This window comes from Peromyscus eremicus, chromosome 13 (genome assembly GCF_949786415.1).
Source record: "Peromyscus eremicus chromosome 13, PerEre_H2_v1, whole genome shotgun sequence".
In the NCBI taxonomy this organism is placed as follows: Eukaryota; Metazoa; Chordata; class Mammalia; order Rodentia; family Cricetidae; genus Peromyscus; species Peromyscus eremicus.
In genome coordinates this window covers 33,053,756-33,197,934 of record NC_081429.1, presented here as the reverse complement: position 1 = coordinate 33,197,934, position 144,179 = coordinate 33,053,756, and the positions used below count along the sequence as shown (strand labels likewise).

The following is a 144,179-nucleotide window of genomic DNA, read 5'->3' as shown; positions in this document are numbered from 1 at the left end:
CAGGAACATGATAATTTTTATTTTCCCTCTCTTCTAAATAAAAGATTGCTTTTTCCTCTTTATTCTACATATCTCTAGGGCTATATTAAAGAGGACAACTTGTGGGAGTCAGTTATTTTCCTTCTACCATGTGGGTCCTGGGGATCGAACTCAGCGTCTCAGGCTTCACAGCAGAAGCCTTTACCCATGGAGCCATCTCAGCGGCCCCGCATCCTCATTCTTAGAACAGTTTTACCAAAAATAATTCACACGCTGAAAGTCACACTTGATTCAAATGCACAATTTGATGACTCTTGCCACATCTACAGGGTTGTGCATCCAAATGCAATAATTGATTTTACTACATTCTCATTGCCTTTAAAAGAAACCTCGAGCCCCTCAGCCATCATTTCCCAACCCCCCACTGTGCTCCCACATCTTCGTGCACAGCAACCTCTAATTTACTTTTTGCCTTTATTGGTTGCTTTTGTGAACATTTCAAGCAAATGGAATTATACAGTCCATGGTCTTTTGTGACTGGCTCCTTTTATGTAACATCGTGTTTTCAAGTTTATTTGTGATTACCACTTGTTCCCTTTATAGTCAGTCACATAGTTTTTTTTGCTATTGTTGGATTGGTTGGCTCTCTGAGCGTGTGTGTTCCTTTGTTTGTTTTGAGTCAGGGTCTCACTGTGTATCCCAAACTGGCCTTGAACTTGAAAACTTGTGGCCTCAGCCCTCTTTCTTGAACAGTGGGATTACAAGGCTGTACTGGCACACCCAACTGGTATTGTATTTGATTTGCAGAGATGCTATAGTTTGTTAAGACATCCAACCCCCTCTAAGACCCAGGGGTTGATTCCAGTCATCGCTCTTTTGAGTGAGGCTTTAATGGGTAACTCTGAACATATGTACAGCACACTCCAAGAACTGAAGATTCTAGAGCAGATCATAAATGCAACTATACTTTTTTTGGATTACAAAATTGCTCTATTGCACTTCCAAGAGCCAGGTATGGGAAGCCTATTTGCTCTGAGCTTTCCAGAATTGCATGTTGCCAACCAAAGTCATGCATTTATGCTAATCTATGGGATGGAGTAAGGAGAGAGGGAGGGAGAGAGGGAGAGGAAGAGGGAGAAAGAGAGAGTGAACCAGATATAGTAGTGTAAATCTGTAATCCCAGGACTTGAAAGATGGGGATGGGAGCATCAGGAGTTCAAAGCCAACCTGGGCTTCATAGCAAGTTCAAGACCAGCTTGAGTTCAATGAACCTCTGTCTCAAACCAAACAAATATACAAACAAACCACATCTCCGTCATCTCTGCACGGCTTTCATTTCATTATTGCTTTCTTTTCTTACATAATATGAATAGTCCACAAATCTGTGTCATCCTTGTTCAGGGGCCATGCTGACCTTCTCTGTATCATCCCAATTTCTATGTGCTGCTGAATGAGCACGTCTTGGAATATTTTTTTATGGTTGAGGCTGATGTCAGCTCTGTGTGAGGCCCTCATTGGAGCCCCAAGTTCCCTGATTTCATAGAGTGGTAGTGAGGGTTTTCCAGTGCTAGATTTTCACATCTTTGATATTTCGCACTTTTGCACTAATATACAGCAAAGGTATACATTTTAAGCAGGGTTAATTACCTTTGTAATATACATAGTAAGAGGGATATGATTTGCTTCTTCCCAAATGGTTTTCCTAGATCAGTGGAAAGAGGAATTGTCCATCACTGGGATGGCCACTTTGGTTGGCGGCATCACTGTTCTTGTGAAACTGAAATTCATATTAAATAAAACAACACATTTCCTTATAGCCAATTGAGCTACTTCAATGTATGTTAGATGCCTGCCATCAATTGCACTTGGGTTTCTTAGAAATAATAATCCCTAGGATTTTCTGCAAGAGGAGTACCAAAGCCAAAATAAACAAATAAAAAGCCCCAAACAAAAAAAATTAGAAAGTATTACTTCGAATAGTCTCATCTGTGTGTGTGTGTGTGTGTGTGTGTGTGTGTGTGTGTGTGTGTGTGTGTTTCATGTTTTGGTTTCACATAGCCCAGCTCTGTAGCCTCAAACTCACTTTGTGGCAGAGGGTGACCTTGAACTCCTGATCCTCTTGTTCCCACCTTCTATGCTGGGATTATAGGCATGTGTCACCGAAACCTGGCCTTTCCACTTGATATTTTATCAAGTGAACTTGTCCTTTTGGAACTAAGACCTTTTTGCTTCTTTGTTTGTTTTTGTTTTTTGAGACAGGGTTTCTCTGTGTAACTTTGCGCCTTTCCTGGAACTCACTCTGCAGCCCAGGCTGGCCTTGAACTCACAGAGATCTGCCTGCCTCTGCCTCCCAAGTGCTGAGATTAAAGGTGTGCACCACCACCGCCTGTTGGAACTAAGACATTTTTAAAGAAGTAAATGGGGGCCTGGAGGGTTGACTCAGTGGTTAAGTGCACTGGTTGCTCTTGCAGAGGACCTGGGTTCGGTTCCCAGTGCCCACATGGCAGTTCACAACTGTCTATAACCCTAGTTTCATCAAGTTCCAGGGATCTGGTACCCTCTGCTGGCTTCTATGGCCACTAAATGCATGTGGTACACTTACATACATGCAGGCAAGATACTCATACATATAAAACAAAAATAAATATTTTTGAAAAAAAAAGAAGTAAATGGATTTGTATATGTTCTGATTTACTTACATTCACTGAACAAAAATTCTGAGACTTCTGCACAGGGCACAAGTGTTTCCCTTTAAGCAGCTCTTCCTGACAGAGGACCATCATCCTCTCCAAGGGCACTGTCCAGCAGAGAGGTCTCCCTGCACCCTGACAGACTGGGGTGTCAAGGCAAGGCGGCAGCAATTCTCCAGTGTGTTATCCACACCTCATCAAAGGCACAGTGAAGCAGGCAGGGCTGGTGAACAGGCCCTCCAGACTCTGACATAAATACTCCTCAAACGGGAGCCTGCCCTGACTTGTAGATGCCCTGATGCTCTCCCAGAGACTAGGGCATGTGACTAAGGAACCGCAGATAACAGGTGCCAGGGGTCAGAGCCGTGATTCATTGCTGTGCTGGGAGCGAGACAGAAGTGCTCTTCAGGTGTGGTTCCGGTTGGGGCGGGAGTGGGGTGGGGGGTGTCTTTAATGAGCTAGGGTGGTGGCCAGGAAATGCCTAAGCTAGCCGACCAGCCCTGGTGGCAGAGGTATATTCAGACCCTCCTACAAAAGATGAAGTTTCCAGCCTCAACTTCACCACTGTTAGATAAGTTTGCTTTTGTTTACTTATTTACTTAGTTGTTTTTTGAGACCAGGTTTCACTCTAGCCCAAGCTGGCCTGAAACTCTGTAGCCCAGGCTACCCTCAAATTCATAGCAATCTTCACTCTTCTTCCTGAGGGCAGAGATTACGCGGTGTATGCCACCACGCCCCCTCCCCCAAATTCTCGAAAAGAAAAAGCAGTCAGATATTCTGACACATGCATGCCATCTCAGCCCTTGGGCCACAAAGGCAGGTTGATCACCCCGAGTTCAATACCAGGCTGGACTACACAGTGAGTTTCAGGATAGCATGAGCTACAAGACCCCATTTCAATCAAATCAAAGATAAGGCACCCCTTTCCCCCAACAACATAAATATATGTGAAACTGCTTTGAGGGGAAAAAAAATGTAAAGATGAGAAGGTATTCCTTTTCCAAGATAAACTGACATTAACCCATGAGTAAACAGAAATGAAATTCCGACCTACTCTGTCATGAAGGGACGGACAAGTCCCACCTGGCTTCTGCTGCTGATCAAGTCCCACCTGGCTTCTGCTGCTGATCTTGTTGAAGCGCTTTCTCTGGAGCCTGCCTCCTCATCACATGATAAGTTTCCGCTCCGGGCTGCGTGTTTGGACTTCATTTGTCTCGAAAGGAAAACAGGAGAGAAAGTCTAAGTCACTCTCACCCCCCCCCCCCCACCTGCTTCAATAGCAGCGTGCACCACAGTATCAGTCGGGAGGAGGCGAGGAGTCTAGGAAAGCGGATGTGGCAACTCACTTAAAAGAAGACTGTTTTTGGAATGCACGTGCTTCCCCTTGGTTCTGTGATTTTTAAGGATGTGGGCTCCTAGGCACTTTCTAGTTCCAGGAACTAAATCAACTGTTTCTGAAGCTAGGTTCTTGGGCACATTTGAACAATGAGCAGGCTTACCTGATACAAGAGGAACTGGCCTTCTGCAAATAGACTTGCTGTCCTGTTTCTTACCATTGGTTCAATTGGACACGGGATTCTTTTATTTTTTTAATAATTTGCTTGTATTTTACGTACATTGGTGTTTTGCCTGCATGTATGTCTGTGTGAAGGTGTCAGATCCCCTGGAACAGGAGTTCATACAGATGTTGTGAGCTGCCAGGTGGGTGTTGGGAACTGAATTTCCTAAGGTTCCAGCCAATTCAACAGCTGGGATGTTTTGTGATAGGGATGTTTGGTTCTCCTCATTCAGTAATGTGATCCTAAAATAGATTAAAAAGAAAAGCTTAAAGCCTTTTTGGCTTTCCTGCCTGGCTTACCAGCAGCATAAACCTGGTTAAAATACTTATATGATTATTTTTAAAGCGATCAAGTCCCTTGCAAAAGTCATCAAAAGCATCACTGGGTAAAGATTTTAAAATGTCTGAAAAAAAAAGTTCTCTGTAGACTTAACAAGGAGCTACCCATGCGGTTGTTGGTTTTTACTATAAAAATGTAAGGCCATGGGTAGCAGAGTGGAAATCGTTTTAATGTTAATTCCAGCATAAACAAGCATCCTGTGAGCACTGGATTTGGAATGTTAGCTCTCCCTGCTCTGTGGGAACTTTATAGAAAACCTTGCAAAAGTTCACTTCAAAGGAACTAGAAATGCTACCTGAGTCGGGGAGGAAGCAGAGAAACAGCAGGAATTAAGGACAGCCTGGGCTGCTGGAGGGAATAAGAGACCCTTTGTGGCACCTCAGGGTCCATTACATCAGAGATCCCCAGGGAAAAAGGGCCGACAGCTGGCGAGTTCATGTGAATCCTATGGAACTATTAATTAAAAAGTCACAGCCATGTGGGTGGAACTCAAATGGAAAAGGCTTTTTGAGTTTGGAGTGGTTATGAACATGTGAAACATCATGACGACACTATTACAAGGCCCAGTAACATATGTCTCTGCACCCTTTAGATTGTTGTTACTTAAGATGTTTCTCAATTAAAATGGCTCAGATTACTAACAGGGGACAGGTGACAGCAGCTGTCAGGGCCTCACTCAGTGTTATGAGCTCAAAACTGTCCTAAAAAAGAAAGTCTGTGGCTGGGGGTGGGGTGGGGGAGGCAGTTCAGTCATTAGAGAGTTTGCCTTCTACGTGTGAAGACCTGAGTTCAACCTTCAGAACCCACATTAAAAATGCTGACTTTGCCCGGCAGTGGTGCTACACGCCTTTAATCCCAGCACTCAGGAGGCAGAGGCAAGAGGATCTCTGTGAGTTCAAGGCCAGCCTGGTCTACAGAGTGAGTTCCAGGACAGCCAGAGCTGTTACACAGAGAAACCCTGTCTTGAAACAAAACAAAAACAAAATGCCAGTTTTAGTGGCACATGTTTATAAACCCAGCGCTGGGGCTGGGGAAATACGCAGAATCTTAGAGGCTTGCTGGCTATCCATCTAGCCGACTTGGTGAGCTCTAGGCCAGTAAAAGACCTGCCTCGAAGAAAGAAAATAGCCATGTGCCACCCTAGGCTATCCAGTGCCCCCCATGTACTGCTGTGCACACATAAACATGCACACACGTATAAGTACTGAAAGGTAGTAAGTCTCTCTGCCGAGGCAATAAGCCAATACAAGCCGAATTAGAAATAAAAGACCAGGTTTATTGGGCAAAACGTTCTCAGGCAACCTTTCCAGCCCCTAGAAATCAGATAGGGAGAGCAGACCAGGAAAAACCACATGGCTGCTCTCTAGAAGGCAGTTTAAATACCCTGTAGGCATGGTCTTTAACAGCTGGGGGGATGGGGGCTGTTTGGCAGGCTTTCTGGGGGGGGGGTTCGGAATGTGGAGCACGGTACTGGGACCAACTGAACACATACAAAATAAAGGTGTGTGTGTGTGTGTATACTGGGAAGCCCAAGGTTAACATCTGGTGTTTTCCTCAGCTGGTTTCTATGTTACATACTGAGGCACCCTCTGAGCCAAACAGGCATCCTTATCACACCAGCTGGGCCTGCTTTCAAGAATCTACCAGGATCTAACCTGTAGACCGTTGTCATTCCGTCTTAGAAGGAGGGGGTATGTAGAGTCATTGGGCCTTCGCCTGCACATCTGGCTACTCTTCCAGCCATTTGCATGCAGGTCTGTCCTGTCTCTGGGAGGGACTAGGGCAAGCGGGGACTCCGTTTGCATGTCTATCTGGAAGCCTTCATCCACGCTGGGTGAAAACTTACTGGTGTCAATACCCTCTCATACTGTAATTAAGCCCAGTAAACTCACTGGTTTCCCCGAGGTGAAACATGGTAGAATTGTACTTTGGTTTATTATCAGAACCTTACAAAGAGTGGGTTGACATTATTCTCTTCTCCCATAGAGAAGGAATTTTAGTAATACAGTGTGTCCTAGTTACTTGTTGACTGTAGTGCTGTTTGAATTTTAAAATGTCTTTTAGTAAAAAATCCCGGTACCAGATATTGGGGTAAATGCTGAAAGATTAGAGAGACAAAGGAACAAGCCACTGCCACGTCTTACCTCTAGGACTCTTCAGCCTGAAAAGCCTCAGCCGATAAACCTCTATCCGAAAGGGGTTCATCGGCCAAAAAGGCTTCAGTTCCTGTCTCTTCACTTATATACCTTTCTCCCCCCACCACATCACTTTCTTTTTAGTGCTGGGATTAAAGGCATGTGACTTCCCAAGCAAAGGCCTGAGATGTCAAATGCCTCCACTGCCTGGCTCTGTTTCTCTCCTAGACTGAGTCAATCTCATGTAGTCCAGGGTGGCTTTGAACTGACAGAGAACCAGATGGATCTCTGCCTCCTGAGTGCTAGGATTAAAGGTGTGTGCCTCTACTGCCTGGCATCTATGTTTGATCTAGTGGCTTGTTCTGTCCTCTGATATTTTAGGCAAATTTTATTAAGGTACACAATATATCACCACACTGTTATGACAAAATACCATGACCAAAGCAACTTATTAAAATAAGTAAAGCCGGCTGGTGGTGGTTCACAGCTTTAATCCCAGCACTCAGAAGGCAGAGACAGGCAAATCTCTATGAGTTCAAAGCTAACTAACCTGGTGTACAGGGTGAGTTCTAGGACAGCCAGGACTAAACAGAGAAACCCTGTTTTGAAAAACGTGGGAAGCCCCCCCCCACTGGCCAAGCTAGGGTATCCCACTTATGCAGGGAACCATGCTGGCATGCTGGGCAGATGCACACCATGGGGGCATGGTGGTGAAGGCAACAGCCAATAATTTACAATCCAGATGCTGTATCCACGTGGAGAGTTTATTATTATAACAGAGATGAAGGGAAAGATAGGAAAGAGAGAGATGGGGGGGTTGGGGGGGTTGGGGAGGGTTGGGGGGGTTGGTTCCAGAGGTGCACACTTCGTGGGAGGAAAAGTGAAAGAGAGAGAGGAAGGGGTGGAATTTTCCCTTAAAAAGAGGCTTTTACATCAGGATGCAGGTTGGCCCCAAGGGGCAGGATTTCAAGGAGGCAGATCAGAATATTAACATAGAGCCCATTGCTCTCATGGCAGGAAGCATGGCAGCCGTGGCGCTGGAGCAGTAGCTGAGAGTTCACACTGATCCACAAGCGTGAGACAGACAGACAGAGCAGAGATAACTGTGAATGGCAAGGGCTTTTGAAACCTCAAAGCCCACCCCCAGCGACACACTGATTGTGGCACACTCAGATTCAAAGTAGATTTGCTGCATGTGTAAAGCATGCCTTACTTTCAGACCACTGGAAGCAGATACAAAAGGAGAAAACAACAACACAATGAAGCCGGAATCTTGTATTGGCAGATCTCAAGCAAGTCATCCCTTCCTCGCAAATCATCTCCGTAGCCTAGCCATTTGACGAGGCATCACCAAGAAGCTCCTGACCTTGAGCAGCTGAGCCGGCCCCACCCCCATGCCTAGCTCCTCTTGACGTGAAACACTCTGACAGGAAGATAATCAGAAGAGCTGCTTCTGCTACCAGAGGAAAAAAGAAGGGAAGAGAAGGGGGAGGGAGGGAGATCCTCGCTCAAGAACAAAGTCAGTCTTCCCCAAGCCTCAGCAAAACCACCTTAAAAGAAGAAGATTTTCTTTTCATTTTTTTTGAGAGCAGATCTCAAGTTTTCTTCATCTTCAGCCTGCCTCTTCACTTCCTATCTGGCTCCCAATTATCTACTGAGAGTCTGTGCCCAATTAAAAATGAAATGGAGTTGAGTGAATTAACCATCATGGTGTACCCAAATAATGGAATATCATTTAATGCTAAAAGGAAAAGAGCTGGGACAGAGAAAAAACTGAAATGCATTTTGCTAAGTGTAAGACATCATCGTCTGGCCAGGCAGTGGTGGTGCACAATTTTGATCCCAGCACTTGGGGGGCGGTGGGTTGGGCAGAGGCAGGCGGATCTCTGAGTTTGAGGCCAGCTTGGTCTACAGAGTGAGTTCCAGAACAGTCAGGTCCACACAGAGAGACCGGGTCTTGAAAAACGAAATAAACAAACAAAAAAAAGAAGTCATCTGAAAAGACAGAATTACCGCACAATTCAATAACATTCTAAAAATGCCAAGCCATTGATACTGTACAAAGATCAGGGGGTGCCAATGACTAGAAGGGACAGATGAACAGGCAGAGCACAGATTTGGGGATAGTGAAAAATATTCAGTATCACACTGTGCTGGCGGGCGGGGGTCTATGTCATTACACTTCTACGCAAACTCAGAATTTACAGTGTGAGAATGAACTGTTGTTACCTGTCGGCCATAAGATGTGTCAGTGTGAATCATCTAGTACAAAATAGCTCCTCCTCTTGTGGGGCTGTTGACAGTGGAGGATGCTGTGTACAGTGGGGGTGGAGGAGCCCAGAAGAAATCTGGATCTTCCTCTGCATGCACATTCTTGCAAATCTAGAACAGCTCTTAAAAAAAGAATGCTTTTTAAAAAAGGAAGAAATGGCCAGGCAGTGGTGGCCCACACCTTTAGTCCTAGCACTGGGGAGGCAGAGGCAGGTGGACCTGTGTGAGTTCGAGGCCAGCCTGATCTACAAATCGATTTCCAGGACAGGCTCCAAAGATACACAGAAACCCTGTCACAAAAAACCAAAAAAAAAAAGAAGAAAGAAAGAAATGTGTAAAGAACCAATCAATCAGCTAGGGCTAGAGTGATGGCTCAGTGGTTAAGAACACTGGCTGCTCTTCCAGAGGACCTGGGTTTAGTTCCCAGCATCTACATGGCAGCTTATAGCTGTCTGTAAGTCCAGTTCCAGGTATCCAACATCCTCTTCTGGACTCTGAGGGCATTAGACATGCACACAATGCAAGACACACATGCAGACAAAAACCTGTACACATTAAGTTAATTAACTAATTTAAAGAACCAAACCAACCCATGGCTCCTGATTGACTCATATTGAAGGAGTTGGCTTTTTATGGTTTTTGTTTTGTTTTGTTTTTGTTTGAGACATGATCTTACTCTGTAGCCTTGACTGGGCTAGAACTTGCTATGTAGACGAGGCTAGCCTCAAACTCACTGAGAGAGATCCATCTGTCTCTGCCTCCTGAGTACTGGAATTAAAAGCATGCACCGCCAGGCCCAAAGGTGTTTTACATTTTAATTTTAATCTCAACAAGCTTAGTTTACTACCAAGAAACGTTTTTTCTAAGATATATAGATGCTAGTTAGTACATGATGCTCCAAGACCTGAATGTCCCAAATATTAATTCACAGGGTAGATGTCTTCAAGCTTGAAAGACTTAGAAATCTTGCTTTAAAAAAAAATCATTTTTTAATAGCATTAGAACTGACTATACTTTAACCGCAGCTTCTCAGTTCATAGGAAGGTTAATAAAATTACCCACTAAAGGTAACTTGAAACAAGTGTTCCCATGACTAATGAGTTGATGATGCTGATGCATCCCTGAGATGAAAGACAAGGTATAAAAAAACTCAATGCCACTGTTGTAATTACTGTTATTGCTCACACACCAGAAGCAAATGCAAGGGATATACTAGTTTCTTTTTTTTTTTTTTCTTCTTGATAATATAATGAAATAACTGAGGCAGGGTAGCTTCATAAAGACAAGAGAGTTGCTCATAATAATTTCATAGTTTGGGAGGTTGAAAGAGTCAACAGCCTAATACAGACTCTGGCAAGGGCCCCATTTGCCTACCTCACCTCTGGCAGAGGGCCACAGTAGAAGGAAGAAATCACATCTTAAAACAAGAAAGCAGTTGGGTGTGGTGGCACATGCCTATAATCCCAGCATTTGGGAAGTAGAGGCCAGGAGATGAAGAGTTAAAGACCAGCCTTGGCTACATAGTGAGTTCAAAGCCAGACAAGGCCCTGTGAGACCTTGCCTCAGAATAGCAGGAAGCAGAGAGAGGTGAGAATAGTCCCCAAGTTCTTAGAACCTTCAAGCAGGCCCCACCTTGCACACATATAGAGGCATATACACATAAATTAAAATAAATATTTTTGAAAAAAGTGAGTTCCTGCAGGCCTGACTTCAAATTTAGGAGAAAACAACACCAGAGACGCCGTGAAGAAGCCACTGCAGGCATGATGGATGTCCCCAAGAATGCTCCTCGGGGTGCTGCCTTCATTTGTTCTGGAGTGGGAGATATTTGGGTCCTCTTTTGTTCCTGCCTTATATAACAGCCTTGCTTTTTGGGGCTGAATGGGGTTCATAGTGATTCTTAACCCTATTCCCTTTCAGTAAAAAGCTGTGACTCATTTTGTATGTTTCATTGGCGCTAAGGGGAGCCAGGGAGATGGAGGAAACGGACCTATGAGCACAAGTCTAAAGAATAATGAAGTAGATGGTAGCCTGGCAAGGAAGTCAAGTCTAAAGTCCTTTGTCCCCATCTGCATCTGAAGGTTACAAAGATAATATGTTTGTTTTGTTCACAATAGGTTTTGCCAAGAAATCGCATGGTGCCCCGTTCATAGTGAAATTTCAATAAACGTGTCTGAGTGAGTGAATTACACCTCTTTTGATGTCATGGAAACTGAAGTTTGAACTGGATTTTTTTGGCACTCAGCAAAATAACCACTTGAAATTTTGCCTCTATTACAGTTATTAGTTGGCTTAAATATAAATACATATATATACATATATATTTATATATATGTATATATGTATATATATTTATATGTATATGTATATATGTATATATACATATATATTTAAGCCAACTAATATACATATATACATATATACATATATACATATATATACACAGATGTGTTATGTATAGGGTAAGGGTTATGAACATATAAATGCAGGTGCCTTTAAAAGAGGATTTCACAGGGCTGGAGAGATGGCTCAGTGGTTTAGAGCACTTGTTGCTCTTGAAGAGGACCCTAGTTCAATTCCCAGTACCCACAGGGTGGCTCACAGCCATCTGTAACTCCAGTTCTAGGGGACCTGATGCCCTCTTCTTACTTCTGTGGGCACTAAACATGCCCATGGCACCCATACATGCAGGCAAAACATTCATACACATAAAATAAAATAAGTCTGAAATATAAGAGGAGAAGGGATCAGATCCCCTGGAACCAGGGCCACAGGCCTGTGTGAGCCACCCAACATGGGTGCTAGGAACTGAAGGTCCTCTGCAAGCAGTGTAAGCACTCTTAACCACTGAGCCATCTCTCCAGCACCCCTTTTTGAGATGGAGGGGGGCTTAAAATTAGCCCAGGCTGAGCTTGAGCTCACCCTTAAGCTTCTGATTGTCCTGCCTGTCCTTCAAGGGTGCTAGACTGACAGCCAGGCACCGCCACGCCCCCCTCAGTTGTGTTTCCCCTCACCCATACACACTTCAGCCTTGGCTTAGGATGCACTGTTTGCCTTGTACATTTGGCTGAAGGACTTTGGATCCTTTCACTGTCTCAACATCGTCCCAGCCAAATGCTATTCTCCGTGGAACCCAGCAAGAACTTGGTTATTAAGTTCCTTGGACTACTGACCATACATTTTATAAATTAGATATGAATATCACCAATATTGAGTGAGTTCAATAGTACAGCTGTCAGTCACGGCAGGATGCCACCTCTCCATAATCATAATTGTCTCTTTGTCTTCTCAAGAAAAGTAGTATTTTAATTACTATCAGTAATCATGGAGGAAAAAGTCTTAAATCACAATCACAACAAAAAAGCCCAAAAAGCACCCCAAGCAGATTTGTCACCGGAGCATTTATGAGACTCGAGTGACATATCATCTTCACAAAATATTTTAAATTGAAGAGAAATTGTGTGGGGCAACGTTCCTTGAAGTATTAATTAAATGTGATCATTCAGCTAGCTGAGTAGGTCGGCTCACTGCTATTTCCCGGACATTCTGGAGACCAAATAGAAGACTCTCCCAGAGTTCAGGGCCAGCCTGGGCTACATAGTGAGTTCCAAAAAGAGCCTAAAAGTTTTTGACATCCTGTCTGAGAGTGAAAGGGAGAGAAGAGAAAGAAGTAAAGAAAGATCACCCAATAAGACTGTTTAAAAAAATGTAATAATATTTTTTAGCCAAGTGTGGTAGTACATACCTGCAATCCAAGTTAGAAGCTGAGACTGGAGGATCGACCTCAAATTGGAGGCCAGCCTGGGCTACACAGTGAGCCCCTTTTACAAACAAAAGTATAAGTAATAATATAAAGACAGTGTGTTTGCATGATGTATGATGTTGTACACTTATAATCCTAGCACTTGGAAGAGACAAAGAAAGACCTGGAGTTGCTAGGTGGTGGTGGCGCATGCCTTTGATCCCAGCACTCAGGAGGCAGAGGCAGGTGGATCTCTATTGAGTTCAAGGTCACCCTGGTCTACAGAGTGAGTTCTAGGACAGGCTCCAAAGCTACACAGAGAAACCCTGTCTGGAAAACAACAAAAACAACAACAACAAAAAAGAAAGACCTGGAATTCAAGGCCATCCTGGCTACAGACATCCTATCTGGATAATATATATGTCATACCTCTTTGGAATTTCATAAAGAAAAAGTATACACTATATTAAATTGGACCAAGTCTAAGAGTAGTTAAAAGGTACATGTATACCACTGTAATCTGGCCATGAATCTACAGGAGACTGTTGTATTGAAGCAAACACGCCCATCTGGCTGTTTATAGATCTAGTTTAATGAAAGCTACAGAGTATCTAGCACCTGCTGAAATCATGCCATGGTATTATTTTTAATTAGCATGACCTGCTCTATCACGGTCAAGGTTCGAATGAGTCCACATTTCCCATTAATAATTAATCATTGAGACTCTACTGGCTCATACATATACAAGAAATCTCTTTTCTCTCTCCAGGGTTCTCCCCTCACTATCAAGGGGTCTCACAGTCCAGCCCAGCTTAGAGCTGCTTCCAAACATCTTGTGAAAGAGCCTGGGGAATCTGATTCATCCCTCGGCGTCACATTTTCTGAGGTTGCAGCTTCTCAAATGTGGCTTTTTGTCATGGCTGTGCCACGATCCTCAAAAGAACCACTAGAACTGTTCATCCCAAAGACAGGAGGAGAAAGACCACCGACCCAAATCATCATGGCCAAATTAATTAAAGCAAGTAATTCATTAAAGCAAGTTTTTTAATTCATGTACATGGGCTGCCTCCCCCTAAGGCGGAGTTCAGGAGATCAGCATTAGATCTGAGGAAGACAAGGTTCTTATATCAGGGGAAGGGGTTTCTAAATGGGGGAAAATAGGTGGGGTTACAGCAGAAGAACATAAACAGGTAGTCAAAACGAAGTAATCATAGGGGGGTCATTCAACCTTTTGAAACAAAGGTCGGGTTGCAAGATGGTTATAAATAATATTTTGAAACAAAGACATGGTTACCGTTTCCTGGAACAGGCAGTACAGATCCATTCGTACTTAAGGTTACAGGTGGGGCATAGCCCAATCCTTGAGAAACAGAGGTTTAATCATAAACAGGAATGAACCTAGTTTGTCTTTACTATAAGATGACTTTTAAGCCTAAGACGGAGGGAGGCTAATTCTTCAGAACCAGCTCTCTGAAGACTAGATCCTTGACGCCAGCCTTGGGAGAGTCAGGGCCAGTCTGCTCTTTCCTCCCTAGCCAGATTTTCCTGAAGACCATTTTAGTCCCATAAAGAGAATTTAAACTCTCTAAGAACAGGGATTCTAGTTACTTTGGGGGTGTGTGTGGTTATGGGGTGAACAGTACTCATCTGAACCTTGAACATAATAGAGCAGATCATGCTAATTAAAATAATACTGTGCCATGAGAACTAGACCAACATACATGCAGATGAAACCCTCTTATACATAACATAATTGAATTTTAAAATATTTTAAGTGTACGTAACAGCTAAGAAGTAACTCTTAATTTTCTACTTTTTGTCATTTAACTTTCTAGACATTTTCAAAAATTTATTTAAAACACTTTCTATTTATGTGTACATGTAAATACATCTTTGTGAATGCATGCCAGATGTGCTCAGGTGCCTGCAGAGGCCAAAAGATGGTATCAGATCCCCTGGAATTGGAGTCACAGATGGTTGTGAGCTGCCGGATGTGCGATCTGGGAACTGAACTTGAATCCTCTGCAAAGGCCCCAAGAATTCCATCCTTCCAACCCAACCTCTTATACACTTTTAATAACCACTCCACTTCAGAGGCCCTCTTCTTGGAAAAAAAATTATGAGTGAAATATGCGTTATGACTAAAATACAGTTACAAGTCATGGAATCTTGTTGCAGATGGACTACAGTTAGATTTCTGTCCTTCATGCTTGGTGAATCTTGTTAGTTTGACTGTGTTCAGATAAAGACTTAATACATGAATCAAGCATGAACTAACCAAAGAACCCCTTTAGTAATCTTTCTACCAACTTTTAAAGATAATGTTTTTAGATTCTGCATCTTCACAGTAATATTTTAAAACTATGTGATCATAAAGAGGGAGTCTGGTTTTTATTCTTCTCTTCCATTCCCATGCCTGTATTCCTCAACTTCCAGGAGTCCAAGTTGATTCTTCTTCTTCTTTTTTTTTTTTTTTTTTTTTACTTAAAATATTATTCATGGGAACAGAGTCGTCTTTTGGATTCCAAGAATTAAACACTGGTGTTTGGAGTGGGCATGTATCTTTTTCTTTTCAAAAAAAAATTTCTTGGTCAAATTCAACGACTCTCACTTTCAATACAGTGTGAAAGACTGTGGAACCCCATGTTCGTAGTTCTAAATAGTTTGTATACAGTTTCCAATGGTTTGTTAAGCAGTATTTGTTAAGCAAGGAGCCATGTAAACTCAAAAAGTTTCTGTAGAGGTCTATAGAAAACCCTTCAGTGTGGACGCTCTGCCATGATATCTACATCCATTCCAGGTAAGTCTTTGAAAACACTGTAGAAGGCTGGCAAGACGGCTCATCAAGTAAAGACATCAACTGCGAAGCCAGACAACTTGAGTTCTGTCCTTGGGACCCAGACAGCGGAAGGAGATAATCGACCCCAGAAATTGACCTTCTCTGATGTCCACCTTCATGCTGTGGTACTCATGAGTCCCTATTTATACACACACAGAGAGAATAAATCAGTGGGGTTTTTTGTTTGTTTGTTTTTGTTTTTGTTTTTTTAATTAAGAGGCTGGAGAGATGACTCCGTGGTTAAGAGTACTTACTGTTCTTCCAGAGTTGGTTCCCAGCACCCCTGTCAGGCAGCTCATACCCAACTGTAACTCAAGCATCAGGGGATGAACACCTCTAGCCCCCATGAGCACCTGCGCTCACATGCATATGCCCTCAAACAAACCCACAGAGATACACATCATTAAAATAATACAAAGTAAATCTTGGGAGGAAAAAAGATTTTAAAATATTTTAGAAGTTTATTTTTGCCAGGATGGTGGCTCATACCTATAATCCCAGCACTTGGAAGGCCAAGGCAGGATTGTAGGCAAGGAAGAAATAACATTCATTGTATTAATTAGGACTTTTTACAATGATGAACAGCCCTAATTTAGATAGTGAAGGGGATCTATTGGCCCATATAATTAAAAGTCCACAAATATATAGCCTTTAGACAAGGTCTAAACTCACAGTCTGTCCATCATAGAGGAAATCTGTCTTCTTCTGACTATTGTTTCTGCTGGGCATCTCACCACCCTCCATGCCTCTGAGTAGCTCTGGGTAGCAAATAACTGCCAGCTTCTTGGACCTCCTGCCTTCACATCATACTTCCAGGGTATCTAGCTCCTTCCCAAGCTTTAGATTTTATCCTCTCTCATGAAAATTGGGTAATCAAGCAGAGTGTAGTGGTCCATACCTGTAATCTCAGCTCTCAGAAGTCTAGGGCAAAATGATAGCTTTTATTTAAGACTAGCTTGGGCTACAGAGGAAGACCCTATCTCAAAAATGAAAATAAAATAAGTAAGCTGGGTGGCGGTGGTGGGGTGGCGGTGGTGCACAGCTTTCATTCCAGCACTCGGAGGCAGAGGCAGGTGGATCTCTGAGTTTGAGGACAGCCTGGTCTACAAAGTGAGTTCCAGGACAGCCAAGGATACACAGAGAAACCATGTTTTGAAAAACAAAATAAACAAACAAACAAAAAAACCAAAAAGAAAAAAAAGAAAGAAAGGAAACAAAGTAAAAAAATAAAAAATATAACTTTCCCATCCCTGAAACCATCCCAGCAGGAATGTTTTTGTCCCTCCCTTTGGCTATTAAAATATTGAAACAATAAACCCAAGGAATTGGCTTTTGCCCAGGAATCTCCTGGAAGGAAAAGCAACGGCTGAACCCGCTATCAGTTAGAGGAGGAACCCATCTAGTGGAAAGGGGTTCCCCACAGTGCTGACCGCTTACCTGAGGACCTTCCAGGTGAGACCAGAGCTGAGACAATGATGGGCGAGGCCACAACTCGACCAGGACTGCTCAGTGATGCATAGCTCCTGCTTTGTGTTTAAACCTGCACCTCATGCCTGAATCAGGGAGATGGACTTGTGATCACTGGCCTTCTACTACTTGTCTGTTTAATTAGCCTATCCAGGACAGGTGCCCAAGCCTAGCTTGCTAGGACTTTCACGACTGAGGCTCTGACCCTAACAATTTCAGTAACATCTTTCCTGAAGCATTCTTTGTCCAAATGGGTGAATGATCTTAGATCAACCACTTCAAATCCCTTCCCAGAATGAGGATGATCCCTTGGTAGAGCTCCAATCCCCACCCTCCCCCAAAGACAGAAGATGGGATAACAGAGGGAGAAGGAGTGATCGCCTTTCTCTTCCCTTGTATTCTTTTCTTTTCTGTTGCCTTCCTCCTGAAGGCTTGAGGATGTAGAAAATAGCTGCCCAGGCAGGGCGTGGTAGATCACACCCATGTCCCAACACTCAGAAGGCTGAAGCAGGCGAGTTTCTGGGAGTTCAAGGCTAGCCTGGACTACAGGATGAGGCTGTGCGGATGTTAGAAGTCTGTATACTCTTTGATCTGTCCCTCTAGAGTAAGTAGTATGTTGTCTCAGTTTCCATAAAGTAAGACAAGGTTGGTAACTGTGTTGGTCTGAAGGAGAATGGCAACCTTGGGTTAAATTTTTGAATGCTTGGGCCACTGTTGGTGAACTGTTTAGGAAGGATTAAGGGGTGTGTCCTTGTTGGAGGAGGTGTGTCCCTGGGGGTGAACTTGGAAATTCTAAAAGCCCAGTCACTATCTCTGCCTCTGGGCCTCTGGATCAGATGTAGGCTCTCAGCTACTGCTCCAGCACCATGCCTGTCAGCCTGCTGCCGTGGTCCATGTCACGGTGATGATCGTGAACTAACCTGTTGAAACTGTAAGCAAGCTGACAATCAAATGCTTTATTTTATGTTACCTTAGTCATGGTTTCTCTTCATAGCAATGGAACAGTAACTGAGACACTGCTCTTCTGTTACTATGACTCATTCAACTATGATTTATACTTTTTCACATGCATATTCAATATACATCTATGTGCCTGGTGTTGTGTTTTGCTTCCTATCTTCTCTTAGGACTGAGTGTGCTGTCTTTGGCTGAAGGAGCTGGACCCAGGCAGAACCGGTATTCGGAGAGGGGATGGGCGCAGAAGAGATGTTCCAGGAAGAATTTTCTGTGCTAGCAGGCAGGCCTGCCCAGAGCTTTTCTTTATAAAAATGTAACTACCTACACCCACTTTTACCTAGAAATGCCTAGGGATTTTTTCAAGGTTGTTAATTAGCTATTCAAGGATCTGTTTTAAGAGGCTCCTATTTTCAAACCAGGTATCTTATAATGATATTTTAAAATTCTCTTCTTCACTAACAAAGGTAATCACTGCCATTTAGTGAACGCCTCCTAGGCACACCATTATTCACTTGACTTACACTGTTGTTAATTCTTCACAACAAACCTCCAAAGTAGGAATTATAATTTTGCCACCGTCGACTGAAAGCATAGTTTAGGGTGGAGTTCAGTTGGTAAGGATCATGTGTATCCCAGGCTGGCTTCAAATCCCTATGCTGGTAAGATGACCGTGACTTGTTCTTTCTGCCTCTACCTCCCCAACATTGAGAGTTGAGCTCCCACACCCAGCTTCTTCAGTGGTAGGGATCAAACTTTGTGCCTGCAAGGGACGCAGACATTCTACCACCTGAGCTCCATCTCCAGTCCAAGTGTACCTTTTTAAAACCTGTGACTGCTCTTCCCAGAGCCCATGATCCTTCGTGGCTTCAGCCGCGGTTCCTACCACCACCATCACAGCTCTCCTGTCTGATGCCTGCCACAACTTAAGGCAAACCCCACATAACCCTCCTCCTGCAGATGCCTGCTCATCCCCCCACCCTTCCCCTCAGGCTGGGGTAGGAAGATGCCCAGCCAGACTCCAAGCAACACTGCCTGCAACTGTGAGGAGCTGAGCCTTCTGGGACAGCCTTAGGGCAAGAGCCCCAAATGAGTACTCCAGGCTTCTGTCTTGAGGGTGGCTGGCTCAGGGAAACATTCTGAACCCTCCTTCTCAGGAAGGCCTTTTTAATTAGTGTTTTCTTTCTTTCATGTTTTTCTATCATCTTCTGGCTACTCCAATGTTCCTTGTTGGCCTACCCTAACCTAACTTACTTCCTTACTTCCTTCCTATCTATCTATCTATCTATCTATCTATCTATCTATCTATCTATCTATCTATCTGTTTATGGTTTCTCTGTGTAGCTCTGGCTATCCTGAAACTCTCTCTGTAGACCAGTTTGGACTTGAACTCAGAGATCTGTCTGCCTCTGCCTCCCTAGTGCTGGATTAAAGGCATATTTTACTGCTGCTACCCAGCTTGGTTTACCCTAACTTTAAGTCATTCAACAATATCACCTCCCAATTAAACTACCTACACTCAAATCCTACCTCTTTTTAGGGGATATCCAAACCAAACCAATGACAATTAGGACATAATACACCCAGGAGGAGGAATAGACTCTTCTCAATCAGCATACACACACACACACACACACACACACACACACACACACACACACACACAGAGTAGGGGAAAAATGAGGGAGAGAGAGTGTGTGTGAGTTCTAATAATCAGCTAAGGATAAAAATTAAGACTAACTTCCTATCAAAAATATGTTCCTTGATTCTGACCTTTTCTCCCAGTCTTGGGCTGTATGCTACAGATTTATTCTAAATGTGCCCTCACCACAGTCAGTCAACGGTTTCTAATGCAAAAACAGTCTCCTAGAACAGTATGAGAAAATGCCAAGCTCTTGAACTAAAACAAGTATAGATTCAGGTCTCTCTGTTACTGAGTGGGACATGGTGGCCCTCTTGGGAGGTGAGGTTTAAGAAGACCAGGAGTTCAAGGCCAGTCTTGGCTACATTAGCAATGTGGACTATAAACAAAGCAAGTCAGCAAACAACCATAACAACAACAGAGCCCCAGTGTCCCCCATTGGCTCAGCCCAGCTTCAAGTCATTAGACAGTATTTCTTTATAATTACAACTACTTGTCCACATTCTAGAGAGCAAGCTTTTTCTTAAACAATCCTGACTTTGAGTTTTTCCCCAGTTCACCCCTTTCCTTTGATTTTTTTTTGGGGGGGGGGTTTGTGGGTTTGTGGAGGATCACACTCCTTGGATGCTGGCAGAAATAACAGCCTTGGAAACCATGTCCCATCCAGTGGTTTCCCATCATCTTGCTATAGACCCATTTCTTCTCATGGCTGCCCCTTTCTCTTTTCATGTCCTTGTTTGGAGTCCTGCCACAGGTTGGGTTCTCTGCAAGTGTACTCGGAGTTCACTCTTCAGTAATGCTGGGTGAGGGTGAGAGAAAAGGGCAAGTCTGGCCAGAGGGCGGGAACAGACACAGTCAGCTGCAGGAAGAACTTGTTCCACACCCTGCCCAGAGCTGGCAGGGTTCTTTACAGTCGTTCTATGACCGGGCCAAAAGCTCAACCTTGATGACCCCCTTGTAGACTGCTCTAAGACATAGTGGCCTTGGGTCTGGGGACTCAAGTCAGCTCAGACATTCCTATAAAGGACCACAGAGGGTGAACAGCTGAGAGTTACTGGCCGAGTCATTCCCGCAGCTGAGGAGATACACTCTGAGGAGAAGGCAGGGAATCTGAGAAGTGTGTCATCCACCCCCCATCTTCTCTTCTGTTGCTTTATCTCCTACCATTCATCCTCTCACACCTTCATCCTAAGTAAACTGTCTACAGAGCTTTGAGATAAAAACCAAATACCTAGCAGCATCCTTCAAAAGCCAAACAAATTGGAAAACATAAAAATCATGCTATAAGATGGTCCTATTTTTTTTTTACAATGTTTTATTTTTCCCTCAGTTTTTAAAAATACTTCTCTTTTTACAAATTTTTGTCTTGGGAGAATAGAGTGAGGCTTGATGGGGTAAAACCCGGGAATCTGAGGCAGGAGGATTGTGAGTTTTAGGTCATCCTGAGAAAAATAGTAAGGCCCTACCACAAACAAAAAACATTGATACTTTTTTTTTGTGCTCCCAAGTACACTTTGGAAACCTAAGGCATTCTTTTCTAGATACACTAAACTTAGTAAATTTATAAGAAATGGAAACTACTTCAAAAATAAACCTCAAAGCAAACTGAAAATAAAGAGGATTTTCTTCTGAACCAATTCTAAAAGTCAAGGGGGCCCAGAGGCACTGTCCGTGAAAGGTCTCAAGACTTCTTAAGAACCAGAAGATTGGAATGACAGATGTCCTCATGTGTGACAGGGTTGTTAAGTAGCTGAGGGCATACTGGACAGGCTTCTGGTTAGAAACTTCGGTATTAACTTTTTCTGAACTCTAAGTGTGTTCCAAGGTCCTTCAGACTGTTTGTATTGGTGCACGGCCAGCCTGTGCAGAGGAAGAACACAATTTTAAGTCACTATTACAGGCTGAGTTGTGTTCTGTCCCCCAGTCCCCTCCCCAGAAAAGGACAGGAAAAATATATTGGAGTAGTAGCTACCTTTATTACAGAATGCATCTTTATTTGGACATGGGTCTTTTAAAAGGATTTAATAATATATATGTATATATATACATATATATACATACATATACATACATATATATATACATACACACACCACACACACACACACACACACACATATATATATATATGGTCACATGTAACCCAGGTTGGCCTTGAGCACCCTAGGCAGCTGCAGATGACTTTGAACTTCTGATCCTCCTGCCTCCACCTCCTAAATGATGGGATTACAGGTGTGTAAGATCATCACTCTTGGTTTTATACAGTGCTGAAGTTCAAACCCAGGGCTTTATGTATGCTAGGTTAGCCCTCTAATCAACTGAGCTAAATCACCAGACTCTTTCCATGTCTTTAACAAGGCATATGTGATGTGTGTGTACGTGTGTGTACTTGTGTGTGTCTGTGTGTGTTTCTCAGAATTGAACCCAGAGCCTTATGTATGCTAGGCAAGAACTCTACCACTAAGCTACATACTTAATCTTTAAGTAAGATAGGCTTTTTTTTCTTATCATTTTATTTGTGTGTGTGTGTGTGTGTGTGTGTGTGTGTGTGTGTGTGTGTGCACGGGCACATGCTTGTAAGAGTGTCTCAGTGCATGCATGCCCATGAGTAGCAGTCAGAAGACAACTGTGAGAATCTGCTCTTTCCCTCTGCCATGTGGGTCCTTAGGTTGTCAAATTTGTTGTAACCCCTGACCCATCTTGCCAGCCCCAGACAGACTCTTTATAGAAGGTAATCAAGTTCAAATGTATGACTGGTGTCCTTTAAAAGGGAAACTTTGGAGCCTATAATAGAGCCTCATACCTAAAATCCAGCACTTTGGCAGCTGAGGCAGGAAGATTGCCAGTTTGGGGCCAGCCAGGGCTACATGATGAGAAACACTCTCAAAAACTAACTAATTAGCAGCTAGAGAGATGGCTCAGTGGTTGACCTGGGTTCGATTCCCAGCACTCACATGGTGGCTCACAACCATCTATAACTCCAGTCCAGGGGCCCCGATACCTTCTTCCAGTGTCTGCAAGTACAGACATACAATGTAGGCAAAACATCCATGCGCATAAAGTTTAAAAAATTAAAAACAACACATATAAATAAAAAACCTGAGTTTTTATAAAAATTTAATTAAGTGAAATAAAAAGTAAATTTGGACACAAAGACAGCTCTAGGGAGACACCATTGTAAGGGACACCGGGAGAGTTTTGTCTACAATCCAAGAAACATGGAGAGGAGTAAGGACACAAAACATGTTTTCTCTGGATTCTTCGAAAGGAGACAATTGCGTTGTCGCCTTTATTTTGAACTTGTAGCTTTACTTCCTGTTGTGCAAGTCACCTGTCTGGTAATGCTCTGCTAAGGCAGCCTCAGGAAGTGAAGATCACTGCTCCAATAGCACCTTGTCAAGCAAGCCTCGTACAGCTGTGAAGGCAGCTGGACTGTGGAATGGGCATGACTGCGGAGCCGTCTTTGGGCAACTGACTTCATTTCTCCAGTCTGTTTTCTCTTGTATAAAATAAGAAGCTTAGCAGTATCTACCAAAGAGGCCTTTTGAATGTGAAAGGACCCAATAAAATCCTTCCTTTCCAGCTACTTTTCAATTCAAGAGTATCATCCGAGGCCGCTTGGCCACACTCCAGCAGACACTCACCGTGCAGCAAGCCATCAGTACCAACTATTAATGTTACTGTCACTTCTGCTCAGCTCTCAGTGACAAAGGCAGTTCCATCTCCTGAAACAAAGCTACTAATTACCTTATGTACCTAGGAAGTCAGAAGCCAGAAATCTGTGGAGAAAGTACCCAGCTTGTTTGTTAAGACAAGCCATTGTGCACAAGCCTTCTGAGGATGTTAACCATTAGTTAGCCGTACGGGTCAGGTTTACAGAGTCATCCAGTGGGGTACCAGCCTCTTGAGTAAGATATTACTATAATTATTAAGAGATTTAGCCAGGCGGTAGTGGTGCACGCCTTTAATCCCAGCACTTGAGAGGCAGAGCCAGGTGGATCTCTGTGAGTTCGAGGCCAGCCTGGGCTACAGAGTGAGTTCCAGGAAAGGCGCAAAGCTACACAGAGAAACCCTGTCTCGAAACAAACAAACAAACAAACAAACAAAAAGATTTATCTATCGTTATTTTATGTATATGAGTGTTAGCCTGTGTGTATGTATTGGCACTATATGCATGGTTGGTACCCACAGAGGATGTCAGATGCCCAGATCTGGACTTACAGACGGTGGATGGTTTTGAGCCACTGTGCATTCTGGGAACTGAACCTAGGTCCTTTGCAAAAGCAAGTAAGTGCTCTTAACTGTTGAGCCATCTCTCTAGCACCTGGATATTATTGTTTTAAGTGGATATTTTAGGCCATTTAGCCATCCTTGGTTTATATGGCACAGAAACTTTCAAATAACACCCAAGCATTACAAAATTAAGTGTAGGTGGTAATGGGGGATTTATGAAGGCAACTCCATGTAGTTAAAAGGGAGGTTTATTTTGGGGTAACTTACAACAAGTGAAGGGATAGGTTACAGGATCCGGGAGAGGTGAAGTGCAGTCCAGCGGTGTTCTCTGGAGAACTCTGCTCCATCTACCATCCAGCATCCAGGATCACCAGGAACCAAGAGAGCCTACACATCCAGATCTCGGTTCTTAAGGTCTCCTGTCTCAGCCATGCCTCAGGGGCAGGTCATAGGTAGGAGGGACAGTTACCGGAAGTCTCTCTGGGGGGGTAGTACTTCCAGGTCAAAGCTGGAACAGCTACCCACTTCAAGGTGGGCTTTAGATGATTGGAGCAATCCATTCCTCTTGGATAGATGGAGAAGTCAAAAGCCATTTATGAGACATTACCTCTCCCCTAGGACGGATTAAATTAAAACATTGGGAAAAAAGACACGTGGAATGTGGAGAAAGTCAAAGCCTTGAGTTTGCCGGTGAAAATTTAAGCCGTACAGTGCCAAGGAACACGGTTGAGTGATTCCTCAAAAGGCTTCAGTAAAGAATTTCCGTGTGACCTGGGAACTCCTGGGTACGCTCCTGGAAGAACTGAAACATGGACTAAAGCAAGAGGCTGCTGCAGGTCGGAACTTTTACGGCAGCTTCACTCACGGTCGGTAAAGGCAGAGGCGACGCAGGCGGCCATCAGCAGATGACAGGGCCGAGAAAGGAGAAGTAGCTGCCCGCCGCGGCGTCACATGTGGCCGTAGAAAGGGAGGAGCTTCTGATGCAGGCTCCACCCAGGTGCCACGCCAAGTGACGTAAAGCAGGTGTAAGAGTGACGTGGCTGACTTCATTTATACGTTAGCATCCAGGGCTGGTGTCCTAGTCGGGATTATCATGGCTGCGACGGAACACCATCAACCAGAAGCAAGCCGGAGAGGAAAGGGTTTGTTTTGCTTTTACTTCCAGACTGTAGACCATCATTGAAGGAAGTCAGGGTAGGAACTCAAGCGGGGCAGGAACCTGGAGGCAGAAGCCGATGCAGAGACCATGGAGGGGTGCTGCTTACTGGCTTGCTCCCCACCGCCTCCCCCCCACCCCCAGTTTGTTCAGCCTGCTTTCTTATAGAACCCAGGACCACAGGGGTGGCCCCAAGCACAATGGACTGCCTACTCCACACCCCCTCATCAATCACTAATTAAGAAAATGCCCCACAGGTTTGCCTACAGACCAAGCTATGGAGGCATTTTTCTCAATTGAGACTCCCTCCTCTCAGGTGGCTGTAGCTTGGGTAAAGTTGGCCTAAAACTATTCAGCAGAGCTGGAGAGATGGCTCAGCTCTTAAGAGCCCTTGCTGCTCTTGCAGAGGACCCAGGTTCGATGCCCAGAACCAACATCGCGAGAGGAGAGAACTGACTCCGCAATTGGTCTTCTGACTTCTACAGGCGTGTTATGTTACTCCCCTCCCCTCCCCTCAGAATAAATAAGTAAATGAAAACGTAAAAATAAAACAGGACAGATGCTTGCAACTTGTGAGATGGCTCCGTGGTTCTGAGAGCTTACTGCTCTTGCAGGGAACTTGAGTTCAGTTCCTGGCACCTACGGTAGGTGTGGGGTGGGTAACAACTTTCTGTAACTCCAGCTTCAAGGGATCCCATGCCTCTGAACTCCATGGGCACTTACACTTATGTGCATGTACCTACACACCTACATACATGATTAAAAATGACACGAATAAAATATGGTTTTAAGAGTTCAAAAAATACAAATGTTTGTATGGCTGCATCAAGCTTGTTTGGAGTTTTCCGGGGATTCAAATTTGGGTCATGAGGTTTGCATGGTGAATACTTTTACCCCCTGAGCCATCTCCGCAGCCTCAAACACGTTTTGAAAACAGTAGCGAAGTTGCACAATATTGCCTGTCGTTAACGACAATCAAATATCTACTTTTTTTTTAATTTTTATTTTGCAATACAATTCAGTTCTACATATCAGCCACAGATTCCCTTGTTCTCCCCCTTCCCGCCCCCCTCACCTTCCCCCCAGCCCGCCCCCCCATTCCAATCTCCTCCAGGGCAAAGCCTTCCCCACAGACTGAGATCAACCTGGTGGACTCAGTCCAGGTAGGTCCAGTCCCCTCCTCCCAGGCCGAGCCAAGGGACCCTGCATAGGCCCCAGGTTTCAAACAGCCGACTCATGCAATGAGCACAGGACCCGGTGCCACTGCCTGGATGCCTCCCAAACAGATCAGGCCAATCAACTGTCTCACCCACTCAGAGGGCCTGATCCAGTTGGTGACCCCTCAGCCATTGGTTCATATTTCATGTGTTTCAGGTTCGTTTGGTTATTTGCCTCTGTGCTTTATCCAACCTTGGTCTCAACAATTCTCGCTCATATAAACCCTCCTCATTCTCGCTAATTGGACTCCCAGAGATCCACCTGGGGCCTAGTCATGGATCTCTGCATCCAGATCCCTCAGTAGTTGGATGAGGTTTCTAGCACGACAATTAGGGTATTTGGCCATCCCATCACCAGAGTAGGTCAGTTCGGACTGTCTCTCGACCATTGCCAGCAGTCTGTTGTGGGGGTATCTTTGTGGATTTCTGTGGGCCTCTCTAGCACTTTGTTTCTTCCTATTCTCATGTGGTCTTCATTTACCATGGTCTCCTATTCCTTGTTCTCCCTCTCTGTTGTTGATCCAGCTGGGATCTCCCACTCACCCAAGCTCTCTTTCCCTCGACCCTCGCCCTTCACTACCCCCACTCATGTCCAGGCTGTTCATGTAGATCTCATTCCATTTCTCTGTCATTGGGTGATCCCTGTGTCTTTCTTGGGGTCCTGTTTTCCAGGTAGCCTCCCTGATGTGAGTAGCAGTCCAGTCATCCTTGTTCCACATCTAGTATCCTGCTATGAGTGAGTACATACCATGTTTGTCTTTCTGAGTCTGGGATACCTCACTCAGGATGATTTTTTTCTAGATCCATCCATTTGTCTGCAAACCTCATGATGTCATTGTTTTTCTCTGCTGAGTAGTATTCCATTGTGTATATGTACCACATTTTTTTTTTATCCATTCTTCAGTTGAAGGGCATCTAGGTTGTTTCCATGTTCTGGCTATTACAAACAATGCTGATATGAACATAGCTGAACAAGTGCTCTTGTGGTGTGGTTGAGCATTCCTTGGGTATATGCCCAAGAGTGGTATAGCTGGATCTTGGGGGAGATGGATTCCCAATTTTCTAAGAAAGCGCCATATTGATTTCCAAAGTGGTTGTACAAGCTTGCATTCCCACCAGCAGTGGAGGAGAGTTCCCCTAGCTCCACATCCTCTCCAGCATAAGGTGTCTTCAGTGTTTTTGATCTTAGCCATTCTGACAGGCGTAAGGTGGTATCTCAGAGTTGTTTTGATTTGCATTTCCCTGATGATTAGGGATGTTGAGCAATTCCTTAAATGTCTTTCAGCCATTTGAGTTTCCTCTGTTGAGAATTCTCTGTTTAGTTCTATAGCCCATTTCTTAATTGGACTGTTGGGCATTTTGATGTCTAATTTCTTGAGTTCCTTATATATTCTGGATATCAGTCCTCTGTCAGATGTGGGGTTGGTGAAGATCTTTTCCCATTCTGTAGGCTGTCGCTTTGCTTTGTTGACCGTATCCTTTGCCCTACAAAAGCTTCTCAGTTTCAAGAGGTCCCAAATATCTATTTTTTTTTTTTTTTTTTTTTTTTTTTTTGGTTTTTCGAGACAGGGTTTCTCTGTGTAGCTTTGCGCCTTTCCTGGAACTCACTTGGTAGCCCAGGCTGGCTCTGCCTCCCGAGTGCTGGGATTAAAGGCGTGCGCCACCACCGCCCGGCGCAAATATCTACTTTTAAAAGACCAATTTTGGAGCTGGGATGGTAGAGTGCTTGCCTAGCGTGGATGAAGCCTTGAGCGCCATCCCCATTATAGCACAGACTGGGTGTTGTAGTGTGCATCTGCCATCTTTGTGTTCAGGAGGCAGAGGCAGGGGGACTGCTCTAAGTTTGTCTAGTCTACATAGTAAGTTCCAAGCTGGCCAGGGTTATATAGAGAAACCTTTTTGTTGTTGTTGTGTTTTGCTTTGTTTAAAAAACAACAAAAAGGAAATTGAGTTTTCCAGGAAGTCCACCTGAATATTTATGAAGAACAGATTCTTGTGACCAATGTATAGAATGTGTATATAATGACATCCAATATCTGGAAGAAAGCCAAATATGCAGAAACGAGCCCAAAGCCCTTGGTAACAATGTGTAGGGGAACAGAGAAAAGTACATTACATCAATGAACTACAGCTGGCTATTCTATTGGAGCCAGAGCAGAGAGGGGAATCAGACCATGTTTCAAAAGAAAAAAAATCTTTTTTATTTTTATTTTTTGGTTTTTTCAAGACAGGGTTTCTCTGTATAACAGCCTGGCTGTCCCTAGAACTCACTCTGTAGACCAGGCTGGCCTTGAACTCAGTGAGATCTGCCTGCCTCTGCCTCCCAAGTGCTGGGATTAAAGGCATGTACCACTACCCCCAGCAAGAAGACATTCTTAGCTTCCTGGTAAGATGGAATTTCTCACTGCATGCTTGTAGGTCTGGCCCTGTGCTGGCTGGTTTTTTGACACAATCTAGAGCCATCTGAAAGGAGGAGACCTCAATTGAGAAAAATGCCTCCATATCATCAAGCTATAGGGCATTTTATTAGTCATTAATGGAGGACTCAGCCCATTGTGCAGGGAGCCACCCTGGGGATGATGGTCATGGGTTCTATAAGAAAGCAGACTGAAAGTCATAGGGAGCAACTTGTCCACGGCCTCTGCATCAGCTCCTGTTTCAGGTTCCTGCCTTGAGTACCTGTCCTGACTTCCTTTGATGATAAGCAGTGATATGGACATGTACGCCAAATAAACCCTTTCCTCCTCAACTTGTTTTTGGTCATGGTGTTTCATCACAATAGAAACCTTAACTAAGACATTTCCCTCTCCTCCTTCTCTCCCTCCCTCCCTCTTTCTCTCCCTCCCTCCCTCCCATTCCTTCCTTTCATTTGTTGTTTTGACACAGGGTTTTACTATGTAGACTAGGGTGGCCTTGAACTACAGATAGTCCTTCTGCCTGAACTTCCAGAATGCTGAGGTGGACAGTGTGAGCTTCTATGCTTGGTTTTGTGGGTTTTTTTTTTTTTTCACTCTTAATCCACTGGACTCAGATGTTGCTGATCCACATTTTCGTGTTCCATACCAGTGGTTCCCAACCTTCCTCGTGCTGCGACCCTCATGCTCCCAACCACAAAACTATTTGCATTTCTACTTTATAACTGCAATTTTGCTACTGCTATGAATCGTGACGTAAATATCTGCTAAGCAGGATATCTGATTTTCGACCCCCTAAAGGGGTTGAGACCCATAAGTTGAGAACCATTGTTCTATATACTCCCACCCACTGCAGAAAAGCACAGTGCTGATGCTAATGCCTGGTGCCTAATCCAGCAGCCACCCTGTGGCCTGATGTCAGCTGTGGTTCTAGCCCTGAACTCTGACCATGCTGTCCATTCCGTATCTTCAGATGGAGGCCCCCAACTGTGTTCAGCATCTTCTTCCGTATCTCCAGATGGAGGCCCCCAACTGTGTTCAGCATCTTCTTCACACACGTGGGCTTCCATCTGAATGACAACGACAACCGGCCAGTCACTCAAACCAGTAACCTGGTAACCATCTCTACCCTCCCTGCTTCTCTTCCGTCTGCATCCGTCCCCCTTCCTCTTCTAGCCCTGCCAGTCTCACATCCTCTCCACTGCTCATTCAATTTCTCTCTCCCACTTTCAGTGTGCAGCGCCTAATTCCTCCTTCCAGAACCTGTGCAGACTGCTTGTTTCCCAGTCAAGTCTCCTGCAAGCTACTCCCCGATGTGATTGTGCTTCAACAAACCGACAAAACCACACCTGGCTGTGTTTTTCTGTTTGTCTCCTACTTAAGAGCATTTAGTGGCTAATGCTTGCTCACAAGCTACAGTTCAAGCATTCCAGCCAGACTGGCTCGCAAGTCCATTCATGTTCTTTCCCACATGTTCTTAAGCCATTTTCCTCCATCGCCTAAGAAATAGTTACATTGATTGACTTGACATTTCAGACATGCGCCCTGGCTTCTGTGCCTTGGCCCTTACTGTGGGCTCAAACTAGTCGGTTCACTTCCTTGTCTTCTTCTACTCCTGCATACCCTTAGGGACTTGGCTCAAATATCATCTCTTAGAAGTACACCCTCAGCACTCAGATCTGATTCCCACTCTTCTCCTTCATAGCCCTCTTTTCTCAGCCTATGCTAAACTCTACATCTTCTCATTCTAATTTTCTTGTACAGTAAGTACCCTTTCTAGGTTAAATATTATAAAGGTGTGCTGGTTTGTTTGTGGTCAGCTTGACACAAGCTAGAGCCATCTGGAAAGAGGGAATCGCAATTGAGAAAATGCTGCCATCAGGTTGGCCGGTAGGCAGTTCTGTGGGGGCATTTTCTTGATTAATGATTGATGTGGGAGGGCCCAGCCCACTTTTGATGGTGCCCCCTCTGAGTAGATGACATTGGTTTGTATAAGAAATCTGAGCAAGACACGGGGAGCAAGTCAGTAAGGAGTATTTCTCCACAGCCTCTCTCTGCTTTACTTCCTGTTCTAGGGTCCTACTTGAGTTCTTGGCCTGACTTCACAGTGCTAATCTGTGATCAGGGCTGATCAGCATGCCAAATAAAGCAAACTCCCTTCCCCCGCCCCGAGATGCTTTAAGTCACAGTGTTTATCACAGTGATAGAAAGCTAACTAGAACAAAAGGGAATTGTATCCAACATACGTCTGAGATATAGAAGGATTTGGGCATGGTGGTGAATACCCATAATCCTGTTGCTTGGGAAGTATGGATAGGACGTTCATGAGTTCAAGGTTATCCTTGATTACACATCAAATTCAAGGCTAGTCTGAGCTACAGGAGACCCCCTCTGTCTTAGTTAGGGGTTCTATTGCTTCGATGAAACATCATGACCAAAAAGAAAGTTGGGAAGGAAAGGGTTTATTTGGCTTACACTTCAGCAAGTCAGGACAGGAACTCAAACTGGGCAGGATCCTGGAGGCAGGAGCTGATGCAGAGGCTATGGAGGGGAGCAGCTTACTGGTTTGCTTCCCATGATGTGCTCAGCCCACCTTCTTATAGAACCCAGGACCAGCAGCCCAGGGATGGCACCGCCCATCATGGGCTGGGCCCTCCCACATTGATCACTAAATGAGAAAATGCCTTGCAGGTGGATCTCATGGAGGCATTTCCTCAATGGAGGCTCCTTCCTCTGATGACTCTGTTATAGCTTGTGTCAAGTTGACACACAAAACCACCCAGTACAACTGACCTCGTGTCAGCATGACACACAAACACATCACTCCTAAGCCCCAACCCTACCTTTCTTACTCACCTCCATGATCTTAAATAACTGTAAAAGTCCCACAGTCTTTACAAATTCAAACACACTACAATTTCAGTTCTTTTAAAATAGTCAATCTCTTTAAAAAATCCAAAGTCTTTTAAAATTCAAGTCACTCAACTGTGGGCTCCAGTAAAATACGTTCTTATTCCAAGAGGGAAGAATCAGGGCACAGTCACAATCAATGCAAAGCAGAAGAAAATTCCAGTCGTCTGATATCTGGGATCCATTCACGGGCTTCTAGATTCCTCCAAAGGACTCGAGTCACTTCTCCAGCTCTGCCCTCTGCAGCACACACAGCTTGTCTTCTTGGCTCCGATTGGCTCCACTCCATCACTGCTGCTGCTCTTGGTGGTCTGCCCATGGCACTGGCATCTCCAAACTTTGGGGTCTTCTGCTGCAATTGGGCTGTACTTTCACCAATAGCCTCTCATAGGCTCTCCACATTTTACCAAATCTCAACTTCTTTGCATGGCCCCTACAGTTCTGGGCCTTTAGCTGCCACTGAGGCTGTACCTTCACCAATGGCCTCTCCTGGCCTCTGGCAGTGCCAAGCCTCAGCTGCTCTCCATGACCCCTTCATGCTTTCAAAACCAGTACCACTTAGGTGACTCTTAAACATTACTCTAGCTGCCAGCATGAGGAACAACCTTGGCCATCTCTGGAACACAGCTTCTCTTTGCTCTCAGGAAACACTTCACAGAAGATTTCACTTCAGTAATGCTGGTTTCTTCTTAATCACTAGTAATTTCTTAGCTCCAGCTGACCAGCATCAATTGTCCCCTTAACATAAAGGTTTCACTTCAGAATTCTGTTGTCTTGTTAATCACAGCTGATTCTTCAGCCCCAGCTAACCACAACCACAAGATCTTAAATCAAAATAACAAATGGCCCTGATTGTTGATTTTCTTCTGTCCCACACCAGGCAGCTCTTCTGATATGAGACAGAATCTCTTAATTTTTTTCTTTTAGCAGCATGCTTGGGTTTAGAGAAGGAGAGAGCCATATTCCCACTCCAAAGCCAGCTTGATTTATAACTGGATTGAGACCATAACTTTTCTAGAGTTAAAGAGATATAGATGTTAGGCAGTGAGATATTACCCTGTGCATATTGGTACCAATAGGTTCTTCCTTTCTGCTGTAGACATCTGGGTATCCAAGTCCTTATGAGTTCTTGAAGATGGGTACTTCTATTATCCTGTAAAGACAGAAAACAGAACCCTGCCGCGACCCTTGTTTGTTGAGTTTTCCTTACAACTTGTAGAGTTGTCACATGGGTGGATGAGCTATTACTTCTCCTCATCAAGGTTTCTCCTGTTCAAATTGAATTTTTATTAAGTTTGTTGGTATCCATAGCTTTTCTTCTCCTGCAGAAACAAAAGCAAAACCTCTTCCCCAATGTAGGATGTATCCTGGTTTCCATTCCAAGCTCAACACATCTTTGAAGTAAATCAGTTAGTTTAGCTCAGGAGTTTTTTTCTGTTGTCCCGTGTCCTTCTGCAGCTGTTGTCTCTTTCTCATCAGCATTGATGGTGGATTAGGATCCAGGCCCTCCTGAGGCTATTCTGTGTTTTTCTCTGTTTCTCTCCCCTCTATCCTTCTATCTAAATCTCTTATTTCTCTCTCCTCAAGAGTACCCTGGGGTAAAATGTGGGAGTTGGTCACCCAGCAGGGCTCCCACACTGTAATAGATCTCAGCTCCAAAGATTAATCACTACATTTGCCAAATATGGCTTCAACTTTCCTCTCTGTCCTTCTGTCCCTATGCATTCAACCAACTTGAGTTTTTTTGTTTTTGTTTTTTGTTTTTTGTTTTTGTTTTTGTTTTACCTGAAATAGGGTTCCAATCCCTAGAAATTGGACATCTACCTCTTGAAGAGACCAATTCGGATGCCATGATTTGGTGTAATTATAGTCATATCTGCACCTGTGTCTACCAGGCACTCCAGAACAATGCCATTAAGTCATACCCTAAGCTTTGGTCTTTGTTCATTTATGGAAGTCTGCCAAAATACTTGTTTTATGGTGTGTTTTGGAATTTTTGATCCATCTATCAGAGCTGTTCTATCATCCAGTGCAGTATCATTTTTTACGTGAGACACTCAGTTATTAATTGTCCTGGAGAGGAATTTCCTCCACAGTTGCAAGAAATGTTTGGACCATGTTTGGGTTGGGAGTCTGAGAGAGGGCCCCCCAAGGCATTTCCTGCTGGTAAAGGGTTGCCTTGTATATGTGTTGTTGATCTACATTCATTGGTCCAATATCGGCCTTTGCCACATCTTCTGCATAATCTAGAAGGTTAGGGTCTCCCTTTTGTGTTATTTCTAGAAGAAGTATTGCTCCTAAGAGCACCCTGTGTACAATTTCTTCTCATATGACCTGGTGTACCACAATTAAAACATTTGGTACCTCGAGGCCTCTTTCCACCTCTGGGAATTGCTTCCTATCCAAACAATTACCATAGTTAAGAGACTCAACACCATTTGTATATTGAACTCATTCCTCCAAAGATGCTGACCTGACCTTTAAAGGTGTAAGTATTCTTTTGTATTCTGTATTAGCATTATCAAAAGCCAAATATTGAGTTAATACTTGTCTTAATTGTGGGTCTGATAGCCATGGTCAGCCTTTGTAAGAAAACAGTAAATGATTCTTGTGGCACTTGGAAATGTTTTGTATATAGCTCAGTTGGTTTCCCTGGTTCTGGAAGTTTTTTCTAAGCATTTAATTCTGCTGTATGGCATAGGGATATTGTATATTCATCAAAAGCAGATTGCACATTTCTGTCAGCGAAACACCCAGCTAGCTCAGTCGGTAGAGCATGAGACTCTTAATCTTAGGGTCATGGGTTTGAGCCCCACGTTGGGCACCAGATAATGGGATTAATCCATGAAGTCTATTTAATGATCAAAGGAATTTAATTTTTTTTAAAAAAAGATTCATTTATTATGTATACAGTATTCTGCTTGCTTGCCAGAGAGGGCACCAGATTTCATTACAGATGGTTGTGAGCCACCATGTGGTTGCTGGGAATTGAACTCAGGACTTCTGGAAGAGCAGCCAGTGCTCTTAACCTCTGAGCCATCCCTCCAGCCCCAATCAAAGGAATTTATTTGGGGGCAAACTCACAACCACAGGAGGGTTTATCATAGGGTTTGGGAAAGCTGAACTATGTTCCACACTGAACAGCTTGGTTCAAGATCTCAGCATTCAAAAACACGAGGTAGCCAAGAGAGAGTGTGTACATGCATCCCTGGTCTTAAGGGTCCCCAGTGGCCCCTCCTAAGAGGCAGGTACCTCAAGGTCATAGGCAGGTGTAACAGCTACAGCTGCCTCACTAGGGGTGGTGCTTCAGGGCGTGGCTCAAACAGCTCTCCACTACAGACAACACAATAACGTAAGCCCACACACATTTTTAAACACATTGTAACCTGTTTAGAGGTTTTTTCCATCTGATCCTGTTATACTGCATATCTGTAACCTTTTCTGTCTGCACAGCAAAATCTTAAACCACTGTGCGTCTAACCTCATGGTATGCTGGTGGCTCAAGCCCACAAGCAGTGGCTGGGAGGTGTGTTTCTGTACTGCAGCTGGTATAAGAGACTGCAGAACTAGGAACCCACATCTGGCTCCATTTTTTTTGTGTTTGAAACCTTTTTTAAAGCTTTCTCAGGTCTTGTGTAGAAATGCATCCTTCACGTGGGTGCCATTTGTAGGCAGACGTTTCTTTGGGCCACCAGCTCACAAATAATGACACGGAGACTTATTATTAATTATGAAATCTTGGCAGATAGCTTAGGCTTGTTCCTAACTAGTTCTTATAACTTAAATTAGCCCATATCTTTTAATCTATTTTTTTTAATGTGGCTCAGTTATCTTTACTGTGTACCAACCATGCTGTTTCTTCTTCATCTGGCTGGCAACTGTGCCTTCTTCTTCCCAGCGTTCTCTCTGCCCTGAAAATCCTGCCTAGCTATTGGCCATTTAGCTTTTTATTAAACCAATCCCAGTGATACATCTTCACACAGTGTAAAGGAATATTCTACAATACACACACACACACACACACACACACACACACACACACACAACTTCCTTTCAACTTTTCCTTCCCGAGGTCCATCCTGTATTAAGCCATTAAATTTTACTACATGCACACATAAGAATATAGAAGCTGTTTAAACAGTGGCTCTTTGAGGAACATTGAGTGAGATTGTGTAGGTTCTGCCCACATCCACACTGAAAGATGTCCCAGCCACCAAGCATGGCAGCACATGACTGTTTGCTGTGCATGTCTTTCTGTATGCTGTGAAAATGTGTTGCTCTGATTGATTGATAAATAAAACACTGATTGGCCAGTAGCCAGGCAGGAAGTATAGTATAGGTGGGATAAGCAGAGAGGAGAATTCTGGGAAGTGGAAGGTCGAGAGTGTGGAGACGCTGCCAGCTGCCGCCATGAGAAGCAAGGTGTAAAGTACTGGTAAGCCACGAGCCACGTAGCAACTTATAGATTAATAGAAATGGGTTAATTTAAGATGTAAGATCTAGCTAGCAAGAAGCCTGCCACGGCCATACAGTTTATAAGTAGTATAAAACTCTGTGTGTTTACTTAGGTCTGAGCGGGACTGGAGAAAATTTCAACAGCTGTTAGCTCTGGCTGGGCTCAAACTTGATGCCTTGAAGGCCAGTCTGACCTGACTTTTAAATATTTTCTGGGTATTTAAAAACCCTCTCTAAATTTTCCGCCCTGGGGAAGAGAGGTTTAGCAAACACATTTCTTTCATTTTCCTTGTTCATTTAGAAATTTCATAAGCAATATGAACATGTGCTTAATGTAACAACAGATGTTAAAAACACGGAAGTGCACGGAACGAAAGGTGAAAACCTGACTTCCTTTCACAGCCTCACTTTACCTTTCCTGCTTCTCCTCATCATGTGGTGGATTGGTCCAGTTCTTTCGCCATGCCTTTTTACAGACACTGCAGCAGTCTAATGACTTTTTCCATGTTGGGATTACATGACTAAGAGGTGAAGAGTCAAGTCTGGTGGTGCACACCTGTAATCACAGCTGTCAGAAGACTGACTGAGCCACATAGTAAGACCTTGTCTCGAAACAAACAAACGAAGGTGACGTTATAAAGTGCAGAGGATCTGCCTTTAGGTCACGAGGTACAGGATGGACAAGTTTCGAAGGGTGGAGAAGGGCCAGGAAAGCTTTGTCCACAAGGTTGTGCTGGGTGGAATGTTGAGTCTGCTTGGGTATGGTGCCCTGAAGCATTGTCAAATGCAAACCTCCCTGAGCTTCCAATTTTGTTAGCTCTATTTTTCAAACCCCAAGTCTAGTAGGACATTGTATAAGCGGCAATAATGAGATGCTTATATTTTATTCCTAATTTCTATTTAAATTTAACATTTTTATCACAGTGAGGTTTTTTTTTCTCAAATAAATTTAAACCGTATATATTTTCTCTTTCTCGTTCATAATTTGATTCTCTCCTTCCTCTGTTCTGTGGGTTCTGGGTATCAAATCCCCGTCATCAGGTTTACATCATTGAGTACCGTGTCTTTACCTGCTGAGTCATGTTGCTGGGCCCTCTTAGTCATGATGTGAGATGCACAGTCTTTGAAGAATGGTTCTTGTTTTGAGTTCTTTTTACCAGGCAGAAGTTTCTTCTTTCTTCCTCTCCTCTGCTTTTCTTCTGTTTATCTTTTCTCATTGGTTTTTGTCCCCCCCCACCCACCCTCCCGCACCCCCAGTCAAGTTTTGGGGAAGGGGAAGAGGAAGACAGGAAGTGCATTTTTTTCTCTCCATTTTTGGATTGTCATTTAATTCCAGATCAATCCAATTGCTTATTTGTATGATACTTGACACTGAGACTTAAGCAAAGACGAATCCGTGCTGTAGAATTGGAGGACGTGGGCTTTGCGGTGGCGAGGGAGGCACTAGGATTGCAGACAGTACCAACCTGTCCTCTGGACACAAAGAACTCAGAAAACAGGGACCTGCTTCAGGGAGTCAGAGAGGCCTGGAGGCATGTCTAGGTTCGAGTCCCCACTACCTTCAGGATCTCAAGATGCCACTTGGTAAGCTGGGGATGTCACTTAGTTGCTAGACTGCTTGCCCGCCGTGCACAGGGCCCTCGGTTGGGTCCCCAGCACCATAGAAAACTGGGTGAAGTGGAGCACGCCTCTGATTTCAACTCTTTGGGGGCAGAGGCGGGAGGATCCGAAGGTTAAGGTTACTCTCCCATATGTGCAAATTCAGGGCCAGTCTGAATCTGCAGGAGACCCCTTCTGGGGAAAGAAAAATAGTAACCCAGCAAAGGTTCAGGGAAATGCTTCATGACGATTAAAAAACATATATAGTGGCATTCATATGACATTGATTTAATAAATGAATGCCATTTTTCCCATTTTCCCCCTTTGATTTTTGAGAATCATTGATGGAAATTTTATAACTCCCCCCAGTCAACCAGGACCCAGAAAGCTGGACTTTGAGAGAAGACCTGTCTGCTTCCCACTTCCTTCTTCTCTGCCGTATTTGCTTAGAAACCTGATCTCTGATCTCGTGTGGCCTAGAGAAGGAAGCGAGAAACCCTTGAAATATGATTCCTGCTTGCAGAGATGGGATGATAGAATACAGCCCATTCAGGAACCAGCAGAGGGCCTGGCTAAATGTTTGTTTAGTAAGCCGAGCTTCTGTTTTACCATAGCAACAAGCTATCTTCTTAAGCGGCAGTGAATTTCAATTTGAAATCCTTTTTCCATCTTTCTGTTTTGTGTGTGAGGAAGCCTGAGTTGTGAAGGAGCCAAAAGTAGCTTAAGCAAATGTGCGTACTTTACTATATTGACTTATTTTATGTGAAAATAGGGGTAAGTGTTGACCCCAATACTTTATTTAGGATCCCCACTCTCACCTCTTTCCTAGGCTCTCACCTGTGTGTGTTGGCCCGATGGTTGACTTCTGAGCAATTCTGCTATGGACTTCAGGCGCTTACGCTTTCAAGCCTGTGTCCTTGTCAAGATACAGAAGACCACACCAGGGATGGACTCTGGTTGGTCCTCCCTGGATGGAGGAGACACCCTTTGAAATGATACTCCGGGCAAATGTTGGGAAGGAATGATTTGATTGTCATTTGGAGTCTGTTTTTATGTCTATCATCAGTGTGGTCAAAAAGATTGATGACTTAAAAATTCTTTCAGAAAGTCAGAATGAGGAGCGGCTCTTCTACAAAAGGGAACACACATACAATAAGCAAACAAACAAGTAAATAAACAAATGAACAGGAAAACAACAACAACAAACCAAACCAAAACAACAACAAAACATTAGTCATTTGAATCTGAAATGTCCTCCCAAACTTGCATTTTGGTGTTTTTTTCCCCTTGGCAAATAGTGATGCTTGGGGAAGCTGTGGCAACTTTAGGAGCCTGCCTGGCTGGAGTAAGTCACCAGGGGTAGATCTGCTTAACAGGTTTTAAAATTGTTTTCAAAATGTTAGAATATTCTGGATTTATTAGGTTGTGCAAAATAAATTGCTTGAAATTAATTTGATTTTTTTTTTCTTTTTGTGTTTTAATGGATCAGAAAATCTGAGACTCCGTATTTGGCCTCTCTTGAATCTCTAGTGAAGGGTGTTGATCTAGATAAGTGGTTATCTATGGACTGATCAATCTATCACATGAACATTTTGCAGATCTCATTTGAGTAGGTCTGGAGGGCCCAACATTCTGCATTTCTTACTCTCAGGCTGGGTTGATGTGGCTGTGCACAGAACACATTGTGAGTACTAGGGGCTGGAGGACTTCGGAGGTAACCAATCGATATGGGCTATGATCCAAAGCTCATAAAAAATGTGAATGAGAGCTGGGCCGTTGGTGGCACATGCCTTTAATCCCAGCACTCGGGAGGCAGAGCCAGGAGGATCTCTGTGAGTTCGAGGCCAGGCTGGTCTACAGAGCAACTTTCAGGACAGGCTCCAAAGCTACACAGAGAAACCCTGTCTCAAAAGACAAAACAAAAATAAAAATGAGAATGAACTTATTATGCAAAAAATGATAAACATCACAGGAGAAATAACTGAAGCCAGGCCATGCAAGGACTGTTTTCCCATGAAACGTTGAATAAACACTTCAATCCAAAATATGTTTAAATGTGAGTTATCCATATTAACATCCGTGTGTGGTACTTCTCCAAGTACATGCATGTGTTTTCAGTATCCATAGTTGAATTCAGTAGCTCTGTACTGAGATGACTGGGTGTTGACATTGTACCTATAGCCCCTTGGCAGACCCTGGATTAGAAAATGAAGGCAACGTGACCCTGGCTCTCAAAAAGCTAATTGTAGAATCATGGAGAACTATAACTGAGCATACTACAAGGTAAATTGTATGAAGCTCATGGTAGGGGCATCTGATAATTTGTTCTCTCTCTCATCTTTTTGTGAATAGTGTACTCTGAGTTTCTTGTAGCAAATTCGATCATCTCCCCAAACACATTCCTTCAGTATTTTAGGATTCTAGACTGCAGAACTCCACCCTAGGAGCCAAACTGGAGTGTGTGAATCAGCCCTGGACGGACCGAAAGATTGGGTACAGAGACACACAACCCTACAAAAGCGAGTCAGATTTCTGGGAAGAGACTTGAATTTCCAGCGGGATGAGAGACAGGAGGGGCCTCTTGCCATCTCACCGTCATGGGAACCTGAGAGTGGAGCAAAAACCAGCAGGAAGGAAGCCGACCTGTGCAGTGATGACATCAATCATCTGGATGTCTCTTTTGTTTGTTCGTTCCTTTGTTTTTCATGCGCTGTATCAAGCGGTCCTGGAACTCATTATATAGCAGAGGAACTTCTGAGCCTCCTGCCTCCACCTTCACAGTGCTGGAATCATATGTGCCGCCACACCTGGCTTTTGATATCTTTATCAAGATGACTCTGAGGGTGGATATACTCCTGGGGCCTTTAATTTTTAGAAGCTAATAAATTCCATTTGCCGTAGCAAGTGTAATTTGCATTTCTCTTCCCTTTAGCCTAAAGAGGCCTAACCCATAAATCAACAACAGGAACAACAGCATGGAGAATTGTTATTTTGCATGAATGTAGTAGAATATTATTTTAAGATGTGTTACTTTTGTTTACGCTGCCTTTGTTTAACTCTGTTAAGCTGTGTTACTGTGCCTGTCTAAAACACCTGATGGTTTAATAAAGATTATGTCGTTAGCGGTTTTTGGTCTTTTGTCTTTTGGGGGGCCCACCAGCCAGCTCCCAAATAAATCACACACGGAGGCTTATTCTTATGTATGAATGCGCGCGGCCTTAGCTTGGCTTAGTTTCTAGCCAGCTTTCCTTATATTAAATTATCCTGTCTACTTTTTGCCTCTTGCCTTTTCCTGTTCTCTTACTTCCATAAATCTTACTCTTACTCTGTGACTTGCTGGTTGTGTCGCTGGGTGGCTGGCCCCTGAAGTCCTCCTCCTTCTCTGGCTCCTAGCCTTAGATCCCTCCTCCCTGTTTTCTCCTTCTATATTCTCTCTGCTTACCAGCCCCGCCTATCCTTTCTCCTGCTTTCCTATTGGCCAGTTCTTTATTAGACCGTCAGACAGGCACAGTAATAGCTTCACAGAATTAAACAAATGCAACATAAACAAAAGTAGCACACTTTAAAATATTCTACTACACCTGAAGGTTTCTCTTGGCACGTTCAAGTTCATTGGCTTAAAAGCTGAAATCGAGTGGAACCTTTAGATCACAGAACTATGTTGTTTTGTTTTGTTTTGTTTTGTTTTTTTTGAAACAGGGTCTCACTCTGTATCCTTGGCTGGATTGGACTCACCATGCACATGCAGACTGGGCTGGAACTTACAGAGATTCGTGGGTCTTGGCTTCCAGAATTGTGGGATTAAAAGGCACGTGTTTCTTGTTGCTTGTATGAATTTTGCAGATTGGTCAGGATTCCCCAAAATACCTGTGTCCACGGGTGACAAGAAGTGATTGTAGCTTCGGCAAGGTTCTCTAACGTGCAGGAACATTGGGGTATTTTGTTGTTGTTTTTTTCTGCTGTAAATACCGGTCAGGTTCTCATTAGGTGTCAATTATCATTACCTCCTGGAACTATCTTTTCTGACCTGTCCATCTAAACTGTCTCTATGCCCTCTTCCCAGTTACCTGATTCACATTTCAGTGACCACTGTCATTATCTTTAATGGTCTTATTTTGTGACAGGGTCTCACATAGTAATCTAGTTGAGCCTTCGGGCGATCATGTGGTCTCACAGCCTCTGACATGCTTGGATTATAGGTGTGTGTCACCACATCCAGATTATTTATGTTTACTATTTTCCTATATTTTGTGATAAAGTCTCCTGTATCCCAGGCTGGTCTCAAACTCACTGGACATTCTCAGTTTTGATCTTTTTTTTTCCCTGCATTTCCTGAATGCTGGGATTTCAGGTATGATACCATCATACCTGGTTTATGCTTTGCTGGGGATTGGACCTAGAATTTTGTGCATACAAGGATGGCAGGCAGTCTACTGAGTTACCACCTCAGCCTTTATTTACTTATCCTCTTTTATTTTCCAAGACAGGATTTCTCTGTGTAACTCTGGCTGTCCTCGTGTCCTGGAATTTGTTCTGTAGACTAGGTTGGCCTCAAACTCACAGAGATCAGCCTGCCTCTGCCTCCCAAGTGCTGGGATCAAAGTTGTGGGCCACCACTGCCCAGGCCAGTGTGATGGTTTTTGTTGATCGTCAGCTTGATAGGATCTAGAATCATCTAGAAGACAAATCTTTGGGCTGATCTGGGAGGGAGTTTCGAGATTAGGTTGAATGAGTTGAGAAAGACAGGCCCTAGATATGGGCAACCCCATTCCTTGGGCTGTCATCTAGACTGAATAAAACAGAGAGAGCAAGCAGCACCAACCAGATCTGTTTCTCTCTATTTCCTGGCTTTGTATACATCAGGACCAATTCTTGCCACTGTGCCATCCATGAGTCCATGCCATGATGGACTCCATTCCCTGGAATTGTAAGTCTGAAATTGCTTCTTGTCAGGGATTTTTGTTACAGCAGTTAGTAGAGCAACTAAGATAATTACGTAAGAGCTTTTTATTAGAAAAATACAGAAAAGTTGTTAGCTTAGTGTCACAATTTCTAAATCACAGGGAGAAAAAGATAGTGTTCTGAATGAAGAACTTGACTATTGCCACATTAAGCATTTCAGAAGTCAGCAGAGACTGTTGGTTCCTTGCCCAATGGATACTTCCTCCTCTGTGGCTAGGAGCAGACCTTGAATTTTATTTGAGTTGGCATTGTGTATTTGTACTTCCCAGTTTCCTTAGATGTGATGGCATTCTAGTCAATGAGACCTAAGGTAAAGCCTGTGGAGAAAAATCCAAGTTTCTACTAGATATCAAATCCCTTTGCTATGCTTCTATTTTTTTTTTTTTTCTGATGCAGATATATTGGCTGGCACTCCAGCACTTGTTTTATAACTTTGAGCATGAGAGTTATACACTGGGAATGAAAAAAAAATAGGAAGGAAATGCATCTTGGGTTTCTTTTCTTTTTTTTTTTTTAATAATTCATTTAACTTTATTTTATGTGCATTGGTATGAAGGCATCAGAGCCCCTGGAACTGGAGTTGCAGACAGTTGTCAGCTGCCATGTGGTTGCTGGGAATTGAACCTGGGTCCTCTGGAAGAGCAGCCAGTGCTCTTAACCACTGAGCCATCTCTCCAGCCCCATATCTTGGGTCTCTGATGATTTTGTCAAGTCATGAGTTATGAATAACTGGTCATGAGTTATGAATCTGGGATTCCTTTTATGTGGAAGCCCCCACTCCCTGATTTTTTTTTTTAAGCCACTAGTACTTCTAAACTTAGTTACATGCAGTCAGACTTAATTGGCCATACTTATGTCTTCTCTTCTTTAATCAAATATATCAAATCCACCCCAGGGAAGATTATTTTTTTGAGGTAGGGGCTCTTGTGACTAGGCTGTCCTTTAACTTACGATGTGGTTGAAGCTGACCTTGAACTTCTAATCTTCCTCCTCCCACCTCCCAAGTGCTAGAATTACAGATGTGCACTGCCACGTCCATCTCAGAAAATCTTTAATAAGAAAAATCAACTATTTTGGAGAGTTTACTGTAACAGCCTGAATGCTGGGTTCCTTACATATACGAAACAGACTGTAGAGTAAGAAGGTACAGAGAAGATAGAAAACATCCAGGTTCTTCGGAACTCACAGGATCTCTGACAACTCCAAGTTGCAGTCCATTATTGGGGATAGTCAAGGCAGGAACTTGATAGTCAAGGCAGGGCTGCTTACTGTTGTACACAGCATTACCTTCAACCAAGGAACTCACTTCACATCCAAGAAGCACAGCAAGAATCATGGAGAATGTTGTTTGCTAGCTGTCTCACATGCTGGTTCATGCTCTGCTTGAAAGGATGATAAATGGGTTGAGGATTTAGCTCAGTGGTAGAGCGCTTGCCTAGCAAGCGCAAGGCCCTGGGTTCGGTCCTCAGCACTGGGGGGGGGGGGGGGAGAAAAAAAGGGAAGGATGATAAACGGCGCTGGTGGTGGTGCTGGTTACAGCATGAAAAGGTCACAGTCAAAACAGAACCCAGTGTTAGTTTTCAGAGCTTTATTAGGAGGGAAGGGACGGGGGAAGAGGGGACCAGGCCTGGGGAGGAGAGAAAGATGGGTGGGTGGGGAAGGGAGCAGAGCAGAGCAGAGCAGGGTCTGTGTCCGGCTTGTAAGGTGCATATGTAATCGTGCATACGTAATCGCCAGTGCACACTGATGATGTAAGACGCAAGACCCTGAACTGCCCATGTGCAGGAGTGAGGGCGGGATCCTAACACTGCTGGCGCCAACCACAGGCCTAGGGTTGGTGCTGCCCACAGTGGGTCGAGTCCTGCTATATTGGTTAACAACCAAAGCAGTCCCCCATAGCTACATCCACAAGTGGGGGCAGTTTCTCAATTGAGATTCTCCTCTCAGGTGATGTTAGGTTGTGTCAAACTGACAGTTAAAGCCACCCGGGATGGCCTTGTATGTAAAGCAAGCTGACTTGAACTTACAGCAGATCCTCCTGCCTCTGCATCCGAAGTGCTGGGAATTTTCGCCTATACTTGCCCTGCCTTTTGAGGTCTCTTTATGTAAGACAGTAAGTTATTTATTTATTTATTTATTTATTTATTTATTTATTTATTTATTTATTTATTTGAGACAAGGTTTCTCTACACATAGCCCTGGCTGTCCTCGAATTCAAAGAGATCCACCTGCCTCTGTCTCCCAAGTTGGGATTAAAGGCTTGGGCCACCCTGCCAGGCTGTACTCGACATTTTAAAGTTGCTTTTATTGATTATTCTGCTCCTTGGAATAAGCCTGCTTCATTCAAACAGTATCGTGTGCTATATTCACACCCACCCATTCGCTGGAAGCGAAACAACAAAACCATTCCCGGTGAAACCAGTGAATATCAGCTGGTCCTGCTGCTGTGTCAGAATGGAAAATGTAGTTTTTGTGATATAATCACAGAGCCTTTCTATGAGTCTTCACAGGAAACAGACCATTACATGTTCATGCCAATTGTAGACAAGTCCCCTCAATGTCCCTTTAAGTTGGAAATATATCAAAATGGCAAAAGGGACTGCCTTGTTCCTATTCATGATTTCCTTTGGTTGGCCATTAACAGTTTCTGACTCGAAATTTTACAAAAGGAAGAAAAAAATGTAATCAAAATTCAATACCCTAAAAAGCTCTGAATGAACACACACACTTAAAACCTTTGTAAGAGAAAAGCACGTGTGTGTGTGTGTGTGTGTGTGTGTGTGTGTGTGTGTGTATGTGCTATTCTGAGACAAGGTTCACTCTCGAGGTTCACTCCTACAGTTCTCTTCAGCCCTAGCTGGGGTCCCTGTCATGGCAGCCCTCTTGCCTGCCTCAGCGTCTCCAGCGCTGGGGCTGCAGATGTGAGTCACTACACCCAGGTTATTTTCGTTTTCCCCTTTTCTTTGTCTTTTTTTTTTTTGTATTTGCGTACACGCATCCCGTTGTGCTTCAGGGAGGGTCAAAGGACAACTTTTGAGAGCCAATTCTCTTCTTCCAAAATATGGTTCATGGATTGAAGTCAGGCCACAAGTTGGCAACAGGCACCTTTACCCTATGAACCACCTTGCAAGCCTTTATTTTTTTATTTTTTATTTTTTTTTGAGACAGGATTTCCAAAAAAAAAGTCTTCTAGCTGGCCTGGAACTTGCTAAGAAGACCAGACAGGCCTCAAATTCAGAGATCTACCTGCCTCTGCCTTCCGAGTACTGAGATTAAAGGTATGTGTCATCATACCCTGATGTCCCCTCTCCCTCACCCCCACCCTGGCCGCCCTCAAGACAAGGTTTCTCTGATTGTTCTGGAACTCATTCTGTAGACCAAGCTGGCCTCGAATTCACAGAGATCCACCTGCCTCAGCCTCCTGAGTGCTGAGATTAACGACACGGTCCCCTGCTGTTTTTAAAGCAACAATAACAATAACAAATAAATAAACCTGGGAGAGGCAGGAAGATTGCCTGGAGTTCAAGGCCAGGCTTCTGGCACAGTGTAAGGCCCAATACCTGACATAAACAAAGCCTAACCTGGTGGATCACACCTGTAATTCTAGAACCACTTAGGATCACCATGAATTCTAGGCCACCCTGGTCTATATAGTAAAAATCCAGGCCTGTCTGAGCTACCCAAGATCTTGGTTTCCATTCTCCCACAAGTAACGAAACAACCATACAAAGAGGCCTAGCCAATAGAAATACAATAATTTCTGTTTAGCCTTACACAGCGAACAGTGTTTGAATTTCAAGAGTATTTTCTGTTAAACGTAAATACAAGTCCATAAAATATTGTCTAACATATAAAGAGATAAGGAAGAAAAGACATCCCTGGAATCCTACACATGTGTTTTATGTTTATTAATGTGGGAGGAAGGTTCAATCTTCATTTTTTCCTATCTCGAAGTCGCTTAGTTTTTCTAGAGTTTTCTTGTGGTTCTAGGATTACCACGTCTATATAGCAGAAATTCTGCATTCCATTTGTTGGCAGGGTTTCCTTGGACAAGATGAAAAGCGACAGATATGTCGATTTCCTCGTCGGAACAGGTTGCTTGAGTCAAGCACTGTCTGTTCTTTTAGACTGGCCAGGGGCCCAAGGTGTGTGAGCTGTCTTTGTCGAGCGCATTGTGGCTCCACCTAGCTCAGGTTCTGGCAGCTTCCTGCCTATTTTTTTTTTTTTTTTAAGATTGTCCTGGGAAGTGAGCCTCTGCCTTTGCTTGAGGCTACCTCAGCAACTCAACCTTTCACCTACTTCAAGAAAAGTTCACAGACCAACTAAATAATACGTTGGGTTAAGAAAAAAAAAAATCCTGCCATGAACAGTCTTCTAATATTACACCGGAGTGGTTGTTTCAGTCATTTGTGCTTCGCTCTGTGTGTGTTTTGTTTGAATCGTGTGGGGTGTGTGTGTGTGGGGGGGGGGTAGGGGAAGCAACCTTAATACATGCCTTTCCCTGGTGCGGTGTCCAAAACGATGTACAATGGCTAGCTAAACACACACACACACACCATTTCCCGTTCATAAACAATAATTTGGAGTAAACTTTCGCCCTTTGAAAACAAACATGAAACCTGGGGTACGCGAAGATTTTGAGGGGGGTAAACTGGTTACACACTGCGTTAAGTGAAGCCCATGCAAGAGAAATAATACTGGGCGTGCTTTGAGCTTTAGAACCTTTTCCCTCCACAGGCATTTCCAGACGTCATCCCCCCCGCCCCCCACCCCCGCCTGCAAGATTTTGCTAGAAATTCCTGCTCCAACTAGGCTAAGGAATCCATTCCAGAGAAGAATGAAAAAAAAAACAAAAACAAAAACAAAAAACCAAGCATGCTTTTTCTCGATCGCTCTACATTGAGATTTTTCTGCATCCAGGCAGTGAAAGCGGGTTTTGCGGTTCTCTGCAGGTGGGTAACCCTTGTCCCCGCCTCTCCTCTTTCCCTCGTACCGCCCCCCTCCCACCCCCCAGGTCCCGCTCCCCTCTGCAGCAGCAGCAGCAGCAGCAGCAGCAGCAGCAGCAGCAGCAGCAGCAGCAGCAACCCGTGCAGCCGGTCGGTCCCGCCGCTCCCCTCCCGGAGGGTTCCATCCCCCCCCCCACTCTCCGCCCCCCGCCCGCCCCAGCCCCAGCCCCGTCCAGCCGGCGGCGGGCCGCTCGGCAGAATGACCTATAGTAACCTCGCCCCGCCCCCGGCCGCCAGCGCCGCGCTCCCCCCCCGCCCCCCCCCCCCCGACCCCGGCCCGGCATTTGATAGGCCCAGCCCCGCACGCGCCACCGCCCGCGGGCCAATGGGCGGCGGCCTCTTTGCATATGCAACGAGCGCCGGCCCGGGGCTGCGCGTCCTGGACTGCGGCTCAACAGACGCTGTTCAGCCGGCGCCGGGGGAGCGTCGCTGCGGTTGCGGCCGGGGCTGCGGGCTGGGACGGAGAGCCGGCGGCGGCGGCGGCGGCGGCGGCGGCGGCGGCGGCGGAGCAGCGGGAGGCGGAGCAGGCGGCGGCCCCGGTCGTCCTTCCGAATCTCGCTGGGCGGCCCCGGTCGCTCCGCTAGGGTCCTGAGGCGAGGTGGCGCTGGGGCGGGAACCGCTCCGGGGTCCTTAGCCAGGCCTGCCTGCGTGGGTCGGAGCCCACGGTGAGTGTGCGCAGCGCCCGTTGTGAGGAGACGGAGGGGCGGCGGGATGGCGGCGAGGCCTCCCCCTCGGCATGCACGCGGCCCGCCGGTGCCCGATGAGGGGGAACGGCCGGGCCGCGGCGGGGTCGGGGTCGGGGGGGTTAAGGGGTGGGTGGAGGAGGGTGAGGAGGAGGAGTAGTGGGGCGCCCGCGCGGGGTCGGTCGGGGAAACGGCCGGCGTGGAGCCCCGGCCCGGGGGGGCGCGGGAGGAAGGATGCACCGCGGCCTCCGCTGCGGGCGCCGGCGCGGGCGCGGGGGTGGGGTCGTCCCGCTCCACGCGGCCGCGCGGCGTCCGTGGGAGGAACCCGCGCCCAGCGGTCTCCAGACACCCAGGCCGGGGCTTGCTGCGGGCGGGGAGGCGGGGGAGGCAGAAACTGCGTGTGCGGGGCGGTGGGACTGGCGTGGGGACCTCTCTCTGTCTCTCTCTCTCTGGTTTACCCTCTGAAGTGGGTTTTTAGTCTCCCACGAGTCAGTCATGCGGTGCACACACACCAGCAGCCACCCCCCCCCCCGGGGAGGGGGTCAGGTGTGATCGGGTGAAGGGATTTCACAGATGCAGATCCCGCCGCGGTGCCCCGTCTGGTTCTAAAACAGGCAGTCTGATCTCTTCTCCGTAGATCCCCTCCGAGATAGGAAGGGCAGGGTAATTCTTGGGAATTATCTAGAAGCTAGAGAGGGGGCCGGCTTTGTGGAAGTGGTGATAACTAATCAGAATGGCAGAGCTGAGATGATTGAGCCTTTGTTAAACGCCACACGCCGAGTACTTTTATGCACAGGTATGTTTACATTGTTGGTCCGCCAGGACGGCTGCCAGTTCCCATTTTACAGCGAGAGAACTCGCACCGTGGACACATTAACTTACCCTAGACCTGAGCTAGTAGGAGAAACTGGAGCCTCAGGAGGGCCCCTCTGAATCCAGAGCACTTACTCTGATGGCTTCAGTAGCTTGCAGCTGTTGGCAGCACGAATGAACAGTTTCCACCGTGGCTTTGGGTCTGGGGGTGGGGTGGGGTGGGGTTCTGCTGGGCTCTGCAGAGTTCGGTGTTGTTTTTCTTGTTGGTGGTAGCCAGTTTTGTATGTCCACGTTGGTTCTGAGAGTTGTTGAAGAAAGAGTGCTGCTGAGTTACCTCTAAAAGCACAACAGGAGAAGCTTATTTCAGAGAGGAAGTGTTGGCACGCTGGAGTCAGTTGCACAGACTTTGTGTTTTCTGGTATCTTCCTGTGCAGTCCGCATATGCAGAGATGAAGGCTGGTTGTATTTTAAGTTGTTCTCTGATTCGTCTGCCTTGATTGCAGTGACATTAGCCATAGGAGAGAGTCACCAGGTGTCTTTGGAGCCCAGTTACTGGATTTGTAGGACATTTGTGCGGTGTGACTTCAAGCACAAGTATTCTGAGTCCAAGATGTCGTCCTCAAAGAAAGAAGGGCAAAGTGAAGGACATTAGGGGGAACACCACTGGCTCATTCCTGATTCAGTTAATTGCTCACCTTGAGCCTTCCCGATTCTGTTAAGTCAAACACCTTGTCAGGTGCAGGGAAATACAACAGGGACAGAATTGATGTGATCCTGTGCCCTTAGGCAGGAATTAGACTCCAAGCCAATGATCTTGTAGATTTGGTGATTGCAAGCTATGTTCATGCAATAAAGGTGAGGTATTGAGTGAGTGGAGATTATAATGAGGATTTCGATTAGATGGAAATCTGGGGAGCTGCCTTTTAAAAACTGACAGTGTGAGATTTTCCTAGATTTCAGCCTTGTGTTCGGAGGCTGTAATTAAATGTATGTAGCACAATAGCTTAAACACTTTTGAGCAACTATAATTCTTTTCCTTTCAATATCTGTTTCCAACGGATTGTCATTTCAGCTCACGTTGCAAGAGATCTGAGTGAGATAGGGAATGTTTCCAAGCATTTATTCTGCCTGCCTTTAGGGTGCTTAAAGTTTAAATATTCCTGTAGTACTTCGATTTTTCTCCCCATGAATAGTTCAGAAACAAGAATCTTTTATGAGCTTTGGATCTGAAGGTATAATTTAGACAATTCTTCCAATGCCCATGCTAGGCCCAAAGTGACAGGCTTTTCTAATTTTCAATAAGCAGCATCATAACTTTCAAAAGTATTCATTGTAGTTTATATTCTGGGTAGTTTAACATAATTTCAACTCCTAGCTAGATGTGGTGGCACACACCTTTTATCCCAGCACTTGGGAGGCAGAGGCATGTAGATCTCTGAGTTCAATGCTAACCTGGTTTTACATAGTCCACATAGTGAAACCCTGTCTCCAAAACCAACCAACCAAACACATTTCAATTCTTAGGAAGCAAGAAAAACCAGGCATGAATTGGGAAATATAAACTGTTAACTATATAAATATTTCAGTCAAGCATTTAAAACTGTCATATGTTAGATTAGTTGAGCCTTTAAAGAGGTTATTATGATGACGAAAATTTCAAGAACGCGGAGGGAGATGTTAGATGTAAAGTTGTCATGGAATGGTAATAAATATATGAACTGTGAGAAGGCACTGTTTCAGACTCAGGCAGCTGGAGGGCAGTGCCTGCGCTCTTCTTCTCTGAGCTGAGGCTTATTGGGAAAGAACTAGGTTTTGGATGTGGGAGAACATGTTTCTAGGTGTAGAATTGTTCCATTGGAGTTGCCTTTTCTTTTGGGTACTGGGTTAGTATTCAGAAGTAGGATGGACTTAAGCCACTTGGGGACCTTCTGTTGGAGAGGTGATAGTTTCTGAAGCCATGTGCATGTCAGGCTGCCTATGGAGCTCACAGAAGAGCAGAAAGAGGCTTGTGTTAGTACTGACCAGAAGAGGCAGTTTGCAAAAGAGCTAGGAAGAGTGGTGTTATTGTGTGTTATTGTGACAAAAAATATATCTGCTCAAAGAAGGCAGGAAAGATTTCTTTTGGCTCATAGTTTCCAAGATACTGTGTTTTAGTGGGAGGGAGAGGGCTTGTTGAAAGAGCATTTCATACTAAGGTGGCCAGGGAATAGAGAAAGGGGGATAGAGGAAGGTTCTAGGGGAAGATAAACCCCCAAGGGTGTCCCCCCCCCCAATGATGCATGACTTCCAAAGACACCTCCTACTTATGCTGTGCTATGAATCCATCAAGGGTTAGTAGGTCAGTTAGGCTGGAGCTCTGTGATTTGATTGTCTCTGGAAATACCTTCTAGACCCTCTCCCCTAACCAGAGGTATGCTTTACTAATCTTCTAGGTATTTATTAATCCAGTCAAGTTGACAATCAGGATTAACCATCTCAGTGCGGTGAGAAAATTACCAGAAGTAATTTACCACTGCAGGGAGGCAGTCAGTACTGAGGAGTGTTCTCTCCTATGAGAAGTTCTTGGTGACCCTTGCCAATGTGGCAGGATGGGTCAAGCCATAGGTGAGGAAACCAGACAAATAGATAGGAAGTGTTTCCCAGAGTTTTTTTTTTTTTTTTTTTTCCCCTCCCCTCCCCTTTTGTTTTGAGACAGGTGGTTTGTTGGACAGCGTCTCTTTATGTAGTCCTGGCTGTCTTCCAGGCTGGTCTTGCTCCAGTGCACAGAGATCTTCCTGCCTCTGCCTCTGAAGAGCTGGGATTAAAAGCATGCACCACCATACCCCACTACTAACAGTTTTATTTTTTTTATTTAAAAAAAAAAAAAACCCTCAAGACAAGGTTTTTCTGGGTAGCCCTGGCTATTCTGGAGCTCACTATGTAAACCAGGCTAGCCCCAAACTTGGAGATCTTCCTGCCTCTGTCTCCTAAATGCTGGTATTAAAGGAGTGCACCACCACTGCTTGGCCTGTTAATAGAGGTTTTGATCTTATACTTTAAAGGGAGGCTTGGTGGAGAGGGTGCTGTTGGATTATAGATGGTTACCTTATTTGAGTAAGTTGCTGGAGCATGGGAAGAATTGATACGTTTGTCCTTATAATCAAGAGTAACTCTAGTAAATACTTTTCCTTTAAGGCTCTCTTTTTGGTAATTTTTATTTTAATCAGTCTAGCTTTACTTTCTTTGTTTCTAGTTTTCAAAATGTTCTTAGTATTTTTCCATTTGTACATACTTAATTATTTCACAAAAGACTGTAGGAAAAATTCACAAAGAAACAATCGTTTCTGCTGGCGGTGGTTGTGCACACACCTTTAATCCCAGCACTCAGGAGGCAGAGGCAGGTGGATCTCTGAGATTTCCAGGCTAGCCTGGTCTACAGAGTGAGTTCCAGGACACACTCCAAAGCTATAGAGAAACCCTATCTGGAATAACCAAAACCAAACCAAAACAAAAAAACCCCCAGAGAAACCATTTCCCTTGAATGTTTCTTCTTTGTAAGTACTAGTCATTCTGCCAATTCTTTGCATTAGTACCTGCTTCTTGCAAGAATTTCCTTGTAAAGTGTAGTACTCCTTTCTTCCCCATGGTGATTGTTGGACAGAAGCATCAGGTTGATTGATACTGGTAATGCTTGGGTTTGAATCCTCTCACTCACTAGATGACTGTCCTGACAGCTTAGTTACCTTTTCTGGGCCTTGGTTTCTTTACTGAATGATGATGATAATCGAACCTATTGTTGACTATTGTGAGAAGGAGAATTTAAGTGTGCTTGCAGTATTGCTGACAATAAATATGAGCCAATTTTATTTGTTTTTAGAGAATGCAGTTTACTGCTCAGCTCCGTCTCTTTTTTGGTGTTTCGAGAGTTTCTCTGTGTTGTCTTGGCTGTCCTGGAACTCGCTCTGTAGACCAGGCTGGCCTTGAATAGAGATCCGCCTGCCTCTGCCTCCCCAGTGCTGGGATTAAAGGCCTGCGCCACCGCCACCTAGCTTTGCCTTCTCTCTTGAAATAGCATTAGCTTCTGTATTACAGTCACACCATAAGGAAGTGTCTTATATATTAGAACCTCTTTTTAGTGGAGTTTGAGATATTGTATGTAAGTAGAAAGCCATAAGTTGAGGAATATTGACTAGTTGTTCTATTATTTAAAAAGTTAATAGCATGTGTATGTTGTAGAATATTATTTTAAGACGTGTTCCTTTTGTTTATGTTGCATTTGTTTAACTCTGTGAAGCTGTGTTACTGTGCCTGTCTAAAACACCTGATGGTCTAATAAAGAGCTGAACGGCCAATAGTGAGGCAGGAGAGAGAAATAGACAGGATGACAGGCAGAGAGAGAGAGAGAGAGAGAGAGAGAGAGAGAGAGAATAAATAGAGGGAGAAATCTGGGAGAAGGAGATGGAGGAGCAAGAGAAGGAGGAGGACTCCAGGGCCAGCCACCCAGCTACACAGCAAGCCATGGAGTAAGAGTAAGATTTACAGAAGGGAACAGGAAAAGCCCAGAGCAAAAGGTAGATGGGATAATTTAAAGTTAAGAAAAGGTGGCTAGAAACTAAGCCAAACTAAGGCCGGACATTCATAATTAAGAACGAGCCTCCATGTGTGTGATTTATTTGGGAGGTGGGTGGCAAGCCCCCCCAAAAGACCAGAAAACAAACGACATGTGTATATATGATTACGTGTGCCTGTGTGCATGCCACAATATACACGTGAAGGTCAGAGGACAGCTTGGGAGTTGATCCTCTCCTGCCTTTGTGGGGGTTCTAGACAGCGAACTCCGTTCTCTAGGCTTGGGTGGCAGGCAAGCCTTATTGACTGAGCCGTCTCACTGACCCCATGATTTTGTTCTGTTTTATTTAGCGTTAGTTATTTTGGACTTGTGCTTTAATTTTCTTGGGAAAATTAAATTTCCGTGTGTAACACGTTGCAAGCAGGCTGACATTGTGACATTCTCATTTCCTCAGGTAACAGACATCTACTTTGATTAATTATAAGGCTTATGTCATATGACTGATAATAATTCAGGTGGCATTTCTCTCTCTTTATTTTGAAACAGAGTCTCACTGGTAACTCCAAGGTGACCTTGAACTTGCTGTGAGGCTCAGGTTGGCCTTGAATGTGAGATCCTTCTGCCTCAGCTTCTGAATGCCATATCATCAACTTTGAGTTGCTGAGTGGAGAAGGCACCATTGCCATCCCTGTATATAAAACTTGGTATGTAAATTGGAGCTAGTCACTTCTTTCTCAGACTTTGTTTTCTTTCTAAGAAATGTTTGTTTTTTTTTTGGTAGGGTGGGGGCAGGGTTTTTTGTTTTTGTTTTTGTTTTTGTTTTCTTCTAAATGTAACCCCATACTATCAGCCTTGACCTTAAAATCTGTCTCAGTCTCCCAGGTGCTAGGATTACAGACATGTAATACCGTGTCTCTTAGCTTTCCATTTCAGTGTTTTTTTGTTTTTTTTTTTTAAAGATTCATTTATTTATTATGTGTAGTATTCTATCTGCATGCATGCCTGCAGGCCAGAAGAGGACACCAGATCTCATTACCGATGGCTGTGAGCCACCATGTGGTTGCTGGAAATTGAACTCAGGACCCCTGGAAGAGCAGTCAGTGCTCTTAACCTCTGAGCCATCTCTCCAGCCCCCTTTCAGTTTTTGTAATATGACAGTTTAAATTCTTATTTCACAGAGTTATGCGGGGAAGAGAACAGTAGTTGAGGGGACACAGCTGAGTGCTTGCTGCTTTCCTTACCTCTGCCTTTCTTCTGTTCTGTTTTAATTTGCTTTTTCCTTTCTTCTTCTCCTGTCTCTGTTTTTTTTTTTTTTTTTTTTTTTTTTTTTTTGTATTACATAGTAACAAGCATTCTGAATCTGGCAGGTTAACAAACTTATATAAAGTCTACATTTTTTTTAAAGATTTATTTATTTATTTATTCATTCATTCATTCATTTATTTATTTATTTATTTATTTATTTATTTATTATGTCTACAGTGTTCTGTCTGCATGTATGCCTGCCGGCCAGAAGAGGGCACCAGATCTCATTACAGATGGCTGTGAGCCACCATGTGGTTGCTGGGAATTGAACTCAGGTCCTCTGGAAAAGCAGCCAGTGCCCTTAACCACTGAGCCATCTCTCCAGCCCCAAGTCTACATTTTAAAGGGGATTGATTGGAAGTGTTCCTTAAGTTTTTGCAAGCTCCATGAAGATAATACAAGGCATGGTAAAGGCCAAGTGAGAAGAACGTGGACAGGGAGCTCCTGTTTGGTCAGAGTAGCCAGGGAAGGAAGGGTCAGCTAAGGAAATGAAGTGAGCCTTGAGGTGGGTTGGAAGTAGACAGAGGTTTAAGGAAGGTGCTCACAGTGAATGTTGAGGGGCAGTGGGGTTTGGAAGAGCGCATCATTGGCCAGCATTGAGGGTCAGCTGTTGAGGACTAAGGAGAGGAGAATACATCCTTTGGGGGAGGCGTGGAGCAGAGACTTGAGAGACAGATCCAGTTAAGATCCTGCATGCATTTCATTCAGTGAATCAACTCAGAGTAATTGTCAGATGAACTAAAGTTGGATGAATTCTGGGGTATAGCAAGTGAAGAAGGCGGGTGGTCTTTTCACTTGTTCTGTCCAGGAAGTATATTGAGAAGCTCATCTTGAGTTGGTTGCCATGATGCGGCTAGGACTGGTGATGGAGCCTTGTCCACAACCTTTGGCCTTCCCATTGGACTTCGTTTCCCGTCTGATCTTCTCTTGCCATAAAGTCTTTTTCCATCATGGCTCTTTATCTTCACTTCCGCTTTCCTTTTCCTTGGCTTGAGATTTTTGTTACCTGTGCCATAATTTTTAGGTGTCCATACACACATACACACACACACACACACACACACACACTCACACACACACACACTCACGAGAGAGACAGACACAGAGACTGAGTCTTTTTTTTTTTTTTTTCCCCTGACACAAGGTTTGGTTATATAGAGACAAGGTTTCTCTATATAACAGTCCTGGCTGTCCTGGAACTCATTTTGTAGACCAGGCTGGCCTCGAACTCCCGAGTGCTGGGATCAAAGGCGTGCGCTGCTGCTGCTGCTGCCGCCGCCGCCACCACCACCACCTGGAGAGACTGAGTCGTATGTAGCCTAGGCTGTCCTCGTATATCACCATCCTGGCTGGCTTGTATATTTTATGTTGACTACATGGAAATTGCTGGGGTATTTATATGGGTCTTTTCTTCTTTAGACATCTCAGTAACTAAGATTCTCAGAACACATCTATATCAGAGACAGTGGGCAGGAAATAGATGGAGCCAAAGAGGAGTCAGACCGGACGCTTCTTCAAGAGCTCACAGCCTGCCAAGAGAAAGCAGGCTGCTACCATGACCATGACCAAGAATGTGGCAGAGCTTCTGCCTTTGAGCCACCAGGACGAACTAGTGGATTTGCCAAACCACTACCCATTGAGTACAAGTGAAGATGAGGGGGCCAGTGATGGAGAAAGAAAATGTCAAAAGCTTCTGGAAGCAGTCAGTTCCCTTGGCGGAAAGAAGAGTTGGAAATTGGCCGAGAGATCGGAGGCTAGTCTGATGGTGTCCGAGTTCAATGTCACTTCTGAAGGGTCAGGTGAAAAGCTGGTTCTTTCAGATTTGCTGGAGTCTGCCACAGCTTTATCTTCGTTGACTGCTGTGAAAAAGCAACTGCTTAGGTCTAGGTCAAAGACTCTTGCTGTACCCCTTGACAAAAAAGAGGCTGACCAGATCCTCAGGGAAGCAGCATTCAGCAAAACCTCACAGATGCTCTCCAAGTGGGATCCCGTTGTTCTGAAGAACCGGCAAGCAGAGCAGCTGGTTTTTCCTATGGAGAAGGAGCCGCCAGCTGTTGCTCCCATTGAACATGTATTCACTGACTGGAAAACAAGAACTCCCCTGGAGCAAGAAGTTTTCAACCTCCTTCACAAGAACAAGCAGCCAGTAACAGACCCTTTATTGACTCCCATGGAAAAAGCCTCCCTTAAAGCCATGAGCCTGGAAGAAGCGAAAATACACCGAGCAGAGCTCCAGAGGATGCGAGCTCTGCAGTCCTACTATGAGGCCCGAGCTCGAAGAGAGAAGAAAATCAAAAGTAAGAAGTATCACAAATTTATAAAGAAAGGCAAGACCAAGAAAGCCTTAAAAGAGTTTGAGCAGTTATGGAAGGACTACCCAAGTGCTGCATTGCAAGAACTGGGAAAAATGGAAGAGGCCAGAATGATGGAGCGCATGAGCCTTAAGCACCAGGGCGGTGGGAAATGGGCCAGGTCAAAGGCAATTAGGGCCAGATATGACCTGGAGGCTCGCAAAGCTATGCAAGAACAATTGGCGAAGAACAGAGAACTGACACAGAAACTCCAGGTAGTTTCGGAGAGTGAAGCGGAGGAGGAGGAGGAGGAGGAATGCACCAAAGAGGGAATAATCCCTGCCTCTGATGGAATGGACCACCTACAGATGGATGCAGCTGGTCGGAATCCCTGGATGCTCAGCACTTGCAGCAGTGATGCAGCAAGGGGTGAGGTCAAGACCGACCCTGGACAGCTGCCCGAACTGGTGGCCGATGGGTCTTCTGAAAGTGAGCGAGATGAGAAACCAGTGGCAGAAGAGCTTTTGGTGAAAGAAAAATTCTTTCAAGAAAGGGTTGAGCCCAACAGTGCTAAGCCAGTGGGTGGCCAAGAAGCTGAAGACTCTGATAGCCAGGAGGTATTATCTGAATCGAGGCTATTGCTTCAGAAACTCCACAAGGAAAACCATCAATCTGAGCAGCAAAAAGGGAGTTCAGTGAGAACTGTTCTCCAGATCCAGAGAGAGGAACTTGCTCCGGAGGAGAGCCCGATGCTTCAAAGGCTAGAGAGAGCACATGTTCTAGAAGAACAAGGAGAGTTGAGCAAAGAGGGACATTATCCAAAAAAGGGGCTTCCCAGACCTGTGGTAAAAGGAGAGGGGAAGGAGAGGAAGCCACCCAGTATACCTGATGCCTCCAGAAAGAAAAGAAAAAAGGAACCGATGATTGATTTACAGAATCTCCTATCTACTAGACCTTCTGTGAAGTCTTTGGCAGTGCCCACAGTAGAGGAGTTGGAAGATGAAGTGGAGACAGACCACAAGCAGATAATAAAGGAAGCTTTTGCTGGGGATGATGTCGTCAGAGAATTCTTGAAAGAGAAAAGGGAAGCTGTAGAGGCGAATAAACCAAAGGACTTGGACCTGACATTGCCTGGATGGGGTGAGTGGGTTGGTATAGGCCTGAAGCCCAGTGCCAAGAAAAGACGCCGTTTTCTTATTAAAGCTCCTGAAAGTGCTCCAAGAAAAGACAAGAATTTGCCAAATGTGATTATCAATGAGAAGCGCAACATCCATGCAGCAGCTCATCAGGTGCAGGCTGTTCCACACCCATTCACCAATCACCAGCAATTTGAAAGGACTATCCAGAACCCTATTGGGTGCACATGGAACACCCAGAGGGCCTTCCAAAAGCTGACAGTTCCCAAGGTTAGCACCAAACTAGGCCATATTATTAAGCCCTTAAAAGCAGAAAATGTGGGCTACTGCTCTTCCTCAAGGTCCGACCTTTCTGTCCTACAGAGCAATCGGAAGCGGCTCTCCAAAAAGCAACAAAAACAGCTGAAGAAAAGCTCTGCAGATTGAGCTGCCAGGGGACTAGCATCTTTGTTCCTGGGACTAGGAACCTTGAGTGTTTCTCTTGGTTGCTTCATAGTGCTTCAGGGGTATTTCCTAAATTGACAGAACACTTTGTAGTTAAACCACATTGTAGAAATAAGACATTTTTGTCTAGTAAAGAGCTTCCATTCCATTCTGAGAGATATGATAAAGATAGAAATGATTTATTCATGGGAAAAATGACTACCATAAGTTAGAGTACCTATGTGTAGTACCTATCCTAGGATTAAAGAGGGATCAGTGAGTGGACAGAGAAATTCAATCTGGGATAAGGCAGAGGAAGTATGAGCTGCAAAGAATGCTCAATTAGTTTAGATATTAAGTTAATAGCTTCTAATGTGGCTCATATATGTAATCCAGCATTATGAGAGGCTGAGTCAAAAGAATTATTTACTTGAGTGAGAACTTGGCTTTACAAAACAAAACAACCCCAAAAGTATTTTAGGAAGAGTTAATAGACAAAAATGAACAAATTTAGAGATTTGGAGAACACAATGAGGATAGAGGTGACTAGAGTTTATTTAAGAATAAAGTGTAACAGAATTGGGAGGATTGAAAAGTCAGTTGTGGAGGGCCTTAAATGCTTTGCAGATAAATTTGGAATTACATTTTATTTCTTTTCTCTTAGGCAATGTAGAGCAAGTAAGATTTGTATAGGGGATAGATGTGGTGACCTTTATGTTAAAGGAATGTGGGTGCCAAGCTGGCAGTGTGCATACAGGATTTATTGAGGGGAGTGAGAGTTAAAGACTTCAGCTATAGAAGTTAGAGTGAGCATGAGCAGGAGGGTGGATGATAGGAAGTAGAACAATCACTTGGCAAGAGATCTGGAGAATAAAGGGCAAAGGGAATTTTACTGCATGCTTTGAAGTTTTGAGCAGGGTTTTGGACCTGGGAGGATTTAGCTTTCCATTTATTTATTCTTGGAAAGATGAAAGGTGGAGTGATAAGTGTGAAGTGAAACTGAGCATAATGGGATAGTCCTTTTAATCCCAGCACTTGGGAGCAGGCAGAAGCAGAAGGATAGCTGCAAGTTCAAGGCCGGGAGGGTCTACATAGTTCCAGGTAAGGATCTCATCGTTAGAGAGGGATCTTTTAGTAAGTGATGGCTAGAGTGGGCAGTGAGGGAGTGGCAAAACTGGGTTTAGAGCTTTATAGACTGGCAAGAACCACTCAGTAAGACACATGAAATAACTTCTAGTTAGCCCCCACTAGGCATTGTCTGGGGAGGCTTCAGCTAAATTGGGTCCCAAAATGTGTGACATTGACCAGGGTTAACTACAGCTGTCTCCTTGAGTATAGGAATAGAGACTCTTGAGGGGGAGGTCATGTTTTGGCACTTGGTGCTCAAGATTTTTTCCATCAAGAACATGGCTGCCAAGAATCCATCTGTGAGTCTTTGGGACCAGATCCATGGGGCAAGTGAGGCTAGAAAGGGATGGTGTTCAGAGTGGGGGTCATACTCAGCCCATTGTAACTATTCATTTTTAAAATATTGAATTAGTTTTCTGTTGATGGGAATCTTGTTCTTGAGATCCACAAATCAAACTCTTTGGGTCCGTGCTTTTTGCTTGTTTGAGTCATTTCAATAAGGTAGTACTCTGTAGGGTATTTTTTCTTCTTGCTTTTTGGTGAGTATAGTATTTACCATAAAGGAATACATTCTATGGAAAAATTTGAGTAGGGCAAATCTGTTGGAAGCAGCTTTAAATTTAGGATCACAAGAATTACTAAACTTATAAAATAGATGACAATGCTAAGAAAGTTATAATTTACATATTTTATATTTTTATATATTATATATATTATATTTTATAATTTTATATATAAATAAATACAAGGATTATAGGAAAAGTTGTCATCTAAATTACTAAATTTTGTTTTTTCTTCTCCCACTAATTGGGCCTCAAACCTTGGCCTCAGCCAGTCTAGGCAAGTGCTCTACCACTGAGCTACATCCTCAGTTTTGTTTCTTTTTCTTTTTTGGAGAGCGTCTTAATCTGCATCTTAGACTGGCTTTGACCTTGATGTGTAGCCCAGGCTGGCAGGCTGGCCTTGAGCTCTCCATCCTGCCTCCCCAGGAAACCTCTGGGATTAATAATCTTTTTCTATGATACTGGGATTGAACTCATGGCCTTATGTATGCTATTTATGAGCTCTATTGATGAGCTATATCTGCAGCTGCCTCCCTACATTTAGAACTGTATCCCACCCACCCCCAGGGAACCCCCCTCCCCCTTTTTTTCTGTTTTTGGTTTTTCAAGACAGGGTTTCTCTGTGTAACAGTAGTGACTGTCCTGGAACTCACTCTGTAGCCCAGGCTGGCCTCGAACTCTCAGAGATCTGCCTACCTCTGCCTCCCAAGTGCTGGAATTAAAGTCGCGGTTCACTATTGCCCGGCTCCTTTATTTTTAAGACAGGGTCTCATTAAGTTGCCCAGGCCAGGATTGAGCTCATTATGTAGTTCAAGTAGTCCTTGAATTTAGAAACTTACAGCTTAAGCTTTCTGAGTAGCCAGGCTTATAGGCATGTATCACTGCGCCCAATAACTCATTATTCAACATTTCTAATTCACCCATGTGTTAGTTTTTCCATGCCTGCCTGCCTATATCTTATCCATTCATTCATCCATCTACCCACCCACTCATCCATGTGATGTATGTTTCACCAGGTTCTGTGATGATGGCCACTAGGGATAGAATAATGAGTAAGAGACATTGTTCCTTCATGCATAGAGAAGATGGACATTAAACAATTTTATAAGCAATCATTTAATTATATAGCATAATAGGTACTGCTGAGGCAAAATGTAGAAGGCGGTGAGAGTGGAGAACTTGGGTGAAGTGGTGTTGCACAAACCCAATAGGAGAGGGGTAGTAGCAGGGAGGTAGGGCCGAGTGGGCAGTACACTAGGCCGGAGACGTTAAGCAGTTGGAATGAGGTGGAGACTTGGCACTGGGAATAGTACCCAAGGCCCCCAGAGGGTGAATACTTTGTGGAAACTCTCTAAGATAAAACTGGGCCGGAAGTATAAGGCATCAGATAAGAGAAACAAGTAAAAATAGTCTCAAAGGCTCTGAACTGAGAGTAGGCTGGGAAAGTTAGGGAACGTGGAGATTGTTCTGTGCCAACTGACCAGCAGTGTCAGTCTCAAGTCAGTTTACTCTTTTGATCTCACTACAAAAAGGTTAGTTTTATTACTACAAGACATGGAAGGAGGGGTCGGGGATTTAGCTCAGTGATAGTGCTTGCCTAGCAAGCGTAAGGCCCTGGGTTCGGTCCTCAGCTCTGGGAAAAAAAAAAAAAAGACATGGAAGGAGCTAACATTTTTCTTCCTGTGGTTCACATTATATGATTAGAAATGTTAGAATTTACCAGTCTTTTTTTTTTTTTTAAAGTCAAAGTATCTATAAAAGCTTAACGATTGTACCTAATTATAGTTTATTGTGTTAGTTTTGGGATTACTCACTTATTAAGGCCATTGGGAAACTTTTCAGCCAGACTAAATTCTATAGAATTGTATGCTTTGCTTTTTTTTTTTTTTTAAATGTGTTCAGGCTGTCTTCAAACTCAGTCTCACAATCTGCCTGTTTGTGCTACCATGCTTGGCTCGAGTTGTTTGTTCTGAGCAAAGTCCCACTATGTAGCCCTGGTTGGACTAAAACTCGTTATGAAGACCAGGCTGGATTTGAACTTACTAGCTGTTCTTCTGCTTCAGTCTCTCTCTCCCTTCTTCCTTCCTAATGACAAGGTCTCTCTATGTAACCCTGGCTGTCCTGGAACTTGCTATATCTACCAGACTGGCCTAGAGCTCCCAGAGATCCTCTTGCCTCTGCCTCTTAAATGCTGGGATCATTATGAGCCACATTTCAAGTTGTATGTTTAGAAGAAATATTTCAAGTTAGTGTTGGATTTTCCAGGTTCTGTTTAGTTTCTTGTTTGAAAAAAAAGTCATAAATTGGCTCAATGTTGTGATTTTTAGTATATAAAATTTGTTCCTGTCTGAATGTGTAGAAATCATTATGTACGTATTTCTTTAGGATTTTTCTTGGTTATAACAATATATGTTCTATATGAAAAACAAAATATGTAAAAGCATAAAGATGAAATGTTAACAATCAGTACTAATTTTGCATCTCAAATATGGCCACTGCTGATATTTTGGTGTTTTTTGTTAACAAGTGATACTATATTGTGTATATTTAGTATTCAGCCTACTTTTCCTTGTCATTATGTCACAAGCAATTACCGTGTTAATAGATGTTTGAAATATTTTTAGTGGCTATATAATAATCTAGTGAATGTACATGTCATAGTGTGTTTGACATTCCCAGTTATTGTGTGTTTGCTTATTTCTTTTTGAATGCCTGTCACAAATGACTAATGGAAAGCTTGAAATGTTTTCTTTATTAAAGATTTCTAGAAGTGAAAATACTGGGTAAAGGATATGAAAAACTTGAGTGCTCTTAATAAAAATCACAAACTTGCTTCCAAGTCGTGGTGCTTCATTCTTGTTGCCTCATCATGAGGGTGACTTAATTTGGTGCTTGCATTTGAGTACCCAAAGCCAGAAGAAAGACCCTTTTTTTTTGAGACAGGGTCTCTTATATAACCCTCCACTCTATTATATAACCCTCCACAAACAGCTTAGCCTCTTGAGTATTTGGTTAAACCAGATGTTCTGATTTAAAGAGTCACCATACTTAACCATTATCTATATTCTACTGAAAGATTTGAAGAACAGTACTACTCAGGTGACAACATAAACCCTTTAACGATTTACTGGTTGTTGAGTGAGTTGATAGAGAATCCAGGTAACCAGATTTTTTATCCCCTTGCTTTTCTTTGAAATTTCTAACCTATTCTTCAGAAGCAAAGACATAAGATTCCTTACTGTGTTTTCTGTGATGTTTCTCATTTTACTCTTTTGGAAATAAGTTCATAAAGTGACAAAAACAAAAAAGTAAAACTAAAAACAGAGACAGCTGGAAGCCTGGACAGTCATCAAAAGTTCCTTTGTAAAGTTGGGCATCTGTCTTCAGCCCACAGGCCTAGAGTCTCAGTCACTTCTGTGTCCTGTGTCTGGCAGTTTCCTCTGCAAAGCAGGAACCTGAAGGACCATTTTGCCAAGCAAAGTTCAATGGTCAGCTTCCTACGGGTTCTGCATGTCCAGTCAATACATCATTTGTCAAGCAGTCCAGGCAAGAACAGCTTCTTGCCCAGATGTCTATTTTTGCCAAGAAGAAGATAAACTCCATATAGAGTGTCTTTGATGCCCATCTTCTTCTCTGAAGTAAATCGGTGCTGCCAGGAGCAGACATGTCTCACTGTCCAGAAAGTCTAAATTTTTAAATGCCATATTCTGTAGGTCTTTGAAGTGTTTGAAGATTACCTACCTAATTGAATTATATCTATGTATAGTTAAAAAAATTAACAGGACTATAAGTTTGACTATCGTAGAAGACTCATTAATCTATATTTTAAATTATCCATTATAATCTAATGAGTTACATAAACATAATACCTCAAACGAGAGTAGAAATATATATATATATATATATAGTGTAACAAAATTAAACGTATCAATAAACTAAAATCCATAGCAATGTAAAACATTTCTAAACAAGTTGTTGTTCTTTAAAAGGTTCATTAACCTACCCTTTTATCCTATCATATCTATACTATCTCCTTTTTTTCTTTAGAAAGAGATTGTATTTATAATCAACCTGTTTTAAATAAAAATACTGGTTTTCCTCTGTCCCACACCAGAGGGCTCTTGATATGGGACAGAAGAATATCTCAACCTTTTGTTTTACCAGTATGCTTGGATTTAGAGAAGGAGTGAGCCAATTCCATCTCCAAAGCCAGCTTGGTATATTTGGGAATTTGGTTGTGGCTTCTCATACTACTTCCTGCTGGATGAGTGCACTGTATTCTTATGGGGACACAAAGAAAATTTTAGGATTATGGAATAGTCGGTGAGGCTGTATTGTCTGAGCCAGTTGCCTTGAAACGGTTATGGATGTTGGTTCATCTGGGCCATGGTGTCATCGGAGACCTTTCAGGCGGTCTTGGCTGGTCAAACCTGATGTATCTTAATCTTGAACAAATGCATAGCCTCTTGCTTTCTGTGGAAACAAAAGCAGAGCCTCCTTTCCAAAGCAACATATCCTTAGATCTGAATTTTGAAGTCAAAATACCATATATATATATGATACATATATATATATACATATATATATACTGGTTTAACTGAGCAGCCTTTACAAATCAAATGTCTTTTTGCAGTTAAAACTCCCAAAGGCAACACAATCCAGATTCTCTGTGTGATATCCATCTTTACGTGGCTTTTAAAAAATATTTTAACTTTCTCTTTAAAGACTTTATTTTTTTAAAACTGTTTATATAACTGCATATATTACTTTTTTTCTCTCTTCCAAGCCTATGTACATTTGTGCACACATTGTAAACTGTTTAGAGGTTTATCCCATCTGAATCTGTCTTATTGTGAATCTCTTGCTTTAAACTGCAGCATTCTCTGCCCACCTCAGCTTGTCAACATGGCGGAACTATGTTTACCGCCAGCTCTGGGTCTGGGAGCCATGTATACCATCAACTCTCAGAAGCAGTGGGTCTGTGCTTCTATCAAAGCAGTGTGTAGCCCAGAAACCTTTTTTTCTTTTTTGGGGTCTGTACTAGCAAAGGCTAAATCCACCATGCATTCCCGCCATGCTGTAGGTCAAGCCCGCATACCACGAATCCGCCATAGTGTAGCTCAAGCCTGCAGGCTGCGGCTAACTTAGAGAACCCACAGCCGCTCAGACCCAAATAAACATACAGAGGCTTATATTAATTATTATTAATTATAAACTGTATGACCTAATGGCTCAGGCTTCTTTCTAGCTTGTGGGAGCCCATTTTCAGGTTCCTCGTGGCTTTACCCAGCAGGTCCGCATAGAGAGGATGATTGGACCATAGGCCTGAGTGCAGGTGTCTGAGATGGTCTGCACTTGGCTGTGCTGGGGGGAGGTCTTTTGCTCCACTCCTTGGCATCTCTATAAATACCCTGGGGCAGAGACAGGGCCCACTTGAGGCTATCCTTTATTTTCTGTTTATCTCCACAATCTAAATCCTTCTAATACTTCCTGTTGCTCGCACTCAAGAAAGCTCTGGAGAACTGTGGAGTTGGTGGGTAAACGCCCTGCACTAGCTAGCTAGATCTTACATCTTAAATTAACCCATTTCTATAAATCTATACCTTGCCATGTGGCTCATGGCTTATCAGTATCTTTACATCTTGCTTCTCATGGCAGCGTCTGGCAGCGTCTGCTGACTCAGCCTTCCTGTTCCCAGAATTCTCCTCTCTGCTTGTCCCTCCTATACTTTCTGCTTGGCTACTGACCAATCAGCACTTTATTTATTAATCAATCAGGGCAACACATTTACAGCATACAGAGTGATGTCCACAGCTGCACTGGGATTCATGTCGGGGGAGGAGAAAAGTAGGATTTGTAAATTCTCAGAGTATCAGTGACTGTACCCTGTCCATTTGTGTGTGAGAGGGAGCCTTCAGCAGCCCTGTCCAGTGCTGGGCCTCACAAGGGTTCAGGTGTGCACTCTACCACTGAGTAGCATGTCCAGTCCTCAACAGATGCATGAACATTAGCTAATGATTACTTTGTGGCTAAAATATTTTCTCTTTCATTTCAAATTGGAACTAAACGAGTAGAGAAGATAGCTCTCTGAAGGGGATGGAGTGAATAAAAATGACCCAGTGGTTTTAAAGTGGTGCTGATGTTAAGTCATGAGGTCTACCCTCCCAGGATGTTCTGGCAGTAGGAGTGGGTGGAAGAGACTCAGGAAAGGGTTTAGGGAGAAATCCACTGAAGGATGCAGAAGAGGGACTAGTACAGACTAGAGAGGCACGGCGGTGGAAGGATCATGTAGGGAGTTGGGAATTTGAGAATGGAGCACTTGGGCTGCAGAGATGAACTGAGTCAGGCCAGGAAGGCCTGAGATACTGGAGAGGACCTGGAGAGGTCAAAGGAAATGGTACTAACGATGTCAGGGAAGGATGGAGTAGACTGCTAGAATTGGGCTGCTTATGAGTAAAATATGGTTTTGAAAATTTGTGTTTAAGCAATTCTCTTATTAAATAAAAATCATTCTTTTTTTAATAACAGAAACATTAAAGTCTTTTATTTGTGTGTATGTGTGCATACTCGTGTATGCCATCGCCCTCTTGTGGAAGTCACAGGGCAATTTATGGGTGTTGGTTCTTCCCTCTGCCCTGCAAGTCCTCTAGTTAAAGCTGGGGTTAACAGGTACTTGGTAGTAAGAACTTTTACCCACTAAGCCATCTCTGGCCTAAATATTTTTTTTTTTTTTTTTGGTTTTGTTTTTTGAGACAGGGTTTCCTCTGTATAGCCTTGGCTGTCCTGGAACTCACTTTGTAAACCAGGCTGGCCTTGAACTCACGGAGATCCATCTTCCTCTGCCTGCTGGGATTAAAGGCCTGCACCTCTCCCCAACCCCCAGCTTGGCCTAAACATTTCTAATGTCTAAGGGAAGTGCTTAACAGCCTAAACAGGTATCAGTGTACATGTCAGACTTGTTTAGAGTTTTCTTTTTCTGAAGGTCAGGTTTGTAGTTTTCCTTAGAATTTGAAAGGTTAAACAGGTGACAGCCCAGATGGGCAGGCCTGTCTAATGCTCTGGGCTTACTATGTAGATCTGATCTTTCAAGTATCGAGATAAAAAGAAAAACACACTTGCTATTTTCCTAAGGTGTTGGCTTTTTTTTTTTTTTTTTAGTGAGAAATGTCTGTATTGACATTTGTTGTTTTAATTATGAGTACTCCCTACACAGCTACCTATTGCCCTTTAAAAATTATCTTGGTTCTAAAATGATTTTATAGGCGTAGGACATGTGGGCCAGCTTCCTTTCTTCCTCTTTCTCTCTCCAGTTCCCACCCTAGCTTTGCATATAGCAAATTTTAATTATCTGTATTAATGTTTCGAAGGATGTTTAGTAAATTTTTTTGGCTAAATTATGAAATGTTCCTTTTTCTTTTTCTTTTTTTCTCTGAGACAGGGTTTCTCTATCATAGCAGTTCTGGCTGTCCTGGAACTCCGTAGACCAGGCTGGCCTGGAACTTGGAGATCTGTGCACCACCACTACCTGACTTGAAGTGTTCTGGAACTCCGTAGACCAGGCTGGCCTGGAACTTGGAGATCTGTGCACCACCACTACCTGACTTGAAGTGTTCCTTTCGAGCACAAGGTTTATTATTTGTTTTTTGTTTTACACAGTTTGCTTTTATTCAGACTGTATTACCACAATGCTGGCTTTGTTACCATATTTTACACAGTTTGCTTTTATTCAGACTGTATTACCACAATGCTGGCTTTGTTACCATAAAACTAAACATAAGACAGTCCTCTTGTTCCTGTGGACTTGATCGCTGGGTTGGGTTTCCACTGTTTGAGGCAGGAGAATGTTGCCAAGTTTCTTCTAAAATGAAGCAGGAAGTTTTAGTTTAACAGAAAACCAAAATGATCCAGGGTGAATTAATCTAGCATTACATGTACACACATGTCAAAACAGGATCTCACCATGTAACCCAGGTTGGTCCCTCTTGCCACAGTCATCATACCTGGTTCCTTGAGGTGTTTTTGATGTCTTTTTCCTTATTTTTTTCTTTTGCCATTCTGAAATAGTCTCATGCATTTGAGTAAGAACTCAGTCACTGAGCTACTGTAACCCTAGTCTGAAGTGTAGGTAATTTTAATGTAAACAGATGAAATCAGTCTTACTGATAGGGACAATAATATGTGGAATATTTATTTTTTATGTGGTCACTGTTAGTATTTCCCTAAGTCTTTTTTTTTTTTGTTTACTATATCATATAACTTTGTATATTGGGAGACTGCTGTAGAATTTGTATTCATCATTCATTCAAAGTAACCATGACATGAGCATTGAAGCCTGAGGCTTTTAGGCACTTACACAGTAAAGCTGTTTAGTTGGTATATTATTTTCTAGGCATGGAAACAAAACCCAGTATGCTGGGATGGGAGATATGGGGGAGGGAGTGACGACTACTGGGGCTGAGATAAGGTCTGGGATGTAGAACAGAGTAGTCCAAGTGTAAGTAGAAAGAGATTAGAGTGGTAGATGGATAGAGATGAGCTTGGAATCTGAGGCTGCAGCGAGGTTAAATCCACAAACCTGGTTCCACGTCATTCTAGTTTTATGACCATTACAGTTTACACAGTGACCCAGCTGTTGTCGCTGCTTCCTTTTTGAGACAAGAGTTTGCTCTGTAGTGTAGGCTGGGCCTTGAATGTGCACCTGGCTCTCCTGTTGCTTCCTGAGTGCTGGGATTATGGTCATGTGCCACAATCCTGGGCCTGAAGAGATCTTTAATTTTTATTTTTTATTTATTTTTAGTGTGTGTATCTCCCCCCCCCCCCAACCCCTCCAGCCCCAGAGCTGAGGGCAGAACCCAGGGTCTTGCGATTGCTAGGCAAGCGCTCTACCACGGAGCTAAATCCCCAATCCCATGTCTTTTGTTTTTTCGAAACAGGGTTTCTCTGTAGCTTTGGAGCCTGTCCTAGAACTCACTTTGTGGACCAGGCTGGCCTTGAATTCACAGATATGGGCCTGTCTTTGCCTCCCAGTGTTGGGATTAAAGGCGTGTGCCTCCACCGCTGGCGCACGCGTGTGTGTGTGTGTGTGTGTGTGTGTGTGTGTGTGTGTGTGTTTCTGTGGTGTAACTGCCTGTGTTTCTCTGTATGGATGAGTGTAAGCACAGCCTGGCTTGTAACCAAGGATGACCTTGGACCTCTGAGTCTAATTTGGGAATACATGAGACCCTGTCTCAAAAACCTTCTCATAAAGACAACAATCCACCCAAAATTTGAGCTACTGCAGCTTTTACTCACAATGAACAAGCATTTAAAATCACATCAAGAACAGCAGTTAGTTACTAGATACTTTATTCCCTTTTTTTGCCCCCCCCCCCCCCCCCCCCCCCCGGGTTTCTCCGTGTAGTTTTTGGTGCCTGTCCTGGATCTTACTATTTAGCCCAGGCTGGCCTCGAACTCAGAGATCCTCCTGGCTCTGCCTCCCGAGTGCTGGGATTAAAGGCATGCACCACCCCTGCCCGGCTTTCCTCTTATATATTTAAAGACTAAACATACCCAACGAGCTGTCTTCTATAGGACAGGCTGACCTTACTTATTCACATATTTCGAGAGCATTTTGTACTTTGGAGTGTTTGTATTTTTTTGTCTCTGACCTTCGGATTTTCTTTAATGCATCTTTTTTTTTTTTTCTGTCTCCTTTCTCCCCCTCCCTCCCTCCCTCCCTCCCTCCCTCCCTCCCTCCCTCCCTCCCTCCCTTCCTTTCTTCTTTTGAGACAGGGTCTCTGTGTAGCCCTAGCTGTTCTGGAATGTATTCTGTAGTCCAGGCTGGCCTTGAACTCAGATCTGCCTGCCTCTGCACCTCCTGAGTGCTGGGATAAAAGGCATGCTCCAGGCTTTTTATTTATTTTTTTAGGAAAGAAAATTAAAGTTCAGAAATTAAGTGATTTATCTACTTAAAACAGCCTTCATCAAAAAAATTGACACTTTAATGGGTATGGGTTCATGGAATACTGAAGTATTACTTCTCTGGATTGAGAATTGTTAAGACACAAGCAGTTGGATGTCATGTAATCTAGCAGCTAATGTTCGGGGTTGTATGTATTATATGCATGTATGCATGTATATGTGTTATGTATCTGGCTCTCACTTGCAGAAAATGATTGAGTACAATCATTTATCCTGTCACCCAAGAGGCAGAGATCCGTGTGGATCTCTGTGAGTTCAAGGCCTCATTGGGTTACATGAGAGAAACAGAACCAGGCAGTGGTGACACATGCCTTTTTAAAAATTTTTTTTTATTTTTTGGTTTTTTGAGACAGGGATTTCTGTGTAGCTTTGCGCCTTTCCTGGAACTCACTTGGTAGTCCAGGCTGGCCTCGAATTCACAGAGATCCGCCTGCCTCTGCCTACTGAGCGCTGGGATTAAAGGCGTGCACCACCACCGCCTGGGGGCATACGTCTTTTATCCCAGGAAGTAATATGGTAGGACAGGTGAGGAAATAGGAACTCGCTTTCTTTAGACTGAGGATTTTGTTTACAAAATAGTATACAAAGCGTACATAATTCTAGTCATTATTGTCTGAATTCACAGGGCATTCAGTTATTGGCTGGTTGGCACATTACTGATCAACACAATTGCTGTCAATGAGATATGAGTACCCAGCTCCAGTCACTCTGCTTTTACACTTGACACAGAGATGGTTGGATATACCATTCCCTTCCTTTAATCCAACAAATCTTCATATAAACAAATCCTCATATAAAATTGCATCTTTGAATTGAGACAACTTCAGACCACTTCCTTTGGATATAATATGAAGTGTGGATTATGGTTTAGAAAAGTAAATTAGAAAGAAGAGTAGGAATAGATATTCCTGGGGTAAGCAAGTTGAAACAAGGCGATTCAGAATCCAGTACAGAATGTAAGTCTTTTTTTTGTTTACCAGTTGTGTGTTTGTGTAGCACTCAGCGAAGAAGCTAAGACAGCAGAGTGGACCACAGCACTTTAGGGGTTCTGTATTGTGTACCCCAATAAAGCTTACCTAGGGATAAGAGGACAGAGCCAGCCTCTAAATTAGACATAGAGGTCAGGCAGTGGTGGCACACACCTTTAATCCTATCACTCGGGAGGCGGAGATCCGTGTGGATGTCTGTGAGTTCAGGGCCACACTGGGCTACATGAGAGAAACAGAACCAGACAGTGGTGGCACACGCCTTTAATCCCAGGAATTAAAATGGCAGGACACAGAAAGGTATATAAGGCATGAGGAAACAGGAACTTACCCTCTTTAGACTGAGGATTTCGTAGAGGTAAGAACTGATGGCTGGCTTGCTCTGCTTCTCTGATCTTTCAGCTTTCACCCTAGTATCTGCCTCTGGGTTTTCTATTAATAAGACCGGTTAGCAATTCGTGTTACACTGCTGTATCTTCCTCTGAGCCCTAAGGAAGCTTCTTAAAGGAACATTGTTGAGGTTGTGTAAGTAGAATTGGTCAAAATTGGTGTTGAAATTTATCTAAATGCGTTTCTACTTGTGGGATTGTAGTGAGATTTAGAAAGTAGCACTCAGCACTTGTTTTCATAGTTGTGTGCTATAAACTCTAGTGATGTTTAACTTAGCATGGAGTACTAGACATGGGAAAGATAGATTACTAGTGTGTGAGTATATATTAAATTTTGTAACCAGGCATGGTCACTTGCATTCTCCAGAAACTGATGAATGTACAAATCTGTAATCCAAGCACTCAGCAGGCTGAGGCAGGAGGACTGCCTTGAGTTAGAGTAACTGACTTACTGAAGCTCATGGAGAGAGCTCAAAGCAGAATAGTACTAATTTTTGTCAATACTTAGGAATTATATTTTTGTAAACCAAGCCAGATTTGCCGCTGAGAATGGGCTGGCGAAAGGCGCCTTTGGGCATCAAGGCTCTGGGCCATCTGCTTTCCGGGCATGTGGGGCTGGCTGGGACCCTTGCCTCAGTTGTACAGAGTGTGTTGCTGCTGCTGCTGCAGAGGCTGTTGCTGGCTCACTTGAGTGGGTGACTTTTGTGATTATTTATTTCATGTCATAAGGCACATCATGGGTAGACACATGACTTCAGTCTCCTGTACGAGCCTAAAAGCTTAAGGGTGGCAAACAAGTTGATGGTGATGAAAACCTGGCTGAAATGACCTCGTAAGAAATGTGCAACAGACCTGAAATATGTTAATGACTTAATCCTCATAATGACTTCATGATATGAGAATTCTCCACTTTCTGTAAATGAGAGCTAGAAACACAATTTAGGTGACATTTAGTAAGTTGAGAGTCAATCCTGGTATTTGGCTTCATAGTTTAAGTGCTTAAGAGTGAAGTTGAATAGACTTCAGTGTTTTCAGGCTGAGCAAGGTGTGAGAAGTACTTACGGTCAAGTAAGACTATTGGAATGGTCGTTTGATGGGTGGAAATCAAGTCCTAGCAGCAGATGCATTGCAGTTTGCAGTGTATGTAGGGATTGTCCCATGTTTTTCTTGTTCGTTCCTAGGAGGAGTTTTGTGGGGGTACTTGGTATTGTCTATTTAGCCTCATAGCTTTAGGATGTTAGTGACATACCATATTTCCATGATGAGTAAATGGGAGCCAGCATTAAACCAAGTCCTTGTTACCATTGATCTCAAAGGAACAAGTCTTCTGAAGTTTTTTTTTTAACCTGTTATCAAAATAATACTGCCAGTAATAGTACTCAGCAGGTCATGTGACATGTAAATGCTTTTTTTCCCTATATGTTTTGTCGAATGCAAATGACTGAGGAAAACCTCAGAGGTAGTGAAGTACCCACTTTTTTTTTTTTTTTTTTTTTTTGAGACAGGGTTTCTCTGTAGCTTTGCGCCTTTACTGGAGCTCGCTCTCTAGACCAGGCTGGCCTTGAACTCACAAAGATCCGCCTGCCTCTGCCTCTCAAGTGCTGGGATTAAAGGCGTGCACCAGCACCGCCCGGCTTTTTTTCGTTTTTCAAGACAGGGTTTCTCCGTGTAGTTTTGGTGCCTGTCCTGGAACTCACTTAGTAGACCAGGCTAGCCTTGAACTCACAGAGATCCACCTGCCTCTGCCTCCCCAGGGCTAGGATTAAAGGCGTGCGCCACCGCTGCCCGGCTTGGATATCTTTCTTATTCTGTAAGTTAGGCTGGCTGACTCCCTCCCTCTCATCTTACTATAAATGTTTTGAGAATTTATATGCCAGTATTATGTTTACATCATTTCCACCTTTCCTCTTTTTAAAATGCCTACCGTGTTCCCCCACTCCAATCCATGTTCTCTTCAATTATTAAACACAGATAAACAGGGGGGGGAGGCAGGCAAGCACGGGGGAGAGGAAGGAGAGCATCTGCTGAGTCCATTAGTGTTTCTCACATATATACTTGTTTAGAACTGGGCGTTTGGGATTGGATAATCTATGAAGGACCTCATCCCTGGAGAAGACTGATTCTGTCTTTCTCAGTAGCCATTGCTCTTTCTGCAGTTCTTCTAGGGGTAGGGTCTTGTGAGATTTTCATAGTTCACACTGGCATGTCAGTTGCTGTTGAAACTGTACAGGTCCTGTTTAAGCTGCCATATTTTGAAGACAGCTTTCCTGTCATGTCTAGAAGGCATCTCACAGATGGTGTCCAGAGGCTCCTACAGTCTTTCTGTCCACTCTTCCATGATGTTCCCTGAGCCTTAGGTGCAGGGCTTGTATTATAGTTGTATCAGTTGGGGTTGGGTACTGCATAGTCAGTTCTCACCATTTTAACCAGTTGTGGATTTCTGTAATGAAGTCCATTTGTAGCAAAAAGAAATTTCTTTGATGAAGAGAAAGAGCTACACTTATCTGTGGGTACAAGAATTAAGTATTTAGAATACAGTTAGAAATTATACTGGTTTAGTTTAGGAAAGTGGCAGTAGTATGTTCTCCTTCAGGGTCCATAACCCGAAACCACAGGTAATTGGCTAGGGTTACAGCTAGGCCCGAATTCCTTAAAGTTCAGTTAGACAGCTGTGGTTATCCCAAGTTTGTGTCACTACTTTACCCTTGAGAAGATTGCCATGCTGGTCCTTGTGGTTCATAGGCCATCTCTGCTGTGTAGAACTGCTGATTACTTTTCTCCCTTGGCAGCTTGCATAGCACCCTTAGATGCTATGAGAGCTAGTCCTCAGTGAGGGGGTTTCCAAGGTCAGTTCCAGCTTGATTCTTCTAAGTCCTGTGTCTGAAGTATGTGGTGGTGTTAGCAATAGTGTCTTGCCTCAAAGTTCTGGGAGATTACCAAAGGCAACCATAATAGCCTTTCTTGTTGGGTGTCTTTCCAGCTCTCCTGACCAACTTGAAAGTTTCCCCTGCCTGGCACTGGGCTTGTTGTTAGGTAGTATATGGCTCTTGGGGAAGGCATTATCACCTCAAGTGGCATAACTTCATTCAAAGTATGTGTGTGTATGTATATATGTATACACATACTATATTACATATATTGTAAGTATATTTATAAGTAAACCTAAAATGTTTCCCTATGGCTTTCAAGCATCCTTAATGTGATTTATCTGTCCTTTCTCCCTCCCTTTGCATTTCCAGGTAATCTCCCCCCCATCCCAGTTTTTCCCATTTCTCTCTTTATAGCCCCTGTTTCCTTCTGTTTCCCCCTGCCATAGAAATGCCCCTCCCTAAGTATGGTCTCTTTAATTTCTGGTTTCTATGGTTACTCCAGGTTATATACTCTTATCTAAAGATTCAGAGATCCATAAATCCATAATTAAGAGAAAACATGTGATGTTTTTCTTTCTGGATCAGTATATTTTCTAGTTTCATCCATTTACCTGAAATTTTATGATTTTATTTTTTTCTTTACAGCTGAATAAAATTCCCTTGTGATTATGTATCACATATTATCCATCAGTTGAAGTTAGGTTGTTTTCTTTTTCTAATTATGGTGAATAGAGCATCAGTGGATATACTGAGCAAGTATCTGTGGAGTAGGATGTTGAATCCTTTGGGTAATATGGTAGATCTTTCAGCTTTTTGAGAATTCTCCGTACTGATTTCCATAATGGCTGCACCAGTGTTGATCAGGAAATTGTTGAATGCTAAAGACACACAGTGGTCATGCATACTTTGCCATCTCGCTTCATAATTTGATCTGCAAAAATTGACCAACATGTAGAACTACCATGGAAAATAAAGTTCAGTGTACATGTCTGCCAGCCCAGTTCCTTGCTACTACATAGAGTACTGATGGGGCTCACTGGGAAATATGCAGTTCCTATTTACAGTGGCTGATGCTAGTGTAACATAAGAACATGAGGTGGGCAAATTTGTGGTTTCTTTTCCTCTTCCTCATTGTCCTCACTACTTAAAGTATTTGTGGATACTTAAGGTTAGGTTGGAAAGGCTACTTTTCCCAGTATGTGGAAAATGTTAATAGACTAAGTTTCTTAAGTTTAGGATATTAATAGAGGGCCAGTATACTAACTCAGTCTGATCCAAAGACAACTCTAGTTGCCTAGCTAATATTGAAGAGTTTTTCTTCTAAAGTGATTTTTGAACTAACCTATTTCTTTTTCTTCTTTCCAGATTCTTGTTGAAATCTGTTAATTCTATTTTTTGAACACTTATGAATAACCACGCATCTTCAAAACCATCTACCATGAAGCTAAAACAAACCATCAACCCCATACTTTTATATTTCATACATTTTATAATATCACTCTATACTATTTTAACATACATTCCATTTTACTTTTTGTGTGAGTCAAGACAAGAAAAATCAAACAAAATTAAAGCAAAGCCTGTCAATTCAAAACCGGATTCTGCATACAGATCTACTAACAGCTTGGACAGTTTGGCTTCAGTATTGTATCCTGGCTGCGATACACTTGATAAAGTCTTTATATATGCAAAAGATAAATTTAAGGACAAAAGGCTATTAGGAACACGTGAAATTTTGAGTGAGGAAGATGAAATTCAACCAAATGGAAAAATTTTTAAAAAGGTAAGATGATCTCTGCTGCCTTAAATCCCCTCCATACTTGTACCCACAAGCCTCCTCTATTTGTACACTTAGCATTGTGGGAAGTGTAGTCTCCTGCAGGTGGAACCTGCTGGTGTTGTAGGAGAAAGTCTCCCTCCAGGGCCATAGACTGCTTTCAGTCCTCTGTCTTCACGTTTACTGATTTGACCAAATTTTTCAAAATGGTCAAATATGGAGAATGTGCCCTGGTGTGGGGCTCCTGAACCTGACATCTCCTCGGGTTAGGATAAAACTTCTAGGTAGTAGCTGGGCGGTGGTGGCATACACCTTTAATCCAAACACTCTGGAGGCAGAGGTAGGGCTACAGAGTGAGTTCCAGGAAAGGCTCCAAAGCTACACAGAGAAAACCTCCAAAAACCAAAAAACAGGGGCCTGGAGAGATGGCTCAGCAGTTAAGAGCACTGGCTGTTCCTTCAGAGGACCCGGGTTCAATTCCTAGTACCCACATGGCAGCTCACAACTGTCTGTAACTCCAGTTCCAGGGGATCTGACACTTTCACACCAGTGTACATAAAATAAATTTAAATAAATTATTAAAAAAAAAAAAAGAAAAACCAAAAACCAACCAAACAAAAACAAAACCTGCTAGGTAGTTTGGGGTGGGGAACCCTATTCTAGGGTGCTTGGCACCATGTGACTTGTTTTGATTTTTTCATAGAAATTAAAGTGGGTGTTAATATCTTGGTACTTTGGTTATAGCAATTGTATGGCTTACTTTTTTTTTTTTTTAAACCACTGCAGAAAATCCTGCCATTGGCTTGAAACAGAAACAAGCTGTCTTTACAGATAGAAATAGTGTGGTTAAGAGCCTGGGCTTTGGCTCCAGAATGCAAGTTTGAATTTTGGTTTCGCCACTTACTAGTCTTGTGGTATTAGAAAAAGTTATTTAATGACTGTGAAATTAGTGTTTATGAGCCAAGGTGTTTTAATTAGTATCAAGTTGTTTTAAAACTGGAAGTAACCTTATGGGTTAGATGATGTCATCTCTACTTGGAAGATCAGAACATTGAAGCATGGATGAATTAGCTAACTAATGAACCAAGGACCCTAAAGCTCCTGAGTGGAAAGCTGGGATTTGAAGCTTTTGTAACTAACTACAGATTGTCAGAGAGGAGGAAAAAAAGCCAAACATTTATTTATGTCATTTTCCTATTTATTTATTATTTATAAATTAGGTCTTGGAACTCTGTGCAGACCAGGCTGCTCTCAGACTCAGAGATCTGCCTACCTCCTACCTCCACAAAGTGCTGGGATTAAAGGCCTGTGCCTTTAATTCTTTGTCAGAAGATAGGCCTATTATTAGTACTTGCTGTTAAATTTGCGTTTGTGGTTTATCAGTTTTTTCCTAAGGCTATATATAGATGGACAGAAACATATTTTTCTTGTCTAGAATCAGCTGTTTTGGGGACCTAGAATTAATTTTTAGGTTTTGTATATATAATAAGTGAAACATACTGTCTGTTGTCTGTATTAGAGTGTGCTTTGCCGTCAGTTAGCCAAGACTGATGTTTCTCTTGATGTGTAGCAGCTGTGGGAATGGGGGCTGCAAGCTAGAGACTGAGTTAAACAAGCTCACCCTGCACCCACCCACGTGCTCTGGGTTCTTGTCACACCCATTGTGTTGTGTCAGGACCAGCATCTGTCACGACAGGGTATTGGGTGACATAGCTTGGTTAGTCTTACTGAACAGACAGCAGAGGGCGGGCAGAAGGCTTTCATTTATTTTTAGAGTCTCATGCAGCCCAGGCTGGTATCAAACTCTTGATCCTCTTGCCTTTCTGGGACTTGCAGGGCGCTGGGACTGATTGCATTGCTCTGGCTACCACAGCAGACAGAAGACCTATTTTTGGTGACTTGTTTTCATTAGAATAGTTACCACATTTAAAGATGACCTTCAATTTGAGGAGCTTATGTGTATTAATATCTAAAAGTGTCCTTACTTTGAGAAGTGGCAGCATAGAGTAAAATATGGTTAAAGCAAAGTTACGCAAACCTTATTTCAGATTAGTCCACTCACTCTGTGTGTGTGTGTGTGTGTGTGTGTGTGTGTGTGTGTGTGTGTGTGTGTGTGTTTGTGTGTGTGTCTGTGTGTCCCCGTCCGTCTGTTCGTGTGTCCATCCGAGATGGAACCTAGGGCCTTAGGAATGCCAGGCAAGTGTTCTATCCCTAAACTCTGCCCCAGGCTTCTTGAGAATAATGAACTTCAAAGTGTTGTCTCCCTAGTGCCCTAACGATCGTTCTAAGCTCTGGGGCTGTGATAAGGTGGTGTCAGCAGTGGTGACAATCTTAGGCTCCACAAAGAGTGACCACCATCTTCACCAAGAAGGAAAACGGGGAGTACAACCCTGGAGTAGAAGCTGCCATGTTTCTGAGGCCTGGCAAGTCTTTTCAGAATTACTGATTTGTTTGTCTTAGTTGTCCAAATGGGGCTTTACAAAGCTGTAGTACAGAAACTACGTGGAATCTGCTTGCAGCTTTCCCAGCAGCAAATGGATTGATTGCCCAGTGCCCTGTAGACCGGAAGGGCAGGGAATGGCTAGATTTCAGAGCTGCCTTCTGGTGCAAGTGTGCCTGAAATCTTGAAGAACTAAAATATTAGACACAAACTGTTTCAATAGTTATTTTGTTAAGTATGAGACACTTTTGATGTTTTATACATATTCTAAACACATTAGAGAGAATGAGAGAATGTAGTTAATAGTGGTTATAGAAGATTTCAGACAGTTAACATGAAAGTCAGTAGGCATGCTTTGTTAGTTGATATAGCTTCCTCTTTTGTTTTTTCTCAGTGCTGGCTTTTGTGTGGTCTTTTTCTTCAGAGTCACATTTTTATCATTTCTGTTTATTATGATACTTACTTTTGGAAAGTCGGGCTGGGTGACATGTGCTTGCAATCCTAGCAGTTGAAGGCTAAGGTAGGATGATTATGAATTCAAGACCATCCTGGGCTACATATCAATATCCTGTCTCAAAGCACCAAAAAAGAAAAAAAAATGCTGAAGTTACAGCTTAGTAGTAAAACAGCTAGTTGCCTGTTATACTCAAGACTCTAGGTTCAATCCTCAGGTGGTTCCCCCACCCCAGATAAATCCAAACAGAAATATTGGAGAACGTCTTTCCCCTTTCGGCTGGGTTCACACTACTGATAAGCCTATGATTCAACACTCAGGAGGGAGACAGAGGCAGGAGGATAGACACAGACAGGTTCCAGGCCAGCCAGGGCTACATAGTAGTAGAACCCTGTGTAAACATGGCCCCCTCCTGTAAACGGACGCTTTTCTCTGTCCCACACTATTCTGCACTCACTTCCAAAATTATCATTTGGAGGCTTATAAATGCTTGGCTGACGGCACAGGCTTATTCCTAGCTAGTTCTTAATTTAAATTAACCTGTATTTCTTATCTGTGCTTTGCCAATGCCATGTAGTTTGTGGCTTGTTACCTCATTTTTTACATGCCTTGCTTTCTCAGATGCTGGCTGGTGTCTGCCCCGACTCCACCCTTCCTCTTCCCAGAATTCTCCTAGTCTGGCTCTCCAATCTCTTCCTGCCTAGCCATCAACCAAACAGCTTTATTATTGACAATGAGTATAATCCATACTACCTTCCTGCACTTTCTGAGTTGTGGGGACAATTACATCATAATTCATATGAAAAGTAGTAGCTTTCTTGGCCTGGGATCGAGGCTATGTTCTTTCTTTACTCTCCTATGGATCTCCCTTCCATGGTTGCTGTCCCTACTTCTTGTTTGTTAACTGCGTGTCCCAAATCACACAAGCGCAAAACACAGAAGGTTAAAGAAAGCCAGGCATACTTCGTTAAAGAAGACAGGAAATGTGTAATTCTGCAGTAGTTCTAGATGGTAAATGAGGAGAAAACCCAAAAACCTCATTCTTAAAAGAGGTTTGAATCAGCTACCTGAAATCTTGATTTCTATTAGACTGTCACATCAACCAGATGTCTGGATGGTTAAATATTGGTGTGCTTTGATTTTAATAACTTCTGTATGCTGTCACCATTTATTATTTTCCTTTTGAGGTGCAATACAGTCATCAAAAAGCATTGCATTTTTTATGTTCCTGGAACAGCTTTAAAACACTAAGGTTCTACATTCCAGGAAGTTATACTTTTGTAGATAGTATTCTTTGAGTGATAATTGATATTATGACACACACAGTGATATTGTGTGTCACTCTGACAGGATAAAAAATAGCCAAGTGGGCAAGAACAAAGTGACCCCCAAGGTTACCAGGAGGACTGGGGATCTCTAGCTCCAGGATAGAATGCTCACATGAGGTTACCATGAGGACTGGGGATCTCTAGCTCCAGGATAGAATGCTCACATGAGGTTACCACGAGGACTGGGGATCTCTAGCTCCAGGATAGAATGCTCATATGAGGTTACCACGAGGACTGGGGATCTCTAGCTCCAGGATAGAATGCTCATATGAGGTTACCACGAGGACTGGGGATCTCTAGCTCCAGGATAGAATGCTCATATGAGGTTACCACGAGGACTGGGGATCTCTAGCTCCAGGATAGAATGCTCACATGAGGTTACCACGAGAAAGTGGCTCTGAGAACTGTACTGTCAGGAGTCCTGAGCCTGTTTGCATTGTATAGCAAGTGTATGGCAACAGGACTGAATGGGGATGAGAGCAAACATAGTTATGGCTCCAGCTATTCCACACACTGAGAGAATCATCACTGAGTGTCTTAGCACTGAGAAGACACACTGGTTCATCTTGGCATGGGTCTTAGCTCATCAATAGTGTGAAAAGAAAAGCAGACAGGTGATTTAAGGAATGCCTGCCTGAATAGGTTGTAGTTAAGATGAGACCTGAGCAAGATCTAGCAAACTTGGATAAAGAACCTTCTGGGCAGGAAGACAGAGTAGAGGGTCCCAGATAAGAGTAAGCTCAGCTGAGTGAGGGGCTTGGGGTGGATCATTTAAGGATCCTGGAGAGGGTACCCTTTTCCCCTATTCTGGCATTTCTGAAGAACAGAAAGGATGGGGTTAGGTTTTAATATGTGAGTTTGGAAAGGGGGTTTGCAAGGATCACAGAGACTTATAGCTTCCGGTCCTTCTGGGCCTCAGTGCTACTAGAAAGGAAAAAGCCTGCAGTCTCAAGTAAGGGACCTTGTTTGTGTGTTTGTAGGGGGTAAGAGTGGTGTGAATTGTGGGAGGAGAGGTCTGGAGGGGCGGGAGGAAGGAAGAAAGGGGGTTCTGTGGTTGGTATGTAAAATGAATAAAAAATTTCTTAATAAAAAAAAGGTGGTGTGAATTATGGAGAAGATGGCCTGGCCTGACAGTAGTGGACGTGAAAGAAATCAGGCTGTATTTTGTAGATAAGTTGATAGACTCTGGATAGATTTCGAAATGAGACTGAAGATGAACATAAAGGCTGATAACTTACTGTGTGGAGCAGTTGGTGGATGGTGTGCTTCCTCTGCGCACATAGGAATGATGGAGGGATGAGTAGTGGAAAGAGTGTGAGTGAGAGAACTTTTGGTTTGGGACTTGGTGTGTTTGGTCTATCTGTTAGATACCTTGTTGAACAAGTAAAAACAGGTGGCTGTAGTAGAGGTGGGAATTTGAGGAGCTGTTTGAAGCAGTCCTTGGGAGTCAGGCTTTTGTCAGGGACATCCAACCATGTGGACTGCAGAATGTGAGTACCGGTGTATGTGGGTCATTCAGTTTGGTGGTAGAAGGTTTAAGAGTGTCTGTTTAATTTCTGATGGTTTAGTGAAGTGGGCGATGATGATTGTCTCCAGTTAGAGGGAGGGAGGATATTTAAAGAGAGAAAAACCTTACAATTATTAGAGGATGAGAAAATGAATAACTGGGAAAGTGTCTTAGACTGTGGGCTGATGAAATCTGTGGTCCTGCATTTAGTGAGGTTCATGTTCTTCTGCAGCAGTGTTTAATGGCATAGGCAGAGGGTTAAATTAATGAGTTTAGTTTTGGGTTAGCCATAGAGACAGTTAGAAACTGCAGGATGAGCCAGATAAGGATGGGTAGACAGTGTCCACAAATGTAACCTGTGAGAAAGATAATTAATTAGGACACTCAGTGCCTTAAATAATGAAACCCAGGTTTCCCTTATATTTTCCTTCCTTCCTTCCTTCCTTCCTTCCTTCCTTCCTTCTTCCTCCCTCCCTCCCTCCCTCCCTCCCTCCCTCCCTCCCTCAATTTTCATTATGTAGCCTGGGCTGGCCTAAGATTCAAGGCAGTCCTTTCCTTCAGCCAGCTGAGTACTGGGATTATAGACATGGGCACTTGAATTAAGTTTTAGAATTTCATTTCTTTGTGAGATGGTGGCATCATCACATGAGTTTATATATTTGGATTATATATTTAAGTGACTTTTCCACATTCTTAGACAATGGTAAAGCTGGTCCTTTAGGTTTAGAATATAGGCAGGTGCCCCGTTCTTATCTTGGATTTATAGTCTTAGTAACTGTAATCCGGTTCCTGCACATTTTAGCCAAATCCTCATCTGTCTTCTCACCCACACAGAGCTCCTTTTGAAGTCATTGGAGCTCCCATGCTGAGCATTTCCTGGGGGTGCAGAGCAAGGTGAGAGTTTGGGACTGCTCCAGTTAAAGAAGTGTAATCTTACATCTATACTGACTAGAACACCAGAGGGCACCATTTATTCCCTCATCCATCTAGCCTCTTAGGGAACATTGCATTTTTAGAAATAAATGTGTTCAGATGGTTTTGATTTTAAATTTTAATTTTATGTGTATGAGTGTTTTTGCCTGCATGTATGACTATGCACTACTTGTGTGCCAGAGCCTGTGGAGGCCAGAAGTGGGTGTTGATTGGATCCTCTGGACCTGGAGTTACAGATGATTGTGAGCCACCATGTGGGTCCAGGGACTCACTTTCCTCTGGAAAAGCAGTTTCTGGGCTCTCTCTCTAGTCCCTGTGTTGATGATTTTTAAGATGTTTGAGACATAGATTAGCACAGCCATGCTTGGAAACCAGCTGTATGTATTTGTAGTTTGCTTTTTGTTCAGTTTTTACAATAATGGGGAAATCCTGATTGATTGTCTTTAAGTTGAAAATCCTTAAAGACAGAAATATGTTAACCAGCTTTAAAAGAAGCTTATTATTAACGTAAGCTTGGGTAACCTGCACTTCTGACAAATCCAAATAAAATACTACAGGCTGGTTAAGTATCGGAGGCTTAAACAGAGGGACTGTGAATAATATAACTCAGTCTGCACTTAGTTGTAGAGAGACTTTGTATCATGATGGATAATTATTCAAAGTAAATGGCCATAAATATTTCTATGAACTTGGGCAGTAGGGTCACATTCTAGTTATAGATCACATACCATCTGTTTTTGAAATCCAAAAATTCTCATGCAGAGAATTAAGTCAAATTTTTCTCTAAACAGATTATTAGTATAGGGCCATTTGTCTAGGGAATTGACCTTTGACATCCTTCAAACATGTTCAGGGTTCTCCCCTGCCTCCATCTTGTATAATCCCCAACTCATGGTGACCTCCATCCTTGCACTTGTGAAGTGCTGAGATTTCAGGCATGTGCCACCATACCAGCTTGTCTTTTTGGTTCATTAAAATAAGACCGCACTGCATAAAATAGTGCCTTACTGTATAACTCTGCTGGTCTTGAGCTATATAGATCCTGATGTTTTAGCTCAATTCTGAATAATTTGGAAAACCAGAAATAAAGCCAACTCCCACTTCTGTCATAGTTAAACGCTAACATGGGATTTGGGTTGTCGTAGACCATATCACAAAGCTATTTTTTAGAGATACATCTTTACTTGAAGCTAATATGTTTTATATTTGTATAACTTTCTGGCTATATAAAGTCTGAAATTTGCTCTAATTTCTTCCTGTAAAATAGTATTTTGGCCATGTTAAAAGATATTTGTGTTTTATACTTTGCTTTATCAGGTTATTCTGGGGCACTATAATTGGCTTTCGTATGAAGATGTCTTCATTCGAGCCCTTGACTTTGGAAATGGGTTGCAGATGTTGGGCCAGAAACCAAAGACCAACATCGCCATCTTCTGCGAGACCAGGGCTGAGTGGATGATTGCCGCACAGGCCTGTTTCATGTATAACTTCCAGCGTACGTATGGACGACACTTTTTAAAAGAATGGTTCTTTTTTGTTCTTTTGTTTTTGAGACAGAGTCTCTACATAGCCTTGGCTGTCCTGGAACTCATTGTGAGGTCACCAGGCTGACCTCAAACTCAGAGGTCCACCTGTTTTTGCCTGCTGAGTGCTGGGAGTAGAGGTGTTTGCCACCACACTTGGCCCTAAATAATATTTAAGAGAGAGGTTAACATTCTGATATCAATTTTTCCCTTTATCTACTTAGTGGAGGGGTGTTTGTTAGGACTCAGATACTTATTCATTCATTCGTCTATTTTGAAAAAAAGAATCAGTTTGGGAAGAAACCCTGCTGGTCATATGTTAAGGGGGGTTTCTGCATCTGGAAAACTAGACCTAACTTACAGGGTCCTTTCTTGGCTGCCATCCCTTAGGGACCTTTTTGGACATACTGCCATTTTGTTAATCCACTTCTGCTAGTAGCTACAGTTAACCTCTAGAATACATCCCTGTCGTAACTTGGTGGACTTCCAAGCGCTAGGTTACATGATGAAGAATCTTAGTATTGCTGAAGTTTTTCATGGTGATCATGGTGGCTAGCCCTGCAAAGCAGTCCTGGAAGGTCGGTTGGGAAGTCTGGGTGCCAAAGTTATGGTAAATGAACAGGAAACAAAAACAATGCTTAAGCAGACTTCTTGTTATGAACTCCTCTGTTTTTCTTTTCTTTTCTTAAGAATTATTTTATTTTATGCAATGGGTGCACGCGTTGCTCATGGAGGTCAGAAGAGAGCACTGAATTCCCTTGGGACTGGAGATAGCCACCATGTAGGTGCTGGGAATTGAGCGTGGGTCTTCTGCAAGAAGAGCAAGTGCTCTTAGTTAACCTCTGAGCCACCTGTCCTGCAGTCCCCCCTTTTCTTCTTTAGTTGAGACTGGGTGTCACTGTGTTCCCCTAGCTGGCCTGGAGACCAGCTGGCTTTGAACCCTTGAACCCTGCTTGGGAATAAAGATGTGTACTGCTACACCCAGGCGACTTCCGCTTTGTAAACTAGGGACTGCCTTTGTGTTTCCAAGGTTCGAGTTTACACTTCTTTATTGTTTGTCCTTTCACTTCTATTCCCAGTCATACGGAAAGTAAAAAAATAAAAAAGAACAACAAACAAAAAACATCAATTTTTTTTTTGAGTTTTGAGTTTTCAACTGTAGAATAAGCTATACCACGTATGAATTCCTTTTTGTTTTTTTTTTTTTTTGAGCCAGGGTCTCATGTAGCTGGATCAAACTCACTGTGCTGTGTAATGGAGGGTGACCTCCAGTTTCTTCCCCCAAGTGCTAGGATTATAGGTGTCATTACTACTCCTGGCTCGTGTTATTTGTTGACACGTGATACTTAAAATCTGACATTCAATGTGCTGTCTTACTGGCTTGTCTAGTGGGTCTTAACCTGTGGATCTCGATCCATTTGACGGTTGGGAGTGGAATGGCCCTTTCATGGGTTGCATAAGACCTTTGGAAAACACACATATTTGTATTATGATTCATAACAGTGGCAAAATTACAGTTATGAAGTAGCAATGAAAATAATATTATAGTTGGGGGTCACCACAACACGAGGAACTGTATTAAAGGGTCACAGCATTAGGAAGGTTGAGAACCACCTGATTAGACTCAAGTGGCCATAGGTCACTTCACTTAAATCTTCACTTAAAATACTAGAGACCTTGGGAAGGTTAGAGGAAGGGGAGTAGGTAGGATACTGAGTAGTACGGGAGTGCTGTCCACAGCCATGGTAGTTTCTCCTCATGGGCTGTGCGTGAGAGCATTCCTTTATGATTCACGTGCACGTCCAGAGGTGCTGCTATGTAATGTGTGCCTTTTTTTTTTACGTGTGACCTGTGTTCTTTTCCTTGTAGTTGTTACACTGTATGCTACCCTGGGAGGGCCAGCCATTGTTCACGGACTTAATGAGACCGAGGTGACCAACATCATTACTAGTAAAGAACTCTTGCAGACAAAGCTGAAGGTGAGGACCGCAGTTAACTCTAGCTCTGGGAAATCGCTTTGACTCTTGCCTTGGCCAGTCATACTGATCCTCAGTTATCTTTGTGAGATTTTGTTCTTTTCTTTAGAACATAAAAGTGGATTTAGACCAGAATTAGAAAGTTGCTAAAAATTGTGTACTATGCCAGTGTCTGTTGAAAGGATAGTAACTTTATTGTGCTTGTTTTATAGTGTGTTTAAGTAAGTTAATAGTTTTGAATGTCTGTAGTTTTTGAATGTGTGTGTCTGTGCTCATGTGCATGCATAGGTGTCATGGCACATGTGAGGACAACTGTGGTGATTCCCCTGCATCCTTTACAGCAGGCAAGGAAAAAAAACAATCCATGAGGAGACAAGAATGAAATTCAGCTCAACCCAATTTTATTGTATCCGGTGCTGGACCAGGACTTGTAGAGTCTGGCTCAGATCATTTTACTTTATCACAGTACAGTTTTTAAAAAATGTATTCAGATAACTCAGTCCCAAGTGCACAACAATTTAAGATATGTTTACATTGAGATTCCTTACAAAGTCCATCTGGCTTCTTTCACAAGAGTGGGTACTGTTGACTCAGAGATAGTGCCCAAGATGTAGGGTCTAGGGAGCTTGTTTGAGCTAAGCATAATGCTTATGGGTGTCCAGATTGGCCTGGCCTAAGTTAACATAGAAGTCACTAAGGCTTTTGTAAAGCACAAGTGACCTCACTCCTAAGAGTGGGTTTATGGTCTAAAAACAATGCTCAGGATTTAGGGGAAAGGTCTTGGACAAGTAAAAACATAAAGTCTGGGAGATACCGGCAGAGCCTGTCTCCTCAGACAGCAAAGGATTGCCAGGTTGTAAAACTACATCATTCCTCACATTCCAGGAAGAGCAGCTGCGCACCTCATTCCATTGAAAAGGTGAACTGTGTGTTTAGCCTTCCTGGCTCCTCCAGTGCTTATCTGTGTGCACAAAGCCTTCTTGTTCTCCACGGACAACCTATAGGAGTCAACTCTCCCTCCATTCACCATGAGATTCCTTGTGGGTTTTGTTGAAGGTCGTCAGCCTTACCTCCTGAGCCATCTTGCTGGTCGATCAGCATTTTATATTTTATGTGGATAGGTGTTCTGCCTGCATGCATGTATATGTACCATGTAGGTCAAGTGAAATGCTTGCCTTTGTAAGCAAGAGGACCTGAGTTCGATCATAATAAAAGTGTGGTGGTATCTGCTCACAATCCCAGCACTGTGTGAGTGGAATAGGTGGATCCCTGAGGCTTATATTTGTTATGTTCCAGGCGAGAGCATCCTGTGGGGGAAGGCTTGGAGAGCACAGAATTGTGCATAGGCATCCACAGGTGCACACAAAATCTCAACATGGGGAGATGGAAGTCGGAAGATTAGTAGTTCAAAGTCCTCCTCAGCTACTTAGTAAGATTGAGGCCAACCTAAGGGGCATGAGATCTTATCTCCTGAAAGAAAGGAAGAAAGAAAGAAAGGAAGGAAGGATGAAAGGAAAAACAAGAGGGAGGGGAAGTAGGGAGAGTGAAGAGAGAAAAGAGGAAGTAGGGGAAGAAAGGGTTGGAGGGAGGGGTGCCAAGAGGTGTACAGGGTGGTCAGAGGCGGGTGCTGGATTCCCTGGAACCAGTTACAGGATGCTGTGTGGGTGGGTGCTCTAAACCACTCTCCAGACCGTGGAATATTTTAAATTCATTTATGAATCACTGAGTAATGATTTGCTTGAAGATTTTAAGTACTAAAATGGGAGACATTTTATAAAATAATAGGCAAATGATTCTTGTAATTTCTAGGCAATTTCCTTTGAAAACATTACCGTCTCAGGCATTCTTTCATTTTTGTTTTTTAGTAAATGTACAAGTGTTTTCTCCCATCTCCCATATGTTCTTGAGGGACTATGGGCTTCCTTATATGTAGTTCAGGTGTCCTGTGTTTATATGTTCATTTTGTGGAGCAGTAACGTTGTTGATAAGGATTTTATCAAAGAACAGAGTATACATAATACTACAGGACAATGACTACACCCCCCCCCCCACCTTCCTCCCTTCCATCCTTTCTACCCACTCACCCCTCCTTCCTTCTCTCCCATCCTTCCTCTCTCCATCCCTTCCTTCCCAGTCCCACCTCTTAACTTTTTGGGGACAGGAAGTCAATTGGTCACTCCATGTGGTAGCTACTCTCACACATTTTGAACTAGTCACTCAAACTTGGTTAACATGTGATGGTGACTGTTGGTGTTTCTTCAGGACATAGTCTCTTTGGTCCCACGTCTGCGGCATATCATAACTGTTGATGGGAAGCCTCCAACCTGGTCTGAATTCCCCAAGGGCGTCATCGTACACACCATGGCTGCAGTGCAGGCTCTCGGAGTGAAGGCCAACGTGGGTACGTTGTGTGCTCATTATTCCATGTGTGCATTCTCTGCTCCCCTTGTTCTAGAACCAACCAAAGGTTTGATCTTGGAGTTAGATCACACATCAGCTTTCTAGACTGTCAACTGTAGAAATGGGATCTTCTACAAGTACTTTTATCTAGTCCTTAAAGAAAGACTGAAGGAAAATGCCAGCATTTACTCATTACTGTTCTTTAAATGTGTGTCCCAGTATTGTTGTTGACTGTTGTTTATTTTGTTGAATATTTTGGTTGTGTGTCCCTTATGTGTTGACTGTTGTTTATTTTGGTTGAATTATATAAATGAGTGAGAAGAAAATTGATGTAGCTGAGTTTCTCAGAAGCGTATGTTTTTCTGTTCTTCAATATAGAAAACAAAGCTCACAGCAAGCCAGTGCCCTCAGACATTGCAGTAATCATGTATACAAGTGGGTCTACAGGAATTCCAAAGGGAGTCATGATCTCCCACAGCAACATCATTGCTGCTATAACTGGGATGGCAAGAAGGATTCCAAGTCTGGGGTATGTATGTCATGGTCAAATGCAGAGTGACTTTGTATTTGCAGCTGTTAGAGCACAAGTTCGTGCCATTTTAGTACATGGCGACGGTATTCCCAAGTGTCTACAAAAGTAGACATTTTAGAGAATAGTAATTTCAAGAGTCACACTTTTAAAAAGGTTTATTTTAAAGAGTACGTGTGTGCATGTGTCTCCCCATCCCTGCTCATGAAGCTGCAGAGGCCAGAGTATCAGATCCCCCTGGAGCTGGAGCTGAGTACCCAGCAGAGGTGCTGAGAACCAGACTGAAGTAGCCTGAGTTGTTAACTCCTGAGCCATCTCTCCAGCTTCTCAAAGTAGTTACATTCATGTAATTTTAAATGATAGTTCAGTGGTTGAATATTTTAACAATGCAAAGTTCAACTGATTTTGTAGTTTTAAATACCCTAAATTTAAATTGTTTCAGTCAGGTAGTATTGCTTCCTGATGTACATAGTCATTTTTATATGTTAAGTGCAGTCCTGGTGGGCAGAGAGGTATTCATAGTCAACTGATTGGATTCTGGGAGTGGAGTGGAGTGGAGTGGAGTGGAGTGGAGTGGAGTGGGCAAAGAAATGACCGAAGAAACCAGACGGGGTGAGAGGAGTTGAGACGGTACTTCAGAGATGAAATCTGTCCTGATGCCTGAGCTGGGACACTGCTCTGCTGTTCGGTTGCCCTTATGCACAGACAGACAGACATTTAGACACATGCCCTTAGCTGTGGGACTGAGTTTGGGAATAGAGCTGGAAGACGCAGCAGCTCTTTCCCTGTGGACTTTCCTTAGTTGCTCTTCACGTTGTAGATGCAGAGCCATTTCTTAAACTGGACGAATGTACATACTGTCTTGCATACGAAGGCCCCATCTCCTGGAGCAGGCATCTGTTCTATGAGTGTCACAGTAGGTGCCCACCATCTCAAAAGGGCATCTCCTGTGGTGACATCCTGCAGTTGAAAAGACCCACTAGGCCCTTCTTTTGCCTTAGCACTTTGCTTCCGCAAGAGACCGCATTCTCAAAGTGCCTACCTCTGTGGTTTTGGATTGAACTGTGTGCAGAGAACTTCATCACCGTTGCTTTTATCTGTCATTTCTTTCAGAGAAGAAGATGTATACATTGGATATTTGCCCCTGGCCCATGTTCTAGAATTAAGTGCTGAGCTTGTGTGTCTTTCTCATGGATGCCGAATCGGCTACTCTTCACCACAGACTTTAGCAGATCAGGTAAATTAAGTATTTGTGATTTGGTATACTAAAACATATTTTTAACATTTCTTTTCCTATCAATTTACAGTATATTGTTTATTATTATTGTTATTATTATCATTATTATTTGGTTTTTCGAGACAAGGTTTCTCTGTGTAGCTTTGGGAGCCTATTCTGGAACTCGCTCTCTAGACCAGGCTGGCCTCAAACTCACAGATCCACTTGCCTCTGCCTCCCAAGTGCTGGGATTAAAGACCTGCGCCACCACCGCCCGGCCTTGTTAATTATTTTGAAATAGACCTTTTAGAATATAAATACATTGAAAGGATAAGTTTATCTTATTCTTAGCTTTTGAGCTAAGAATGCCATCAAGTTTTTAACTTAGATTTTGTTGTTGTTTTTGGTTTCAAGACAAGTTTTCTCTATGTAGCCTTGGCTGTCCTAGAACTTACTCTGTAGATCATGCTGGCCTTAAACTCACAGAGATCCACCTGCCTCTGCCTCCCTTGTGCTGGGGTTAAATGTTTGCACCACCACCGCCTGACTAAAGTGAAAGATCTTTATATAAGTTATTTTTTATGTTTTGTAGTCTTCAAAAATAAAAAAAGGAAGCAAAGGAGACACATCCATGTTGAAGCCAACGCTGATGGCCGCTGTTCCGGTAAGAACTGCCTGTTCAGTACTGAGCCGTCCAGAAGTGCTGTCTGTCAGCCACGGGTGATGGAGTGGTAATGGTGACTCTGCTTACTTTTTTAGTTGTGATAGACTGTATCGTTAACATGACTTAGTGTCTTGGCAGTAAGGTGGCCGAGTGGGTAAAGTGCTTGTTGTACCAATCTGAGGACCTGAATTCAGTTCCTGGAACCCACGTAATGGTGGAAGAGGAGACCCAACTCCGTATAGTTGTCCTCTGACCTCCTCTACATACGCACCATGGCACATGCACCCCAAAAACTGCCCTACATCATATATATGATAATTAGAAGTATTAATCCTAAAATATGAAGATTGCTTATATAATTAATGAACTCGTTTGTACATCTAGGAAATCATGGATCGGATCTACAAAAATGTCATGAATAAAGTGAATGAAATGAGTAGTTTTCAACGAAACTTGTTTATTTTGGCCTATAATTACAAGATGGAACAGATTTCAAAAGGCTGCAGTACTCCACTGTGTGACCGGTGAGTAAAGCCACTTCTGTGTGTTAACGCCAGTTCACTTGGACAGCCCAGGGAAGTGAGGAGGCCTAAATAAGTAGTACATTTACGTTAGCATGGGTGTGGTGGCACGGACCTGAAATTTGGGAAGTGAGGGAGGAGGAGCATCTAGAGCCCAAGCTGAGGGCTGCAGATGTCATTCAAGGTTACTGCAGAAAGGATGGACGGTGGGAGAGTGCGAGAGCTGGACTCCAGCGCCACCTTCTGGCCTCTATGTGGGCACACACGATCTTAAAAAATGTCCAACGCTAGCTCCATAGCAACCCATTTTGGGCTGTGTAGCAAGAAATTCATTTGAAAAGTCAAAGGGACTGTAACCATCCATCCTGCATAAGAACTGGAAAATTTTCAGTTATCATTTTTCTGTGTTTAATATTGTACTTACATTTTTAAAGACGTTTCAAAACACTATTTTACAATGGATTTGGATATGCATATTGCTGTAAATTATCAACTTTTATTTTTAAAGTTTTAAAAGATTGTCCCCCATACACTTCACCTATATTTTTATAGTGTTAATAGAGTAGTACTAAATAGTTTGAAAATTATAAAGTGAAAAATAGGTTTTTTGTTCGTTTGTTTTCCAAGACAGGGTTGGCTGTCGTGGAAATCACTCTGTAGACCAGGCTGGCCTTGAACTCACGGAGATCCGCCTGCTGCTGCCTCCCAAGTGCTGGGATTAAAGGCATTCACCACGACCACCTGCCTATATGTTTAAATTTTTTTTTGGATTGGGAATATAAAGATATTTTTCCGATGCCTTACATTATCTATTTTAGGAAGATATGTAGGTTGATAAAGGAAAATCTAATACATTTTTTTCTTTTTGAAGACAGGATCTCCCTTCTGAGTGCTCAGGTTAAGAGACTGGATAGCTCACTTGGCAGAGCATCAGTTGTAAGGTGTATGCCACCATATCCTGGCTTAATTCAACTAATAAAATGATTGCCACATATCTTCATCCTTTTCAAAGTGTTAACAAACGTCAGTTTTCATAGCCTTGGAGCCTACCCTAGGGTGTGCTTCTCGGTAAGGAGCACCACCACTAAGCTGCATTTCCAGCCTCCAGCCTCGCTTTTTACTTGAGTGTTTCAGAAATATATCGAATAGATATTTGAAATACTTTCTTTTAAAAATTTCTCCCAGATAATTTGCTGTATTTTTAAAACTATAATAAACATTTCAAAGGTTGTATTAGATAAGAGTTTTAAAGAGATTGCTATATAGAAAATATTCATAAGCTGGGCGGTGGTGGCGCATGCCTTTAATCCCAGCACTCGGGAGGTAGAGCCAGGCAGATCTCTGTGAGTTTAAGGCCAGCCTGGTCTACAGAGCAAGTTCAGGACATGCACCAAAACTACACAGAGAAAACCTGTCTCGAAACAAACAAACAAAAAAGCATAAATTTCTAATGAATAAATATAAGCAGAGAATTAACTTGCTTTTAATAAATTATTTGAAGATGCGATATATGCATTTATCATAACAAATTCTCTGATCATTAAAAAATCTATTACTATAAACAAATAGCCAATTTTATATTTAAATATTACATGCAAAATATTACATGCATGAATATTACATGCAAAATAACTTAGAAGAAATGACGTTTTCTTTGCTGCTTGTACCATTGATATTTAAGACAGAATTGCTTAAGATAATCTCTTTAATTGACTGTATCATTTTGATTACTTAATCTCAAAAACTCCATATAACAAAACTGAGAGATTAAAGATTTGGAAAATCTCATTCTGTTGGCTTACTTTTCTGTGTATGTAAAGGCACACGGCCAAGGCAGTTTATAAAAGAAAGCATGTAACTGGGGGCTGGCTTACAGTTTCAGAGGGTATAGTCCATGGCCATCATAGCAGGGAGCATGGCAGCAGGCAGGCACCCACTGGTCACTGGGACAGTAGCCGAGAGCTCACATCCTAATCCGAAGGCAGCAGGTGGAGGAGCCACCTGGGAATGGTACTAATCCTTCCTAGACAGTTCCACAGCGGGGAACCAAACGTTCAAGTATCTGAGCTTGTGCAGCCAGTTTTCAGATTACCTCTGCTTTAAAAGTCTTAGAATTTTCTATTGATATTTTTAGCTTTGTTTTCCGGAATGTTCGAAAGCTGCTGGGTGGAAATATTCGTCTTTTATTGTGTGGTGGTGCTCCACTTTCTGCAAAGACACAGCGATTCATGAATATCTGCTTCTGCTGTCCTGTTGGCCAGGGGTATGGACTCACAGAATCAACTGGAGCTGGAACGATTACAGAAGGTAGGTACTGTAATCTGAGATCTCCCCTGTGTGCCTATCAGAGGCTGGAGTACAACATAGCTTCCCCCCGCCCCCCAATTTGGTATGAATTATTTTGTAAAAGTACACGAATAATCAAGCTTTCAAGGTTTTAAATAATAGAATTATGATTAACTCTGGGTACTGTAATTATTGATAGATATTTTTAGAATGTGTTGGATGAGGTGGTATTTAATTCATCTACTAGAGCTTTTTGTATTATATATTGTCATACGATATTGAATATTCTGGGGAAGAAGTTTTCCAAGAAGCATTGTTTTGTGCATTTGTTTTGTCCCAGCAGTTATATAGACTAGTGTTTTTTTTTTGTTTTGTTTTGTTTTGTTTTTCTAGTCATTTAGTTAGCAAAGCTCAGACTTAGAAATGTTTATGGGACTCTATATGTGTAGAGAGAAACTGGAGGCAGGTCTAGACACTGTGACTGCTGGAGCTTACCCCAGTGAGGTGGTAAGTGGTGTGGAGGGAATCCACTACCCTCAGTGCTTCCGGTGGACCCAGCATGCTCTGGGCCTCCCTTCATAGAAGAGCTGTTCTGCTTCCCAGTACTGGAAAAATGGACGCTTCTACCTCATTTTCTAGATACTGTCAGACACTGAACTTGTCAGCTGAGCATTTCTTGGGCTTGTCGTGAGTTTTCAACGGGCCGGCCACTCTTCTTTACTTACTTTGCATTACTTCTTCATCTCCCTGCTCTTAGCTTGATCTTTGTATTTTTGAAAGCTATTTGTAAGTCCTTGTTTGCAAGGAATCAATTACAAATGCATGTACGTGCAATTTCTTCTTTGAATCTATTTTTCTTTCAGCCAGGCTCTCACTTAGTAGCCCAGGGCTTCAGTTCCATAGCAATCTTTTTATCTTAGTCTCCTCAGTGATTGGGTTACAGGTGTGAGCCATCACATGTGACATAAATAAATCTTAATGTGTTAAATATCAACCTTTTATTTCTGGTATTTGAATGGTCTTTGTTGAGAAATCGGTGTACTAATAATCCATCATTCTGGGGTTTTGCTCCTAGATCTTGGGAGCTATCATCAGTTTTTTTCTGGCTTCCAGCATAACTATGAATTTTAAGTAGGGTATGATAGCTAAAAATGATGTCAGGGATGCTACAGCCTTGACATAGTGATATGGGGAAAGATGGGTGGGAGAGGTCGTCAGCATCACAGTGCTGTAAGTCCTAACAAGGAAGAAGAGCAGGTATAAGCTGTTGTGCTCCACTGTCCTGTAAGATAGGGACTCCCAGCTATGAACTAGGCAGCCAGTTACATGAGTGAGCTGCTAGGTCTATATGTGAGGGCGTGTTATGGGCAGAGAGTCTGGGGACTTAGAGTAGGCGTGCCTGATTTCACAGGACTCCAAACCATTTGAAACTTCTTTTTTCAATGGTGGTAAGAGGGGACCCTCTAAGAGAAGGCTATGCCCATGTACTTGGGTGTGTTTCACTTTCTGAGGGCCTCTCATTCTCGTAACTCTTTTGCTTAAACTCTGAAAATTTCTTTAGTAAACTCCAAACTCTGCTTCATAAACACAACAAGTGAAATCAGTTTCAGTAATAATTTAGGTCTTAAAAAAGTTCTGACCAAGCAGTGTACCTGTGCTGAGCAGAGCAAGCATCCTGTGGCTTGCTTCTGTTTGTGAGGATTCTCTTGGGGATGGGGGCGGCTATCTAAGGTTTAGGATAAATGGCCATTGTAAATCACTTAGGAAAAGGAAGCAATTGATTAACTAGCCTTCAAATACTTTTTCTTCTTAGTGTGGGACTACAATACCGGCCGAGTGGGAGCACCATTAGTTTGCTGTGAAATCAAATTGAAGAACTGGGAGGAAGGTAACAGCTTCCTTTAGTCACAGAACATTAACTTGTGTAAGACGGAAATGAGAAATGCACTCGATTTCCTTTTGTTGCATAGTTTAGAATGTAGAATTCCAAGTGTTCATTCTGTTGATTATATTACCTGTGTTTTATGTAGAGCTGAGCAGATGTACTTAATTTGCATGCTTTAGAATTGATTCTGAAGAATAGAATTATTTTTATTTTGCTTACTATTTGTGTGTGTGTGTGTGTGTGTGTTTGTGTGTGTGTCTGTCTGTCTGTCTGTCTGTATGTTCATGTGTGTGGAGGCTAGATATCAATCTTGGGTGTCATTCCTCAGGAGCCTTGTCTACCTTATTTTCTGAAACCGAGACTGTGGGTTAGGCTAGACTGGCCGGCCAGTGAGCCCCAGGAATCTGTCTCTGTCTCCTGAGGACTGAGATGACAAGCCTATGCACCATGCATGGCTTTTTAAATAGGATTTTGGCAGTTGACCCCATGTCTTCTACTTGCACAGTAAGCTCTCTACTGACTGAGCAGTCTTCCCAGTCCTTGCTTATCATTTTATTACATAAATTACATAAAGTAAAAATGATAGCAGAAATTTGAGAACTGTGCTAAGTGAATAGTGTTACTAAGTTAGGAGGGCCAACAAGATGATTCATCAGGTAAAAGCTCAAGACCCGACCGAGTTCAATCCTTAGAACCTACACGGTTGTAAAATAGAATTGACAAAGTTGTTCTCTGACCTTTACACATATGCTGCAGTTTATGTATGCACACATATGCACACACACACACATACACACACACAGTCACATACACACAGTCACATGGCGGGGCGGGTGGGAGGAGGGAGAGAGATTAATATAAAAGAGTGGTCATAATTTTACTTTGTAGAAGAGAAAACCACATTTCATATGGATTTTTATATTTTTCCTTTTCCCTGTGGGCTTCAAAGTTTTTTTGAAGGAAAAATTGTACTATAATTCTTTAAGTTTGTTGTTTATTCTATTTAAAATAAAAATCACTGTAGAATGTTTGTGTCATATCAAAGCATATAGGTTATCTGTGATTTATTGGGACATCACCTTCTTTCTAAAGAGTCTAAGGCTCTTATAAATTTCTCATCTTTTTTGCAGAAGTTAGAAAAATATTCAATGAAGTTTAAGCTCAGAATCAGTCTGAAATTATCTGAAAGAACAAACTTCTAAGTATATAATAGTGTGATTTTATAAAGGGATTTGTTCTATTATTTAATATTTGGCAGTTCTTTTATCATTTTGCTAGCATGATAAATGGACTGAGTAGAATCTTTGTAATTATTGTATTTTTTTCCCCCTTCATTCCTTTTTTTTGAGACAGGGTTTCTTTGTGTAACATCCCTGACTGTCCTGGTACTCACTCTGCAGCCCAGGCTGGCCTTGAGCTCACAGAGATCTGCCTGCGTCTGCCTCTGAAATGCTGGGATTAAAGGCTTAAGACACCACTGCCTGGCTAAAACTTTGTAATTATTTTACATAGTAGATGGAGAATGCTGAAATTTAGAATGTGCTTTTTTCTTGGAATAGTAGCTTAAAAGCGTGGTAACTTATTATTGAACAACTGAGGTTTGTCTCTAGCTTATTGATAAGGTTTAACCACAGTGTCTACTTCCTTGTTCTTGGGACTCTAATTGGTTAAAATAAGATGTGTACTTTGAAACTAATAGTTTTGAATTTTTTTGTAATACCTTTATGGTTTATTTAGGTGGCTATTTTAATACTGATAAACCACATCCCAGAGGTGAAATCCTTATTGGTGGCCAAAATGTGACAATGGGGTACTACAAAAATGAAGCAAAAACAAATACTGATTTCTTTGAAGATGAAAATGGACAGCGGTGGCTCTGCACTGGAGACATTGGAGAGTTTGACCCTGATGGTTGTCTGAAGATTATTGGTGAGTTTAGTCCGTCCGCCCTTCTTTCTTTTTAGATTATCTTATTTTATATTACGTGGATGACTGTTTTGCCTACATGTATGTTTGTGCACTACATGTGTGCATGATGTCCACTGAGGTTAGAAGAAGGTGTCAAATCCTCTGGAACAGAAGTTACAGATGCTTGTGAGCCACCATGTGGGTGCTGGGAATTAAACGCATGTCCTCTGTCAGAGCAGTACATGGTCTTAAAAGCTGAGCCATCCTCAGGCCCTGAATCCTTTCTTGAAAGTGAGTATTTCTCAGATGCCTTTACAAAGAGGTGCCCGTGTTTAGAGAGACTCTTTAACAGTGAAAGAGCTTATCTCTGTAATAATGGGGCGGGCTCTTATATCATCCTCCAAATACAACATTTTAAAGAGGGACCAAGTGTTCCTAAAGCTTGACACATTCTGGATGAGGTTGTAAAAGCCATTCAGTCACAGATTTGTAATCATTGTCAGTTAACCTTAGTTATTCTCCGTGGTTTGTGTAGATACTGATATCACTAAAGTCCAAGTTAGTGTACTAGCGAGTTTTATTGGACTTAGAGGAAGGAGTGTGGGTGAATGGGTGATGGATTACTTACCGAAGCAGGAATGACTCAAAAACAGGTGCATCAACAGAGGTCCACCCGAGCATGAGTGAGAGCTCACAACAGCTGGAACTCAGGAGCTTCCTGCATGACTTTGCTGGCAGATTGACAAGTTGAAGAGGTGTCTTCTTGGCAACTCAGTTGGCCTAAGCCTCTTCTGGGCAGCTTGGCTTATCTGAGAGTGTCTCTTAGTAGCCTTTACTGCTTACATAAGCTTCAGGAGGGAAGAGTCTAGTGCATCAGGGACTTCCCAGAGCAGTGGTTCTCAACCTTCCTAATGCTGTGACCCTTTGATACAGTTCCTCATATTATGACCCCCAACCATAAAATTATTTCATTGCTACTTCATAATGGCAGTTTTGCTTCTGTTATGAACCATAATGTAAATATCTGTTTTCTAATGGTCTCATGCAACCTCCATGAAAGGGTTGTTTGACCCCCCAAGGGGTCGCAACCCACAAGTTGAGAACTGTCCTAGAGCTTTTGCATTACTTCCTAAGTGAACCTACCTTTGTAGCGTCTGAGTCTTGAGGCCCTTCCCTGCAGGATGGAAAGTTTCATCAAATGTTTTATCTTGTAGGAAATTTCTGCACAACACCTGGTCATAACTTGAAGGCCAGAAGGGTATCAGAGGCTTCATTTCCATCAGCTCTGCATCCCTAGTTCATGTACAACTTATGGAGATGTGCCTCAAAATCTTTCTGTCTGTCTTTCCACACTTGTAGGCCGGGCCTTTGCCTTCTTTCTGCCACCCTCTCGTAAGGACTTCCTTTCTGCCTCTCTGCACCTCTCCAGCCCTTTTTACTTCCATCATGTGGTGACGAAACCTCATTGTTCTCAGAAGCCTTGAATGGCTGCTAGAAGTTCAGTTCAAGATGTGTCTTTACACAACCATTATTCGTCTCCCTGCCTCTTTTGAATTCTTTCCCTCCTCTTTTATGCTTTAGTGATGATTCACCGACATGGCCCTTGCCAGTGCTGTTCCACCTGGATACTTCTTACTCTTGTCAGTAAAACAGGCCCCACTTGTAAGAATTCCTTCCAATCCACGGGTTGGCTGTGCTGTGTGGAATGCTGTTTTGTGTTACTTTTCTCTCTAGGTAGTATGTGTTTGCCCATTGCCTTGCACGGCTGCTTTACCTGCTGGGTACTCACGAGTGCCAGGAGCATATTGATTGGCTCAGTAGAATAGATTGAAGTCCTCAGGATGATGTCCCTTAAGTATAACTTTTTCCACTAAAGGATTTATTTAACTGTAGAAAATTAGGGTCTGGGGGCTGGAGAGATGGCTCAGAGGTTAAGAGCACTGGCTGCTCTTCCAAAGGTCCTGAGTTCAATTCCTAGCAACCACATGGTGGCTCACAACCATCTGTAATGAGACCTGGTGCCCTCTTCTGGCCTGCAGGGATACATCTAGGCAGAACACTGTATACAAAATAAATAAATGTTAAAAAAAAAAAAAAAAATCTGTAAAAAAAAAAAAAAAAAAAAAAAAAAAAAGAAAATTAGGGTCTGATTTTATTAATGTCATGTAAACTTTAGGGCAACCATCAATGCTTAGTTGAGAAAAGTTTTAAATAACTCGATGACAGTATTTCTATGTGCTTAAGGTGTTAACTACTGTTCTCAATGTTTCTGCCTTTGTTCTGTGCAGATCGTAAAAAGGACCTTGTGAAACTACAGGCAGGAGAGTATGTTTCTCTTGGGAAAGTAGAGGCAGCTTTGAAGAACCTCCCATTAATAGATAACATCTGTGCGTATGCAAACAGGTAAGCACATGGAGCCTGGGCAGAGTGTATAGGAGTTGATGAGTGTGCCATGAGCAGTTGCAGCCCATATGAACTGCTTGTGAGATCACTCTGGGAACTCTTGTGATTCATGGGCCCACAGCTCTCCGTGAGCTGGCACTTCCTTCTTTCCCTGTGGCGCTCTCCTCTTCATCTTCCGTGTTTGTGCTCTGCTTCCCATCTCTGTAAGTGTCCTGCGTGACAGAGTTTAGGAAAATAAATTCTTCTTCCTGCTGCTGCCTCAACACCTAGCTATCTGTCTGCACAGGGGAGCTTCGCAGACCCAATCAGAGACCAGGGGAATAAGCAGGGTCTTCCCGCAGGCCCGCCTTTCCTTCTGCCTGACTTCTGGCCGTGGCTAACCACAGCCTCACAGCCCATGGTCGCACTGGCAGCAGGGGATGGAAGTTTACGTTTAGGAGCCTAGAGCTGTGTTGAGAAGTGTGATGGAGACTAGACCTGACTGCAGAAGTTACAGAAATTGTGATGGAGTGACAATTGCAAAGTTACAAAGAATTGTAGTAAGTGACAGTTCTTCTCCAGTGATCATGGTTGCTTATCGGTGGGTAAGCCTAGACACCTGCCTGTAGCAGTTGATACAGTTGTGGGTGTCATAGGAAAATCAACTTAGAAGTAGACCTCGCCGTGTACCCCAAGTAGTAGATGAGCTTCTGGTGGAGTAGTTAGTTGTCTTCTGAAATAATTGGGACAAGAAATGTTTCAGATTTTGGAGATGTGGATTTTGTGATTTTGAGACAGGGTCTCTCTACATAGCCCTGACTGTCTTAGAGCTCACTGTGTAGTCCAGGCCACCCTTGACCTACCTGCCTCTGCCTCCCAAGTGCTGCTGGAATTAATGGCATGCACTACCACACCCATTCCAAGATGGTGGATTCTTAAAATATTTGTCTAGACTTGACCAGTTAGCACATGGGCTCATCAGTGACTCTGCACTGTCATCAGCCATTTGTTTCCTTCAGCATTGTTTCAGAGCTGGGTTTTATTTATTTAAGAATAACTCCAGCCGGGCGGTGGTGGCGCACGCCTTTAATCCCAGCACTCGGGAGGCACAGGCAGGCGGATCTCTGAATTCCAGGCCAGCCTGCTTTACAAAGTGAGTTCCAGGACAGCCTGAACTATTACACAAAGAAACCCTGTCTCAAACAAACAAACAAACAAACAAACAAACAAACAAACCTGAACTATTACACAAAGAAACCCTGTCTCAAACAAACAAACAAACAAACAAACAAATAAAACAAAAAACTCTAAATGTTTCCATTCTTCATGATGCTGTTATTTTTTTCAGGTTCAGGCTGGCTTTGAATTCATGGCAGTCCTCTGCCTTAGCCTCTCTGGGGCAGGGTCCACAGGCTTTCTGCTCAGCAAGCATACTGTTTTATGCTGTTGTCTGTTTTTCAAAACAATGCCTGTCTTTGTGCATACCAAGTTCCTTTGGCAATACAAATTCTTCATCAGAAGAAAATGAGCATCTTTGCAGGACTCTCTCCCTCCTTTCTTTCCTCCCTCCCTCACTCCTTCCCTTCTGTCAAGGCAGGGTTTCTCTGTGTAGCCCTGGGTGTCGTGAACTCACTGTGTAGACCAGGCTGCCTGCTTCTTCCTCCCAAGTGTTTGGATAAAAGGCATGTCCCACCATACCTGGATCATAAGATTTTGACTTGCTGCTACATTTTTTTCAGAAACATAATTTACAGGTTTTACTTTTCTTATCTTGTTTCCAAGAATTTACTGGTCATTTCAAAGGATTGGGAAAAGATTTAATTTTCCTTTAAAAATGTAACCAGGCTGGCCTCGAACTCACAGAGACCCACCTGCCTCTGCCTCCCGAGTGTTGGGATTAAAGGTGTGCGCCACCACCGCCCGGCCTGATAGTTTTTAATGTATGTTTGTGAGAGGCATCGCATGAGAAGTGTGATGATAGTTTTTAATGTATGTTTGTGAGAGGCATTGTGTGAGATAAGTGTGATGATAGTTTTTAATGTATGTTTGTAGTTTTTCCAATAGTAAAGCGTTGGCTATAGCGTGCCAAGGTAATCGGTTACATTGGTAAGCATGGTGCGTGCTATTTTGGTCCTTTCTAAGTTATCCTTTCTGTGTTTCAGTTACCATTCTTACGTAATTGGATTTGTTGTGCCAAATCAGAAGGAACTCACGGAGCTAGCTAGAACGAAAGGATTTGAAGGGACTTGGGAAGAGCTGTGTAATAGCAGTGAGATGGAAAATGAGGTCCTAAAAGTGCTTTCTGAAGCTGCTATTTCAGGTGAGTGTTCTGGTAAACTGATTTCTTGGAACTGAGATGTGAAAAAAAATATGCATTTATTTAACCTGTTAGGTTATAAGGGCTGCAATGCAGCCTTTTCAGGCCTCTTTGCAGCACATTCAAGTATTTGCTTCAACTACACTGATTTTTGTGTTTTGTTTTGTTTTTTTGAGACAGGGTTTCTCTATGTAGCCCTGGCTCTCCTGCATCTCACTCTGTAGTTCAGGCTGTCCTTGAAATCACAGAGATCTTTCTACCTCTGCTTCCCAAAAGTGCTGGGATTAAAGGCGTATGCCATCACTGCCTGGACCTAAACTGATGTTTTAAAATAAGTTTAAAAAGCTGCTAATTTTCTTTTAAAATGTGTGCACGGCACTTTTATAATACATATATAATATGGAATTTATCAGTGTCTTAGTGTCTTCCTTTTCTGTTGCTGTAATAAAATACCCTGCTAAAAGCAACTTAAGGGAAAGTCTGTTTTGGCTCACAGTTCAGTCCATCGTGGTGGGGAGGTTATGGCGGCAGAAGTTTGAGGAAACCAGACACATTGCATCCATGTCGTAGTCAGGAAGCAGAGAGTTGAATGTTGGTTTTCAACCAGCTTTCATCTTTTTCATGCTGTGTAGGGAATGGTACCACTCATAGTGGGCAGATCTTCCCACTTGAGTTAACCTAATCAGGATAATCTCCTGTTATTGTTTGTTTTTTGCTCTTTTACTCTTTGCTCTTTTGAGGGACCCACCACCCAGCTCCCAAATAAATCACACACAGAGGCTTATTAATAATTATAAATGTCTGGCCTTAGCTTATTTCTAGCTAGCTTTTCTTAACTTTAATTATCCCGTCTACCTTTTACCTTTGGGATTTTTCATTTTCTTACTTCTGTAATCTTACTTTCACTCTTACTCCATGGTGGCTAGGTGGCTGGCCCCTAACATCTTGCTCCTCCTTCTTTTCCTCCCAGATTTCTCCTTCTATTTTCTCTACCTGCCAGCCCCGCCTATCCTTTCTCCTGCCTTGCTATTGACCGTTCAGCTCTTTATTAGACAGTCAGGTGTTTTAGACAGGCACAGTAACACAGCTTCACAGAGTTAAACAAATGCAACATAAACAGAAATAACACACCTTAAAATAATATTCTCTAACAGTCTCCCATAGGCATTCTTCGAGGCCCATTTTCCAGGTGGTTCTAGATCCTGTTAAGTGGACAGTATTAAGCACCACAATCAGGAAATGCCAAGTTGGGATTTATAGTCTCTTGGCTGTTCTCATCCTTTTAGCCTTTGTGTTCTGCCTTTGCCTCTTCTCTGCTTGCCTCTGCTGTTCTGCAGAGCCCTGCTGTTTCCAGGGCATGGTAGTTCCCAGTGAAAGGTCACTAGTATGTTATACTGGGCTGTCCTATATCCTCTTTTTGTATTTTAAAGATCTGTATTAGTTTATGTTAATTATATGTAATAATGGGTCTCATGGCATTTTCCTACGATGTCCTTCAGTTCCTCCTCTTCCCAGCTAATTCCTCTTGTAGGTGAGGTAATGAGGGTGTCTTAGAGGAGCGTGGATGAGGGGCTGTTGTAGGAGCAGGAGTGTTGCACTAGTGGCCACACCACTGGAGAGTGGCTCCTGCTCCTGGCAACTGTTCACAGCCGCCTGGAGGCCTCTCCTTTTCTTCCTGTCAAAGACTGATGTTTGCTCAGTAATAAACATCTGTGTCTAAGTGAAATACTAAATAGCACACAAGCATTGCATTCTATTTTTACCTGGATCTGTTAGATATGATATTAAAAAATTTAAATTTGCATTTTCCAAATGAGGTAATTATTTTGGTCCATTATTTCAACTGTGATTATGTTTTGGAATTTATGAACTTGAAAACAGTTTCTAACATTTTTTTAGTAATATAAAACTTTGGACTAATTCTAAATTGATGTAGTTTATATCCAACATTAATACTATTAATTAATATTCATTAAAACATATACCATTATTAAGCAAGGTAGAATATGGAAACATTAAGGCTTGTCCACTGGGTCTGAAGAGATGGTTCAGCGGTTAAAGAGTACTTGCTGCTCTCAGAGGGTGGAGGTCGGTTCACAGCTCTAGGGCATCTGACATGCTTTTCTGGTGTAGGGACTTGTATTTACATGCACTTAAACACAGACACACATAAATAAAAGTAAATAAAAAATCCTATTTTTACATGTAACAAGTTTACTGCACTGCAGTGAGCATACCATACAACTTGCCTATTTAATACATATAAATACATGGTTTTTACATTTAACAGCTTGTACAACTGTTACCCTAGTCAATTTTCATCACCCGCCTCTACCCACAGAAAAAATCCTTACCCATTAGCAGTCACTGTTCCTTAGCCTCTCGGTTCCCTGTCCTCGGAAACCACTAGTAGACATTCTGTCTTGACAGACTGGCCAGTTTGGGAATGTTTATGTTAGTGGAGCCATCCTGCAGGATTGTAGATGACGTTTGAGCGTGTTTTCAAAGTCCATCCATGTTGTAGCATAGATCAGTCCTCAGCCTCGTTTATTGTCAGTTGTGTGGATGGATAGATAGAAGGACATTTTCCTTCTCACTTTTGGCTCTTGAAAGTGGAGCTGATATAACCATTCATACTCCACCTTTGATGTGGACATGTTTTCTCCCTCCCTGGTGCATACCTGTTAGTGAAAGCAGTGGATCCCAGGTTAACTTTTCATAACTCCTTTTAAAGAGTAGCCAGACTTTTTTTCTAAAATTATTTCATCATTTTCTATATGATTTTCCAAAGTGATGTGTAGCTGGAGTTTTCCTGCCTGGCCCACAGTCAGGGCAAATCTCTTTCACCTGCCAGTCCCACAGCCTCTCAGACCCGACCAAGTAAACACAGAGACTTATGTTGCTTTCAAACTGTATGGCCGTGGCAGGCTTCTTGCTAACTGTTCTTATAGCTTAAATTAATCCATTTCCTTTAATCTATACCTTGCCACATGGCTCGTGGCTTACCGGCATCTTCACAAGCTGTTTCTCATCGTGGCGGCTGGCAGTGTCTCTCTGACTCAGCCTTCCACTTCCCAGCTTTATTCTCCTCCTTGCCCCGCCTATACTTCCTGCCTAGCCAACGGCCAATCAGTGTTTTATTGATTAATCAGCAACACATTTGCCATACATCCCACAGCAGTGATGCCTTTTAACCACTGGTGTTGAAGAATTCCAATTTTTCCATATCCCTGCCTTATTGATTGCTCTTTTGATTCCAGGTGTTAATCTTCTTATGGCTTGATTGCCATTTTTAATGATTTGGTTATCTTTCATTGCACTTACTGGCCTGTATGTCTTCTTTGGCAAATGTTTTTTCAGTCTTTGTTCTCTTTTACTTGCTTGTTTTTGAGATAGGGTGTAGCCTATGTTGACCTTGAACTCACTATGTAAGCTGATCTATTGACGATATCTAGGCCAGTTTTGTATCTTTATCTTTCTGGATTAGAGGTGTATCCCACTATAGTATCTGCCAGGATCCATGTCTTGACTGTTGTAACAGTAAACGTTGAGGTGTGTCTCTGTGGTATGTTGAGTTGTAATCATTTAAGTCTCTATTTTCTCAGGAGTAGTTTAGCCAGAAGATATAGTTTTATTACTACTTAGCATGCAGATTAATGTTGTTGTGACACATTTGTACATACATTTCACTATACGTCGCTCTCCTCCCTTATTCCTTTTTGATCGTAGTCCTCCCAAACAATTCCCCTCTGCTTTAATGTCATGCATAGCCTATACCTTATTTTTCAACTTGAGGCTTTTTCCTCTCCTCTCACACTCCCTTTCTCACTTGCATGTTCTACATGCACAGATATAGAAATTTAAACGACGTTACGTGTTATGTGAAGGCAACATGCAATGCTTGCCTTTCTGAGTCTAGCATGTTGTGTTTGACACAACAATGTCTAGTTCTTTTCATTTTCCTGCAGATGTCATATTTCATTCTCTTTTTCCTTCCTCCTTGGTTCCAGCTCCCGGAGGTGCATGGTGTAGTTTGGTGTGTGTTCCTGTCCAGTGAGTCTGTATGTGCTCTTCTTGTCTGTCTGTCTAGTTAGTGCTGTGTGCTGCACTTTTCCAGCCCAGTAATGGATTGGATAACCACATAAACGCAATTTGTTTTAATGACAGAACTGCCTTCCATTAATACCTATATCATGTATTTAGTTTATTCTCCTATGGATAAATTAATTTGTTAAATGGTTTTTGCAATTATAGTCCCCATGTGTCAAAAACTTGTACGTTTGAAGCTCAGAAGTGAGACTGATACTGATGGGTTGCTTGTTGTTTGGGTGGGTATGCCTCGAAGAACTGTCCTGTGTGCTCAGAACGTCAACTCTGTTTCTAATGAGTGTGGATTCTTATTGTTGTGTTTTCCTTTGTTTTCACCATCTCAGCAAGTCTGGAAAAGTTTGAAATTCCAGTGAAAATTCGTTTGAGCCCTGACCCATGGACTCCTGAAACCGGTCTGGTGACGGATGCCTTCAAGTTGAAACGCAAAGAGCTTAAAACACACTACCAGGCAGACATCGAGCGGATGTATGGGAGAAAATAATTCGTTTCGGCATCAGTTTGCTAAAGTGAGCTCAGATCAAATAGGAAAATACTTGAAATGTACGTCTCCGGCCGAGGCAAACTCCGGTCCTCATATTACCCCAGCTGTTACTTCTCACTCCATCACCATTTTTAACGGACAGGATTAGTAAAATGTTAAGACAGCAAACCTGTGTCTGTCTGTTTCTTCCCCTCCTCCAGTTTGCTTCGGCATCTACGACTGTGTTTGTCAATAGGAGAATTTTTCTGAATCATACTGGGGAAGCAGTGATTTTAAAACCTCAAGTTTTTAAACATGATTTATATGTTCTGTACAATTGTTCAGTTTGTAACTTTTTAAAGTTTGGATGTATAGAAGGATAAATAGGAAATATAAAAATTGGTTATTTGGGGGGCTTTTTTACTTATTGTATTTAAAAATAAAAGGGTATCAATGTGAAATTATGTAAATTTTAAATGCTTATGAATCAAGTCACTGTTGAACAAAAGATTTGTTGCTGTGTAATTATTGTCTTGTATGCATTTGAGAGAAATAAATATACTCAGACTTATGTTTTAAGAAATTCAGACCTTGCGAATACCTGCCTGACACTGTTGGTTTTATATACTTATTTTTCTACTGGGAAGACAGTTGGGTTGGCACTGCATGAAATGAAGTAGCAGGAGAGCGACGGAGTTCAGTGACAAGGCCAGCGGCACTTCAGGGCCTGACGCCAGCACGGTCAGTGCTTCATGTGGCTTCCCAGCCTCACGACTAGAGTGAGTGGGCACAGTCTGAATGACAGTGCCATCTCACAAGGAAAGGACGGAGCTGTGTGTGCTGGCGCTGGCAGTACACGCCTTTAATTCCAGCACTTGGAGGCAGATGCAGACAGATGTGTATGAGGGCAGTCTGGTCTCCATAGAAAGTTCCAGGTCAGCCACAGTTACACAGTGTGACCCTTTCTCACAGGGGAAAAAAAAGACAAAAATAAAGGATGGAAACCTGCTATTTATTTCGCTGATTGTATGCACACTTATTTGCCTCAGGTTAGTCATAGAAAACCATTCTGTTCAAACTCGCCTACTTTCTAACATTAGATAGTTCTCATTTTGTAATGAATTGTTTTAACAGTAGTGCACATGTTCAAGAGAGATGAGTGCAAGAGGTAGAGAGATGGGTAGACCGATATCTCAGTGGTAGGAGCTTGTTAAAATCACAATTCCTTACCACTGTAGCATTTCATATTCGAACATGAAAGTTTAGCCTGTCCATGAATCCTACTTACTGCGTCATTTCTAGTGAAGAGTCCTATTGCATCAGTTAGGATACATGTGTGGTAGTGTACTCATCAGTCTGTCTTTACTCCTCTCTGTCTCTCTCTCATCCCTCCTCCCTCCTTTCTTGACAGTGTCTTGCCACATAGACCAAGATGGTCTGGAACTCACAGAGATCCTCTTGTCTCTGCTTCTCAAGTGCTGGGATTAAAGTAGTGTACACCACCATACCCAGCCAGACATTTTTCTTGATCTCAGTTACTTTAGGCGTCAAAAGTAAAAAAAGAGGATGTAGAGAACAGAAAGCACATGAGAATGCAGGCCTGTGTAGGTGAGGTTTATGTGTGTGTCAGGGTGGGCTGGGGTGGGGAGAGGAATCAGCACATCACAAACTACTTACTTGGAGATATCCTAGTACGGTGTTTTATGGTTTTGTATATTACGTTTGGAATACTTTTTTCTTTGTTGAAATTTAACTCTTAAATGATGTTTGAAAACTTTCAAATTTTCCAAAGAAGGATAAGTATAGAAAGAAGTAAATGAAACTTCTCAATATCAGAATGCTGTGAGCTGATAATTAACCCATGGTGGGTGGAGAGCATTTGTGTCTGATGTCTTACCTTCAGAATAATTGTGTTAAAATATGTATGTGTATGGGTGGTGGTGGTACGTGCATAAGTGCAGTTGACTGAAGAGGTCAGAAGGGGACGTGTAATCCTCTGAAGCTACAGGCTACTGTGAGCCTGATGTGGGTGATTGGAAACAAACTCTAGCCCTCTGCATGAGAGGTACATGCTATTAATGCTAAACCAGCCTCCCAGCCTCCCAGCCGTTGTTCAAAGGATTTTTTTTTTTTTAAGATTAAATGTAAGCTTCAGTGTATTTGGAAAGATACCAATAATTGTGATTTGAAGTGTCAAATTAAGAGGTAGTGGCTCATCAGGTCAGAGTAATGGCTGATTTCTCTGAACAGCAAATAAAGCTGCTTTAGTCTATCAAATTCCATTCACTTCCTTGCGTGAATTAAGTTTAGAATTATGTTTAGTTCTAAAATATCAGAGGGCAAGTCTTAAGTGCCACAGTAGAACATGATAATGACCCATTTCAAACAAACTGTTCTCTAGCCCAATCAAGGTGACCTGAAAAATTCACAAAATTTTGTTTCAAGTTAAAAAAAAAAAAAAAAAAGACACGAGAACCTATCCCCCAAACCCAAACTAACCAAATAAAACCAATGGATTATTAATTAGTTTAGGACAAAAACTAAGGAATTTCAAAGTAAATATGTACATGTGTAAATAATGTGGATCCTTAAAGAATGGTTCTGAACCACTTTTACTCTTTTCTAGAAATAAGCTAAATGTGGAATAATGGAACATCAGTAAGTAGCTGTCTCTAGAATATGTCCTGGTGGCCACCTCTCCTCATGCTCACACTCAGTCTTTTCTTGTTTGCTTGCTTTTGTGGTGGTGAAATTTCACTTAACAGGTTTTGCTACCTCTACAGAAGAGCTGAAATGAGCACCTGTTATTAAAACCGAGTTTGTGAGCTCTCATCAACGTCTACAATGTTGCATAAAGTTTGTAATTTTTCAGCATTGCTTAAAAATAGATGAATCCAAAATAACAGCAGCTGACAGAATACTAGATGTTTTACAGCCTTAAAACATATATTCCCTGTGATACAACTTTTTAAGACATTTAGGAAAATACCTGCCTTGTGAGTCCCTTTTGTAGGAAGAGTATGTCCATTTGCAGTGCCCCCAAAGAGCTTCCGCTAAACATTACATGCTGGACCACACTGAATGGCCATGATGCATCCTGCCTGGATCTGCTGCTTGCCTATTGTGAGCTGATTTCCAGTGTGTTCTTGGGTATTGCTGTTTTTTTTGCTCAAGAAAGTATGCATCCTAAAGTTGGTTGTAATGACATGAAGTTTGAAGATAAGGATATATAAGAGTTTCTGGCAAACTATGGTGTTTTTCTAAAGAAGGAAAAGCTCTATAAAAGTTAAACTTTGACTGACATTCCTGAAATATTGGTTGAAAAAGGAGTTTGAAGAATTTTCCTCTGTGGCCTAGCAAATTGTGTTCTTAATATGTTGTAGCATTCTTGTACTCTTAACTTCTCCTTAGCCTACCCTTAGTTCCTCCTTCACTCCTTTTGGTTACAGTACTGATAAACATAAAGACTTGTAAATTTACTATTAAAATTGGTTGGGTAAAAATAATGTCTATCTTTTTTTTTCTCCAACTTTTAATGCCATGCTTATGGTAGGAAGACTGTATCAGGCCAAGTATCTCAGAAGCTAACTCCACCTTGCCAGTAATGTTTATTTCTGGTAAGACAGGGTATATGTAACTTGATAGTAACTTAGCTTTTAAGTTTTTTTTAAAATTTTTATGTGTATAGGTGCTTTTTTTTCTGCATGTATATGTATGTACTATGCAGTGAGTACAGTGCTCACAGAGGCCAGAAGAAGGTGTTGGATACCCTGGAACTGGAGTTAATAGACGGTTGTGAGCCACCATATAGATGTTGGGAATCGAACCCAAGTCCTCTGGGAGAGTAGGCAATTCTCTTAACAGTGGAGCCATCTCTCCAGCCCCAACTTAGCACTTTTTATAAAAGCATTTTTTATGTTATCCTGTAGTAACCAAGGTAAGGTATTTTCATGTATCTGGAGGCTTCAGTATGTTTTACTTGTTAGTTGCATCAACAAAATACCCGCATCTCATTTTTAATAACTTTGCTCAGAATATTATTTTAAAACATTATTAGCACATCAAATTTGTATATGATTTTAGCATAAGGTAGTATTGTCATACAAAGATTCTGTTTTAGCTTTCCATTGCTCTGACGAAATACCTCGGAAAGTTAAGTTGAGGCAAAGTTTGATTTGGCTTCTGGTTTCAGAAGTTTCAGTTCGTGATCAGTTCAAATCAGTTTCAGTTCAAATCAGGCTTTGTTGTGCCTGGTCCTGTGGTGGTCAGGAAGGAAAACATGGGTAGATTTTCCCACACCTTCAGGTAAATGTCCCCAGCAGCCTAGCATCCTCCCATTAAGCCCTGGCTCCTTACCGTCAGCTGGGGTCTAATCCTTCAAAACCTATGAGGGACATCTAAGATCCAAACAGTGATATATTGTATTAAACACAGCAGAGTGCATATATCTATAGATCTTGGTTTCAGTGATGTTTTTCATTGATATGTCACAAAAACATGCTTTTGCAGATTACTTTTAAAAATACGTATCTATTAATTCTTTAGGAATTTCATACAATGTATTTTTATCATGTTCACTGTCCTTTTTTTTTTTTTTTGACACAGGGTTTCTCTGTGTAGTTGTGGTGCCTGTCCTGGATCTCGCTCTGTAGACCAGGCTGGCCTCAAACTCATAGAGATCCACCTGGCTCTGCCTCCTAAGTGCTGGGATTAAAGGCGTATGCCACCACCACCCAGCACGTTCACCCTCTTCTTCTAACTCCATCTCTTTCTAATGCATCTCCTCCTCGCTATTTCTTTCCACATGTCAACTAAGGGCCTGTCCATTCAGAATTACCTCAGTAAACCCAGTGCCTTAACATGATGTGTGGCCTCTAGAGACAGTATATGGAGCTGGTGAGTGAGTTAATACATATGTATCTTCATTCAGTGTTGTGTGAGTTCTTCAGCTAGCCCTTCTCCATCTATATATCTCCCATTGGTGATTCCTTTTCATATCGGTCCTCAGTTTCTTGTGATGAAAGGGTTTTCCTCCCATGTGGGTTTTGTTAGCAAATACAAAAAGATTCCAGCTTGAAGATTTCCTCAAGGATGCCCTTCATAGAAACTTCCTCTCTAGTATGACTCTGTGGGTGTTGCAAATGTGTACGAACAGATTTTCTTTCTGGAGAGCTTCCTCAGATAGAAGGGGACAGCCCACAGCTACAGCTTTCCCCATGCCTTCACAGTTTTTCTTACTGTGAATTCTTTTATATTCAGCGAAGGGCACACTAAAAGGAAGATCTCCCCGCACTGGCCATCTTCTCCAGTTTGAACTTTGCTGTTCACTACTTTTTCCACATTTGCAGCTTTTTTTTTTAAAATATTAATCCTTGTTGAGTAAGAGAGAACGGTTGAAAGAAACAATACAATTATAGGAAGAAACATGGCAGCTTGAAAGGGCACTAGGCCAAGTTCACCCTTTGTTATATTCTTGGATAAAACATTTTTTAAAAGATGATCACTGTGTCTACATACTAAGCTGAGTAAAATCTGAGCCAAATTATCAGGAAGAAGAAGGGGACAGACACCACATGTAGAAAGATAACAGGTTAGTTACCCTAAGATTGTGTATTATTTATGGCTATTGTGAAGTGTGTAGCACAGACACTGAGATCAACAATTAATAAATAGGACCTCATGAAACTATAAAGCTTCTGTAAGGCAAAGGACATTGTCAATAAGGCAAAACAGCAGCTTACAGAATGGGAAAAGTTCTTCACCAACCCCATATCTGACAGAGGGCTGATATCCAAAATATAAAAAGAACTCAAGAAACTAGACATAAAAAAAAAACAAACAAATAATCCAGTTAAAAAATGGAGTACAGATCTAAAGAGAATTGTCAACAGAAGAATCTCAAATGGCTGAAAAAGAATTGTTCAACATCCTTAGCCATCAGGGGAATGCAAATCAAAACAATTCTTACACCTGTCAGAATGACTAAGATAAAAAACAGCTTATGCTAGAGAGGATGTGGAGTAAGAGGAACACTCCTCCACTGCTGGTGGGAGTGCAAACTTGTACAGCCACTTTGGAAATCAATATGGTGGTTTCTCAGAAAATTGGGAATCAATCTACCTCAAGACCCAACTATACCACTCTTGAGCATATACCCAAAGGAAGTTCAATCATACCAAAGGACATTTGCTCAACTATGTTCTCAGCAGCATTATTTTTTTCATATTTATTTATTTATTTATTTATTTATTTATTATTTATTATTTATTTATTTATTCTACTATCAGCTTGATACAGTATAAATTCTTATCCTAATAGTGAAATATTTCACTGAAGCTTGCCCAGTGATTGAGTAAAACCAAAACTTACTATAAGCCACAGTCATCTAGGGTCCCCCCTGCTATGTAGCCTCCCTGGTTCTGTGGGTTGCAGTCTGATTGTTCTTTGCTTTATATCTAGTATCCACTTATGAGTGAGTACATACCATGTTTGTCCTACTGGGTTTGGGTTACCTCACTTAGGATAATATTTTCTAGTTCAATTCATTTGTCTGCAAATTTCATGCTGTCATTGTTTTTCTCTGTTGAGTAGTACTCCATTTTGTATATGTACCACATTCTTTTTTTCATTCGCCACAGCAGAATGCCAAATGCCGTTTATTGAAAGAGGGAGGAAACCTTAAATACAGGCTTACAGCACAATGGGAGAACCCCAGAGGGCAGAAGTTCACTACAGAACATTCTACATTCTTGCATCTAAGCTGTTAACGCCAAATATGCAGGATACACAAACAAGGAACTTCCCTTAAGCATTTAGGAGGGTGGATACCGGCAGGGAATTAGCATAGGGAGGACATCTGGTCAAGGTCGGCAAGCAGGCAACGGCTTTACTCAATATGGGAGGAGACCAGGGCCCTACAGGTCCCCCCTTTTTACTAAAAAAATGAGCTTCTGACTTGGGTTGCGTGGGACGTCAGCAGGTCACCTTACCCATCATGGAGACACCTGCCCAGGCCACACAAGTGCTCTGTCTTAGGTTGGTGAGCGCCCCCCAAGCATTACCCATCTCTGAGTACTCATTATCATACAGGCTCAACCACATGAGCTGTAGAGTAAACTGTTGCCAAAGATCTCAAAGTGGTGCTGGGCTTGCAATCTGTGAGACACAGAAAAGACCAACAGAAGTCTTAATCCACCCATAGCCAGGAGGCTAAAGGCAATTGAGCCATTCCCTTCCTTCGAGCCTTATGCAAATTGGAGTCCTCGTTAAGATGGTATCCCAAAAGCAAATGGAACTTAAGTTTTAAATTTTACAACTTACAAAGCCAATTCAAATGTATGTAACTGTTGAATTAAATTTATCATGCCCAATAGAATGGAAGATTAATTAACTGTGGTAGCTACTTTTGCTGCCAGAGTCTCCATTGTGCTAGCTGTAAGAAATAGCAATCCCAGAAACAGGAGCAGCAGTGGCCACCACCACCGCTATAACAGCAACAATGGCAACAGCGATGTCAGATTCTCTTCTGGAGCATGTGAGCATCATCTGTGTCTAGCTGCCACAGTCCACTGGCATGGACACAGCTCCAGGAACACGAACCACCAAGGCCCATATTTCTTGATCCCAGCACAACTTAAACTGGCAGCTCTGCAAAAGAACAACTAAGAATCATAAAGAAAAAACGAAGAGCACACAGGAGCAGAACTAATGGTCTCAATAATGGCTACATTCAGGCTCACAAATTTTAAAGGTATCATCAAAGTAGGCTAGATGAATTTCAGGAGGCCAATAAATGTTGCACAGAGCCACTTCTGAAAAGTAGGATAGTACTCCATTGTGTATATGTACCACATTTTCTTAATCCATTCTTCAGTCGATGGGCATCTAGGTTGTTTCCAGGTCCTGGCTATTACGAATAGTGCTGCTAAGAACATAGTTGAGCATGCATCTTTGTGGTATGATAGAGCATTCCTTGGGTATATGCCCAAGAGTGGTATGGCTAGGTCTTGAGGTAGATCAATCCCCAAATTTCTGAAAAACCGCCATACTGATTTCCACAGTGGTTGTACAAGTTTGCACTCCCACCAACAGTGGAGGAGTGTTCCCTTTGCTCAACATCCTCTCCAACATAGACTGTCATTAGTGTTTTTGATCATAGCCATTCTGACAGGTGTAAGGCGGTATCTCAGAGTCATTTTGATTTGCATTTCTCTGATGACTAAGGATGTTGAGCATTTCTTTAAATGTCTTTCAACCATTTGACATTCTTCTTTTGAGAATTCTCTGTTTAGCTCTTTAGCCCATTTTTTTAATTGGACTGTTAGATATTTTGATGTCTAGCCTGAACCTGGAAACAACCTAGATTCCCTCAACTGAAGAATGGATAAAGAAAATGTGGTACATTTATACAATGGAGTATTACTCAGCTGTTAAAAACAATGCCATCAGGAAATTTGAAGGCAAATGGATGGAACTAGAAAAAAATCATCCTGAGTGAGGTAACCCAGACCTATAAAGATAAACATGATATGTACTCAGTTACAAGTGGATATTAGCTGTAAAGGATAAGTATGCTACAATCCACAGCCCCAGAGAGACTAGGTAACAAGGAGGGCCCAAAGGGGGAATGCATGTATTTCCCTAGGAAGGGGAAATAGAAGAAATCTCCTGGGTAGACTGGGGGCAGGTGGGGATAGGAACATGAGGGCTGAGGGGTAGGTGGAGGAGGAGAGTAATGATGTCCTGATGGGGGGGGCATTTCAGGGTCAGGTAGAAACCTGATGCAAGGGAAACTCCCTTGAATCTACAAGGACAACCCCAACTAAGACTCCTGGCAATAGTGGGTAGGTAGCCTGAACTGGCCATCTCCTGTGATCAGATTGGTAACTACCCCAATTGTCACTGAAGAGCCTTCATCCAGTAGCTGATGGAAACAGATGCAGAAACCCATAGGCAAGCACTGGGCCGAGCCCGAGGCATCCTGTTGATGAGAGAGAGGAAGGATTGTATGAGCCAGGAGGGTCAGGGTCATCACAAGGGAACCCACAGAGGCAACTGGCCTGCTCATGGGAGCAGACTATGGACTGACGGTTAGGGAGCCTGAATGGGACAGGCCTAGGCCCTCTGCATAGTGTGCCGGTTGTGTGGCTTGGTCTACTTGTGGTATTCCTGGCAGTGGGAGCCAGGCTTGTCCCTAATGCTTTGGCTGGCTTTTGGGAACCTGCTCCTCATGCTGGGTTGCCTTGCCCAGCCTTAATGCAGGAAAAGGAACTTAGTCCCACCTCAACTTGATAGGCCGTGCTTTGTTGGCACCCATGGGAGGCCAGCTCCTTTCTGAACAGAGGTGGAAGACAGGTGGATTGGGAAGGTGGGTCAGAGGGGAGGTAGGGGGAGAGGATGGGGAGAGGGAGGGTAAGCTGTGGTTGAGATGTAAAGTAAATGAAAAACAATTAATAAAAATGTTTTTAAAAAGGAAGATAACAGGCCTTGCCTTGGACCCCATTTCAGTCATCCATCAGACATTTGTCGTCTCTAGAGAGGCACTCTTAGCAAAAGTGGCCTATAAATTTCTGTCAGGTAACTTAGGCAACGGTTATCATAACTCACATCAGAGGCGTTATCTCCTGCAAGCTAGTGGGAAGCTGATCACATGTTGCTCCACTGAGTGAGCTCAAAATTTATCTATTTTTAAGTCCACTAGGCTAATGTGGTTTTGCTGTAATGCCCTGGCATCCACGCTGACTCTAGGGCCTTTTGTAGGATGAGGTATTTTCTTGGTAGCAATTCCTACTTGTTCTACTGGTCCAGTCTTGAGGATCCTAGATGTAAACATTCTTTCTGTGTGTGTGTGTGTGTGTGTGTGTGTGTGTGTGTGTGTGTGCTTGTGGAATCTGACTCAAAGGTCTCACTTCTATTTCTTTCTTTCTCTCTTTCTCTCTCTCTCTCTCTCTCTCTCTCTCTCTCTTTCTCTCTTTCTCTCTTTCTCTCTTTCTCTCTTTCTCTCTTTCTTTCTTTCTTTCTTTCTTTCTTTCTTTCTTTCTTTCTTTGTAGTGGGTAGCCATTCCAGCTTTGTTCTGGAAGTTCCAACCCCCATTGAGACTTCGGCAACTGTCATGCCTACAAGGCGGGGCCTGCTGGTGACCTTGGCTGACTGCAGCTTGCTGGAGTCAAGATGGCGGAGCCGAGCCGCAGCTGGCGTGCGTGCACTCAGGAAGCTGGGGAGTGCCTCTTTCGCTGGTCTCGGGGCTAAGCTAGGGAGCTGAGACCGGACTAGCTGCTCCCTTTTTCGGGAATGGAACCGTGTAGGTGTTCCCTGGTTATATGGAACTTTGCAGGCGGGTTTAGGTACCCGCTAGCCGGGGAGGAGGCTGAGGGCAGGAGCCACCCAGGCTTTTGGAATTTGCCCCACGTGAGCGCCAGATATTGGTGAAATTATTTAGGCCACTCCACGTAGTTAAAAGGAGATTTATTTAATGGCGTAACTTACAAATTAAGGGATAGGTAGGTCGCGGGGTCTGGGGAAGGTGTATCACAGTCCAGCGGTGTTCTCTGGAGCTCTGCTTTGTCCACCTCCACCATCCAGGGTCCTGGAACCAAGAGAGTGTTCACCGATCCAGATCTCGGGTCCCCACGCGCCTCCGTTGGCCCCGCCTTGTAGGCGTGACAGTTGCCGAAGTCTCAATGGGGGTTGGAACTTCCAGAACAAAGCTGGAATGGCTACCCACTACATTTCTTTCTTTCTTTCTTTCTTTCTTTCTTTCTTTCTTTCTTTCTTTCTTTCTTTCTTTCTTTCTTTCTTTCTTTCTTTCTTTCTTTCTTTCTTTCTTCTTCCTTCCTTCCTTCCTTCCTTCCTTCCTCTCTCTCTCTCTCTCTCTCTCTCTCTCTCTCTCTCTCTCTCTCTCTCTCTCTCAAAGATTTATTTATTATGTATACAGCATGTATGACTGCATGCCAGAAGAGGGCGCCAGATCTCATTACAGATGGTTGTGAGCCACCATGTGGTTGCTGGGAATTGAACTCAGGACCTCTGTAGGAACAGCCAGTGCTCTTAACCTCTGAGCCATCTCTCCAACCCCTCACCTCTATTTCTTGACCTCATTCTTCATTCCATGACCGTGTGCTTCTGGCCCCATCACTCTAAGGAAGCAGCCCTTACGTGATGCCCCAGGGCCACTATGTCAATGGATCCAAAGTTTGAAGTTGGCCTCTGTCCCCTTTAAGTTAGCCCTGAGCTTGAGGTATTGCTTTTCACTAGAGGCCTCCCTTGCTTTCTCCTGACATGTCTTGGCTTTCCTCCAGCATTTCCCATGGTGCTTGTCCTCCTCTGGCCATCCATCAAAACTTGGAATCTCATTCTCAGCCCCAAGCTGCCCTTTCATCAAAACTAGCTTGGTCTCTTTGCTTTCTGCTCCAGTAGAAGGAACAAAGCTTCATGTCCACCCTGTGACCACCCAGGAACTTGGCTGGCTTCATACTGCACCCAAACTCAGGAGCCAACCAGGCACCGAGAACTGGGTGTGATACCTTGGTCTTCTTCGAATAGTCCTGCCCCTCTGTGGTCCAACCTGTCAACAGATACTTTGGCATTTAGGGTATCCTCCTCACTGGCCCTTCTGTGTTCATTTTTTAAAAATACTTCTCAAATTTTTTTTCCCACACTACCGCCAGGGTGACCTTTCCAAAACATAAATTGAATTATGCCTTATAAAAAATAATTTCATCAAGATATAATTCACCCACTTAAAGCTTAAAGTTCATGCCTAACATTAAGGGATGTGTGCAAACAGTACAACATCTAATTTTAACATTTCCCTGTACTCATTAGCAATCGTTTCCTGTTCTCTTCCCTCATCCCTCGAGACTTCTGAGTTACTTTCTGTTTCTATGGATTTACCTATTCTGGACATTTCATATACCTCCACCACACATATAACATGTGGCCAGTTATGATTGGCTTCTTTTTGAAAAAGATTTTTCTAACATTTTGTGTCTGTGTGTGTGCACATGTATTCACATTATGGCAGCATATAGAGGATTCAAGACAACTTCTAGGCGTGGGTTCTTTCCTCCTACCATGTGGGGATTAAGTACCTTCACTTGGCTAACTTGCCTACCCAGCAAATATTGTTGTGTTTTTTTTTTCTGTTTAGAAAACATGACTTTATTTACAAACTTTATTTTCAGTGGGAAATTCTTATTTTTTACTTTTCGGTTAGCATACGAAGAAATAGGTTTTTATCTTCACATTTTAATATGTATATCGTTATACATTTAAGTATTTTATTAGCATATATCAATTATACGTGACAATGGGTTTCATGATGGCATTTTCATGCATATACATAATATATTTAGATCATATTTACCCCCATTGCTCTCTCAGCTCACTTTCATTCCCACTAAGCCCCTTCTTTCCAATATGCATTGTTCCTTTACATGCCCAAACTACCTCCATGCCTATCTCTCCTCTCTGGCTGATTCTCTCCAAATAATGTCCCTCTCTACTTTTATGATACATATATTCCATTACCTTCCCTTGTTCCACCTCTCCCTTTAGGCTTTTTCCTACCCATCATTGTCCCTTTCCTTCTTTCATGTCACACACACACACACACACACACACACACACACACACACACACACATCCATTTATCTGTTGGTGGATGTCTATAGGAAAAAATGCAGGCACGGCCTAGTGGCCAGCCTATCTGGCACACTGTGCCTCTGAAAAAGAAGCATGGCACACCACGCTCCTGAGTATTCCCAGAAGCCAGAACATTGATTCTGAAGTAGTTTGAGTAGCCAGTAGCTGGCCTGCTGATGAGTGTGCTCTCTCCATGTCTCCTTGTATGTGCTTCTTCCACATAGAGACCCTGGTGGTGTCAGGACACACTGTCCAGTCTGAGGTAATGTACTGATCAATCAGTCAATAGGCTTTCGCTACATAGCTGTTTACATGCAATAAAGCAGATGCTGTTTCCTGAAACCGTCTCCAGAGTGGTTCATCTCTGCACCCTTTACTGACCCATGGGTATTGTTATCTTATCAGGGGACACCCTGGTATTGTTGGCAGATGTCTAGGCTGGTTCCGTATCTTGGTTGTTGTTCCATATCTTGGCTGCTGTGACACGGATGTGCAGGCGCCTCTGAAAGTTCACTTAGAATCCTTCAGATATATACCCAAGAATGGTATAGCTGGAGCATAGCACATTTCTTCTTTTAGTTTTTGAAAAATACATGCTGATTTCCATAGTGGATGATCCAGTTTATATTCTTGCCAACTGTAGACAAGGGTCCCTCTTTCCCCACATCCTTGCCAGCATTGCATTTTTTTTGACCATTGTCATTCTTTTTTTTTTTAAGATTTGTTTACTTATTATGTATACAGTGTTTTATCTGTATGTATGCCTGCAGGCCAGAAGAAGGTGCCAGATCTCACTACAGATGGTCGTGAGCTACCATGTGGGTGCTGGGAATTGAACTCAGGTCCTCTAGAAGAACAGCCAGTGCTGTTAACCACTGAGCCATCTCTCCAGCCCCTAGCCATTGTCATTCTTAATGAAAGCCATTCTGACTGGAGTGTGAGCTTACTTAGTGGGTTTTCAAAGTTTGTCAGTGCTGTGGCATGTGCAAGTGTCACATCTGCAAGTTTACCGGCTAAGTGAGAGCTCTGTGTAGATATATCGTACTTTGTTTACCTGTCAACCGCTTGCTAGTCATTTGAACTGATTCCACTCTGGGGCTATTTTGACTAATGCCGATATAAACATTAATGTCCATGTTTTTGGGTGAGGTCCATTTTCATCTCTCTATGAGAATGACTTTAGCACCTCTACCCCAACTCCAAAGGCTCATATGCTAAAGGCTTAGAGGTTGTGTTTTCAAGAAGTGATTGGATCATGAAGGTGTTGACCTAGTCAATGGATTAATTAAGTGATGGTTTTCTCATTGATTGACTACTGGTTTGGTAGAAAACGTGAAAGGTAGAGACTGAATGGAGGAAGTGGGTCACTGGGATGTACCTTTGAAGGGTATATCCTTTTCTTTTTGAGAGGATATCTTTGACTCACTGGGCACTTGCTATGTAGACCAGGCTGGCATTGAACCCTGAGAGATTCACCTGCCTTTACCTCCCAGTACTGGGATTAAAGGTGTGCCCCACCCTGTCCAGACTATTTTATTTTTGGAGGCACAGTCTTTATTGGGCTCACACAGAGTCCATTGGCTTTGGGGACCTCTGTGAACTTGGCTTTTTTTTTTCCTTTTTTTTTTCTTCCTGTTTCTGTAGTCTCGCAAGTGGCTACTTCTTCAGTTAGTGCATGTCCTGTCTTCAGCCTCTTTCTCTCTGTATGTCTCTGCTTCTGTCTACCATGAGGTAAGTAGCCTCCACCACATTCTTCTGCTACCATGACAGGATTTGCCTCAGGCCCAAAGCAATGGGGCCAGGGCGGCCAGGGCGGCCAGGGGGGTGAAATCTCTGCCAGCATGGGCCCAAGCAGACCTTCTATCCTCTTAAGTAGCTTTCCTGAAGTCTTCTGTCACATTGATGAAACAGTGCATCACAGTGATTTCAGTTAGAACATGTCACGAATATGAGTGATAAAATGGCGTGTCTTTCCCAAAGACCACCCCAGCAGCTGAGTATAATTTTGCGGTGGGAATTGACTTTTCAGCAGTACATAGACTCATGAGGCTTCTGGGAAAGTAAACTCACCAGGAATAAGAATTCTGTTTCCCATGGAGCAGAGAACTCCAGGATCTGCCATTTCACTGGATTGCTCCGGGGTGCAGAGCTCAGGATTTCTCACACAGGGTCAGGAGCACACTGCTGCATTTTGACACACCTCCATAGACTTCCTGTCTGATCCCCGCAGCTGCCTCCGAGGGCTCTGACTTAATTAGATCAAAATGTAAGCCGAGCGCCGTCTTTCCTCCCTTCAACTGAAACAAGAGAATTAAAAAAAGAAGCACCATCCTCCCCAAGTATGTTTTGGGAAACTGGAAGGAGATAAATGTGGCTCCCTGGGAGCAATTGTCTGGCTACCCTCTGAACTTTGAAGCTTCCTTCTAGCTTTGTGAATCATGGGACAGGAAACCCCTTCAAGGTGGGGTGGCTCTGAGCAGATTTCCCTACCGGCTTAGAGAAGTCCCCTGGGAAGAGTGATGAGGGAGGGCTGTCCCCAGATCTCCTGCCCTCTTGACATTTCAAGAACCCTGGTGACAGCATGCGATCTCAAATCTCAGTGAAAGGGTGCCACATTCAGCCTGTGGAGGCTGTTTTGCCAAGGGCCGTGGCCTGGAGATGCTCTGCATCGCATTGCACCTGCCCTGACCATGTCCTCCCTCTTTCCCTCCCTCTTACTCGCTGTCTCAGCTTAGAGTCCTCCAACGCGGGTGCTGAGCTGAAGATGTATGTGCAAGGGCTGTATGGAGGACTCCTGGGAAAGCGTGGTAGGAGACAGACAGACAGACAGACAGACAGCAGCAACAGCACACTAGGTCCTGCCCACAGAAGGAAACTTCTGCTAGACCCTGCCAAGTCCTTGGAGTATAAACCCTACTGCAGGGATGCCTGACTCCAGGCTGTGAAGGAGATTATTATATTCATGTCCTATCTATCCTGGGTAAGGGCCTGTGGGGTTGGAGTTCAAAGAACCTCAGTTTCCTTACCTTGCTTTTAGACACCAGCCCACCCCAGGAATGGGAGGACCAGCCTCTGCAAAAGAGCCCCAAGCGCTGCCATTAGAATCAGAGCCCAGCAAATGAAGTGGGATAGAGACCAGTAATAAACATGGATCCTGGGGGGAGAGCATGTAGCTACTTCATCAGGGTATATGTTAGGATTAAAGTGCAAAAATGGATTGAGTCTACCCAGTCCCTGCTGAGATATGTTTGGGTCCACAACCGCATGGAGACCCGACTTCATGCAGATGTGTGGTATGACGAGGCCTTTTGTTTTACCTCAGACCCCCCAAACTGCTGCCAGCTCAGCCTTCCACAGCACTCTTTCTCCATGCCATTCACCTTTCACAAACCTCCTACGGCTTCCCATGGCCTTAGCGACGCACCTGAAACTCCATTACATAATATTTGAGACTTTAAAGAAAAGATTTCTTTTCATTTCAGATGTGAGTGTCTTGCCTGGGTGTGTCTGCACCACACGCATGTAGTGTTCACAGAAGCTGGATTCCCTGGAACTGGAGTTGCAAATGGTTGTAAGCACCATGTAGGTACAAGTGTTAGGAACTGAATCTGGGTTCTCTGCAAGAGTAGAAAGTGCCCTTAACTTCGGAGCCATCTCTCTACTCCGGTCGTTGAAGCTTTTGAACATGTAATCTATGTAACTTGTTTTGACCTGTCTAGTCAAGGAGTCCCCCTTTTCATCCCGAGGACCTTCAGTTCCAGTCCGATGAGTAAGATGCGCATAGAGTCTGAAGGTATCATGGACATGAATTCTAGACCAGCTGGCTGTGTGGTCCATCAATGCATCACCCCCTTCTTCCAGGATGAGGGTTCTAGTCCATCAATGAGAACTGTGAGGTGGTGGAGAGGATTCCGGTGAGCACAGCATGAGGGAGCTCAGACTGGTGGCTGGAGAAGCTGATGCTAGGAAACTGGTGTTTAAATCTGAGATTGTGCCGTTTCCTGGTCCAGACCTTTGACTTGACGCTCTGCTGCGCACCTCGACAGTCTTGCCTCTTCCCATTGCTCAGAATCTTGTGCATTCTTTAAGGCGGGGTGGAAAATTTCCCTCCTTTGTGCGGACTTCCTCATGACCTGAGTCCTCAGGGTCCAGATGCACCTTTGAATTCTCACTGTCTTGTATTATGTCGTTAATAACTTCTTTGCCTCTCTTTCTCTAAGTTCTCAGGCTCCCATTGAGTCTACAGAATGGTCTTCCAGCTCTCCTGTCTTTTTTGTCTCTTGCTTCCCACCCCCATCTATGTTTCGAATGATCTGGAGTCTATTTAATTTAACTATTTAACTGATTTTTCTCTTTGAGTTCTTTGAACATTTCTGATAGCTATTTTGTGACAGAGGGGCTTATTTTTGTTTGTTCCCTTGACATAACATCTTATTTTTTGTTTTATGGACACAATTGTTAGAGGTTTAAATTTTTTTTCTTTTTACACTGGCTTGGGTCATTAAAAAATGACTCCATCTATCCTGAAATGTTTGGTTGCCCTTGCACAAGGTAAGTGTGAGGCTTCGCGAAGGTCCTGTGGAGGGATACGATCCGTTGGCTGCGTGGCCTTGCCTTTGGGAGGTGTGGGGATCCTGAAGGACAAAGAGTGGAGATGCTTCCAATGGGTCAATGTAATTTGAGGAGAACACTCAAACAGGAGACTGAGGCATGAGGATGTGTGGCTTGTGGGTGCTCTGAGGGGATTTAGATGGAGGACAGGAAAAGTCCAGGGTTCCATTTCACTGCTCTGAACACCCACGCTCTTCCTGAGAGCTGAGTCTCATTGGGGGTTAGCAGAGCAGGCAGGCTTGTCCTGAAATGTGTCCCCCTTCGTGGAGACTCCTGACTACAGTGTCCTTAGGAGACTCCTCCTCTTCCTCCTCCTTTGTCTTTGCTTCGATCCTCTTCCTACTTTGTCTTCTAGTTATCTTTGAATATTTATGAGTGTCCACATCCTTATTTTCTTTTAGAAGGTTTATATCTTTATTAACACTTCTTTCAGTCATTTTACTGAAAACTCAGGTGAGAGAGGAATTAGACACACATATCCAACCTTCCCAACCTTTTATTTGGAGCTAGATTTCCTACTTTTTTTTCCCTTCTTCTTCTTCTTCTTCTTCTTCTTCTTCTTCTTCTTCTTCTTCTTCTTCTTCTTCTTCTTCTTTTTTTTAAAACAGGGTACACACCTTTAATTCCAGTTCTTGGGAGGTGGAGGCAGGCAGATCTATGTGAGTCTGAGGCCAGTCTGGTCTACAGAGCTAGTTACATGTCTTGAAAAAACCAATTACGTACATAAAGGATGTCTCACTTTTTACCAGGCTTGCTATGTAGCCAAGGACAGCCTTAAACTTCTTGTTTTTCTGCTTCAAGAAAAAAAAAAAAAGAAAAGAAAAGAAAGAAAAAGAAAAAAAACCAGAAGATGACAGATAGATGAAATACAGATAGATAATGATGAGAGGTTATAGACAGATGTGTGGGCAGAGAGACAGTAGGAAAGACAAGAAAAAAATGGAAAGTGACTACAGTTATCCCTTGTGATAGCTAACCTTGGTTGTCAACTTGACACTGTTGGGACCAGGAAGCTTCAACTGAAGAATTGCCTCCATCAGATTGGACAGTGGCCATGGCCGTGGGGCGTTTTCTTGATCATTGATTAATGTAGGAGGACCCAGCCCTCTGTGGACCATAACACCTCTGGGTGTGTGGATATGCACACATGTGGAAGAAAGGTGGATGGACATGGAGTGCTGACATTATAGGAATGAAGTGTCAGACCTGGTTCTTGTGGTACTGGGAGACCAACCTGGGGTCTCTTGTATACTTGGTGAGAATTCTATCAATTGGGCTGTGGTCCCAGTCCCTAGGATTCCCACTTTCTACATCACTTACTGATTAGCTACTCCAGTCAGTTCCTTGTTTGGGATTAGCTTCTTTAAAATGCTCAACTATAATATGGTTTTTTTTTTTTTTTTTTTTTTTTTTTTTTTTTTTTGAGACAGGGTTTCTCTGTGTAGCTTTGCGCCTCAGGCTGGCCTTGAACTCACAAAGATCTGCCTGGCTCTGCCTCCCGAGTGCTGGCATTAAAGGCGTGCACCACCACCGCCCGGCGCTCAACTATAATACGGTCTGCAGTGGAGAAAGAGCTCATTTTGTTCCTTGTTGAGGTCTGTATAGAAGGCACTCCAGCACATTCACCAATGGAGACAGCTTTTAAACTGAGCATCACTGCTTTGCTCTATGTTTCTGGTCGCCAGCACTCACAGACGTGTTTTCTCACGGGAGGGACTCATAGCCGGAGAGGCATTTGGATCTCTACTTTATGGTCTTCAATATTTCCAACCCGGATCATGCACATCTACAGGATTTGGATGTGATAAAAAATCACGGGAAGGACTCTGTGTGTAGACACCCACGCTCTAACTCCTTTAGAGTTACGATCCGCTTGACTTCCTTTCCTTCTAGAAAAACCAGAGCTTGGGAGTCTTACTATCAGTTATCTCTTGTTTTTGTTTGTTTTGGTTTGCTGGGGCAAGTAGGTTACTTCCGCTTGGAATTTCTAGTTGTTTTGAGTTGAGGGATTCTCCCCTTCCTTCCCTTCTGGGGCAGTGCCTTCTTTCCTTTCTTTTCCCTCACCCACACCCGGAGTAGCTGGATGTTTTTTCCCCAAAGAAAACCAAGTGGCCGATTCCAGCACACCCAAATAAAAACCATGAGCAGAGCATCGTGACACGGTCTTCAGACTCATTCAGGTCACAGTTTTGACAAATGGCTGTATCCTGTTAACTGTCATTCCCATGGTGTCCAGCTTTCCCATTCATCTATTACAAGACTTTTCCTGGCTTCGGAATGGTCCATATTGATTAAAATGGGAAGAAGAACAGTCATTCTTCTACATTGAACATGGGGGGAAAAGTGTATTTTAGAGATTTTATTCTTAACTCCAGAGAAGGAAGTTGCCATCCCTACAGGAGTTGGAGAGAGTCTGGTCTAGGATGGAGGAGACTCAGGAGGAAAGCTATGAGTATCCTTCCTGTGTCAACTCATTAGAACATTTTATCGTTTTGTGCTCCAATAATCCACAAAGCTACATCTATTAGCTCACAGAGTCTACTGAACTCAATTTTTGAACACAGTGAATGAACCTACATTTACACAGCCCTATAGATAGTAAAGTACAGGCACTGGGTGTTTTGGAGGGGGGGGCTGAGCAACCGTTTGCAATAATGCAATACTGTAATCAACATGGACCCAAAGCAGCTTGGGGAGGAAAAGGTTTATTTCCTCTTATAGGTTACAGTTCATCATTGAGAGAGGCCAAGGCAGGAGTTCAAGACAGGGGCCTGGAGCAGACACCCACTTCCTGTTTTGTTCCTAGGCTCATGTCCATCCACCTTCCTTCTACGTGTGTGCATATCCACACACCCAGAGGTGTTACGATCCACAGAGGGCTGGGTCCTCCTACATTAATCAATGACCATGAAAATGCCCCACGGCCATGGCCACTGTCCATTCTGATGGAGGCAATTCTTCAGTTGAAGCTTCCTGGTCCCAACAGTGTCAAGTTGACAACCCAGGTTAGCCACCACAAGGGATGACTGTGCAGTCACTTCCCATTCTTTCTGTCTTTCCTACTGCCTCTCTGCCCACACATCTGTCTATAACCTCTCATCATTATCTATCTGTATTTCACCTACCTGTCATCTTCTGTTATGCAGCTCTTACCTTTCTTCTCAGTTTCCCTGTCAGGGCAGTAAAACACTCTGGCCAAAGCAACTTAAGGGTGAGAGGGTTTACTCCGGCTCATCATTTCAGGCCCAGTCCATCATGGTGTGGATATCAAGGCAGCAGGGGCTTGATGCAGCTGGCCACATCATGTCCTCATTCAGAGCAAGGAGTAGTCATGCTCAACTGATTCACTCCATTTTGTGCAGTCAGGATTGCCAGCCCTGGGAATGGTGCCACCCACCATTAAGATGGGCCATCCTATATCAATGAACATATGACAGTCTTCCACAGGTATGCCTGTAGGCCAACTTCCAGGTGAGTCTAGATTCTATCAAGTTGATAATTAACACTAGTCTTCATACCAGTTCATCTATTGATCTATAGGTTTGCTTCTTATTGTGATAACATTGCCTTTCATTTTGAAAAGAAACTCTACACATATGGAAGAAGGACTCTCCTTCCACCTCCTCACAAGCCCAAGTGCTCTCTGAAGATCATCTATTCTAGGAACCTCAGTGGAGACATATTCATCCTTTAGGACCTGACTAAACCATTGATGTCTCCAACTTCATGCTATAATTGGCATGAGAACGTCTTTCTTTTTTCAAGATTCATTTTTTATTTGTCCCTCTTTGTGTGTATGCTCTATATGCATGCATGTGTGCGTGTACCCACAGAGGCCATTAAGTGATGTTGGATTCCCTGGAGTTACATAGGGCTGCGAGCTACCTGACATGGGAACTGGAGTCTGGTTCTCTGTTAAGTGTTCTTAACTGCTCAGTGCATAATTTCTTTTCATTTAAAAGCATGATGATAACTCATCATCACAGTGCAACATTTTGTTTATTCAATCACTTGGTGATGGGCGTTTGGGGTATTTCACCTTCATCAGTGTGGAATTCTGCTTGAGTGCCTGCCTACTTCTCTCTCTCTCTCTCTCTCTCTCTCTCTCTCTCTCTCGTGTATGCAGTGAACTTTATGGTATTCAAGAGAATAGGGCTCCCTGAGCCTCCCTCCTTCTTTTGGGGGGTCTGGGATAGAAACTGTGAGGGAGATACTCTGTGTCCAGGGCTGAGTTGGGACAGAGACTCATCCTCAGCAGCTTAAGGCTTCTCTCTTGCTCTTGTGTCCTTTCTGGAGCAGGTGGTCTAGGACTTCTTACTCCTTGGAGGCCATGTAGGCCATGAGGTCCACCACCCTGTTGCTGTAGCCGTATTCATTGTTATACCAGGAACTGAGCTTTACAACGTTGTCATTGAGAGCAATGCCAGCCCGAGCATCAAAGGTGGAAGAGTGGGCATCACCGTTAAAGTCCCAGGAGAAAACCTGGTCCTCAGTGTGGACCAGGATGCTCTTTAGTGGATCCCCACATGCCTGCTTCACCACCTTCTTGATGTCATCATACTTGGCAGATTTTTTCAGATGGCATGTCAGATCCATGACAGACACATTGGACATAGGAACATGGAAGGCCATGCCTGCAAGCTTCCTGTTCAGCTCTGGGATGACCTTGCCCACAGCCTTGGCAGCACCAGTAGATGCAGGGATGATGTTCTGGGCAGCCCCATGGCCGTCATGCCACAGCTTCCTAGAGGGTCCATTTACAGTCTTCTGGGTGGCGGTGACAGCAATGACTGTGGTCATGAATCTTTCCACAATGCCAAAGTTGTCATGGATGACGTTGGTCAAAGGGGACTAAGCAGTTGGTGGTTCAGGAAGCATTGCTGGCAATCTTTAGTGGGTTATCATACTTCTTATGATTCACACCTATCACAAACATGGGGGCATCAGCAGAAGAGGTGGAGATGATGACCCTTTTGGCCCCACCCTTTAAGTGAGCCCCAGCCTTCTCCATAGTGATGAAGATGCCAGTAGATTCCACAACATATTCGGGCACCAGCATCACCCCATTTGATATTGGCGGGATCTTGCTCCTGGAAGATGGTGATGGTCTTCCTGTTGATGAAGAGCTTCCTGTTCTCAGCCTTGACTGTGCCGTTGAACTTGCCATGGGCAGAGTCACACTGTAGTCACACTGGAGCCTGTAGCCCATGTAGTTGAGGTCAATGAAAGGGTCATTGATGGCAACAACATCCACTTTGCCAGACATGAAGGAAGCCCCGGTAACCAGGCTCTCAATACCGCCAAATCCGTTCATTCTGACCTTCACCATCGTGTCTCAGGGATGAGGCTGGCACTTCACCATCGTGTCTCAGGGATGAGGCTGGCCCTGCACAAGAAGATGCAGCAGACTCTGGAATCGGGAGGAGCAGAGAGCCCTGTGTTGAACTTTTTGAGGAGTTGGCAAACTGCCTTTCACAGCTTTAGTTTACCATTTCACAGGGTGGGACATGGAACCCAGAGAGGTGGAGCCCAAGACCACATAGCTGGCTGCTGAGGAGAGCTATTTAATTTAGATGCCTGGGTTGTGCTTCCCACAGCGCTCCACTACCGTGGATTTTCCTCCTTCCCCTCTTGAGGGTAATTCAGATACATCGGCTCGAAGTTGAAATCTTAAGACTTCGTGCTCTTTTTCATTTCTTCTATAAATGATGCAAAAGCAAAAAGCCTCTATAATCTTGGCTAATGTGATTCCAGAACCTTCTCATAACTCAGAAATGGGGTCTTCTCAAATGATTCATCTCATTCCAACAAGCTGCCCCACGCAGTTCACAGCCCTTTCCCAGCAGCTTTATGTGACTGTTGTCCAGACAGGCTGAGCTGAGGTGACACAGAACTACTTACTCCCTGGCCTCTTTTCGCTCCCCGGATCCCAGCACATGGCGGGGATTCTGTGCTGTCGTGTACAGCTAGCCAGGCAGAGCAGAAGGTAATTCATACAGCTGTGAAGTTGAATTTGGAGTCCCCTGGCCTGAGTCACAGACCTGCCCCTTCATGTCCACCCGCCTCTACAATATGCCTTCTAGTGGACCAGTAGCCTTCCACCTCTGCCCTCAAGGACCTGCATGTTAGCTGGTGGTTGTAATTTAGCCACAATCACTGAACCGCTAGCTCGGTGGGTGGTCCCTTCTCCTAGGAGTGACATTGGAACAGAAGACATATGATAGCACGCCTCAAGCTGCCTCATCAGGCTTGATTTGGGAGGACCGCAAGCTCTGCTCCTGGAGTCATGCCTCTTTCCCCCAGGGCTTCCTGATTTGGGGTGTGGGGCGGGTGCAAAGAGGATGGAGGCCTGCTTGCTGGGCCAAGAGGAAATTTGTTTTTCATGAGAGTGAGAATCACTAACTTAAAAACACTTCTAGCCAAGGAACGTTTGGAAACCGAGGCCTGGCGAGGGCCTAGGGGTGTGTGTGTGTCGGGGGATGCTTTTGGGATTGGGAAGGGACTTCAAGAAGCACGCATTTCTCACGCGCACGCGTGGAAGCAGGAAGTCGGCTTGTTTGTAGTTGTAGTTCCAGAGTAGCCCACGAGATGGCGGAGGAACTCTGTTCACAGCGTCGCAGTGCACAGCCATAAGTCTGGAAGATGGTTTGGTTTGTTGAAGCCTTGCTGGTCTTCACAAGATACCTGACATTTAAAGCATTCTGCTTCAATATTCAATGGAAAGTCGCGCTCCTAATAAACTAAATGGTAGGGAAGCTCCCAGGAATGTGGATAAGAGGTCAGTGTCAGATAGGGAATTGATAATGGGGGTGGGGTGGGGGTGGGTTGTGTTTGGGGTGTGGGTGGGGGAGTGTAAACTGTTCGAAGGCAGGCTTGACTGGTGGTTTAGTTGTTCACTACATGGGATGTTTTCTATGAATAACACTAAGCTGTGTGCAGTGGCGACAGCAATCCAAACAGCCTCTGCCTTTGGAGAACTTACATCCTACTGGGACACGGACCAATAGCTTAGGCAAAAATCAAACAAACAAACAAACAAAAACTGGTGTGTCAGATGACAACGAATACCATGGGGACATCAGGCGGGAGTGGAAGGCTGTATCTTTAAATCCACGGTCACAGACGACCTCCTGAGAAGGACGACATTTCATTGAGACCTGAAGGCTTGTTGAACAAGCCCTGAAAACCTTCGGGGAAAGACTTCCGGCAGAGGGCACAGTAATGTAGCAGTCCTGTGACAGAATCAAGGAGGCCAGGCTGGATGCCGGGCAGAGTGAGGCTGGAGAGCAGGATGTGAGTCAGAGAGAGGCTGGGGTGAAGAGGGGGAGTTTAAAAATGGTTTTTCTTAGCATGTATGAAGTGTGCATTATAATGGGCTCACCATGCCATTCTCTACATACACATTTCATATTTCAGACATAGTCACTCCTTGCTGCCCTGCTCTGTCTCCTCCAACTCCCAAAAGCAATTTCCTCCACTGAATTGGCCCCCCTTACTACTTTCACCTTTCATGTTTTTGTGACTTAGTGAGTTTAATTCCAGTTATTTACAGTTATTTATTACACTGGCTGCCCCACTGAAGAATACATTTCTGGAGAAAAGGGGAATTTTGAAGAGGGAGGATGAAAATAAACCTTGTAAGAGAGAGGGTAATGGCCAACACCTTACCAAAACAGCACCCAGCCATGCCAACACCCTACCAAAACAGCACCCAGCCATGCCAACATCCTACCAAAACAGCACCCAGCCAGGCCAGCACCTTACCAAAACAGCACCCAGCCAGGCCAGCATCTACCAAAACAGCACCCAGCCAGGCCAGCACCTTACCAAAACAGCACCCAGCCAGGCCAGCACTCTACCAAAACAGCATCCAGCCAGGCCAGCACCCAGCCAGGCTCTCTCAGCCTTTCCCCAGCCCATGCTTGGGACTCTGCTGGTCAGGGCCCAGGAGAGGGCGTGCCAGCCGCCCGCCTGTCCAGCTCCCCCCATGAGGTGCCAGTGCCTCTGCTAAGCTGGGCTTTGAAGGTTGGGTCCGATATTAATGGGGAGCAGCTAGAATGGAGTGGGAAGGCTCCTCAGCCAGGGAAACAAGCCGACATTTGACAAATGTCTCTGTGTGGAGACCAGCGTCCCTTTCTGGAGTCATGGAAACCATTTTATCATTTCCCCGACCCCCTGCTTTGGCCTAGGTGCAGTTTCCATGACATCTGCCTTACGGCAGAGGGAGGCTTGCAGCCAGAGGCTAAGTGATTTATTTTTCATTTTTTATTTTCTTAGGGAGGTTTAAGCAGGACAATACATGTTATACAATTAAAAAAAAAACAAGATTAAGAAAGAAAAACTGCTCTTCTGGCCTCCTCACCTCTCCCACCTTCTGACCCCTGGCATCTTTCCAAAATGAGAAATGAGAAACTCGTATTTCTCCTGGCTTCCAGATAGGGATCAGATTATTTTTCTACCACTGGAATATAAAATTAATTTATAGCCTCGGTTAAATTTGATTTAAAAAAATTTCAGCCTCTCTTACACACACACACACACACACACACACACACACACACACTCGATTGAGATATTTTTGTTGTTGTTGACGTTTTAAACAGTTACTCCACAGACCCAGCATCAGGTTTCATGGAGTGCTTATTTTCAGTGATTCTGTTCTTGGATACTTTCCAATTATTTCCAGAGGACAAACTCACGCTGTGTGTATAAGAACCTCAAAAAAAAAAAAAAAATCTTCGTGGCAGGAAGAGCTCTGATGAATTCAATTTTGGGAGGGTAGAGCTTCAGAGGCTGGTTGAAGTAGAAACTGTAAGGCTTTCACAGGAGGTGCTTTGAGACTGGGGAGCAGGGAGACCCTTGGATAAGCAGAAAGGACCGGCTACCCACTTTTCTTTCTCTGCTTGGCTCTTGCTATATCAGCTTGCTGGTAGATGCTATAAGGAGAAATATCAAAGAACAAAGAGAGCTTCAGATGGAGATCCTTGGCTCTGAGCATGGAAATGGCTTATTCCTGGGGTCTCCAAAGTTGCTTACCCATCACCATCGTCAGAGATGCTTGTGTGGTGAGGTGGCCCCCACATCCGAGCTTCTGGGTCAGTCCAGGTCTGATAATACACAAATCGCTGGCGAAATTCTGACTAGCCCGGGATACCATATTGACAGTCAGAAATGATCTCACACGTTTTAATAGAAATGGAGGAGTTTCAGGACTAAGATCAGGAAGTGGTCTGCTGCTTCAGCTGCTTTGTGACCAGGACTACTCCGTTTGTGTTTCTCAGACAGGACCTTCCTCTACAGCTGGCCTCAAACTCAGGGCAATTCTCCTGCCTCAGTCTCCTGAGTGCAGGGATAATGGATGTGAACCATCGTGCTCACTTTAGTTTGTTTTTGTGTTTAAACTTGTGTGTGTGTGCACGTGTGCGTGCGCATGCATGTGCTTGCATATATGTGTGTGTCTATGTGTCTGTGTGTGTACATGTGGAGGTCAGAGAACAACTTCTGGTGTTATTCCTCAGGACCACCCGTATATTGAGATAGTTTCTTGTTAGCCTGGCTCTCTTCAAGTAGACTAGGATGACTGACTACTGAGCCCCAGGGACCCACCGGTCTCTGCCTCCCCAGTGCTGAGATTACAAGTACTAACCATGCCATCATGTCTCGCTTTTTCTCCCTCTTCTTTAAACATGGATGCTGGGGATGGGACACAAGAAAACACTTTTCTTTTCTACAAGAAAGGCACCTTACCAACAGAACAATCTCCCTAGCCTTCATTTTCTTTTAAAGACAAGTTTCCTATGTAGATGAAGATGTTAAGAACCAAGAAGAGCCATAAGGAAGAGCATGACTTTGAGATTTCCCTTGTGCACAGGGTGATGGTTTCTTTACTCTTTTGAGTATTCTGCTTTGCTTTGCCAATGAACACTGTCATCAAACACTATTTGTGTGGTCCACAAGGCCCTGGCCCATGACTCTGCTGCTCAGGCCAGAGCCAATAGGTCTGACTTTGTTTATAAAAGGAGCTTATGCATATTGATATGTGTTTTGTCATTCACACAGATGTGACAGTGACTTCAGGCTTGGTCTCTGCTGACATTTGTCAGCCTGGCAGAAATGCTCACCTTTTACATCATCCTTGCTGGAGTGTTTATCTTACTCTATTTTCCTGCTGTTAAGATAAAAATACTCTGACAGAAGCAGCTTAAGTGAGAAAGGGTCTATTTTGGCTTACAGTTGGAGGTGATTGATGGTTCGGCATGGTGGGGAAGTCACAGTGGCCGACACTCGAAGGAACCGGCCAGATGGCACCTACAACCAAGAATCGGAGAGTGATGAATGGTTGTGAATAGTTCAATTTTTCCTTCTTATGCACCCACAGAATGGTGCCATCCACAGTGAATGAGTCTTCCCACTTCAGTTCACCTAATCAAGATAATCCATCCCAGGCATGCCCAGAGGCCCATCTCCTAGGTCATTCTCGATCTCATCAAGTTGACAACTGAGATTGACCACTATAGCATCACTAATAAGCAAGGCAGGATGACTGCTCTCCAGGCACTGGAAAAACCAACATTTTCTTAATGAATGAAGGATGGCAGCCACCCTGTCTCTTTCTCATTGAGTGTCATGGAAATTGAGATTGCAGGAGACTGGCTGCCCTGTGTGAGAAGTCCTGGTTTTTATGGCAGCATCCCAGCACTAGTTCAAAGGAGCCTTCTCCATTAGCAGTGAAGATATCAAGATTAACAGAGGACCTCATCTCAGAGGTCTTGGCTAGCTTTAGAATCATAATCTGACAATGAAGTGTGATATTTGGAGAATGTCTCCTCTGTGGGAACTTAATGGCTCCCTGCCAGGCCATAACTGGCTTCCTCTAAACAGTCTTAAACATGAAGACATGACCAACTCATTTATGGCTTCTCTCCATTAACAGGGATGCCTTCTCTCCATGGATGGAGCAATGACTACCAATGGTTCAAACTATGTAAAGAAATACGGCTCAGTTATAAGACATTGTATTGAGAGTCTCTAGAGCAGTCCTTCTCAACCTTCCGAATGCTGTGACCCTTTAGTACAGTTCCTCATGTTGTGGTGGCCCCCAACCATAAAACTATTCCCATTGCTACTTCACAACTGTAATTTGGCTAGTTATGAATCATAATGAAATTATCTGATATACAGGATGTTTGATATGTGACCCCTGAGAAAGGGTTGTCTGACTCTCAAAGGGGTTGTGACCCAAATGTTGAGAACCGCTCCTCTAGACGCATGGATGCTGCAATGAATATGTGTTACAGGGGTATTTGTTAGCTTGGCTTGCCCGCAGGGGCTGGGTAGTCCATTAATGGCTGTCTATGTGCAGAAGAGGCTGAGAACCTGAGCTAGCTGCTCAGACATGAAGCTGGATGCCTCAGTAGTCCTGACCTGCCACTGAGATGCCAGTCTCCGGTCTCTGGAAGATGCTCTTTGGGGTGGCAGTGAAGGATGGTGGGAGCACAGCGGCAGAGCTGAACTCACCAGCAGAAAGGCAGGTGGCTGAGCTACTCTGTTTTTGCCTTGGACCTCCTTAAGGGACACGGAAGATACCACCCTGTGAATGGATTTTCCTTTGGGCTGTCATCTCTCTCTCTCTCTCTCTCTCTCTCTCTCTCTCTCTCTCTCTCTCTCTCTCTCACACACACACACACACACACACACACACACACACACACAAATGACATGGAGACTTATTAGTTATAAAAACTAGGCCTTAGCTTAGGCTTGTTCCTAACTAGTTCTCATAACTTAAATTAACCCATATTTTTAAATCTACGTTCTTCCATGTGCTCATTACCTCATCTCCATTTTACCCATCCTGCTTGCTCTGCGTCTCCTTTGCATCCACTGGCTACTCCTTTCTTCTTCCCAGAGCTCTCTGTCCCCAGAAGTCCCGCCTAACCTCTTCCTGCCTAGTTAATGGCCATTCAGCTCTTCATTAAACTAATCACAGTGACACATCTTCACACAGTGTAATGGATTATTCCAGAATACCACCCACTCTGGGGGAAGTTTTCTCCTCCCAGTTACTTCTTCTGGGAAATTCACTGGCAGATCCCACCAGAGGCACACCTCATAGTTGATCCTAGATCCAATCAGGATTAACCATCACAGACATCTCAGAGGCTATTAAGACAATGACAGTCTTAGCCATCGTGTGTCAGCACGTCTTCAGGCCTACACAGTCCATGATGTCTTCCGCATGCTTTGGCCCCTTACTGTTCTCAGCTGTCATGTGAAGTAGGTACCACAGTTATGACCATTCTAGAAAAGGGTGAAAGTGAGTCTCAGAAGCTTGAGGCTGCTGGGGTCCAGAAAGGAAACCAGGTCTGCCTAACCCCAAATTCATGTTTGTAAATTGGTTTTGTTGAGCTTCCTTTTGGGAGCTTTTATTTTACTTTTTATTTATTTATTTTTTATTTGTGTATGTGTTTTTTTTTGTGTGTGTTTATGTAGTCAGTATGTTTGTACGTGTATGAGCATGCATGTGAAGGACAGAGGTTGACGTCCATGGTGTCTTCCTCTATTCCTCTCCACCTATTTTTTTTTTCTGAGACAGCATCTCTCAGTGTCTAGGTTACTTTTATATCATTGTAATAAGATGCTAAGAACGAGGGCTTGCAGTTTCAGAGGGTGAGCCTAAGACCATCGTAGCGGGGAAGCCTGACAGCAGGCAGGCAGGCAGGCATGGCGCTAGAGCAGTGGCTGAGAGCTTACATCCAATCCACAAACATAAGGCAGAGGAAAAAGAGACAGTTAACTAGAAATAGAATGTATTTCTGAAACTTCAAAGCCCTCTGCTAGTGACAACATCTCCTCCAACAAGGCCACACCTCCTAATCCTTTCCAAACAGTTCAACCAACCGGGGGCCAAACATTCAAACAGATGAGCCTACAGGGGCCATTCTCATTCAAACCACCACAGTCACTGAACCTAGAGCTCGCTGATTGGCTAGACTGGCTAGCTAGTGATTCTGAGGACCCTCCTGTCTCCACCTTCCAGTGCTAGGGTTCAGATTTATACCACCACACCTGGCTGTTTATATGGGTGCTGGGGATCCGAACTCAGGTCCTCAGGATTTTTTTTGTTTTGTTTTGTTTTTGTTTTTCGAGACAGGGTTTCTCTGTGTAGCTTTTTTGGAGCCTGTCCTGAAACTCACTCTGTAGCCCAGGCTGGCCTTGAACTCACAGATTTGCCTGCCTCTGCTTCCCGAGTGCTGGGATTAAAGGCATGCGCCGCCGCCGCCACCACCACCACCGCCCGGCGGTCCTCATGATTTTGTGGTAGGCACTTTATCAGCTGGACCACCTCTCAGTCTTTTTTTTTTTTTTTTTTTTTTTTTTTTTTTAAAGATTTATTTTATTTATTATGTATACAGTGTTCTGCCTGCATGTGTCTTTGCAGGCCAGAAGAGGGCACCAGATCTACTTGCGGGTGGTTGTGAGCCACCATGTGGTTGCTGGGAATTGAACTCAGGACCTCTGGAAGAGCAGTCAGTGCTCTTAACCTCTGAGCCATCTCTCCAGCCCCTCAGTCTTCTTTATGAGCTTTTGACAGGATCATTACACAGGGAGAATGTGAAGGTCTACATGGGGTCTGACCAGTGTGAATTCTAGCACGTTTGACTAAGAAACCCATCTGTACCTGAAGCCTGCTAATGTAAGTGTGGCTGTTGGCGTCGTTTGTGTCGAAGGAGAATGCAGAGGGCTGAAATTCTTAATTCCCCTTGCTCTACTGTGTCACACATATCCCCCCTCATATAGGATCTATCAGAGAATGAAGTAACCAACTTCCTGTTTATCCTCTTATCACCCCAGGAAATCAATTAAAGATTAAATCCTGAACCGACCAATATTCTTAGTCACCGTCACTGAGCGCTATAGACCATTAGGTTACATCAAGCCTTTGACATGTCACTGATTTCTTAATGAGCAGCTTGTGACTCATAGCTGGAGAAGGGAGAAGCCGCCTGTGACCCTGTACTGTCCTAATTGCCAACTGAGCTGTTCTCGTGGGCTCACTCTGTGTATTTTAAAGATCTAATGCTGCCACCAGCAAATTCACGATCGCTCAGGAAACTTCTAAATATCTTTAAAGATGCCATCTTCCCGTGTTATTTCATCTAATGAGACCCGAGGGCAAGGCAACCTTGTCTTCTTCCTTCAGCGCTCTGTCTGGATCCTTTGCCGCCTGCTATTTATTGCCACCAGGGCTGTCTTCATCAAGTCTCTGTTTCTCTGAAATGTCTTCTTGAATTTTAAGCAATTTATTTTTACCACCCTCACACAGGCAGAGCCCTTCAGACTCCAGGCGATGCATTTTGGGAAAAGTGGACTTCGAACCAAAGTCCTTCCTCATCAAGGGAGTTGACCTCAGCATGAGCCCCAGGACACGCGTGCTGGATTCCGCCTTTTGTGAGCTCCAACTGTGTGCTGTTGCTGCGAAGAGGGTGTAGACAATTCGAAAAGGATCAATCTGAGAAGACTAATTTTCCGTGCTTAGGGCAGTTGCAATCAAATATGGAAGAAAAGAAGTATACAAGGTAAACACACACACACGGAAGGCTAGAATGGACAGCTGCAGGTGCTCACTGTGGTGGGCAGTGTAGTCAGATGGACAGAACCTGGACTCACTTGGTTAGATTAATCTCTGTGAGGAGAACCATCTTTACTGTGGGCAGGACCATTCCTTGGGCAGCAGGTTCTGGACTGCATAACTCCTGGAAAACTGAGCACCGGCATTCATTCATCTCTCCCTGTTACCTGACTACAGTCCACGTGATCACCTGCTTCAACTTCCTGCTGCCTTCACTGCCCTGCCACGGTGGATGGTACCGTGAAGTCGCCCTTCCTCCTGCAGGTTGCTTTTGTCAGGGTATCTTATCCTAGCAATGCAAAAAGAATCTAAAACCCTCCCCAAACTTGGATATAAACTAAAACACACATACTCACTCGACACACTTTCTTGTGTGTTATTTCTACACGGGAGACTGCATTCTCCCTCCATCATCCTCTCCACCCTTCCTTGTCACTGCTCACTCAGTCACTCAAGTGGCTTCAGACCGTATCAGTTCCTCCCTCACCCCTGCGTTCTTTGCTCAGTCCCCTTTGCTGTCGCCTACCTCATCCGTCCTCCAATGCTAAGGTCGCCAGACCTGTCGACATCTGCGCTTTTCTGTTGCTCCTTCGAACCATTTCTCTGACTTAATTAAAGTATGACTCTTCTTGCATTAAAGTGCACATCCCTTAACTCGACATGTGACAATTTTTACTTAGGTGTATATTGACATAGCCGTCATGTAGATCTTGCAGAAGAGCCCCAGCATGACCCTCTGGGCCAAGACCCTTCAGGGGACCCTTTGTTCTCATTCCTTTCACCATATGTTTGCTTTTTTATTTCTGATATCCGTGTGAATGGAATCATGCAGTGGATACTCTCCTGTACTTGATTTCTTTGATTGGACCTTCTGTTTATGGACCTTCTGTTAGATACATCAGTAGCTTGCTCCTTTAAGAAAAAGATGTATTTTTATTTTATATGTATGGGTGTTTTGCCTATATGTATGCATGTATACACAGCATGTATGTGCCTGTATCCAAGGAGCCAGAAAAGGACATTGGATCCTCTGGAACTGGAGTTACAGACGGTTGTGAGCTGCCATGTGGGTGCCGGGAAACACAGCGGGTCTTCTGCAGGAGCAGCCAGTGCTCTCCACCCCTGAGCCATCTCTCCAGTCCCTAGCTTGCTGCTTGTAATGGAGTTGATTTTAGACATCCTCTGAGACACCCTCTAAGCAGGGTCTCATGACTCTGAGGACTACAATTGGAGGAAGAGGGAAATGACAGAGAAATGTCTCCAATACCAGATCTGCTAATGCTAGCTAATGGTTTGGGAACTCCAAAGAGCCTGAGGATGTTAAGGCCATCTCTGGCCACGATAAGTCTTTAACAGTCAAAACACAACCAGATTTGTTTTCTGTCAGGTGAAAACTTGGGGGGTCAGGGGATGTTTTAAATTGGGGAATGTGGTTTTCCCTGGAGAGAACATTGTCCACATCAGGTCTGACATCGTGGCCTTTCTTGAACAGTGGCATTTGAATGGACTGTGAGCTTGTGCTCCTCAGACTTTTCCAAACCTGGGAAGAGCTGGTGGGTGGAGGGTACACCAGGCATTCGGGCTGTATAGACGCCACGCCTTAAATGCATTTACAGCTTCTTTTGTGATTTGCAGAAATTCTCTTCTAGCTAGTCAATATGAATGGATTAGAAATGTCTCTGAGCCCATTGCTTTCTGCCATTTGAATAGCTTCTAGAGCCAAAGAAAGAATACCCCTTTCATGTAGAGTGGTTTGGGAAATTTCCTGGTAAGACACGATCCTTTATACCAGAAAAATCTGGAGGCCATCTCAGCATTTTGCATCTCAGCCTGTGCTTATGGAACTGCTGTCACGTGACATGGGAGGAGCCAGGGTTCCAGGTGACTAACCGCTTAGGCTGAAGTCACTTTGCAGCTAATGGGAAGGCAGCACAGGAAGCTGGGTCTCCTGATGCAGGGAACTTGGCGCCGCTCCCCTCAGGCCCTGTATGGACAACCTCTCAAATCCTTCCTCTTGTTCACATATAGGTCTTTACGATTAAACTTTCTCTGGTACACATGACTCCTTCCATTAACCACTGAAGGCTGCGGTACTCAAACTGCACACGACAAGTGTCACTTTGGCAGAGAGCAGAAATTAGAATTTAAAAGCAAAGCTTTACTGTAAACACAACAGCTCTATATTGCTTTTTAGCGATTTGATAGGAGAAAGCTTGGAAAAGGCTACTCTTTTCATAGGCTGTAGGAACATCATGGTCCAAGAACGGAGCTGAGTGAGGAGAATTCTGAGTGCTTGTGAGAAAACCCTTAGAAAACAAGAGTCTTGTGACCCCAGTTTCTTCAAAACAGGGGATGCATTTTTATGTTCCTCCCGGTTGTAGCAGATAGGAACGAGTTTATTTCAGATTATTCATTACAACTGGCTATTGTAACTGGTTTATATGCTGCTATGGAAAAAAAAACATGTTTTTTTTTTCCCATGTGTTCTTGTGATTGCACACCTTACTCATGTGATTCTTTTTAACCCCCAGAGTATAAATTGTCTGATGCTCTGAATAAAGTTAGCTATTGCATGAGACTTTAGTTCACCTCATTTATTGGCTCTAGAGTGGTAAACAACAGGCAGCGTAACCCTTAACCTTTCTAGCCTTCTTTGTACCTAGTTCAGGCATTCAAAGAGGAACCTTTAACCCACTTCTCCCCATCCCCCACTCCCAGCTTCAGGCAACCACCAGCCTACTCTTGTCTCTTTGAATTTGACCTTCAAGATTCCACTAACAAGTGATCATACCATCCTTGTGTTGTGGGAATTCATTCCATTCAACCAATGAACTTTGGGCTATCTGGCCTGATGGGCATGGTCCTTTCTGGGTATGTGATGGGTTAAAACTGAAGAGGGGGCATGGGTGCTCTCTCTCGGGTGGTCGAGACTGGATGATTGGTTTTCGCCACTCCTGGGCAGAACAGAGGACAATGACGGCTGTTTATTTTGTTCTGTATCCATGAGTGTGTAATCCCCATTTTATATCTTAGTAAATTGATATCCTTTAACAGACTCTCGTGGATTCTCATAACATTCTTGTCTTTCTCTTACTGAATTCTTTCTTTTTTTTTTTTTTCTTTTTCTTTTTTTTTTTTTTTTTGGTTTTTCGAGACAGGGTTTCTCTGTGTAGCTTTGCGCCTTTCCTGGGACTCACTTGGTAGCCCAGGCTGGCCTTGAACTCACAGAGATCCGCCTGGCTCTGCCTCCCGAGTGCTGGGATTAAAGGCGTGCGCCACCACCGCCCGGCCACTGAATTCTTTCATTCAGCACAGTGCCCTCTGGGTTTATCTGTGTTCTTTCTCACAGGTGGCAAGATTTCCTTCCTTTTCATGGCTGAATAATATTCACTGCATATGTGTGCATGCACATATTTATCTCACAGTTTTTTTGGACATGTGTCATAGATGCCTCAATCAATTCTGTATTTAGTGAATAATTCTACAAAGGACAGTAGAATGTGGCTGTTTCTCTGAGGTATTGACTTTATTCCTTCTGGGAACATACAGACACAATGATAGCAAGTTGAGATGAAAGACGTGTTAGCCACCTTGATTGTAGCAGTCATTTCTCAGTGTACACATGTATTATAACCTCACGGACACTTTAACAGACACCATTTTATTTGTCAACTAGACTTCAGTAAAGCTAGAGAACAATAAGTAAAGGAGGACTCCACTGGTTCTCTACCTGAGTTCTGTCTCAGTCCAATCCAATGAAAGTGCTCCCCAGCTCCCAATTCCCTGATGGAAGCCCCATTGTTCCTCTCATACCTTACATGGCTGGTGGTCATGAGATCACTTCAGGAGACCTCCACAATTTTCAAAGGCTTCTGTGACAGTTCCCAACCCAGCTCCCGCTGTTCCACCATGAACAGTGTTCTGGGCTGTGGCTGACAGGTTGGCATGAGAGGGACCTCTGTGTGCTAGGGCCCTTTGCTTTTTTCTTACGTGCCTACAGGTGTGGAGGAGTGCCAGAGAGTCCTTTCCTTTTCCCTCTGTGCCTGCTAGGTGTGGGCACACCAGGAAAGAAACTTGCTCTCAGCTTTATTTGTGGAACTGGATCATTTAGGCCCTTACTAAACAGATTATAAAGCAAAATTGCCTAGACAGAGCTGGAGGATGGGAAAGATAAAATACATAGGCCCAAGGTTAAGTCCTGAATGCAGAATTTCTGGTTCTGTTCTGACAGTCACTGAAGCAATTAAAGATAAAGAAAACTAGAAGGCCTATGCTGTAAGATTAAGGAGAATTTCCCCACATAAAATTTAAGTGTGGGTTAAAGGAGGCAACACCATAGGCCGGTCTTTCTTCTCCCATGGATTCTATTATGGGTATCTCTGGACTGAGGAACCAAGGGGAACAACCTGCGGAGACCCTTCCCCTTTGAAAGCTTATTTCTGCCAGTGACACCAGGACAAAGGAGGAATCCAGAGGCCACCTGCTTGGCCAGTGGAGAGCACATCAGTGATAACCACTTTGTGACCTAGAACCCCGGAAGCAAGCCAAACACTCACAGAAACAACTCCCGTGTGCAACTGACCAACTGACTTTGCATCTCTCAGTTCCTGCTCTTTTTGTCTGCTTTTCCTCTGTGCTCCAAAGTAGATGGAGGTGTCATTCTGGAAATCTGACCTCTGTACTTGGCAGTCTAGGACGGGGAAGGATTTCTGAAGCCGTGGCAACACGACCTTCAAGGGGATTATTAGGCTGTACTTGGACTGAAAGGAACACTGTAAGACTCAGAAGCCGTGTTTACGGGTTGGGGCTCCCGTCTAAAAGATGACACTGCGAGCGGACACTTTCTGAGCTCAAGAAAGCACACACGACAAGTTCCGGGTCACCCACCTTCCCACGGCATCCTGTTTTCCCAGAGTCTTTGTTGCTCTTAGGAAGCCTGAAGGAAAACCACTTCCTCTGGAGGCCTTCCTGACTCCCGTCGTCCAGTCCCCGTCCCCAACAGCCCAGCAAAC

The 144,179-nt window shown here is 43.4% G+C and overlaps 2 protein-coding genes and 2 pseudogenes across 3 annotated transcripts; 2 read left to right on the top strand and 2 right to left on the bottom strand.

The window, feature by feature from the left end:
- Nucleotides 1-1,337: 1,337 nt before the first annotated feature.
- LOC131923754 (U6 spliceosomal RNA) lies at nucleotides 1,338-1,437 on the bottom strand (annotated as a pseudogene).
- A 46,673-nt stretch (nucleotides 1,438-48,110) lies between these two features.
- Acsl3 (acyl-CoA synthetase long chain family member 3) lies at nucleotides 48,111-107,864 on the top strand. Of its 2 annotated transcripts, none has more exons than XM_059278752.1 (15): nucleotides 48,111-48,234; nucleotides 76,031-76,448; nucleotides 84,422-84,599; nucleotides 86,497-86,606; nucleotides 88,866-89,004; nucleotides 89,382-89,532; nucleotides 90,646-90,769; nucleotides 91,341-91,412; nucleotides 91,797-91,936; nucleotides 94,068-94,240; nucleotides 96,033-96,107; nucleotides 97,842-98,033; nucleotides 100,301-100,415; nucleotides 102,557-102,714; nucleotides 107,145-107,864. In XM_059278752.1, the coding sequence occupies exons 2-15, from the start codon at nucleotides 76,071-76,073 to the stop codon at nucleotides 107,300-107,302; spliced, it is 2,163 nt and encodes a 720-aa protein (XP_059134735.1). In that variant the 5' UTR covers nucleotides 48,111-48,234; nucleotides 76,031-76,070; the 3' UTR covers nucleotides 107,303-107,864. The 2 variants fall into 2 exon arrangements, with proteins under 2 accessions (XP_059134735.1, XP_059134736.1); XM_059278753.1 differs by lacking the exon at nucleotides 48,111-48,234 and adding an exon at nucleotides 54,205-54,318.
- On the top strand, nucleotides 54,205-61,213 carry LOC131923631 (U3 small nucleolar RNA-associated protein 14 homolog B-like). The gene is made up of 2 exons (XM_059278751.1): nucleotides 54,205-54,318; nucleotides 56,339-61,213. Exon 2 carries the CDS (start codon nucleotides 56,400-56,402, stop codon nucleotides 58,770-58,772), a length of 2,373 nt encoding a protein of 790 aa, XP_059134734.1. The 5' UTR covers nucleotides 54,205-54,318; nucleotides 56,339-56,399; the 3' UTR covers nucleotides 58,773-61,213.
- A 20,985-nt stretch (nucleotides 107,865-128,849) lies between the features above and the next one.
- On the bottom strand, nucleotides 128,850-129,864 carry LOC131923304 (glyceraldehyde-3-phosphate dehydrogenase-like; annotated as a pseudogene).
- Between the last annotated feature and the right edge of the window lie 14,315 nt (nucleotides 129,865-144,179).

Coding starts and splice junctions, on each gene's coding strand:
- LOC131923631 (XM_059278751.1), top strand. CDS start 56,400: ATGGAGCCAAAGAGGAGTCAGACCGGACGCTTCTTCAAGAGCTCACAG.
- Acsl3 (XM_059278752.1), top strand. CDS start 76,071: ATGAATAACCACGCATCTTCAAAACCATCTACCATGAAGCTAAAACAA. Junction 84,600..86,496: donor TTTCATGTATAACTTCCAGC/GTACGTATGGAC, acceptor TTTTCCTTGTAG/TTGTTACACTGTATGCTACC. Junction 89,005..89,381: donor CGGAGTGAAGGCCAACGTGG/GTACGTTGTGTG, acceptor TCTTCAATATAG/AAAACAAAGCTCACAGCAAG.